This window comes from Myxocyprinus asiaticus, chromosome 35 (assembly GCF_019703515.2).
Source record: "Myxocyprinus asiaticus isolate MX2 ecotype Aquarium Trade chromosome 35, UBuf_Myxa_2, whole genome shotgun sequence".
Taxonomy (NCBI): domain Eukaryota; kingdom Metazoa; phylum Chordata; class Actinopteri; order Cypriniformes; family Catostomidae; genus Myxocyprinus; species Myxocyprinus asiaticus.
The window spans coordinates 23,912,039-24,056,217 of record NC_059378.1 but is presented as its reverse complement, the minus strand read 5'-3'; the positions used below and the strand labels follow the sequence as shown (position 1 = coordinate 24,056,217).

Here is a 144,179-nt window from a genome sequence, read left to right as displayed (position 1 = left end):
TGCAGTTGAGAGAGTCTCAGAGAGAGAGAGTTACAACGAAGCTGTGTGTGATTACGTGGAGCTGAAAAGCACCTCGTTAATGTGTGTTCGTGCTGCTGAAAAGCAGTGGTGTTAAATGTCTTTGTTTCACTGAAAAGTGCTGACAATAAAGTGTCTCATGTTGGACGTTTGACCAGCTCCCACCTCCTTCAGGGAGTCCACTTCCTTGCAAGATATAATACTATTTTGTCACGGTGGAGTTTTAGCTATTCAGGGCAAGACAGACATACTTTGAGTTGGGGGACAAAGCAGGGAAGCTTTTGGCTAGATATAGAAAGCAGAGAGAGTCTTTTTCTACCATGCCTTCAGTGAAATCTGCTGGTGGTGAAATATTTACCTCAGCCATTGATATTAATAATGCTTTTAAAGAATTCTATCTTTATATTTATAGTTCCACATCTTCGTCTACCGATGAAGATATTAGAAACTTTGTGGAACCATTAGAACTCCCTAAACTGATGACTGAGCAAAAAAAAATTCTCTTGATTCTGAGATAACCTTGGAGGAGCTCAGTGAGGTAATTAAGGCCTTTCCTACAGGCAAGGCTCCAGGGCCAGATGGTTTTGCTGCTGAATTTTTTAGATCTTATGCTACAGAACTGGCTCCACTTTTGTTCGAAGTTTATACGGAATCATTAAAGAATGGAAAGCTTCCGCCAACCATGACACAAGCCCGGATCAGTCTGGTTCTTAAAAAGGACAAAGATCCAAGTGAGTGTAAGAGTTACCGTCCAATTTCCCTGATCCAGGGACATAAAAATATTGTCAAAAATTCTGGCTAACCGATTAAGTAAAGTTATGACATCTCTTATACATACAGATCAGGTGGGGTTTATTCGGGGCCACAGCTCTTCGGATAACATTAGGCATTTCATCAATATCATGTGGGCAGTGGCGAATGATCAGACGGTCATCTCACTTGACACCAAAAAGACGTTTGTTATGGTAAAATGGGATTATTTTTTTAAGATTATGGAAATATACGGATTCGGGAATACTTTTATTGGATGGTTTAAGTTACTTTATAGAGTGGCGGTACAAACATATGGATTAATTTCAGATTATTTTACTCTGGATAGGGGCACCCGGCATGGTTGCCCTCTTTCCCCATTATTGTTCTGTCTTGCCCTGGTACCATTAGCAGCCGCAATAAGAAAGGAGGATGATTTTCCAGGGGTGATGGCAGGAGGTGTGGCGCATAAGCTTCTGCTTTACACAGATGATATATCATTATTCGTCTCTGACCCTTCTAGATCTATGCCTTGCCTCCACAGAATTATTCATTCCTTTTCCAAGTTCTTGGGATACAGAGTTAATTTGTCTAAATCCGAAGCTTTGGCTCTGACAGCGTACTGCCCGATAACAGCTTTTCAGCGGGTGCTTTCCAGTGGCCCAAACAGGGCATTAAGTATTTGGGTATTTTATTCCCAGCAAATTTGTGTGATTTAGTTAGAGTTCATTCTGACCCTTTAATAAAACGTTTTTCGAGTGATGTGGGCAAGTGGGCTTCATTACATTTATCGATGATTGGGAAGGTTAATGTTATTAAAATGAATTGTATTCCAAAATTCAACTACCTGCTACAGTCACTCCCTATTCTTCCTCTCCCTCTCTTATTTCAAGAAATTTGATAGCATAACAAAGAACTTCATTTGGAATGGGAAACGTCCCAGATTACATTTCAGTAAACTGCATAGGCCGATTGATAAAGGTGGGCTAGGCCTATCCAAGATTTTGTTTTATTATTATGCGTTCGGTCTCAGACATTTGGCTCATTGGTCGATTCCACCTGAGAGAGCTCCTCCCTGGTTTTGTATTGAACAGGAAGTTCTTGCCCCTATTTCGCCATTGCAAAGCCTTTCTATCAAACTAAAGGAGAAGTTAAATTACACCCCGTTATCTTGCATTTACACTCGGTATGGACAAAAGTGTCCAGAGTGTTTAATTCGGACATTTATTTAAATGTTACCTCGAGTTTATGGCTTAACCCCAAATTATGTATTAATAAGTCCCCTTTCTGCTGGCCAGAGTGGATTGTGAGGGAGGTTAATACATATGAGACCTATATGAGAGTGGAGTTTTGAGATCCTTTGAAAATATGGTTCAACATTTTGGGGATTCCCAGATCTCAGTTCTTTAGATATTTACAGCTGCACCACCTGCTCTGTACTATTTTTGGGAGTAGCATACACTTCCCTAAAGTGGCAGATACACTGGGAGTGGTGATTACTGCTTTTGGAAAAGGTCATGAGGCATCAATGTATTACTCCCTGCTAATTCAGAGTCTGGGGGATGGAGCTTCAACTTCTCTCAAGAGATTATGGGAGAAAGATTTAAATTTGGTATTGGAGGAGGGAGAGTGGGCTAGGATTCTAAAAAACACCAAGTCTGCATCTAGAGATGCAAGGGTGCACCTTATGCAATTAAAGATTTTACTCGATTTTATTGGACCCCTCTAGATTGTATAGGTTTGGTCTTAAAGACACACCCACCTGCTGGCGATGCCAATCAGAGGATGGAGACATAACCCATGTCTTTTGGGGGTGTGTTAAGATCCAGGAGTTTTGGTTGAAGTTTCAGAGTCTTGTGTGTGATGTATTGGGCACTCGGCTTTCATTTTACCCCAGACTCTGTATTTTGGGCGATGGGGCTGTCATCGACATTGAGAATAGACAAATAAAGAGTTGTGTCCTTACTAGAGTCATGATTTTCAGACAGATTCTTTTAAGTGTTTGGAAGTCGGCTGGAGCGCCCTCATTTCAGGAGTGTTGCTCGGAGATGGGGAGGGTGGTGGCCTTTGAAGAAGGGTCATTAAGAAGACTAGGAAAACTGAATTTGTTTATGGAAAAATGGGGTGGATACCTGACGTTGCTGGACATGTAATTATTATTATTATTTTTAATTTTTATCTTTTTATTTTTGTGTGTGTCTATAATCATGTGTATATACTCATATGTGACCACAGGGATGTTTGTTGGGGTTCAGGGCGGGGTTGGGAATTGGGAGGGGTGGTTGTGGGGTTTAAATGTTGATTCCAATAATCAATATTACCTCACCGAGCTCCTCCAAGATTATCTCAGAATCAAAAGAATTTTTTTGCTCAGTCGTCAGTTTATGGAGTTCTAATGGTTCCACAAAGTTTCTAATATCTTCATTGGTAGACGAAGATGTGGAACTATAAAGATAAAGATAGAGTTCTTTAAAAGCATTATTAATATCAATGGCTGAGGTAAATATTTCACCACCAGCAGATTTCACTGAAGGAATGGTAGGAATCAATGTAAAAATTTTAATTAAAAAAAAAATTATAATAATTTTGCAATTGCCATGACCTTGTCTGGAAGCGGTTTTCTGCCATCGCAACCGACACACTGTCCTAAAAACGTCACCTCAGTGAGAAAGAGTTACGCTTTCTTGTTATTCAGGAGAAATCCTGCCTCAAGCAACTTTAACAATTACGTCAAAGTAGCGAGAAAAATGTCATTCCAGTATTGGATAATTACAGACGGCAAGCAAGAATTTACAATTGCCTTAATAACATGTGCAACAACATCATAAAACAGAGATGGGCTATCATGATACCCTTGTGGCAATCTCATCCAGGTGTATTGTTGTCCGTTGCAGGTGAACGCAAATCGATATCAATCTGATTGAACATGACCAAAACCATTAGTGATGTCAGTCGTACTGAATTAGCAGTGATTTGGAGAAAAGTTGTCGGATTTGCAACGATAAGAATTTAGTGCGGTATAATCGAATGTCATCGATAACTACCATCAGGTTTTTGAATTGGCCACTGTGATGAGAAGGAGGGCTGGGCCGGGCCGTGAGGACACACCCCTGGCCCTGAATCGGGTTAATCAGCCAGGAGGGGGATAAAGACGAGCCGGAGGTGCCAGTTCGAAAGAGAGAAAGAGAGCCACATGTGGTGTGTGTTTGTGTGTGTCTATGTGTTTGTGTTTAGGTTGATTTGAATTCATTTATGTTATTAAAACTTACGTTGACTGTTCAGCCAGTTCCCACCTCCTCCTTGCCCACCTTACCCCATTACAGCCACATAGGCGAATTGGTCTGCGAAGAGCACTTGACAACAATGCCATTAGCGTTTAATTGGTTAACAATTTCCTGTGCGGCTTTCTCAGCATCACGTCTGAGAGGAAATTGAACAATTTGGGTCTGAAACATTTAACAGTTCAATTTTGCATAGGCCTACATCAAGCTTTGATTTTGACCACAATTTGGGGAAAAGTTTGTTCTGTTTCTTTTGATGAAACCGCAGTGATGGTCAGATTTGAAATGCCATATTTGTTGCTATTTGTCTAGTAATTTTACCTTGTGTCAGTAAAATGTCAGCTTCAATGTAATTCAAAATGTCCATGCCCAATAAAGTACCAACCTGGTTCTCTCCAATCCAAATTTGGAACAAAAAATTTGATTGTGAGGGTAAATTTGTAAAAAAAAAACAAAAAAAACAAAACAAAACAAAAAAAAATATTGGTTGAGAAAATCTGAAAGAACAAGAGCAAGATTACCCTTGAAGAGTTGTTTTTCTTAATGCTGAAGTTTATGGAAGATAAACCACAATTCGCACATACACAACCCTGACTCATACAATTCCTCAGTAAAAGGGTGCAGAAGATTCATTCTTGACCTAAAACTTAAACACACTAAAACTCTTACTTTGATCAAAGATCAATTAATTAATTTCAACTCACATGTATATCTGTTCTCTGGGAGCCGGGCTAAATGAGTAAGCACTGTTTCCTGCATACCTGATATAAATCAGACCCTCAGTCACACCTCAGAGGTCAAATACACAAATTACCTGTAACATTTACCCTTATAATATATCCTGATTAAATGCATATGGTTAAAAAGACGATGATTTGCTGAACGTTGGTACGCAGATTATTAAATTGCAACGTAAATCCACACACTTCAAATTCGGATACAATTTCATATATCCACTGCCCTCATCACTTTCCCTTTCAATCTCAGGAATTTTGCTTAATTTTTTGCCTGAAATGGCAGCAATTTACATACCTCCACTAGTGAAGATTACGGTTAATTTGTCAGCCAGATTTTGTAACAGCAATTTTTTTATTTGGATGCATATCTTTACCATTGTAAAATATCTTCAACCGTTGAAGTTTTACTCTGATGTCATTGCATGTTTCTGTAAGATAACTTAATGGAATCACATTACATTAAGTTGTGCACCAGTGTTAATAAAGAAAATCCAAACAATATATAGGCCCTCGAAATATAAGCATCGGACCATAACAACTCTCTCCCTCTCAGGGCTTGAGAGATTTCCTTGTGTTTAGTTGATCTTTATTTTTACTGCTTTTATGTTTCAAGCAGAAACTGAGCAAACTAAGAGTGAGAGAAGAAGGATGATTTTCAATTCTGTCCACTCTGATTCTTTTCCCCCAATTTACAGTTCAATGACATGTTTAAAACACATTTTTGTTGTTCTTTTTTACATTGACAAAGCCATTTTCAGTGTTATGACAACTCCAACTAAATAATTTAAACTAACACAAACTAAATCTCGAATAAACGTCAATTTTTTATTTCAATATACACTAATATATTGTTTATTTGTAACTTTTATCATGGGCAGTGTTAGGTGTAATGTGTTACAAAGTACTGTAATTTGATTACATTTTGCGGTAACACAGTAATGTAATATGTTACTTAGCAAAATTAAGTAATCTGATTACAGTTACAGACATTAAAAAAATTAAGTTACTCGGATTACACATTTATTGCTAAAACAATAATATGAATTAAGTAGAATGCATTTTAAAATGTATTACGTTCCTATGTTGGTACTTTTATGTGTCTTGCTGTGTCAGCTAATGAGCATGTACTCAAATAAAACACCATGGCATAGAGGACATGTATCGAGGCAATGGCAGATGACTTCATGCATGTGCCTTCTGCAGTGAAAGCCATTCACACATCAGCCCATAGTAAGTTATGCCCCTCTTATCATCATTTTTTTGTCTGTATTCTTCCCATCAACACTGTTTTATAAATCAATCCTTGCAGTTGTATCAGTGTCATCATAAATTACAATAACAGAGTGTAATAGGCACATATTATGGTCACGTATAGCCTGTAAGCGTATTAGCACCATGAATTCAGAATGTAAACAAGACAAACTGTGCATTTTCTACTGCATATGTTACTATAAATCATCATCGAGAGGTTAAAAAAAGCATCTTTTACTGATGCAGTGTGAATTCTACTCATAGAATGAGGCATAAAGTCATTGATAACACATTTTAATGTCACATTAGTTAAGGTTTTACAGAACATCCTCATATAATAAACTTTAACAGTGGTCTGGCGTGTGTCTGAATGTTAACAAACAGTTTACCGTTGCTTAACTGTTTCAAATTTCTTTTTAACCTTGAACGAAGAACGAAGAAGAACTTCTCCAGAAATATATCAGGACCTAAAGAACATTAGTGTTAAGACCTCTCTGAAAGGCCCCAGATTCAAAGGTTTCAATGGTTCTCCTTTGATCAGTTTGTTGTCCTGAGTTTATGGGTCCGTTTCACAGCTTTACATACAGAGATGCAACTTTTACAAATGTTCTCCTTTGATCAATTGTTGGCTGTTCTGAGTTTATAGCCCCTTTGTTTCACAAAGATGCAACTGTTAAAATGTAGACATTTTAAATAATTTAAATACACATAATTCTACAAACCAGTGCTGAAGCCTTTAAATAAATTAATGAAGATGTATTTTTTATAATTGGTCAGGATTAAATAACATTTTGTAGATGAAATGAATGTGGTTTGCTGCAATGGAATAAAACAAAACAAAATCTTTTTGGGGAACAGTAAGAGTTTTTAATACTGGGTGAAATAACAAAGAATCTGCATGGATATAGTAATCAAACTTATCCTAATTATGAAACTTAAACACACTATCGTATCATTTTAGGGCACTACATAGTTTTAATTTGTGTCATTTCATAGTTTTAATGACTTAAATGTGGAAAATAGATGGGCTAGTGATGTGACGCTCAATTTTAAATATATTTATTAAAAAATACATTACAAATGCAATTCACGCAAAACAGTTAGCAATTGAATACTCCAATTCCATGATGAACACGTTATCAATTACTAAGTTCAAAGTCATTTTGATATTTTTTCTGAGGCTTAAAGTAAAAGAAAATTTGTGTAACTGTCCGGAGACAGTAAAAGTCTCATTAAAAGCTGAATTCTAAATAAAAATTAAATTGGTATGAGTATTGCAGAATTATCTTATTATTACATCTTTTTTTTTCTTTCTTTCTTTTTTTTTTAAAGCAGTGAAACAATTCGATTTTAAAATATGATTCATATTTGAAACACTTTTGTTCACCAAATCAAAGTGATGTGGCGTAACTAACATGTACATGTAACTAACAAACAGAGAGGACCCCTTTAGGCCCTCAAGACTGTTTGTGATTTAAAAATAAAATAAAAAAGAAATCATTGTTTTGTCATTAATATTAGAATTTTTTTATATAAAGGTACATTTTATTTAGGTCATAAAGTGTAACCCTAAGAAAAAAATCTTGATATTAACACAAAACTTCATGATATTTGTAAAAAAAAAAAATGTTACAATGAACTTTTTTTGAAATTAATGATTAAGTTGTACACTATGTTTTCAAGGTGCAAAGAAAGTATTTTAATACTTTGTAGAGAGAGTCAAATCCAAGAATTTTACACAGGAACCTTGGAATGCGTGATCTGTGAGCAGCCAGACTGCACATGATGTCAGAGACGCTGTATAAAAGCAGAGGAGACTGGAGGCACGCAGAGCCCTTTTCCCCTCACTGTGGACACAGACACTGAACATGCTGTGCACACTCTTGTTCAGTTGCAGCTTATATCTGCACAGCACTCTGGTTTCTTCTCAAGGAATATCCAGAGGTGAGTCAAATTATTCATATTTCGGTGAAGAGTTATAGAAAGATTAAAAATAAATATATACAGGGTTCCAGTGTCTTTTGACCAATGAACTTCTTTGATTTTTCCAGTCATTTATGATTTAAAATCATTTTAAAGAATTTACAAGGACTTGAAAGGAGCAATCTCAAGCCGATTTAATATTTTAGAGCTAAGCATAACTAGAAAATGTAAATTTACTATAGGAATTTTCATGACTTTTTTAATGACATTTGTAAGATTTAATACATTCAGCAGCACTCAAAGTAAGCAATAATTATAAGATCAGACAAAGGTAAAAAGCAGTTTGTTTGATAAATGTTCTAGCAGCATGTGTTTCCAGCAGGAGATATAGATGAATGGTCTGGTGATATACTGCAACACAGATCTAACTATGGACTGTCAGATGCTGAAAATCCTCCAGTGTCCAGAGTACCTGCAGGAAAAGTCATTATATTTTGAGCTGAGCTTTATACACATTAATCATGAAACTCTCCTGTTGGTTTTACTTACGTAGTTTACTACTGTTGACATTCTTAAAGGGATAGTTCACCTCTTGTGGAACACAAGAGGAGAAAATATTCAGTAGGGTGTGGCCAAAATGTCACATGTTAACCTGTTAATAGAATATTAATAGAACACATTAATATAATACCTGTTTGTTAAAGTTGTGTGTTCCCAACTTCCCCACCCTGATGAAGGCTTATTTAGCATCAGTTTTTGTTTTTAATTTTAGACCTATTTTAATAAAGGCTTTTTATTAATATACCCACATGAGTGCCTTGGAATTTTTTCTACATTTAAAGGAATAAAAACTCTCATCATTTACTCCAAGATATGTATGACTTTCTTTCTTCATCAGAACACAAATGAACATTTTTTGAAAAATATCCTGTAGGTCCATACAAAGCATGTGAATGGTGACCAAAACTTTGAAGCTCCAAAAAGCACATGAAGCCAGCATAAAAGTAATCCATAAGACTTCGGTGGTGTAATCCATGTTTTGTGAAGCTATCCAATTGGTTTGGGGTGAGAACAGACTAAAATCAAACAAATTTTCACTGTATATCTTGCTATTGCAGTCTCTACTTAAGATCATGATTTCAAGCTCGATTACACTTCCTAGTGCTTGATGCATGTGCAGAGTTCTACTGTAGATGGCGCTAGGAAGTGTAATCTAAAAATATGACGCACAAGTCAAATGGACTACTTTTATGGTGCTTTTTTGCTATTTTGGGAGTTAGACAGTATATGTCCCCATTCATTCATTCACTCACTAAATTATGACAGAAATTTAATTTTGGGTTGAACATTTCTTTAAATAAAACCATATGCTGCAAAATCATCCTGATTTCACATCCTTTACTACAGATGGAGAGATTATCAAACAAATTAAAGGCACAAACATGGAGCTCGCGGAGATCAAGGAACTACTGAAACAACAGGTAAAATAGTTGACATTTTCAATTCAAACAACCTCTCCTCACTTCTCTTTATAAATTGTGTAATTTCTGCACCACTGACATCACCACACGAAATTACAAAAAGAAGGATTGCTTTCAAACAGCTTTTCCGAAACTCCACCATCTTCCACTGGTTGAATTTTAACATTGAAAATAATACTTACAAAGTAAATCAGCTTTAAATCACATACTTGTGCTGGCATTTACAAAAAGCCACATTCATAATGACATACAGTATATGAACTCCTCTTTGTTTTATAGATACAGGAATTTGTTTTCCTGAAGAATACAGTTATGGAGTGTGAAGCCTGTGGTGAGGAATTCTAAGCTTATCACTGTATCAGATTCATGAACCAAAGAGATCTTTTTAAAATTCTTTCTCTTGCGGTGTCCCTCTGCAGGCATGAGACCAGCAGATCCACAGCCCTCATGTGTGCCCAACCCCTGCCACACTGGTGTTGAATGCACTATGACACCTGGTGGCATCAAGTTGTAATTGCTTGTTTTGATTACTGGGGGTGGGGGGGACCCTTGATTGTAAATGACCATGTAATAGACCTTGTTTGAAGAATACTTCATTTCCCAGAATGCTTTAATTTACCACAAAGTTTTGGCTGTGTTTAGAAGGTAATCCTCCAACAGCCAGAGTCTCGCAAGAGTCTCATTCACTGTTACTAAGGTTAGATTTAGTGGTAGGGTTAAGGTTAGGTTTAGAGGTAGGTGTTGGGTTTCTGTGGGACTTGAAATAAACACATTAAACACTGTGTGTGAACATCGCATGCGACTCTCATGAGACTTTGGGCAACTGGGGTGTTACTTTTTAGACACGACCCAAAGTCTTCTAACTGGAGCTAGACAACACGTAGGATGACAAGATACACATACCGTATAAAGATGATACATTTATTTCTTTTTTACCACAAAACTTGTGTTACTAGTTATATACCTCTGTTGGTTGACATTTCTTTTAGTTTCTTAGAATTGCTGTTCAGTAATCTCCTCCTCCTGTCATACCAATTCAACATGATTTGGGTTGTGGCCAATTCAGTTCAAATTCTATCTCATGAAATGAAATGGAGCCAAATTTTTAATTATGAATATTGTCCAACCCTGTAAAGAATAGACATTTTAATTCTACACTATAGGAACCTACAGTTTTTTGTTTTCTACTGTTGCATATAGTGTGCTGTAATGCCATGTCACATGGGGGTGAGATGCATTAACACATCACCTGGTTTCCGCTGTGGCCCCTGTCCTGCTGGGTACACAGGCCCCCAGGTGCAGGGGGTCGGACTTGCCTATGCATCTGCAACAAACAGGTATTTTTTCAGCATATGAGAATATTTCAGTTATTCAAATGCAGACATATAATGGATAAACTATTTGATATGGAAAGGAAACTCTTATATGCAGGTCTGTACAGACATCAATGAGTGTGAGAACTCAAACGGTGGCTGCATAGAGAACTCCAACTGCATCAACACGCCGGTGAGTGATGCATTATGGTCTGTCAGTCACAGTACCACAGTACCACAGCCCAATCTAATGCAAATAAATGGTCTAAACCAGTGTTCTGTCTGTTTTAAATTCAAATAAAACCATATAACCGAGCATAGAAAGGGTAAGTTTTAAAAGGGAGGAGAAAATTCTTCCCAAATCATTGTTGTCTACGTCCAAGTACTGTATGTGTGTCGAATTTAACTCTACAACATTTTGGTGTAAATTTATGTCACTTGGTAGAAACTAGCCAAACTAGGCAGATGTCAACAAGGGCATGTTGTGTGACATGCCCTACACAACTATACGGTACAAGGAAATAATATAAAACCCAGACTACATTAAATATGGGTTACAGGTTTCATATCACAACTTGATGTCCAAAGTAAAATCTGGGTGCTGAAGCAAACCAGTTGAGAACCACTTGTCAAAAATGTTTGGGAAATGGTTACATCTGTTATTGCGAATCAGTGCTTGTTTATGACAGGGCTCTTTTCGATGTGGCCGTTGTAAGCCTGGTTTTGTAGTGGATCAAGTGAAAGGCTGTAAACCTGAGCGGTCGTGTGGCAATGGGCAGCCCAATCCATGCCAAGCCAGTGCAGAATGCATCATTCACCGCGATGGACAAATAGAATGTGCGGTAAGTCAATGGGAACATCTTCATAACACCTTTCTGCAAACCGCTATAAGGGCATGACCAGTCCCACTGATCTGATCTGTTTTAGTGTGGAGTTGGCTGGGCTGGGAATGGATACTTATGTGGACCAGACACAGATATTGATGGCTTCCCTGATGAAAAACTGGAATGCGTAGAGGGAAACTGCGCAAAGGTAAAACAAAACAAAACAAAACAAAACAAAACAAAACAAAAAAATATTTCAAACAGTGGTGAGATCTCAATAACAATGGTTTTATTAGGACAATTGCCTCACTGTTCCAAACTCCGGCCAAGAGGATGCAGATAAAGATAGCATCGGTGATGCATGTGATGATGATGCAGATGGAGATGGGATCCTAAACACAGTGGTTAGAAGTCACTGCACCACATGCTGTGTAATATCACCAGACACCTTATTATCACCATCTACTGCTTCACATGACTTTTATAATGCTCTCTGCTCTAATAGGACAACTGTGTGCTCGTCCCTAATTTAAATCAGAAGAATATTGACCAAGATGATTATGGAGACGCTTGTGATAACTGCCGTCTGGTCAAAAGTAATGACCAGAAAGACACGGATGGTGACGGTCAGGGTGACGAATGTGATGACGATGTTGATGGGGATGGTAAGACTTGAGATGAACATAAGCTCAGCTGGTAGAGCATGATGCTAGCAATGCCTAGTTCATAAGTTTGAATCTTGGGGAACACACAAACTGAGAAAATGTATACCTTGAATGCACTGTAAGTGGCTTTGGATAAATATGCAAATGTGAATTGTATTTTGCTTCACAGGAATCAAAAATGGTTGAGATGGTGATAATGTTGGTGATGCTTGTGACAGCTGTCCCTACATTCGTAACCCTGATCAGGTTTGATTCTACATTCTCTGAGTCTGAAAGAAGGCTGAGCGGGGGGGCAGGTTTCCCAGTTTCCTACCAGTTTAGATACCACAACAAAATACTAACTAATTTGAGCAAACATTGTTTCAAGTTATAAAGTAATTATTCAAGACAAGTAAACAGTCAGTAATAAAGTAAGAACAAAGAACCACCATAATTTTCCTTCTTTCTGTCACAGCTGGATGTGGACAATGACTTGATTGGCGATCCTTGTGACACCAACAAAGACAGGTATTGCAAACCTTCCATTGTTGATTCATTTGGTCACATCCCTCATCAGCATGTCCAATCACGTTTTCTCTCCTTAGTGATGGAGATGGACATCAGGATTCTCGAGACAACTGTCCTGCAGTTATTAACAGCTCCCAGCTGGACACAGACAAGAATGGCATTGGAGATGAATGTGATGATGATGATGACAATGATGGCATTCCAGATCTCCTTCCACCTGGACCAGATAACTGTCGTCTGATCCCAAACCCACTCCAGGAGGACTTTGATGGTCAAGCTTTAAGGCTTGGAGGCCTAACTTTACATCAAACTGTTAATACGCCATTGCTTTGAGTTAAAGAGTAAATAATTATTTCCTTGTTGAAAAGACCGCCATTGCTGGTCACCAGCATAATTTTGGATGCTGGTCGCTGTGCCCACAAAGCTTCTTCACTAGCTTAATCAACAAGAATTAACTAGAAAGCCTGACCAACACTAACCTGCATAGAAAGCATAGAAATTCATGCTGGTCTAGGCTGGTCTTTTCAGCAGGGTTACCAACCACCATGGATCTTCAGCCATTTTATTAATCTTGACTATTTATTTGCAGGTGATGGCATTGGCAACGTTTGCGAGAATGACTTTGACAATGACACAGTTAGCGACATCATTGATGTTTGCCCTGAGAATGCTGAGGTTCCTCTCACTGACTTCAGAACCTACCAGACTGTGGTTCTGGATCCAGAGGGCGATGCACAGATCGATCCGAACTGGGTGGTGCTCAATCAGGTCTGTGTGCTTTTTTCTGCATTGAGATGGTGTGTTTGGTTCACTCTATTTTCTTGCTGTGTAAACTGTACATTCTTTTGAACATGGGAGAGAGATTGTTCAAACCATAAACAGTGACCCTGGACTGGCTGTAGGTAAGGTGACTATGACAAAGATAATCAACCGTATTGGAGGTGCTGTCCAACATCTGATCTCATTCCCTTCTGGTAACTCTCACAGGCTACACAGCATTCAATGGCGTGGACTTTGAAGGGACATTTCATGTGAATACTGAGACGGATGACTACGCAGTCTTCATTTTTGGCTATCAGGACAGCTCCAGCTTCTATGTGGTAATGTGGAAGCAGGTCGAGCAGATCTACTGGCAAGCCAATCCTTTCAGAGCCATAGCTGAGCCTGGTATCCAGCTTAAGGTATGATCTGGCTTCTATGATTTCCGAGTGACAGCTTCTGTTATTGTTCAGATTAAATATGGTATCGGTGTCTTTATTTGGATGGTAGGCAGTGAAATCAGACACAGGTCCTGGAGAGAACCTGCGCAACTCACTCTGGCACACAGGTGACTCAACCAACCAGGTGAAACTCTTGTGGAAAGATGCCAGAAATGTAGGCTGGAAAGACAAGACCTCCTACCGTTGGTTCCTACAGCACAGACCCCAAGAAGGCTATATCAGGTAAAATCAGAGATGGGCCATTCAACTACTTGAATACACTTGCTAGCGTTGCATATTAAGTAAGTATTTCTATAAAACAGTTTACCTTTTTTTTTCAGAAATATGTTCTGGTCAAGCTCAGACACTAAAAGGAATAGTTCACCCAAAAATGAAAATTCTCTCATCATTTACTCACCCTCGTCCCTTCCCAGATGTGTGAACTTAATTTTTTCTGCAGAACACAAATGAAGATTTTTAGAAGAATATCTCAGCTCTGTAGGTCCATACAATGCAAGTGAATGGGTACCAAAATCTTGAAGCTCCAAAAAGCTCATACTGCCATCATAAAATGAATCCATATGACTGGTTGGGCATCTTTGCAAGAGGAAAGACTAACTTTTCACAGAATCCCTATCAATGATCCCGAGCGACTGAAGCTATGGCTGCTCGCTGTTCATCGGGTTATCAAAACATTCATTGAGTCGGGTGTGCAGTGAACATTTTTCCCCTGCTGATTTCAGACCAGCCGAGGGATCCGACGATATCGACATGCCAACACGCTTATACGTCACGCAAGAGGCAGCATGAACTCAACCCTCTCGTAAATGTGCATACGACAGCTGACCGGAAGCGAGGATTTATAGTTTAAAAAAGTTTTAAATATTTATCTTTTTCTTACACACATCTAGCTTTACGCTTCAGAAGTCATTCATTAATACACTGGAGTCGTATGGATTACTTTTATGATGGCTGTATGTGCTTTTTGGAGCTTCAAGATTTTGGTACTCATTCACTTGCATTGTATGGAAAAACAGAAATATTCTTCTGAAAATCTTTGTATGTGTTCTGCAGAAGAAAGAAAGTCATACACATCTGGGATGCCATGAAGGTGAATAAATGATGAGAGAATTGTAATTTGTGAGTGAAATATCCCTTTAAGGTTAATTATAACATTATTTCCTCAATTGCAAAAAAAAAAAAAAAAAAAAAGTTACCTAAAAAAATGGAAATGAGGAGGTAAAATTAGCTTACAGTACATGAGGGTGTCTTTCAACTGTTAATTTTTATATTTTTTAACTATTGTGGTAAGGAGGAGGGCGGGGCCGGGCTGTGATGACGCACGCCCGGCCCCATATCAGGCTAATCAAGCCCACTAGAGGGATAAAGGCGGCCGGAGGCAGCAGTTCGGGAGAGAGAGAGAGCTACAGGCAGCTGCCCTGTATGCGTTTGTGTTTATGTTTGTGTCTTTTTGTTTAATTAAATATTACTTTGATGCTTCGTCCAGTTCTCGCCTCCTCCTTTCCGTTTTACCCTGTTACAACTATCTTTTTATATTTTGAAATGATCATACCAGTGAAACAGGATTGAAAGGTTTTAGAGTGAGACAAACCAACTAATACCACAAAACATAAAAAAAATTAAAATAAAATAAATGCCTGAAATACTTCTTGAACATATTAATAAATCACAAGTTTTCCATTTTAGAAGGTAGTGCAAAACACCCCAGGACATGGTTAAAATGACAACATCCTAATGTGTTAACTAATATGATTTCCATCTGGAATGTGAGTTTAATATTTTATTTAATATATTAAGATATACAAGATGGGTCATGAAAATGTACTGCATGGTAGGAATAACAAAGTAAATCAACCTGTCATTCAATCAATTTTGTCCCGTGCATGTTGAGTTAGTGCTCTGTGTGTCATGCATGCAGGGTCCGGTTCTATGAAGGTCCGCAGATGGTGGCAGACACAGGAATTATCATCGACACAACCATGAGAGGAGGCAGACTGGGAGTTTTCTGCTTCTCTCAGGAGAACATCATTTGGGCCAACCTGCGCTACCGATGCGATGGTTAGTTCATTTTAGAAAAGACCATTTGAATCCATTAAACCCATTAAAACGATATATAGTGTAAGTGGATACCACATATTGTATTATTATACACTGATGAACACCATGGGAAACAGCAAGATGTTTGAAAAAGTAAATAAATAGGTGCAGTCGGATCTGAGGATACCAGATACCATTGCTGAATACCAGCTTATGTTGTGTTTTGGGTGCTGGTCCCCCAGCATGTGATGCTAGTGTGCTGGTGTCTCCACCAGGCTTTTAAACTAACTTAACCAGCTTCATCAGAAAGACAATGCTGGTCAACCAGCTTCATCAGATAGGTTTTGCTGGTGAAAAACATGGCTATGCTGGTGCACCAGCTAGACCAGCACCAAGCCAGCACTAACCAGCATAACCAGCCTAGACCAGCATGGGAATTGCATGCTTGTTAAGCTAGTCTTTTTAGCTGGGTCGAGTCACCATTTTGTGCATTAAGATGGTGTGTTTGGTTTCACTCTATGTTCTTGCTGCGTAAACTTAACCAAACACTGCTCATTGTGTCACTATTTATGTCTTTCTTCTTCTCTGCAGATACCATCCCTGAAGACTATGAGACATTTAGAACTCAGCAGATCCAACTTTTTTAAACCCAAACTCAACATTTATATGATGGCAAAACATCACCTGAGTTCTTTTATACAGAATGAATTAATGTGTGTGTGTGTGTGTGTGTGTGTGTTGGCGGGTTTGGGTGGTTTACGAGGAAATGTTTTAGGTAACAAACTGGTAATTACAAGGGTATTATGCTATAAATGTGGCTTATGAGGACATTTCTAGTGTCCCCATAATTCAAATAGCTTAAAAAAACATACTAAACTATGTTTTTTTGAAAATGTAAATATGCAGAAAGTTTTTTGTGAGGGTTAGGTTTAGGGGTAGGGTTAGGGTAGAGAATCTATAGTTTGTACAGTACAAAAATCATGTCTATGGGAGTCCTCATACAGATAGCCGCACCAACATGTGTGTGTGTGTGTGTGTGTGTGTGTGTGTTATTAGTTGTATATTTCTGACATGTGTCATTATTATTTTCTTTTCTTTTTTTTTTTTTTTACAGCAGGAAAGTCTTCATGATTTACTTTTTCACTACCCCAAATGAAAAGCAGACAAAAATGATATTGCATCAGCACTGAAGTCACAAACACCGCAGTTTAAATATATATGTATTTTAAAAACACGTACAGAAATACAGGTTACAAAATATGAATGATAAAACAAGAAGGCTCTGATATATGCATCTGAGACATCATGCACATCCATATTTAGCATATTTTCTGAGGAAGGAAAAGGACCAGCTAGACAACAGAGATGTAATCAGTTCCTTCTACAATCAGTTTCCACAAATAGGAGACACAGAAAAAGATGACCCCACTAGCACAGCGACTATAAAACTGGGCATCTGGATAGAACTAACCCAATAAAAGCTATAGATGACCACAAATTATATTTCTCAATCTATCGTTAATTCCAATAAAGAGCGAGCATCAATTCTGCTCACAAAATAAAAGATCACAAATATTTGATGTGCATTCATTATGAACACTCTCGTGAGAAGTTTATTAGTCTTTTAATACTTATTAAACCTGCCTTAAGTGAAATGATGGTTGACAAAATAAAAAATATATTAAATTTTACCAAAAGCAATCAATGTAGATGGCACTTGGTTTATGCTTTTGCTATTCTTCAAGGGGAAAGGTTCTTTTATTGGTCAGATATTTCCTATGGGTCACTAACATTATGTTTATCAAGAAATACAAACCATCTAGACAACTATGTCCTTATTAGTCTTAATGGTGATGATTCATGATAACTAACTGCTTAGCAGTTCTATTAAGGCTTAAAGGAGAGTTTACACTAAAGGGGGTTTGCTTTCACAAATAATGAGGACACAAATGAACAATTCCATCGTACACATAAGTGCTGTAAGCTAAAACCAGTCCTGTAAAATGTCCAGGGCCATAGCTAGTGTGGTGAAAGGTGGAAAAGATTCTAGGGGCCCACGACAATTTTTTTTTTTTTAATAGGAAAGAGGCCCAGAGCAATATACAGTCAGGGGGCCCAGAATAACTTGCTACGGCCCTAAAAAAGTCCCAGACAAACAGGTTGGCTGCATGCTGCATGTGTTAGCAAGATCCCAAGCATCCATAACAGATTATTTGACCAATAAACACATGCAGTCTGTCCACATCTCCAAATGTTTTACATGTTAAAGCAACAAACAGACTAAGCCCTTTTTTCAGTTTGCATTGGGAAGTCACATGTATGCTTCCAAAATAGTTTTTCCTCTGAATTATCAATGCAATACAGAGAACAGTTCACAAAGAATAATTTTACAACAAACTGGGGGAAAGTAATGCATGTACAGGGTTGAACAGTCTGCATTCTCAGAAGGTTAAAAAGTCCGTAGTTTCATGAGCAAAGCCATGAGAAGAAACAGCAAGAGGATTTTTGAAGAAATGCACATGCGTCAGTATGAAAGCTGCCATATCTTAAGAGATTTCTGACAGGATTTCATAAGGAAACCTAAAGTGCAAGGGCTGAGCAAATTGACAGGGCTAGGGAATGACCCAACTGAAGATATCAAACATGCTACATTCGTGAAAAACAGAAAAATGCTACTGTGACCAAATAAACAACAACATAACATAAAACAAAGTGCTTTGGTCCAGCAAGCAGGTAATTTGGTGTAATGCACATCATAACACGGAGCCCTATAAATACATTCTGTTTCTAAACATGATCAGAGATGCGGTTATCAGTGATAGACCAGTAAAATGACACCACTAGCATTAACTAATACATGCACTCGGGGGGGTCTACACTGTTTTATGTGCAGTGAATGTTTTTGTACTGGAATCAGCCAAGGTAATAAAGACTTCATACCAAAAAGCTAACAAAGACCTCATTCTAAAGGTATTTTCTCGCTTTGACATGCAGTCATCTTATTTCTGTGATAAGCTTTATGTACACTATTTTCAGGATAGGTGTTTAAGAAAAATGGTAATTATGTGAAAAGAAATATTCCAAATGGCATAGTTTGAAGAATAAAACCCTAAGTGAGTATTGCAGTTTATGTCTAATGAACTATATCCACGATCTGACCAATGCCTAATGTCTTAAAGTACACAAATCATTCAACCAGAAATATTCCAGATTGTTGGTTGATTGATGCTTTTAATTTGCATAGGAATCACAAATCAGTTTTGCAAGTTATATTTTGCAGAAATTCCTTTAAAGGATCTAAATTAACTTCTATGACCAAGATGCCTGAACCTAATCAAATTGACTGAAATTTGAACAGGAAACATTTCATTAAAATGCTAAAAAGTGCTAAACTTCACTTGGCTATTCCCAGTGGCATAAACTTTTAATGTAATATTTTTCAACTTACATAATGGGATCCAAGAGTCTGAGAGCCATAGTCAAAATACATCTATTTTTAAATTCTATTTTAATTCCAATTTAATTCAAACTTTTTCATTACAAATTATAATTAAAATAACAATTTTGTGTGAAAATTTTAGATACATAGTATTTCAGAATTTCTTACTATCTGGTATGTACTTGAGCTGGTATGGACTCAACAAGCATGATGTGAGAATGTTCCAAAGAGCATGACCTTTTGTCAAAGTAGCTAACCTTGTCCATGTCACAAATTTGCTTACATTTCATTAAGGACTAGAAGTAGTGCAAAATCTTAAAGAACCAATAAAATGAAATTTTGTGGCTTTTAGTCCATGTCTATTAGCTTTGAATTCATCTACAGTTGAAGTCAGAAGTTTACATACACTTAGGTTGAAGTCACTAAAACTCATTTTTTAACCACTCCACAGATTTCATATTAGCAAACTATAGTTTTGGCAAGTCTTTTAGGACGTCTACTTTGTGCATGACATGAGTAATTTTCCAACAATTGTTTACAGACAGATTGTTTCACTTTAATTGACTATATCACAATTCCAGTAGGTCAGAAGTTTAAATACACTAAGTTAACTGTGCCTTTAAGCAGCTTGGAAAATTCTAGAAAATGATGTCAAGCCTTTAGGCAATTAGCCAATTAATTTCTGCTAATTGGAGGTGTATCTGTGGATGTATTTTAAGACCTATCTTCAAACTCAGTGTCTCTTTGCTTGACATCATGGGAAAATCAAAAGAAATCAGCCATGACCTCAGAAGAAAAACTGTGGACCTCCACAAGTCTGGTTCATACTTGGGAGCAATTTACAAATGCCTGAAGGTACCACGTTCATCTGTACAAACAACAGTATGCAAGTATAAACACCATGGGACCACGCAGCCATCATACCGCTCAGGAAGGAGACGCATTCTGTCTTCTAGAGATGAACGTAGTTTGGTGCAAAAAGTGCAAATCAATCCCAGAACAACAGCAAAGGACCTTTTTAGATGCTGGAGGAAACAGGTAGACAAGTATCTATGGATGTATTTTAAGGCCTACCTTCAAACTCAGTGTCTCTTTGCTTGACATAATGGGAAAATCAAAAGAAATCAGCCAAGACCTCAGAAAAAAAACTGTGGACCTCCACAAGTCTGGTTCATACTTGGGAGCAACTTCCAAATACCTGAAGGTACCACGTTCATCTGTACAACAATAGTATGCAAGTATAAACACCATGGGACCATGCAGCCATCATACCGCTCAGGAAGGAGATGCATTCTGTCTTCTAGAGATGAACGTAGTTTGGTGCAAAAAGTGCAAATCAATCCCAGAACAACAGCAAAGGACCTTGTGAAGATGCTGGAGGAAACAGGTAGACAAGTATCTATATCCACAGTAAAATGAGTCCTATATCAAAATAACCTGAAAGGCTGCTCAGCAAGGAAGAAGCCACCGCTCCAAAACCGCCATAAAAAAGCCAGATTACAGTTTGCAAGTGCACATGGGGACAAAAAGCTTACTATTTGGAGAAATGTCCTCTGGTCTGATGAAACAAAAATTGAACTGTTTGGCCATAATGACCATCGTTATGTTTGGAGGAAAAAGGGCGAGGCTTGCAAGCCGAAGAACACCATCCCAACAGTGAAGCATGGGGGTGGCAGCATCATGTTGTTTTGCTTTGCTGCAGGAGGGACTGGTGCACTTCACAAAATAGATGGCATCACGAGGAAGGAAAATTATGTGGATATATTGAAGCAACATCTCAAGACATAAGCCAGGAAGTTAAAGGTTCATCGCAAGTGGGTCTTCTAAATGGACAATAATCCCAAACATACCTCCAAAGTTGTGGCAAAATGGCTTAAGGACAACAAAGTCAAGATATTGGAGTAGCCATCACAAAGCCCTTACCTCAATATGATATAAAATTTGTGGGCAGAACTGAAAAAGCGTGTGTGAGCAAGGAGGCCTACAAACCTGACTCAGTTACACCAGTTCTGTCTGGAGGAATGGACTAAAATTCCAGCAACTTATTGTAAGAAGCTTGTGGAAGGCTACCCAAAATGTTTGACCTAAGTTAAACAATTAATTGGTAGCAATGCTACCTCTGACGAGCAGGGCAGGCCGAGCGGCATATGGGCAGAGCGAGGCCAGTGAATGAGTAAGTGGTGAATGAGTTCCACCTGTGTGCCACACCGGTCTCACGTTCCAGTGAGGGGCGGCGGGAGTATTTAAGGAGAGGAGACAGCGGCAGACGAGAGAGAGAGATGCAGGAAGCCGTCAGTGTGTGTGTTTTTATGTTCATACATAGCTGGCTGATAGGCAGTGCGTGTTTTTGCTTTGTTATCCACTGAAAAGTGTTTATTAAATGTCTACGTTTGTCAAGCCGGTCCCAGCTTCCTCTTTTCCCATCCTTGAATTGTTACACTGTTGCCGAAACCCGGCATTGGAGGAAGACGCACCGTCAGAAAAGCCCTCACCGCTGGGGGAGGGTCACGACACCGAGGAGGAATGATATGGTGGTACTGGAGCGGTTCACCCGAAGGTGGAGGAGGCCGCTGCTGTCCGCCAGGAGATGAAGGGGCCGCTGCTGTCCGCGATGTGGCGGGGGAGCTTGCTGCCGTCTGTCGGGTCGTGGAGGAGCTGCTGCCGTCTGCCAGGGGGCGGAGCGGCTGAGGACCAGTGGATGGCGTGTTCGAGGCCGTTGAGCCAGCTTTTCTCTCTCTCTCTCCCCCTCGCTCTTTCCCTCTCATCTCTCCCAGGGTCCAAGGAGGCGGGGAAGACCTGCCGGTAGAAGGACGGCTGGAAGGGCAACACTCCCTTCCTGGAGGGGAGTACGTCAAGCCGGAGGTTTCCCCAGCCTGAATCAGGCGGTGGAGGAGTGTGAGGAGCAGGAGGAGGGTGTGGCCGGGCCAAAAGTGATCACTGCTGGTGCAGAGTCACCTAATCAGTGGTAGAGAGAGATAAAGGGGAGCCTAAGATGCTAGCGAGAGAGAGACACACAGAGTTATGTTTGTATGTGTCTTTTATATTATGTTGGAGTTCATATGTTGACTGCTAAAAAAAAAAAAAAAAAAAAAAAAAATAACATGCACTGGTTTTCAGCCAGCTACGTAAGAACATAAAAACACACACAGACAGGCTTTGTGCATCTCTCTCTCTCATCTGCCACTGTCTCCTCTCCTTAAATACTTCCACCACCCCTCACTGGAACGCGAGACCAGTGTGGCACACAGGTGGAACTCATTCACCACTTATCTTCCTGGCATCGCTCTGCCTAGACGCCGCCTATACTAACACTACCAAATACTAACAAAGTGTATGTAAACTTCTGACCCACCGGGAATGTGATGAAAGAAATAAAAGCTGAAATAAATCATTCTCTCTACTATTATTCTGACATTTCACATTCATAAATAAAATAGTGATCCTAACTGACCTAAGACGGAATATTTTCTACGATTAAATGTCAGGAATTGTGAAAAACTGAGTTTAAATGTATTTGGCTAAGGTGTATGTAAACATCTGACTTCAACTGTATATGCTAGTATACACCTAAAAGCTGACAAAATGAATTACACATCTACATTTACAGTCTTAACGAACCAAAAATATGAACGACTATTTTACTACATGTTTGAATCCGTTCAAAAGCTCTTTAGAATGAGAATGCAACTGATTATGAAAGTAACAAATGATTGTTCATGGCTGTGACTTAAGCCAATTGGCTATTTGAAAAAGGATTAACCATTTGATATGTCCTGCTCAAACTAACTGTTTCAATAGGAACTACGCCAACACAAGAAAGAAAACTGCTCTCATTATTACTTTATTCAAAATCCTAAAACCTGCTGTTCATTTCCGGGTTAAAAAATCCCAGATTTTCAATGTTGTCTCAGAGTTTTGGACCCCACTGTATATAGTATGTATACTATATATGTATATAGTATATAGTATATGTTGCATTCTTAAATTTTTCAAGTAAATGAGTGATTCCTTAATACCTTTCTAATCGCACACAAGGAAAAGGTGTGACAGGGTTCGCTCGAACATACACATGAGAATAACAAACACAAACTCCAGTGAACAGCACAGTGGATAAGGAGCATTACTCTCCCCAAGCCTTGAGTTAGGTTTGGTAGTACAAGTACAAACTATACAGCATTTAATACTGAACAAAATGGCATTGTTAAAACAAGAACACAGAAGCCAAACTAGAACCAGACACTGAGATGTTTAGAAAAAACACATTGTCACATTGACAGTTAAAAATAGCATTTTGTTCATATAAGGCAAAATCAGGTCTTCTCACAGTGAAGTATTCAGTAGTTTTCTGCAGCAGCTCTTGGGTCATATTTACTGACAACCTTTGGAGCATACATAACAGCAATAACAGCAATCAAATCTTCAATTAGAAACAATAACATATATAAAACATACAGGATGTCCAAGTCACCTATCCACATAAACGCTAAACTATGGGTTACATTTTGAGACTACTGTCTTTCAGCCAGTCACTGACAAATATATATATATATATATATATATTTTTTAATGATATCAAAAGACCAACTATGGCATTTTGAGATGTTTGGATGTTATGAAATGGAAGCCATTTTGTAAAAGTAACGCTCCTTAAACCCTTGATATACAATATGAGAGAGTAGTGCTCCTTAACATGAAAAATATGAATATATATAAAAAATAATAAATATTTACAGATATATAAATGAATAAATACAGAATATTAAATCAATATGTAGATTTAACATACATAATTACACAGACTGATAATTTTTCAAGGACATAATGGCATTGAGATTTAAAAATTTAGCCATTCACTCAACTTGACAAAAACAATTAAACAAACTGAAGCAAACATTAACAAACTATCACAAAAAACCCAAATGGTATAAAATTAAAGCTATGTGCCTCCAGAGACAAAAGGATAAACAACATTAAACTAGAAATAAAAATAGAATAAAAACCTGGGAAAAAAAAAAACACGTAGCAAGGCAAACAAAAATTACAAGTTGGTGACAAAGCAAGACGACATAATGCAAAACAAAACATGAATACATGAAGAAAGTGGGTGGTGGATGTTGGACAGTATTGCACATTACAAACACTCCAGTGTGGATTCGGCAATTCCACCTCCACCCCACGCAAACCTCCACCACCCCATGAATGGTTTGGCAGCATGCTGTGGGGGGGACGGGGATGGTCAGTGACCAGATGGTGAACAGAGAGGCCATGCAGCTGAACGTCTCGCTTAAAACTGCATTCACAGGTTCACAGTCGGTCCATGCGGAATGTGTCCTCAGTGGCCGGGTCAGCGAGAACCATGTCCGGGTCGTTAAGCATGTGCAGTCCATCCAGTGTCAAGGGGTCAATCTTTAACTCGTCCAATGGAAATTGAGAGTCTGCATCAAAGCTGACATCACCGACGCTTGCCAATGAGCTGGTGAGGTCCTTGGAGAGACTGGGTGGAGATTCCCCGGTCACTAATGTAAGACAAATAAAGCCATGAATGTTAACAATGCCCAAGACAACTAAAGGGGCGATTTGTAGCAATTAAGTAATTTCTTTTCAATGCAAGTTAGCGATTTCCAGTAACGTGAGCGAAGCATTGTCGATACCTTGTTGATACTGTTGATACAGTGTTCCATTGCGATGCGATTGGTTGAGAAGTGGGCCATTTCGAAAAATCTTTGGGGCATGTAGGCCAAGAATAACGTGTTATAGTAGGTCTATAATATTTGTTTACTATATAAATAAAATATCTGTTTATGAGAGAGAGTAATTAAGACTGATAATACAATTTTTATTAAACAACAACAGTAAAGTTAGTAATATATGGATAAAATTGCTCTCTCTATGCACCTTGTTTGTTGGTGAAGTTACATCAGACGTTACACAAATCTAAGTTTGTTATACAGTATGTGTAATAATTTAAACTTTTGAGTAATCAAATTGAATGTTTCATTGACCAAAATAATGAACAGAACTTTTCTGTGTCCATGGATTTAGTTCTTTAATCTTCCCATTTTGTCAAAATGATGGATAATGATCATTCGTAGCACAACCTCTGAAAAAGTCTAAAAAACACGGCGCTCTTGAACGAGACACTGTATAAAGATTGAGACGTGGCACAACATCCGTCTAGCGCAAATTTACATAGGAACACAACTGAAAAACAGCGTGAACAGACACAAAAAGCATTAAGTGTGAACAGCCCCTAAGACAACTCATGATGGCCACTGAAAATTTCAAACCGGCTGGATTTGGCCCATGGGCCGCCAGTTGAATACCCCTGCTGTAGTCGAGTTTAGGTAAGATGGAGAAGTTAAAGAATTAGTTTACCCAAAAATGGAAATTCTATCATTATTATATACACATACAATGGATGTACATAGAGACTTTAATGCAAAAGTGTAATAAAAGCAGTCCAGCTGAACAGCAAAACTGATTTCAACAATGCTAAAATCCAATATGGCGTCTACGTAGACAACATTAAACCTAAATTGATTCTTGCGCATCTCGTGACCAAACGTCATCTCGCAACCTCATTGGTTCTTACGATATGCTGCCATATTGGAATTCTACCCTGTTTATGGAATTGATTTTAAATGAGAGTGAATAATGACTTTAATTATGGTCCGTTCATCATATAAAATTATCGTATGCCTTCAAAAGACTTGCGCTGCATCCAAATATCCATACTTCCCTACTATATAATATTGCAAAAACAGTATTTCAATCGAGCAGTATGTCCGAATCCTCAGTATTAATAAAACAGTAAGGAGAAATACCCGGATGACCTACTATTTTTGGCGAGACTCTGAAGTGCGGATCGAATGGACACTTTACAATCCCATAATACCTTGGGAGCTGAGGAAATGTCACGTTCAAAATGCTGTGTTGAAAAGATTGGCGGTGAACTGTGAGTCTGATGGCTCTTTTCAACTGCTATATATACCAAGAAAGTTGTTTCTTGTGCTTAAATGGTGCTTGTTTAACAAAACCACAGTAGATTATTTTCGCAGTTGTTGTTATTATGTTATACAGTATATTCAGGTCACGGGTCAATACCCACTTCCCTGAATTATGTATGTCCAGAATATATTCATAATACACGGATGCATACCTAAAGAACATACTGTTTTACTGGACAAGAAGTGCATCCTTCATCAAATAGAGTACACAGTCTGCATCGTTCTGCGAGTACACAACCAAAATGCTAGTGTATTGATAGAAATGCCTTACTTTCTGAAATAACTATACATAAACAAAGGCAATGTAATGTTCGTGGATTCAAAGTACTTTGTGACAAGGAGGTGGTGGTGTGGCCGGGCTGAGATGATGCACGTCTGGCATTGAGTTGCCCAATCAGTGGGAGAGGGATAAAGGAGGAGCGGGTACATCAGAGAGAGAGAGAGAGAGAGAGAGAGAGAGACGCACACGGCCGCTCTGTGTTCTGTGCTCTTAAGTTTCAGTTTTATGTTGGTGTCTTGTTGATTGTTAATTCAGTTCCCTCATCCTCCTTTCCCATACCTTGTTACACTGGTGCCGAAACCCGGGAAAGGAGGAAGAGCACGCTGTCTAGGAGAAATCACTGCTGCCATCCGCCAGGGGGCGGACAAGCCCGCTGTCCTCTGCCAGGGGTCAGAGGAGCGGCTGAGGTGGGCGGCGTGCCTGCGGGAGCCAAAAAAGAGCGTTTTCTTTTCTCTCTCCCCCCCCCCCCCCCTCTCCCGCTCTCTTTCCCTCTCCCCTCTCCCTCCCCTCTCCCTCCCCTCATCCAACCCAGGTTCCCATGAGGCGGGGAAGATGGCGACGGAATGGCTGAAGGGGCAACTCCTCCCCTCCAGGAAGGGAGTGGGGAGACTTAGTCAGACCAGAGGTTTCCCCGGCCTGAATCAGATGGTGGGGGTATGTGAAGAGGAGGAGGGCACGGCCAGGCCAAGAGGGTGCATACCCAGTGCTGAGTTGCCCAATCAGCGGGAGAGGGATCAAGGAGGAACCGGGGACGCCAGAGAGAGAGAGAGAGAGAGAGAGAGAGAGAGAGAGAGAGAGAGAGACAGAGACAGAGAGAGAGAGAGAGAGAGAGAGAGACACATGTGTCCGCTCTGTGTGTGTGTCTTTATGTTTCAGTTTTATGTTGGTGTCTCATTAAAGTCTTGTTGATTGTTAATTCAGTTCCCGCATCCTCCTTTCCTGAACCTTGTTACATACTTCAATTATTGTAGCATTAAAAACTAGTTTATCATTATATGTATTATTTAGGTATATATTATTTATAATACATATTGCCGGCCATTGAGAGAGAAAAAAATGTATGTATGCTTGCTCTTGAGTTGTTAAAATAATAATAAATAAATATTTTGACATACTTTGATGCTCCGTGCTAAAAAAAAAAATCATAAAAATTAATTTAAAAAAAACTACTCGCTTGATCAACACAAAATGGGTGGCATTTTAAACTTAGAAGCTGGACTTTACAATGCATATAGACAATATAACCAACTCTTAATAGGTTCTTTTTAATTTGCTGACAAATTAAAAGTGTTCTGTTTTCATTACTTATGAATTATGATTATTGACTGTACACCATACTGTCAAACATACAGTCAAAACATCAAACAGATCGTTAAGGTCTCGAGTAGAATACAACAAATACTGTTTCACTCACGTTCCAAATATATCTAATAAAAGCCCTCAAGAAAAAAGCACAGAGTTTAGAAGTTGTAAACCGATGTGTCTTTTGTCGCATTTTCACATCATGAAACAGAAACAGAAAACAGAAAAACTCCAATGTCCAAAAATACAATGTGACATGATAACTGATCAGTGGATAGGATGCATAGATCTTAAAGAGGCCCTATTATGCTTTTTGGGATTTTACCTTTCCTTTAGTGTGTAGTATAGCTGTTTGTGCATGTAAAAGGTCTGCAAAGTTACAAAGTCCACACAAAAGGGAGTTATTCTCACCCACAGACAACACTGCTCCTGAACTACATAAAACGCCTGGTTTGTAGTCCAGTCATTTAATCCGTAAAGTATCTACTTCACTATGTAACACATTTGTATAATGCCCGCCTAGAGGCTACCTTGGCCCGCCTGCCAGGATGAGTTGGGTTAGTGTTGTCGCCATGTCGAGAAGACACTGTTTTCTTCACTGCAAAAGCAAAACCTCTTTGCTTGGACTTCCAAAGGCAGATGAATTGAAGAATCAGTGGTTAAAATTTATTTTTACCACTATTCCTCAGCAGTACAACCACAAACAATGCTGGATTTTCAAGATGGTTACACCTGAAAGATGGTGCAGTTCCCACTTTGTTGGGACAATCTGGTGCTTCAGGATCACAACCTGTAAGTATGCTTAATTATTTGTGGATTTATCTGCTACCGAGAGTTGAAATGCTGAGTTTTGTTTTGTAGCTACGGTGTACAGCCAGTGCACAGCTGTAGGCTTCTGCTAACCTGCTAGCTAATGTTATTGTGTTAAAATAGATTTGCTAATTAGCTGCGGGTCCACTTTTACCTACAACTGTGTAGAATTATGCAGATTGTTTGTCGTTCTTACTATCATAAATAGTGATCAAGTGTGGAGATGGATTTATTTTTACAAACAGTCATTTTACTTCTGCAATCCATGGTAGTGCTCGGCTAACCTGCTATGTAATGTTATTGTTTTGGTAAGGGTTTACTATTCAGCTGTGGGCTGGCTTTTACCTAAAACTGTGTAACAAAATGGTCGATCTCAAGAGTCTTATATAATTATATAAATATTACAAGCTGTAATGTTACAGCCGCTATCCACGGTAGTCCACGGCTAACTTGCTCACTAACTCTCTAATACCGCCGGTAATGTCCAACCGGGAGTAAGCCTCTGTTCTCCGTTCATAGCTCTGGTGAAAAAAGTTTGGCTACACCCATTCCAGCAAAAGATGACTAACTTAGATGCACTACGTGTCTTTTTCTTGAAGCTTTGTTAGGTTCACAATAATCAACAGTGTCCTTGTAAGAAAGCTACAAAATTAAAACTCACCACTGTAAAACATCCTGCTCAAGTCGTGCTTGTGAAGGTGGTTCGGGTTGATCAGCTTGTTCTTCCAAACGTTCATTATCGGACTTGGGCTCGAACTGGTACGGCAAAAACCGACCCACTGTTACCGTAGATACAATAGTGTTTACAGCTGCTCAGGAAGCCTGAAACTAGGTTATGGTAAGGGGTGTTACATATCCGACACACGCTCTAAGCGGTTGACCAGTCACAACAGAATGGGCCAGCTGACCAATCAGAGCAGACTGGGCTTTTCGGAAAGGGAGGCTTTAAAGAGACAGGAGCTAAATCAGAGCGTTTCAGAGAGAGGGTGAAAAGAGTTGCTGCAGCAATGTATAGTATGAGAAAAATAATGCATTTTTGGAACATTAAAGCATGTAAACCTATTCTAGTAGTCCCCCAAAATAAAATTATGAACCTGTAAATTAGCATAATATGGGCTCTTTAAAATAATCTTAAACTGCGTTCCAAACCGCACACTATTCAACGTCATTTTGTAGTGTAGTGTAGTAATGTGAGTAGTGTGTTAAAACTGAAAATGCAGCAAAAAGAAGTGTACTATGAGTATCCAGATGATTATCTTCTCCAACTGCCAAAACGGAGTATAGAATGTTGGACACTTAATGCACTCAGCGCTCAGTTTGCTGTATGAAGCGGAAGGGGCGGATGGCTGATTTGCTGCCGATCTGACAAAACAATTGTAAAGAATTGTAAAGAATGTAGCAACTAGCATAACTTTAGTGAAGACAGCACCTTACAAATGTAAGTTAAATGTTTTATCATCACCCCACACTGTGTGAATATGTACGTTGTTTGAGATACAAGTTTTGAACTGAGGTTGGCTAATGCGCTAAAGCTAGCATCAACACATGGCATGTGTTTGAAACATCATTTCTGACAGCTGTGCAACAGCAAATGCTTCCTTGTAGTAAAAAAAAAAAAAAACTTGTAGTGTTCAATTTGGGACGATACTAGATTTTGAAAAAATCCATACACTATATGGCTGAGTGCATAGTGTGTTGTGTAAGTGCATTATTTGGGACATAGCTTTAGAGAAAATGTGATGCTATCTCTGGTCTCTGGTTGCAAAGTGGACCAATCACAGCTGTTGTGGTCTACATTAAACCATGTTTGTATGCACTAAAGAAAAAGATTTATTCCGGGGTTTTTTGCAGAAAGCGCGTTCTGATTTCCTTGCACCATTTAAGGGATTAAAAAAAGCAGTTTAACACATCCAGGTTTCTCCTTGAGAATGCAGGAGTGGCCATGTAGACACATAAGCAGCATTCTAACAGGTTTTTGAGGAGTGTGCAGGTGCGTGAACAGACCAGATAACAATCGTCATAGGATAGAGCCCTACAACAAGCCAACAAATCGGAAAGAATTAAATAATTCTTGGAGTACAGTGGGAAAAGCACATACACTATAAAATATACCCATCTATATACTCCAATGTAAAATAGTGACTGTCCCCCACGTTCGCATATATGCGGCTCACTTTCTTTCACATATTGAAAGTGAAAGTGAATGTGGAGATTTATGGCAACAACAAAAAAAGGACTTAAAATGTATCTGTTTCTCACCCATACCTATTATATATATTCTGACGATATGGATTAAACCACTGAAGTCGTATGGATTACTTTTAAGTGGCCTTTATGTGATTTTTGATCTTCAAAATGTCTGGTCACCATTCACTTGCATTTTAATGACCAAAAAAGCTGAGATATTGTTCTAAAAATCTTCGTTTGTGTTTTGCAGAAGAAAGAAAGTCATACACATCTGAGATGGCATGAGGGTGAGTAAATGATGAGAATTTTCACTTTTGGGTGAACTATCCCTTTAATGCGTGTTTGTGGCCTTAAAGGAATAGTTCACCCAAAAATGAAAATTTGCTGATAATTTACTCACCCTCAGGCCATCCAAGATGTATCTGAGTTTCTTTCTTCATCAAAACAGAATTTAAGACTTTTAGGATTTCATTTCAGGCCTCCTCCTCTAAACAATGCAAGTGAATGTCCTCCATTTTTTGACGATCCAAAATGTATATTTAAGGTGCATCAAAATTATCCACATGACTCCAGTCTTCTGAACCCAAATGATTGATTATTTTTAGAAACAAAACAATACTTATATACTTTTTAACTACAAATGTTCGCTTCTGTACATCTCGTTGACCTGCGCTCATGAGAGGGATGACGTAAGCTCGTTGGTAAGGTCACGTGTCACGTGGAGGAGGAGTCAGGAAGTGCGTCATTGTTTACATTGTTTTTTTTATTATTATTTGGAAATTATTTTTTATTTTATTTTATATTGTTTTGAAATTGTTTTGGACTGTTGTGGTTTTTAAACGGCACAAGTTTTCTTGTAAACAATGACATGCTTCCTGACTCCTCCACGTGGCACGTGACCTTACCAACGAGCTCATGTCATCCCTCTCATGAGCGCACGTCACAGAGATGTACGGAAGCAAACATTTGTAGTTAAAAAGTATATAAGTATTGTTTTGTTTCTAAAAATAATCAATCGTTTGCATTCAGAAGAACTTTATTTGTCGACTGGAGTCGTGTGGATTATTTTGATGCACCCTAAATATGCATTTTGGACCATCAAAAAATGGAGGACATTCACTTGCATTGTTTAGAGGAGGAGGCCTGAAATGAAATCCTAAAAGTCTTAAATTCTGTTTTGATGAAGAAAGAAACTCAGATACATCTTGGCCTGAGGGTGAGTAAATTATCAGCAAATTTTCATTTTTGGGTGAACTATTCCTTTAATGCGTTCACCGTTTAGTGCACATTATCCCAATTAAATATTTGTCTTGGTAATCTTAAATCAAAATGGTATAATGTGCTCCACTTCTGAAACGACACTCTTTCTCAGCTGATGTCTCGAATCCCTCCTTCTTTTCAGCCCCTCCCCTCCAACCACCTGGATACATTCTGGTATGTAATGCCCACTTTTAATGATCCAATCAATGGAAATACCACAGATTATAGGAATAAAATAGGTTACAAATGGTGTTTCATGTTGACTTTAATGGCATGATATTTACACAGATGATTTTGTACCTCTGTCTATGCTGTTTCTTGAAAATGGACCTGCATAAAAAAGTTCTTATTGAAAATGCACAATACCTGTGAGAATGATGTTGGGAATGTTGCCATGGCTACTGTAGCCGAGCTGCTGTGAGTTCTGCTGGCTGCTGTGGCTTCCAGTTAAGCCCATCATGGCTGCCTGTGTGTAGTTCAGTGTTGAACAGTGACTGGAGCTGCCTGGATTCTCCATCATATTCATAGTGAACTGCTCCAACTACACCATCAACATTAGAAAGTTTTAGACGATTAATTTGAAAACTAGCAAACAGTATTGCTGCACCTGAACACTCAATGAAACATTAGTACAGTTCAGTGAGTAAAAGACTATTCAAGATTTAACGGTTTTCGTTGACACAGTATATTATATATTAATTAGTCTTTTACAGGGGTGTATGTGAAGTAACGAATTACAAATACTCATTACTGTAATAGATGACTTTTCTCAGGAATTGTACTTTAATTAGTTTTAAAAAGGCATACTTTAACTTTTAATTGATTATATAAATCATTGGTAAAGGTGCACTCAGACATTTTTCCTTCATTAAAAAAGGTTAATCCCTAAAAAAAATAAAATGTTAACTTTGAAAATATTTATAAAATCATGAGCACTCACATGAGATGAAAACTCCAGTCACATCAGTAACCTTATAAAAGATGTTTTATTCTAGATGGAGAGGGTTAGTGTTATTGGAAACTTTCACGCTTGAATTAATTAATCATGTGAATAGTGAATTTCTACAATGGTACCTGTAAAAACTATTGATTGTAAACGATGCTGCATCCACACCGCTAAGTGTCAGTGTAAATCCAAGATGACACAAACAAAAAAGTTACTGAGTGCACCTTTAAATGGTCATGAAACACTAAACTCCGCTTTCTGAGATGTTAACAGATACGTACTGTATGTGTTGCAAATGACTGAAGACAATGTTATTATCCATTACTTTAAATTTTAGGAGGAAAGTGGTTAATTTAGGGATTTTTGGGGCTATTCTCAACTTCAGGGTTTAAAATCAACATTGAGTCAAAGTCACAGGATGTTCCTTCTGTTTAGAGGTGGGCTTTAGAGATAGTGACCAATGACTCCCTACTATGGTTAAGGTTAGGGATGGGCTTTAGGGATAAGGACCAATCAGATTACGGGGAGTCAGATTTTGGCACAACACCGGTGTTCGAGACTGTATGGGTTCTCTGTGATGCTGACAGAGGGACAGTGATATGTGGTGGACTGGGGCTTGTTTGAGGCGCTGATAGCCTGATAGGCGCTGACAGTCTCAGACACAAAGGCTACTGATCCATTCATCCTTAATGTGAGTACAGGCAGACCGATATATCGGTTTTACAGATTAATTGGTGCCAATAGTTGCTTTTTTTGGAACTATCGGTTATCGGCCAAAATCTATGCCAATCGTTTTTTTTTATTCCACCATGTTCCTCTGTTTCTGACAGATAATACATTTAGAACGGCTTGTTTCTATAGTATAATAGCGGCCTCTAAAGGTGAAATAAACAATCATTGACACATCATGGGGATTTGCTCTATCTAAATCTGTCATCATTGACAATATTCATCCATCATTTTATCCGCACTTCAGTGTACATTTTGTTATTTTGATTAGATAATCAAGTGTATATAGAAACGTGCCCTGTCAGCACATACATTGTGTCTCCAACTTCATATCCTGTGAATAATAATAAAGCTTATTATGCATTAAACATTATATATATATATATATATACACCGATCAGCCACAACATTAAAACCACCTGCCTAATATTGTGTAGGCTCCCCTCTTGCCGCCAAAACAGTGCCAACCCGCATCTCAGAATAGCACTCTGAGATGATATACTTCTCACCACAATTGTACAGAGTGCTTATCTGAGTTACCATAGATTTTGTGAGTTCAAACCATTCTGGCCATTCTCTGCTGACCTCTCTCAACAACAAGGCATTTCTGTCCACAGAACTGCTGCTCACTGGATGTTTTTTTGTTTTTGGCACCATTCAGAGTAAATTCTAGAGACTGTTGTGTGTGAAAATCCCAGGAGATCAGCAGTTACAGAAATACTCAAACCAGCCCATCTGGCACCAACAATCATGCCACTGTCCAAATCACTGGGATCAAATTTTTTCCCCATTCTGATAGTTGATGTGAACATTAACTAAAGCTCCTGCCCGTATCTGCATGATTTTATGCACTGCACTGCTGCCACACAATTGGCTGATTAGATAATCGCATGGATGATTGTTGGTGCCAGATGGGCTGGTTTGAGTATTTCTGTAACTGCTGATCTCCTGGGATTTTCACACACAACAGTCTCTAGAATTTACTCCGAATGGTGCCACAAACAAAAAACAGTAGCACTTTGTGCTACAGTAGTTCTTCTGTGGGATTGGACCAGACAGGCAAGCCTTCACTCCCCACACGCATCAATGAGCCTTGGGCGCCCATGAATAAAAATTTTAATAAAGCATAATACAACTTGTTTTTTAATGAACCCTTAAAAAATAGCCCCATTTACACCTAGCACTAAAATGGGTTTCTCATGATCGAATCGCTATGAAATAGCACATTAAATACCAGGTGTAGATGCACCCAAGATGCATCGTGATCAGATCACTGAAACCACATTCGGAGGTGGTCAGGGACAGATTCTGACCACATTCAAAGGTGTAAATGCAAATATGTTTTTGTTATCTGGACACTACTACTTAAGTAATTAATTATATAATGAGGCTGCACTACTGTCATCTATTGTTATACCGCTGTATTGCGGGTTCTTGCCTTTTTCTGTTTATTCTGCCATTGCAATGCGAATAACTGTAACGTAGTCGAAGAGACGATGATGTGTGATGAACCCAAGTGCAGTTTTATTTACAAACGTGATATCCAAAAAAAACATAACTCCAAACGTGAACAAAACAAAAACATGAACTTGACTAAACTTGACTTTAACAAAACATAAACATGAACTTGACTTGTCTTGACTATGAACTTGGCATAAATAATAACACGACATTACACAAACAATACCTGACTATGGACAATGGCAAACATGAGGCTTAAATACATGTACAAGGGAGAAACATGGCAATGATAAGCAATGACAAGACAGAACTGATAACAAGGTAACTAGACAATAAACCAATGAAAACAAGACACATGAACATGGAGGGAAACATGAAATCACATGCCCAGGGGACCACATGACAAGGAAACAGGAACAAATATGGCATGGAACAAAGCACATACAACCCTGACAATAACACAACAGAGCTGCAATCCTGGGATCTTGTTACCCAATTTAATCAACAATATCCCATAAATTATTACATTTGAATACACTTGGAATATCATCTCTCTCCTAAAATCCCTAATTGCATCTCTTTCCTCATCATGTGGCTTGTGTGACACTAACGTGAAACAGTTAGCACAGTTTAGATGAGAAGCATATTTAGCAATTATAAAGCTCAGAACGCAAGTTGAATATCATTAAATTTGCTTCGGGGGCCCGAAATTTTGCTTTGGGGCCGCCAAAAAATGTTCAATAAAGAAAAAAACCCTATACTGTCAAAGTGATGAAAAGCATTTGAATTATCCTTTTTTTTTTGTATTCGCTAAAAGACAGAGAATTTTCAGTTTCCGCAGCCTCTGATTAATATGTAATATGTAATATTAATTTGTAAGTAGCCTTTTCCATTTTGCGAAGGTAACTGTGTAAATGTAGGGAAAGATTTACATTTACTGATAAACTGTAACTGTAATAAGTCTGAATTAAACACAGAAGCCACTGGTCTAAATCATGGACTGAATCGTGTAGTCAACTCACTCCATCACTAAATCAGCCCAGATGATTCTCTCGTTCAATGAACTGCAAGTTATTATGTATGAATCGAAATCAACTGAGAACCGTTACTGTGTTATGTTACTCTTTGAAAGGTAGGTTCAAAATGCAGTTGTAGTAGTAAGGAGAGTGAAACTTAAATCACTAATTACTTTAAGGGGGGTGTACCTGGTTGGAGAGAGCATTGGTCTGCCTGGATGGAAGCTGCTGTTCATAGAATGTGTCTCCAAATATACTGCCAACAACTGGAATGTGCTATAAAGACAGAACATCCATGAAGAGCACAATAATATTACATAAAAATATAGCTGCAAGCAGCAATTACGGGGCCAAGCACCAAAATGGCAAGCACTGCACAGCATTAACCTCAACCCAATGATCACATATGACATAAAATGCAAACACACACAACATTACACATCACCTCATGATGGATATGAACCTACAACTTTCTGTTCAGCAGGTCACTGCACAGTCCACTGCACCACAGAGCCACAACACTGGTAGTCACCAAAGGGACATACCAAGCGTACAGCCATCACAGACAATCATCGTAGTCACCATAATCAATTTTTCTTGTATTCTTGTAACTATACAACAAAACGAAAATAAAAATTTGATTGGAGAAAAGACCAGCAACCATTTAGTAAGCACAATGCAAAGATCTCCGATACAACAGAAATTTTAACTGCAATCTAGGTGGGGATTCAAACCCACGACCCTTAAAACTATAAACCAGTGCTTTAACACAATGAACCACACAGCTGACATATCAGGCTGATGGCAAAGAGACATCACAAGGTTATAGTCAGCACACAAGTGTGGATTATCTTTTGAACTATAGGTGGCGCTGTCTCAATACTGCTCAGGTATCCTCAAGACATGATTTTATGATGCATAAAAATTTTCTTTTAAATCTGACAATGCTTTTAAAAGATATAACCCATAGGTGTCGCTGTGTCCAAACTTTGTATGTACCCTCAGATCATGGTCCTGATGAAGCATACCAAGTTTTGAGATACAGCCTCACAGTTTTAAATCGACCTCATTAACATGGCAAAGTCTGTGCACTGAGAAAGACAGTAGTACTGAGAAAGAAAGTAGTAGCAAGTGAGATGGCAAAAAACACCCTAAACCACATAAAATTCCCAAATTGCAGATGAAACTGTGGAGGTATTGCACTTACTTGTGGTGAGCCTCCGGGTGAGAAGCCTTGATTGGACACTGGAGATGTCGGTGATTGATTGGCTGAAGAGCCAGTCTGATTGCGATACTGTTGGGAGAAAGAGGCCTATCAGAGTTAAGTGACAGATATAAACATGGGTCATTACCTCTGACCCATTGGCCTCCAAATGGGACATTCTCATTTCAGCATTTGGTTGATTCTCATGAAACTCGTCAAGAAAATGTCCTGGTCATATTGAAACCCAAATCAATACAAACTGCTACTACTACTACTGCTACTACTACACTACTACTACTACTGCTACTACTACTACTACTAATAATAATAAAATTAGTGCTGCAAGTCGATTAAATTTTTTTTTCATTGTTAATCACAGATTTTAAAAGTGCTGAAATTTGACTCTAAACATACAGTAGAAGTTTACATACACCTTAGACAAATACATTTAAACTCAGTTTTTCACAATACCTGACATTTTATCATAGAAAACATTCCCTGTCCTAGGTCAGTTAGGATCACTACTTTATTTTAAGAATGTGAAATATCAGAATAATAGTAGAGAGAATGATTTATTTCAGCTTTTATTTCTTTCATCACATTCCCAGTGGGTCAGAAGTTTACATGCACTTTGTTAGTATTTGGTAGCATCGCCTTTAAATTGTTTAACTTGGGTCAAACATTTTGGGAGCCTTCCACAAGCTTCTCAGAATAAGTTGGTGGAATTTTGGCCCATTTGTCCAGACAGAACTGGTGTAACTGAGTCAGGTTTATAGGCCTCCTTGCTCGCACAAGCTTTTTCAGTTCTACCCACAAATTTTCTATCAGATTGCAGTTAGGGCTTTGTGATGGCCACTCCAATACCTTGACTTTGTTGTCCTTAAGCCATTTTGCCACAACTTTGGAGGCATGCTTGGGGTAATTGTCCATTTAGGAGACCCACTTGTGACCAACCTTTAACTTCCTGGCTGATGTCTTGAGATGTTGCTTCAATATATCCACATAATTTTCCTTCCTCATGATGCCATCTGTTTTGTGAAGTGCACCAGTCCTTCCTGCAGCAAAGCACCCCCACAACATGATGCTGCTACCCTCATGCTTCACAGTTTGGATGGTGTTCATCGGCTTTCAAACCGCACCCTTTTTCCTCCAAACACAACGATGGTCATTATGGCCAAACAGTTCAATTTTTGTTTCATTAGACCAGAGGACATTTCTCCAAAAAGTAAGATCTTTGTCCCCATGTGCATTTGCAAACTGTAGTCTGGCTTTTTTAAGGTGGTTTTGGAGCAGTGGCTTCTTCCTTGCTGAGCAGCCTTTCAGGTTATGTCGATATAGGACTCGTTTTACTGTAGATATAGATACTTGTCTACCTGTTTCCTCCAGCATCTTCACAAGGTCCTTTGCTGTTGTTCTGGGATTGATTTGCAATTTTTGCACCAAACTATGTTCATCTCTAGGAGACAGAATGTGTCCCTTCCTGAGTGGTATGATGGCTGCGTGGTCCCATGGTGTTTATACTTGTGTACTATTGTTTGTACAGATGAACGTGGTACCTTCAGGCATTTGGAAATTGCTCCCAAGGATGAACCACACTTGTGGAGGTCCACAATTATTTTTCTGAGGTCTTGGCTGATTTATTTTGATTTTCCCATGATGTCAAGCAAAGAGGCACTGAATTTGAAGGTAAAAATACATCCACATGTACGCCTCCAATTCAGTACCCCTCCTATCAGAAGCTAATTGTCTAAAGTGTCTAAAGGCTTGACATTTTCTGGAATTTTCCAAGCTGCTTAAAGGCACAGTTAACTTAGTGTATGTAAACTTCTGACCTGGAATTGGATTATAGTCAATTAAAAGTGAAACAATCTGTCTGTAAACAATTGTTGGAAAAATTACTTATGTCATGCACAAAGTAGATGTCCCAAACGACTTGCCAAAACTATAGTTTGCTAATATTAAATCTGTGGAGTTGTTAATAAAATTAGTTTTAATGACTTAAACCTAAGTGTATGTAAACTTCTGACTTCAACTGTACTTCATTTCCTGTTAAAATGAATTTATTTCCTTATTAGTAAAGAAAACAAAACAATATGTAACAATATACTGCTTTATTAACATTTTACAAACAGAGCCTTCCACAGTATAAAGACAGAAATGACCTAAAATAGCACCAATTCAAGTAACATTAAACATTTCCCAAAGTCTAAGTGGGAGTTTGACTAATTGAAAGAACTAGTCCCCACATAGGTTGCATATTCATTGCAATGGGCATTAAATCTCTTAAACTCTCATCCACCACAATTTTAATCTTCTGGCAGACTGTGGCTATCCACGTTCATGATTCGCGTCAGGGCGTCAGCACTCTTAACTGCCCATTCACTCTGTTGCTTGACATTTTGCTACTTTATCCATGTCTTTCTCTGCAGCCATAAGCCATTTACACTTCTGCCTAAACTGTGAGTTGGTGTTAGTATTTAGCTCAATGTAAACAAGACAAATTACACATTATCTATTCCATATATATTACTGTAAATCATCATTGTGTGGTTCAAACAGCTAATGTTACAGATCTCATGTGTATTCTACTCATTGAATGAGGCATGTGGTAATTTATCACATTTTAAAGTCACATTGGTTAGTTTAACATGTAGCGTGTTGACAGAACAAACAGCCTGTGTATCATATTTAAAAACTCCTCTTAACGCCCATTCCGGCAGCATGGTGACCTTTCTAGCTCTGAGCGAAGAACAAAGAAGAACTTCGCTTTGAGTGTGCCTTAAAAAAAGATACTCTTGTTCAATTATTTTTTTAAATGAAAATCAGTGAAAATGAAAATCAGTACAAAGGGAGTACTACTATGATGTATAAATCATTTACAATTTAAATAATCTAGAATTTTTATCACATAATGGTAAAGCAAATTGGGGTCTAAAATGTGCATAACTGTCATTAAAAAACAAATGACACAATGTAAAAAATCTTAATGGCCCTAAAAATAGGCTTCATTTTCTTTATGCCAAATATAATTTCTTATTTGTTTCTTTTGATTTTTTAAGTAAAATAGGACTAGGACATTTTCTTGACAGGTTTTGTGAGAATCACCCATTTAAAAAATGCAATTAAAGACATCAAAGGCAGCAACATGACATTACTGGACAATGGGGTTCTGTAAGAACATATATGTAATTATACAGGTAGATGGTTAGATTGAGCAGCAACACATTTTGAGAGTAGCATTGTAAATCCAGGAATCAGGGCACATTGAGACTCATCATCAGACAGATCATTAATGAAGCAGAGAGGTTATAGGTCCAATGAAATAACCTGCTTTAACAATTTGTAATCGATGAGTAATCTATAAGGAAAGCATATTAAAGAGAAAAATAAATGTTTTAGGAATATAACACCAAAATGTGAAAATTTGTGTCTTGTCATTCCAAAACATTTTGTGGGTATTTTTTTTTCCTCTAAATTTTGAAGAATGTTCACACTGCTCTTTTATATATGCAATTACAGTTTATGGTGACTACTGCTGTCAAGCTCCAAAAAGGATGAAAACCCCCCGTAAAAGTAGTCCATATGTAGTCCATGTGTACTATATCCTAAGCTAAATATTCTGAAGCCATACTGTATGATAGCTTTGTGTGAGGACCAGACCGAAATGTAGGTCATTATTATCTGATAATCTTCCCCTCTGCTTCAGTTCTTGAATATCATTCGCAATATCACGCATATTCGAACTAGCAAAATGATGTTTGACGTCAACAGCGACAAACCTGGCACGACACTTTGAGGCACCATTTTTTAATCTGAACATAATCGCAAATAAAATTTCAGAGATATCTGTGTGTGCTCCATCTTCAGAAGATTTGAAATATAGGACACAAGTCATATGGACTACTGTTTTTCCTTTTTGGAGTCTGACAGCCTATGGTCATTGTGAATTGTCATTTTTGGGTGAACTATACCAATAATGCCTTAAATGCCTTTTATGCCTTTAATGACCCATTTTGGAATGATTCTGTCATATTCTCTACACAACTGAAACTCCATGCTAAACAAATCTCCAGAGAACATGCTGTAAACTTGCATCCATAGTCACTGTTTTAATTTTGTGCAAAATTGCAATGATAAGCATATCAACTTAAAGCATGTGTACTCCAAAAGTAAAACTTACTGAGTTGGCAGTTCCACTTGTTGCCGTCTGTGATAGGCTTTTGAGAGAGGCCTGGGTGGTGCTGGGGGTGGAGCTTACTGTGAGAGGCGGGAGGGGTATGAGCCGAATGTTTTGAGGAAGGGTGTGAGGCTGTTTTTGCAGGTCATTCAGTAAACTCAGCAGAGAGTACTGCGATAACTGCTGCTCCAGCAAAAGACTGTCCAACGAGATCGGCTGTGACAACAGGACACGTCAATAAATCAGAAGTTAATGTTATGAATGACAAAATTCCAATTAAAGCAGGGTCATAAAAAAACAAACAAAAACAACAACAAAAAACACATGGGCCTCTGGAATCAGAGATTGGTAATTTGTGCCCCTAAATAAAGAAATAAGTTACTCAAGTCTGTGAGGTACAGTGATTTTACCACAGTTAAGGTGTGTTCTTTACCACATACTCAGTGTAAAATCATAGTATTGCACAGACTCGAGTGGCTTATTGCTTTTTTATAAAAACCAGCAACAGTTACATTTATTATTAATAAGGCAGAGGCTATTTGCACCAAGTATAAATAGCAAACAAAAGCATCTTCTTTGCACTAAGTTCAAATAGTGTTAGATACTATTTACATCCCTAATTAAAGACACCACGTCAGCATGTTTATTGTGTTTATTAAGTCCCACAGGCACCCTACCCACAGTCCTACCCCTAACCCTAAACTTCCCTTACAAAAATTAAACAGTAAAAAAGTATCACCATGGTATTTTGTGGTAAAATCAGTCACCACAAAATGTAACATGGTTACTATATTTAAACAATATTACTGTAGTAACACCATGGATAATTGCATTAAAACTATGGCTTCCACAAAAAAAAAAAAAAAAAAAAAAAACTTGGTTTCTACAATATTACTATAGTAAAACCATGGTTAATTTTACCTGGATCAAACCTTTCTCTCAACTCCCTAATCTTTATCGTGACCAAATTACTGCGAGGAAATAAACCTTTATATTCCTTTTTATTTATTTTTATAAGTAGAATTAAAGGAAATATTAATAGTGGACACAGGAAAGGGATGGGAAAAAGTGAGAGAAAAGACAGAATTGAACCCAGGTCGTCCACACAAAAAAAGAACAGCCACACCGGCGTTACATCTCACGCCATTGAAGCGACAGTTATGGTGCAGTTTGTCTACAATTTCCGTGTTTCCACCAGACTTCTGCAAATAGTCACACTGTGTGGCAGGTGCTATTTACACCTAGTGCAAATAGGCACTCCATATCAATAATCATTGGAATAAGCAATTACAACAAGTAATATACTGTAGTTCATTAGCCTAACATTATCTTAACTGCCAAGCAACATAACAACGTAGCAACTTTAATATACCAGTCACATATGTGTGCTTAAACCGTTAATTACGAAATGCTAAACATGAGACTGAATAGATAAAAAATAACATATTGATAATCATAAAAAATAATTTAAAACATAGAATACACCCTATTTTTTTTTTTTTTTAATGAGTCGAAAACAGTAATAAACAGTAGCATTTGTTGAAATATTTTGTTATAAAAAAGAAGACCTAGCAAGCTAACTACCAATAAAATCTATCCAACACTCCATTTGTTAAATGAACAACAAAAAAAGTAAAAATTACCCACTTATATAGACATATTTTACATTGAAATATGTGCCGTGCTGTTTAGGGAGGGAGTGGGTAGCTGGCTTACCTGTGCAATGGGTATCTGAGGTAAGACCACAGGTGTGAGGGTGGTGGCAGGCTGCTGTGGGTTAATATTGGGTGAGGAGGTGGGGACAGTGTGCTGGGCGGGAGAAGAGGGAGGAATGTGACTGGCGGCACTGATGCCCAGGTGCGTCAGGTTGGTGGTCAGATTGCTGGTCAGGTTGCTGGTACTGGTGGAGCTTGATGTGGGAAAGGTAATGGGGTCATCTGGATCCAGTGGGGTGGGAAGAGGAGGAGGGAACTGGATGTTTGTCAGATCTGGTAAAGAGCCGCCTGTGCTGTGAGGCGCTGGTATCAGAGAGCTATTCATTTCTTGATCAGGAGATGGAAATATGCTGGAAAAATTAAACAGAACACACATTGACAAATGCTACAAAAATGCTAAGATATGTTAAAACTCTGCTAGGGGAGACATCTAAACAGGTCAAGATCACATTTCACCCCAAAACCAAAGGGAAAACAAATATTTAGCATTAAAGGTGCTGTAAATGATTTTAGCTGTTCCACAAACTGAGCCGCTGGATTAACCATGCCCCCTTTTTCCAAAACCCGCACTCCAAAGATACCACATGAACTTTATTGAGACCGACACAAGCAGAAACGGTTGTCAAAAACAACAGCAGCAAAATTGTTATGAGCAACATGGCATAAAAGTGGCATTATGCCTCAATAATTTGCTGCCACTACAATACTATGAGAAGGCGCAAAATGATTGACAGGCAGAAAGCGTCATTGTCCGTGGACACATTTATGTTTGCAACTTACAGAGTCTAGAGCTATTATAGAGACTGGTGAGATTTCTCAGGACACTTATTTCATTAATATCTTTCAGGGAGTAGTAAAATTGTTTGCATACCGCACCTTTAAGAAATTGAGACCTAATTTAACACAAATTCTCATCACCATAATGTGTCCAAAGATTTTACTTTTAAAGTTTTTTGTAATTCCCATTGTTCACAATTTGGTTATGCTCATTAGAATAATTCAGTAATTTTGTATTGTATTACTTTAAAAAATACTATAATACAAATATTAAAGGCAGAAAACAACAAATACTACCATGATATACAAATATTTAATTTAATACAGTTGTGCTCAAAAGTTTGCATACCCTGGCAGAAATTGTGAAATTTTAGTCAATGAGTTCGTTAGCCCTCATGTAGATGCACTGAGCAGGCTAGATACTGAGCCATGGGGAGCAGAAAAGAACTGTTAAAAGACCTGTGTAACAAGGTAATGGAACTTTATAAAGATGGAAAATTATATTAAAAGATATCCAAAGCCTTGAAAATGCCAGTCAGTACTGTTCAATCACTTATTAAGAAGTGGATCTCTTGATACCAAGCCAAGGTCAGGTAGACCAAGAAAGATTTCAGCCAAAACTGCCAGATGAATTGTTCAGGATACAAAGAACAACCCACAGGTAACCTCAGGAGAAATACAGGCTGCTCTGGAAAAAGACGATGTGGTTGTTTCAAGGAGCACAATACGATGATACGATACGATGAGGGGTCAACAAGGCCTGTAGTGAAAAGAATACCATCCCCACTGTGAAGCATGGTGGTGGCTCACTGATGTTTTGGGGGTGTGTGAGCTCTAAAGGCACAGGGAATCTTGTGAAAATTGATGGCAAGATGAATGCAGCATGTTATCAGAAAATACTGGCAGACAATTTGCATTCTTCTGCACGAAAGCTGCGCATGGGACGCGCTTGGACTTTCCAGCACGACAATGACCCTAAGCACAAGGCCAAGTTGACCCTCCAGTGGTTACAGCAGAAAAAGGTGAAGGTTCTGGAGTGGCCATCACAGTCTCCTGACCTTAATATCATCGAGCCACTCTGGGGAGATCTCAAACGTGCGGTTCATGCAAGACGACCAAAGACTTTGCATGACCTGGAGGCATTTTGCCAAGACGAATGGGCAGCTATACCACCTGCAAGAATTTGGGGACTCATAGACAAATATTACAAAAGACTGCACGCTGTCATTGATGCTAAAGGGGAAAATACACAGTATTAAGAACTAAGGGTATGCAGACTTTTGAACAGGGGTCGTTTCATTTTTTTCTTTGTTGCCATGTTTTGTTTTATAATTGTACCATTCTGTTATAACCCACAGTTGAATATGAATCCCATAAGAAATGGGACTCACTCATGTTTTCTTTAAAAATGGTACATATATTACCAATTCTCCAAGGGTATGCAAACTTTTGAGCACAACTGTATAAATAATAAATCATTATTTTGTTCACATTACTGTTAAAGTAGGGTTATCACGATACCATAGTCATATCTTACGATACTATACCAGCTAAAGTATCATGATACCACACGTTAGAGTGTTAATTCTTAACACAGTTTGTCATTAGTGATGGGAAGTCCGATTCATTTCCGTGAACAGGTTCTTTTGGACAGTTCGTTTCCATGATCTGGTTCAAAAACCGATTCAGTGGTTCTTTTACGTCATCACGTAATGACTTCACTAGTACATAATTCTAACATCCCGGAGTTATGGTTTTCATGCTCAAACATTTAAATTAAGCCATATGTGAATGCATATTGCTGATTATTACATTTTATTCAATTAAGTTATAATAATAATGGCATTTATTGTCATCAGCGTTTCATTCTGTGACCCTGCATGTCGAATACAACTGACAAATATTGATTACATCTTGGATAAGTTTTCTACATTAAAGTTTTGCAACTAAAGTACTCAATACAGACACAAATGTACAAACGCAGATATGTTCTACGTATCTAAAGCATATAAAGAGAACAAACTTAATCAGCTCACCAGAAACCATAATTCAGCTTACAACAATTTAAAATATAATCTGCGTGCACAATAAACAATAGTAAAATTCATTTACATCTCTCGATTGGAAATTTTTGGCATGTTTTAAAAAAAAAATGCATTTAATATAACTATAGTCCTAAGCATATTTCCAGTATGTTTTGTTTGTCAGTAAAGCAACTTACATTTTGCCCCAGGCTCATTCAAGTCCTCGGTACATGCATGCTCATAGTATCAGCAGCTCACACACCAGACTCCTCGGTAATCCTCGGCAAACTTCGACAGTTTGTGGGATCGGGTCATTCAGTTTTTTTGAGTTGGACACGACCAAACAGCTGACTTTCGATTCTGCCTGTAGGTTTGATTCATTAATTTCGAATGGGTTCTTTGGTTCAATAACCGGTCTGGTAACTCGTAAATGCCGCCTGCCTATATGAGTCCAACTCGTTCATTTCGATCTCTATCTCAGGCTAATTCATCTGCACTTAGTTTTGTTTTAGTATGTTGTAGCTGATACATAAGTTAAGGAAATTTAGATTTCTTGAAAAAGTCCATCACGGTTTGCTACACAATTCATTAAGTCTAATTAAAAAATACAAACACAACTAGAAAACTAATATATTATTAATAATTTGTATTAGTAACATAATTGAGTAACACTGCATCCTTAAGTCTCAAGACCTCCATTTGCAAATATGTTAAATCATTCAATGAATAACACAGAAACAAACATCTCTAGGTTTATAAATGTTTTTTATGTGGCTACTGCCATTAATGATTCAAAACATAGCAAGTCCTCTGTAATCCTCTGTAAACTTCGACAGTTAGTTGGACTGACTCATTCGGTTCTTTTTGAGTCGGACAGTTCGACGTGCTGCGTAGCCAGTACAGGTGCTTCAGCTGTGCATCTTGCATCATCAACCAGGAACTAAAGTTCGATTCAGTTCGATGTTGTGAACCGGCTCGACCGGTTACTTGCTGAAAATCGGCTCAAAAGAACGATTCGTTCAAGAATCGGATATCACTATTTGTCACAGCAAGTGGTTCTTAGAAACTAGCCACTCCACTTGTTGCTCCAGAAGTGGTGAAAATAACTAATGGATGAACTGGGAGAAGGCTCAAATGGACTAACTTGTTACCTAATACATTCTTAGTTTGATGTAAAAAAAAAAAAAAAAAAGAAAACCTTCGCCGCATCAAAACAGCCAGTTCAAACGGCACGGCTTTACACTTTTATTCCATTATTTCTGTGATTATTTGAATTTTGGTAACATAAATAATAAAAATATTGTAAAATTGAAAAGAATGTTTTGAGCAGCTGTTTCATTATTACAACTGCATCATCCCCTCTCTCACTGCGGCCAAGCCAGCCTCCCCTTGGAAAAACATGGTCAAGCTTGCCCCCACGTTGTTTTGCGGTACACGTATATACTATGTATTACGGTAAGAGAGGGTAAGAAATTATTTCAAAATAAAAGTGACCTTCTGGTGAACGTCATTTCACATTCAGTCAGTCAGTCTGTCAATAATGAATGAATGAATGAATGAAAAATAAATAAATGAATAAATAAAAATACATAAATAACTACATAAAACAAAATGAATAAAAAAACTATTTTGATAAAAAAAAAAAGCCTGCAAACTGATAATAACTTAATAATAAAGAATACATTTCCAAAGACCATCTGACTTTTAAGCACCAAAATGACAGACTGTCATTGAGAAACTTCCTGTTTACACAGACCAATTTCACTTCAGAATGATAGTACACTACCTCAGAGTGTCACACATAATATCAGGGCAGACTGATGTTGAATATAAAAATTAAATCCCTCTAAAATGTCATTCACATGCTGTGTTCTGTCTACATTCAGACAGATATTTAAAGGAAACTCCTTGTTTCCAAAGAACAGTTTCACTTCAGAATGATAGTACACCACCTCAGTGTCACTCACACAATGTCAGGACTGTCTGATGTTGAATTTCAAAATTAAAGCCCTCTAAAATGTCATATACATGCTGTGTTTTCTATAAATTCAGACAGATATTAAAAGGAAACTCCCTGTTTCCAAAGAACAATTTCACTTCGGAATGATAGTACACTACCTCAGAGTGTCAATCACACAATGTCAGGACTGTCTGACGTTGAATTTCAAAATTCTTTGGTCTTTGGAAATGTATTCTTTATTATTAAGTTTGCAGGTGTTATTATTTTTTTTTATTAAAATAGTTTATTTTTGTTTAATATTTATTCATTTTATGTAGTTATTTATGTATTTTTGTTTATTTATTTTTTAATTCATTAATTATTGACGGACTGACTGACAATGTGAATAGACGTTCACCGGAAGGTCGCTTTTATTTTGAAATCAGTTCTTACACACTCTTACCGTAATGCATAGTATATACGCATACCGCAAAACAACATGGGGGCTAGCTTGACCATGTTTTTCCAAGTGGATGCTGGCCTGACCACAGTCCTCTCTCCTAGTAAACAGCAGCACGAGTGCAGATTACACATACACACAGGTTTGATCGCCTGGCTCAGGGACATGATCTAATCGAAAGTGCAGAAGTTAAATGAGTGCAATGTTCGATTTTTCAGAGAAATGGTAAATCTGTAAATGTTAAGATAAATCATTTAGTTTAAATGAAGTGGCACTAACCCGTGTGTATTCTGCAGAAGCAGTGGGATGTATCCGAATGTGTTTAATAAGGTTGCTGGTGTTTCCCCCTTTGACTTGAAATCTCTGTCGACAATCATGACAGATGGGTTTTCCCGGTCTCATCAGGCAAAACCCAAAATAATTCCAAATCTCGATACGTGAATTGTGTTTTTTAAAAAACTTCTCACTCTCTAAAGTTTTATTTAAATCCATATTATCCATTAGGAGACACTACCGCCAAATTAACACGGATTCAGACGTATGTTTGAAGCATGGGAAAACCGCACATTGAAAAATAAACAATAACATATAAAGGGCAAATTCTAAACAGCATTTTGCGCTATTAAAGGGCACTGCATGAAAGGGACGCCACTCGAAAGACTGCGTTTTTAATGTTATTGCAGACTTAGGTCTGATTTAAATGAAGGTTTTAGCTAAATTAAATTATATTTATTACCGCACATACAACATAACTTACGGTACTACCATTTAATAAATACTGTGGCACCCACTATTGCCAACTACTTTAAATGGAAAGTAGCTAAATCCTGCTCGAAAATTCGCTAAATATCGCTAGATGACGTCATGCGCTAATTACCATATTCATGGCGTCATTGCAGCATATTTACATTCTGCCTTGTGTCAACAGGTGTCAGCCCTTCACATCTGTTTGCTTGTCTCCTACTCTCTGTGCTCTGTGCTTTCAATACAGCTGAATTCCCAGTAAAGCTGTTCTCATTTACATATTTTTCTGTTTCTGTTGTCAGACAACAGAACGAGTATGAAATAGTGACTGAAACACGGCCCATTAAGACTACATGTTAACCAGCAGTCACTTCCAAGTCATTTCCAAGCTGCTGCTCTAGACTGCTAAAATTCTGATTTTATAACCGAAACATCGTCTGACAAAATCACCATACACATAAGTTAAAGACAACGGCTGTGCTGTGATTTTGGCTATATTTACATGTAAAACGATCACTCAGAGAGAAAGTTAGAAGCGACAGAATGTCTTTTTTATTTTTTCTCACACAGCCTCCTGTTAGCTATTTATATTTGGTATTATGTGTAAATAAAGTTTAAAGTTTATTATTATGTGTTTGAATAAAGTACAATGTACAGACTTGTCTAAATAAATGATCTGAATTCAGAGAGTTCAGACACGGGAATGAACTAAACCCCTGAGAAGAATAAAAATCTAATTAAATGATCAAATTAAATTGTTTAAATTAAAACAAAGGAGGAGCAAACAATACAGATTAGTGATTGGTCCCTGGCAACACTGTTTGCACATGCGCAGCTCATTCACATCTATGTCAGCTGCTGACGGTCAACTGAATGTGCTGCTCCTCTCTGCCACTCACTGAACAGAGCAGATGCAGAGAGAGGTGTGCCTGTGGTGGGAAAGCAAGACCTCGCACTCACGGGGCAGTACTGGCGACTCTCTTCTACGGAAAGTAGCTAATTTGTCCAAAAAGTCACTAGATTTGTCGCTAGGTGCTTTTTGGAAAAAAAGTTGCTAAAGAGGTCTGAAAAGTCGCTAAATCTAGCGACAAAGTCGCTAAATTGGCAACACTGGGGCACCGCCAGTATTTTGAAGCTTTAGTATCGCAATACTACCGTAGCGCCAGTCTACCATACAACCATACTGGTAAGTAACATTTATTTACTCACTGAAGCCAGTTTTTATATTTGATGCTTGACGAGGGCTCTAAAGATGCTGCCAAAACTCTATTTCTGTACCATTATTTTCTATTTCTATTTCTGTACATCTGTCTTTTCAATACAATGGCAGATGTTAGCAACTCACTTTAAAGCTTTAAAAAGTCTTATGAAGGCATACGATCTAAACAACACAAAATTCAAGTCATTTTACAGTAAAAAAAACTTAATGTGCATTGCACATTCATGAGCGACATGACAGGTGCTCATTCACAGTGGCTCGTTTGTTCACGCAAGAACTTGCATTGTTAATTAAACTTATCTGTGGTATTCCTTAAAATATCTCCTTTTGTGTTCCGACTAAGAAAGAAAGTCATATGGGTTTGGAATGACATGAGAGTAACTAAATAAATTTTTTGGATGAACTATCCCTTTAAACTCACTTAATCCCAGGAATGTCTTGTGAATCTGTGTGAAGAGATGCTTTAGGCTCATCTTGCTCCATCTCTGTTTCAGTGTCCTCTGTATCAGGAGGGGTGAGCAAGAGCACTGGAGGGAGAGAGACAGATATAGTAAGATGAAGACTGTTCTGAATCAGGTGATTTTAAAGAAGAACAAACACCTTGTCATACAACATCTATCAAATAGATGTATACATTTTCTGAAGAAAATGTAAGTGGTGCTTGCCTTAACCTCATCAACTCTGCGGACCCACCGGCATGTGAAAAAGGGGGCGCTTTGCCGCAAAAAAAAGTTTACGCTTGAAATGTTCAAGTCTCAGAATGCATAAGTCAGGCATATGGGGCATTGTTTTAAAGCTTAGAATCTGACATTTTCATAGATAACCATAACTTCTGAATTTATGTTATATAAAATAACAAAATATGGCCTGAAAACATTCGCATGGCAAATCAGCCCCACCAGGTCATTTGGTAGAAATATTAGTCTTTCAAACAGCACTTAAATAGACGAATCATATAACAAATGAGAGCTTTCGTTTTCAGGAATGTGACTGTACAGTTTATTTTGTTCCAAATACCACAAAGTGAAATATGATATATGTAAGACATCAGATACAAAAGTCTCATTTATGGGATGATTACTGCTGCTGTAAGCCTCAAATAGCTTTATATATGCTTTTACCTTAGGCAATTTAAAAAAAAAAATGGCTATTTTTTTACTTGTCTTTGAGCTTGCTTGTTTGAATAATCCAATGTTATATCTTAGATGTCCAGAACAAAATATGCAGCCCAGCAGGAAAATCATGCTAGACAAATCATCGGAAATAAAATGTTATAAATCATAGTAGAGGGGAGGATCTCAGCTTTCTAATGACACCTAGATTGAGCTTCTAGTCCACTCAGAGGCCGAGATATTAGATGAAACAATAGGGGTGGTGCATAAACTGAAAATTAGACTGAATGTCTGTGGACAAGCACATCTGTGAGGGCTAAAATGCGTTAGAGCTCAACCTACATTTCAGATCAACATTTTGTGATGGAAGGTGATAGAGGAGAATACAAATTCTAGTACTTGCTGCCATGTAGTGGAAGAAAATACAACTTTTCAGAGTGAGCTGGGGTGAACAGAACCAGAATTACATGCTTACAAAGTTAGGGGGAAAAAAGATTAAAAAAAATACATTCTATTTATCATAAGATTAATCATAAATATATACAATATTATTTAAGAATAATTTGAGTCTTTTTTATTTGGGGGAGTTGGGTTCTAAAAAAATTTGATATTTTTTTGCCAATTAGTCCACAGGATGTGTGAAAAAAAATGAGCTTTTAAATTTGAGTGTGAAAAATTGCAGGCAGCAGCCCAAAAATGCCCCAGAGTTGAAGAGGTTAAAAAAAACTTGCTGCCACAATGCTAAGTAAGTTTTTATGTTCATATGTTTGATTGCTTAGAAAAGAAATGACACACTTCAGTACATCACACAATTTGAGCTATCATTCATTTCTGTAGCATTGTGTAGCATTGTGCAGGATGAATTACAGTATGCGTTTAAGTTTAATGCAATAGGACTATTTCAATTTTTAAGTTTCATTCAATACTTGGAAACTTAGGGTTTCCCCACGTATTGCTTTAGCAAACACCACTAACAAGGCCTGTATGGACAAGGCCCATCATTCACAAACGTCTACTCATTATGCATTCATATATTTAATAAATGTTGCTTTTAGCTACCAGCAAGTGTGTAGTACTCTCTTTTTACCATAAATCCTTTCTGTAGAATTCCTCAGATTTTCCCCAACAACCCACGCAGAAGTTTTATAAAAGTGCAGATTCCATTTAGGCCTACTAATAAAAGTGTCTTTCCAAATTGTATAAAGGAACAATAAATAAATTCCCAGAATCTTACACGTTTTAACTCCTTTTGACTGCAATTCCTGAGATCCACCAACAAAAGTGTCCTGTGGACCTGGATTCACAGCGCTCTGATGTAGAGCTGAGTCAGAGTTAGTTCTGCAGCAAACCAAAAGGGAGGCCAACATTTAAAGAAAATAATTAATGACCTTTGACATGTTTGCTTGATTAGATTATGATGATTGTTTTACCTCCTCCAGCTTGTGTCGGGGGGTGGTGACAGATATACTGAGCCATAAGGGCAGCTGTCAATGTATTTAGAGTTAAGGACATGTGTCACACATGTAGAATGAAACATAAAAGCATTAGCATTAACTTAGATCCAGCTATGAACATTAGCAGATTAAAACCTAGCTGTGTCTGGTAAAGACAGGATATCTGCCGGCCGTGCTTGTCCACAGAGAGAGGTCTGCGATGTGGAGAAGCAATACGATTCCGGTCACGATACACGCGGTCCACCAGGCCATGATGTCGAGTCGTCCGACTGGTGTCCAATACTGTCGTCTGAAAAAAGATATATTTAAGAGATCTTCTAGCTCAAAACATGGTTTACTGAGAAAAAGGCTCAAAACTATTGCTGCAGTGCTGGGCAAATAAAAACGTAATACAGCTTGGATGCAGAAGATGGGCTGGCTGTATGAAAGCTTAAAACAATGAGAACCATTCTGTACATCCTCATGCTAAATGTCTCATAGATGAAGAAGGAAAAGTCAAATGCATGTTTTTATTGGCTTTTTAATAGTTAACTGACACTCCAAAAAGGACACTGCTAAAACAACCAATAAAATATTATGTATCTTTGGTTAATACTTTGTTTTACAAAAGAAACAACTATGTAGTATATTTTGTTTAATATTGGATAAAATATTTAACTTGAAATTTTTAAAGATATAAATCATATAAGGTTTCTTTAATCAAAATACCACTATTGGTGAATAAAATGGTGATTGTTTTTCTTTTTTTTTTTTGCGGATATTGCTATTTTTTATTTATATTTTTTCCATTTTCTCTGGTGCTTTGCACTAACTTCTAGAATAAAATGCAAAAATTTTATAATCTATTAAGAAATAATTATGGTGTTTTTTATTTATTTATAGTTTTATCTTAAATATCACTTTCCATCCTGTTAGTCTTTTGTAATATCCTTTTAACATACTAAAGTTCAGTTCCTTACCAACATAATCCTCCATGGAAGTTAAATCATTTTTGGTGGGAAAACAACAGCATAAACAACATATTAGTAAATATTACTGATTTTATTTATTCTAGGATGTTCTAGGAACCCAGGGTGCCATTGTCAATATTGCATACACCATAACTGGTAGATGCGCCCCATATATATATATATATATATATATATATATATATATATATATATATATATATATATATACACAGTACTGTGCAAAAGTTTTAGGCACTTAAGAAACATTTGTCTTAAGATGGTTATTTATATCTTCAGCTTTAGTGTGTCAATAGGAAAAATACATTTTAGACTTCCAACATTAATTTTGCAAATAGAAAAGATTAGAATAGAAGAACAGGGTGCTCTGCAAGAGATGGCATTGCCCCCACAGAGCCCACCACTGAACATCGAGTCAGTCTGAGATTACATAAAGAGACAGAAGCAATTGAGACAGCCTAAACAGATAGAAGAACTGTGGTGAATTCTCCAAGAAGCTTGCAACATCCTGTCTGCCAACAACCAAGAAAAACTGTGTCCAGGTGTCCCTAGGAGAATTGGGGCTGTTTTAAAGGCAAATGTGGCCACATCAAATATTGATTAAGCTTTTTTATGTTTACTGGACATTGCATGACATTAATTGATAAATGAAAACTATTTATGGCAATATTTTTGAAAATATCCTCACTATGCAACATTTTTCACAAGCACCTAAAACTTTTGCACAGTACTGTATATAAAGTATTTAATATATATTAAAACTATATTTAATATATATAAAATACTTTACACTTTATGTAACTTTTTAGTTTAAGTGCCTGAGAGTTCAAAAGGTACTGCATAACAGTGACTACATCAGTTCAAGGGAAATTCATCCATAAAGTGACAGCAAAGAAAATGTATAAAGTGTCTAAGGTCTCACCTGAAAAGTGTGGTCAGTGTTGCTATTTCCAATCTGATTGACATTGGGCAGTGACCCTCCATAGCACTGAGCTCGATTCTGGCCTAGTTGCAAATACTGAGTCTTCTGTAACTGCAGCTGTGCAAAATAACAATGCAGAAAAGCAGCAGTGAATGACGTAATGAACGCATGAATGAAACGTATATCAGATACCGTGGAGTTAAAACACTTTATCAGGTGAGGAATGAGAATAGCAGACCAGTATGAGGTAATAAAAAGTAGCAGAACATGGGTATCAACTTACAGTATCTAATATCAAAAACCTCTCATGTCTAGGCCTAATACTTTAAGGGATAGTTTACCCAAAAATAAAGATTCTATCATTTACTCATTTAGTCTTATGGATTACTTTTATGTGGCCTTTATGTGATTTTTGGAGCTTCACAGGTCTGGTCACCATTCACTTGCTTTGTAAGAGATATTCTTTTAAAAATCTTTGTTCATGTTCTGCAGAAGAAAGAAAGTCATACATATCTGGGACGGCATGAGGGTGAGTAAATGATGAGAGAATTTTCATTTTTGTGTGAACTATCCCTTTAAGTCATATACAAAGGGAATATTGAACAATTTGAATGTGAATATTTCTCAGAATAGGTTTATTTTTGAAACTCATACTCAGTATATGCATTTACTTTAAACTTCTGACTACAAAAAACTTTTGAACATTTCCGCTATTCTTGTCCAGGAAAAAGATCAGTTCATTTAACAAGCACTGACTCCTATAATGGGGTACGATGTCACACTATATAGGGGTAAATTGTAAATAATCTAAGACAAATACCTTTATTTATATATCTAAGATAAAAAATATGACAATATTTAAATTACGCAAAAATAATTCACAAAAATATCATAAGACTTTAATGTAAGGTATCTGAAACCACCATACAAAACAATTGCTAGAGAAAATAAGCATTTGTGTAACTGGACCTTTGACTCAGTACTGAGATGTGACAAGTTCCCCCACGTGACTAGCTCCTAAATTTCATAATGTCTGCGCTCTGGCCTGATACACACACAAAGAAATAAATAACTGAAAAGCAATCACAGCCTATGATCAGTAAAGGCCAGAACATGCGCGGAGTCCCGGTGCAGATGTGCATGACATCTGTCCGGCCACTGGCTGAGCATGTTTGTAGCCCCGCATCCTCAGCATCCCTACACTCACGCATCTGATCATTCAACTACCGGGACATTATTACCGACAACACGGGTCTCGGACAACAAAGGTGCTCTTAAATCATATTTCAAGCTGTATCCTGCATGGCATCTGTGTTATTGTCCCTCAGCGCTCGGCCGCGATTAACGTACCCGTATCTGACACACGTACCCGTGCAGCTCGCGTGATGCTAAGGTCTTTCATGACCTCCTCAAACGCCGCGGTCTCCTCCGCCTGCTTCTGGTTGTGCAAGGCGATTTTCTCGCTGAATTTTCGCGGATTGTTTGAGGTCGCCATCTTCCGTTCTTCTCCAAAACACAGAGCGTTGCGTGAGACGCGTTGTGCGCTGCTGCGGCGGCGTAATCACGGGCAGAGTTGTGGGCATTGGAGTCCATTGATAGTTCACTAGTGAGGTATCCCATTGATAAAACACACCCACCGTGATCTGCCGTGACGGAGTCCGTGCAGCAGGACCGATGTGAGTTACAAAATAAAAACTTAATGCAAATATACAACTATAAATTTAGATTAGCTTTAGCCTATATGGATTCACCTATGGCTGTAATGGATCCTGGTCTCAAGCCTGGACAAGACTGCTATTTGTCAATGCTATTTAGCCTATGCTTTAATAATAATAATAAAAAAAACTGGTTGTAATAAATAGATGAGGCGCGCCAGATATTGTTAAGCTATTTTGGGGACGCAGAACATAAATGTTACAAGAACAGCCCTAGATGCCTAAAAATGCCTATTTTTCAGATTTAGCAAAAAACAGTCACATGTCACTGATCTGCATGTTCTCTGAATGTTTAAGATTTAGAATTAACATTTAAGATTTAAGATTGAGATTAAACATGAAATAAAAACATTATTTTGTATTAGTACTTCATTGATTATGAATTAATAGTCAATACACATTTAGGTTTGTACTTAGACCACATTGTAATAAAACTATAATGTTCCCTGAATAATAAGCTCAAGACTGAGATTTAATGTTTTTATGTTTGTAAAACAATAAATGCATTTACACTGAAAACCCTAATAAGTTGACTTTACTCAACTGATTGAGTAAACTCATTCCCTCTATTGAACTGAGTAATGGTGTCTCCAAAACTAATTTAGTGTTCATATAGAATTAACATAACTATTTAAGTTAACTAGATGCAAGTTAACCAAACTCAGATTTGCTATTTATATATTGTGATTTCTCCTTAAGAATTTGAATTGACTCAAATTTAGATCATGCAATAACACAGCTCAAATAAATAGGATTATAACTGATTCTAGATGAATCATAAAATAAACTTAATTCTCCTCAGAAATGCATATATGCATGTACTTCAGTTGCACATGCACAAGGAGAACTGAGATAGTGTTAACAGGGTCCAACTTGACCAAAGGGAACACAGATCCCCTTTGGTGACATCACACAAAACAACTATTTGTAACAATACTACAACAGACCTAAAACATCTATGAACTCTTAATAACAACTATTTAAGTGCCTCCATAAGTCCCCCTTGACTAAGGAAACATAATTAAATAATTCAAGCACAAGGAATTATGGGTCTTCCATAGCCTCAATTTTGTACTCAAGATTTTAAGTGTTAATAATTTAAATAATTAAGTCTATAGATTTTTAAGATAAATAAGTTCAAGGAGCATAAATATCTGCATTATGAGCCTAAAACTTGTAACTTTCCAGTAATGACAACATTAGGGTTTACAGATTTCAATTTCACTATTTCAAAATGATATAACTCTTTTAAAATACTGCTCAATTATTCCTGATTCTACACACTGCAATGACAACCCACAACAGAATTACTAACATATTACACGTTTAATGTAAAGAAACATAATTTTGTAATGATACTTTTTTTGATTACCTATATAAATTGTCACAGCTGACAATACACATCTACTGCATTTTTATTTAGACCAAACTGTAACAGCATATGGATAAATAAGAACACAAAACACATAAGTAATTTCACAAATGGAAGACAAAATGTGTACAAAGGTAATAGCAAAAACGTGCTACAAAGAGAAATACATTCAGTGATCTTTCAAAATGTGTAATACCAAACATTTCAAAATGTAATACATAATTTCAAACATCAAATTAAAAACTGCATTTATTTTACGTCCACAAAATTATTTAACTTTTTTTTTTTAATGTAACTACATGCTATAAAAGAGCTATTCATAAAACTAATATGAGTTTTCTTGTTTATTAAAATTTAAACTAATGATGTGATTTGGAAAAGAAAAGCTGACTGGGCAACAGCACTTTAAGTGCTTTAAATAGGTTAATTAAGGCTGATCTGTGAAATTAGTCCCATAGGAAAAGATTAAAGGCCATTTGTTAAATGCGTTAGGACCCAGCTGACTAACTCGGCAGTCTCAACTTAAAGGAATAGTTCACACAAAAATGAAAATTATCTCATCATTTACTCACCCTCATTCCATCCCAGATGTTTATCACTTTCTTTCTTCTGCAGAACACAAATTAAGATTTTTATAAGAATATCTCCGCTCTGTAGGTCCATACAATGCAAGTGAACGGGTGCCAAAATTTTGACGCTCCAAAAAGCACAGAAAGGCAGCATAAAAGTAATCCATATGATTCCAGTGGATAAATCCATATATTTAAAGGTTATATAAGTGTGGGTGAGAAAAAGATCCATATTTTAGTACATTTTTGCTAGAAATTCTTCTCCCTGCCCAGTAGGGGTGCATGAAGAATATGAATCACCGAAAACACAAGAAGAATATGAAAGTGAAAGTTAAAGTGGTGATTGACTGAGCAGGCAGGAGACTTTATAGTAAAAACGGACTTAAATGTTGATCTGTTTCTCACCCTCACCTTTCATATAGCTTATGAAGACATTGATTAAACCACTGGTGTCATATAGATTATTTTTATGCTGATTTATGTACTTTTTGGAGCTAAAACATTTTGGCACCCATTCACTTGCATTTTGAGGACCTACAGAGCTGAGATATTTTTTCTAAAAATCATTGTTTGTGTTCAGCAGAAGAAAGTCATACATATTTGGGATGGCATAAGGGTGAGTAAATGATGAGAGAATTTTCATTATTGGGTGAACTATTCCTTTAACCTTTTAAGGTTTCCAACAATACATTAGTACAACATAAATTTTAATTTTAATGTAAATTTTAATTTGATACATTAGATCAAAGATTTTCTTTCAGATCAGCCACAAAAAGTTTTTATGAATGGTATGTTCTCTAATGAACTGGTCTTAAATACAGGGGCTCCTCAAGGTTGTGTATTGTCACCTATTTTGTTTTCCAATGAGTTACAGACTCAGAATCAAACAGCTAGATTAATCAAGTATGCTGATGATATGATATTGTTGGAAGCCTGTATGAAGGAAGAATGTTAAGACTCTTATGGAATGGTGTCAATCAAGTGCATTGCATATAAATGTAAAGAAAACTAAGGAACTGATTTTAAATGTTAAATTGGATGAACAGCAATTGATGAGAAGAACAGTACTTAGTGGACAGGTCGTAGAGATGCTGAGAGTTTTAAAAAAAAATGGTACATACATTGACAAATCATTGGATTATTGTGTGAATACAAACTATATTTTTAAGCAAGCAAGCCAAAGATTGTACCTCATGCAAAAATTAAAGAGATTTAATGTTGACCAATCAATCTTGGAAATGGTATATAAAAGTCAAGTGAAGAGTGTTTTAATGTTTTATATTACGACCTGGTATGGGAACACAGGTCTAAGGAGCAAGAATAAGTTAACTAGAATTATTTGAATAGCATGTAAAATAACCGAGAAGCAACAGCTCCAGTTGAACAGCCTGTATCAGGATGCAGTGCTCAGAAGGGCAAGGATAATTACATCCGATTCTACACATCCACTGCATGCTGAATTTGTAATGCTTCCACCAGGAAGGCAGTACAGGGCTCCAAATAAAAAAAAAATACAATAAAAAAAAAAAAAAAGGTTTATAAGAATTATTTTGTACCTATGGCCATTAGACTGCTCAATTGAGGAGTGTAATGATTGTTTGTTCCATTTTGATTTGGTTATGCAATTGTGATCATTAATGAATGAGATTTTGCGTATTACTATGTATTATTTTTAATTTGGTCTCATGGAAATCTTGTGTGTGATTGTGTGTTTTTGTATTGTGGTGAGAAGCCAAAGGAAAATTTCCACATCAGTGGACAATAAAGTATCAAGTAAAGTAAATGATTCCTGAGCTAAGGGTGACAGTTGTTTATGGCATTATTCATGGTAAGTTAACTAAATATACAGAATGAACAATATTTATGTTGTTAGAAAGCACAAAAAACACATTTAAACACCTTAAAGAAAGTTAACACAAATGTGATCAACAACAACCAAGTCATCATATTCTAAATGTACACACAAAGAATTTAAGAATGTAGCATTTTATACACATATTCTCTAAGGGAAACATGTCAGCATAATATAATGAAAAGAGTCCAGGAATGTCTGTTATTTATGTAGGACCAACATCTTCGGCCTTTGTTCAACATATATGACCCAGTCCCTTAACATTCTGTACAAATGATACATTCAGAGAAAACAATGCTAGAACAACCTTCCTAATATTTCAGTCATTAAATTCATGAATATTAAAGTGCACAATGAAGTGCGCTTGCTTAGTTTGTGAAATAAAACAAATTGTAGGTAGACAAAGGTTATAAACATTTTTATCCAGTGGAAAAAAAAAAAAAAAATACAAATAAAAAAATACAAATAAAATAAAATGCATAGACTTTTCAGTTCCAAGCATTGTTTGAATATAAAATGGCTATAACAATGACACTGTTGGTTGTAAAGTTGTTTAGTTTTTTCTCTATTGCCTGTTTTATATACAGTAATAGCTGTCCAGAGTTCTGATTACTGTTTACAATTTCTAATTTCTATTCCGAAAACAGATCAAAACAATCAACCAGCCAAACATTTTAGAATCTTGATTCATATGTGGAGAGACTGAACTTACTAAAGAGAACTAATATCACACTCTCGCATTTAGAAGAACTTTGAGAAGTTTGTAGAAAGATGCCTCACTTCTAATTCTTAATTTCATCAGGAAAGCAAGTTGTCAGTATGTCAGAACTAGACAGTCTGGAAGCAGTGGCTGAGAGGACAATGCTGTTCAAATTTTAGCTACAGTAGCTAGCTATCTGAACTTCACACTATTTCTGAAATACCTTACTGTGATTTTTTTTTGTTTTTTTAACTGAGAGGCTAGGTAAATTTTTCGTATTTGCATTGCAAACAAATCATTGTTTCTTTTTTTTTTTTTTTTTTTTAAAGACTGGTGAAAATTCTGTGAACTTTTATGCCTCTTATTAAAAAATAAAATAAAATGGATATTTAGGGAGATAGAGGCCTGATGGCATTGCCTCTTTTCATAATAATGACAGTTATGAACAAGTAACAATAAGATTCACATAGACTTTACTGCTTGAAAAGTGTAGTAAGATGCTTTGTGTTCTGAACAAGCTCATCAGATAAGTTTATGCTTTTGTCATTAAGTCGCAGTTGTGTGAATTGTCCTTAAAGTGCTCTATCAGCATTTACTCACCATCATGTCATTCCAAACTCATATGACTTTCTTCTCTGCAACACCAAAATGAGATGTTTAGCAGCATGTTTACTTTACTCTGCTTTCTTCCATACAATGAAAGTGGATGATGACCAAGGACGGTTAACCTCCGAAAAAGCCCCATAAAAGCATCATAAAAGTAGTCCTTACGACTTGTGCACAATATTCCAAATCTTCTGAAGCCATATGGTAGCATTGTTTGAGGAACAGACTGAAAAATTAAGTCTGATTCACTTAAAATCTTGCCTTGAAGCTCTGCTTGTCAGCCATGCTCACCCTTTGCCTTTCATTGTATGAATAAGAGCAGCTCGGACATTCTACTATAAATAACTGCTTTTGTGTTCTACAGAAGACAGGTCAGTCAAGCCATACGTGTTTTGAAATACATGAGGGTGAGTAAATGATGACAGAATTTACGTTTTTGGGTTAAATATCCCTTTGAATCATTTATGCTCTTTAAAAAGCATATGGGATATTCAGAAATATCTTTTCATAAGGGAAAATCTTCCCTTCATAAACTTCAAATCAATTTTGTAATTACTTCTGTTGCTTTTGGGGTCGACACTTAACCATAAAGTCTAAAAAAAAAAAAAAAAAAAAAAAAAAAAGCAAATGTTATAGAATGTGTTTTGTGTTGACCCAACTCTCAGCGTAGGGTGGTGGTTTGGGGAAGTATGATAGGTGTACAAGCAATTCCGGCAAAAGATTCTGGAAAATGAAGATCTCTTTCCCACTCATCCGTTTCTGTGTTATAAACCTGCACAATACTGGTAACATTATTGAGGTGCCAGTTGTATCCTCCAACTACATAGATCTTTTTATCCAGTAAGCAGCAGCCAGCTTCAGACTGACCAGCACGCATTGAACTGACTGTTGTCCATTGATCAGTCTCTGGAATGTAATACTCTACAGCCAGAACATCGAAGCAGCGGTCGACATGGTCCATTCTGCCACCAAGGGCATAAATACGGTTATTCACGCTGACCATTGCATGCAGGACTCGCGGTTCATTCATGGGGCACTTAAAGTCCCACTGATCGGAGGCTGGATCATAGCAATGCAGAGTCTTCTTATCCTCTACGGACACTCCATAACCACCAGAGACGTAGAGTTTCTTCCCACATGTTGCTCCGGCATGACCCCAGATTCTCCTCTTCAGAGAATCCACATAGGCCCACTCATTTTTTTTGGGGCAGTAGCATTCTACAGAAGACAAGCTGCCAGATCTGTTGCGCCCCCCTGTAGCATAAAGTTGTCCATGGAGAACGTTGAGTTGAAACTGAATGCGACTCTCCTGCATGGGTTGGATTCGAAGCCACAGGTTGAGATGAGGGTCATAGCGGAAGCAGACATCAACTGCGCCCTCTCCACTGCGGTACTGCAGATGCTGCCCACCGACTACGTACACAAAATTGTCGAAAACTGACACGCATGCATGGCTGCATCCCACCTCCATCTCTGTCAGCTCTTTAAATTGTCGTGCTGTGATGTCAGGCAGATAGCAAACTTTACTGCTAACGGTGCGATCGTTATCAGTGTAGGGTGTTCCACCAAAAGTGATCAACGATGTGACATCTGAACGAATGGCAGTTCTTGGTGACTGCATTTCATGCTGTCGGAAAGGAAGGATCTGATAATTGAAGGCCTCTAGGAGGAACTGTCGACACTGCACATCCTCCACCATGATATTGACAGTCTGGACGCTGTCCACCAGCTCAGATGACCGCATTAGTGGGAAGCGCACATGGCGGAGCACTTCGCTGGCGACAGCTCGTCTGGATTCATCGTGCTGCAGCCAGCGGATCGCCGCATGGAACAAGTCGATCTCACTGCAGTTTTTCAACTTGTTGCTCTGTAGGAAGAAAACCAGTCGTTCCATTGGAATGTGAAGGAAGTCATCTTCCTGAGCGATTTGCAGGAAATGACGGAAAGTGAATGCATCGACCGACTGTTTAAGGGAGGAGAGGCTGAAAGTGGTAGCCATCTGGCCAATGTTCAGACAGGTCTCTACACTCATGGCTGATTTGAGGAACTCCTCGCAAAGCTCCACCACAGGCACCATCTGCAGGAACACAGCTGCTCCGAGAACATCCTGAATACAGTCCAGGTCCAGAGTGACCTCAGAACTGTAGGCAAAATCAATAATGTGCTTCAGTCCTCTGGCTGAAAGACCTTGTAGCTCTATGGTGTTCTGGTTTGACTCCTTCATTCCTCCAGTGAACATGGCTCTGTGTGGATCAGGAAGATTACAGAAGCATTACAGAAAGGATTTTTCTGTCATTATTTACTCAACCTCATGCCGATTTGTTTTTTTTTTTGTTTTTTTTTTGTAGAACAATAGAAAAAGAATTTCTTCAAGAATCTTCAAGCAGCTCATTTCTATACAAGGGAAGTTCTTTATTAAGCTATTCAAAGGACAAAAAACAAACACCATAAAAGCACCATTTTAGGTCATGCCATTTGAACGCTTCTAAAGTCATAAGATAGCTTTGCATTAGGAAAATTGACATCATGATTCACTGATTAAAATTATTCCTTCAGAAAATTATTCCTTCCTTTTATGGTGCTTTTTTTTTTAAATCCCTTTTAAGAGCTTGACAGCTACAATGGTCACTAGGGATGTGACGGTTTTTGGGAACAAATTTAACCATACGGTTCGCCACCCATGGTTCAGTTTTCTTCAGTTTGGTGAAGAAAACACAGTGTCAAATAGACAGACACATTTACAACCTCTGCTAATGCACCTGTATTGCACTGTAGATGGATACGCTCCACCTGTGTCTCACATGGGTCTAGTATGTTAAATCAGTTAATGACATCAGTTACACACGTGTTGGTATGTAGTTGAAAATGGCAAGTGAAGAAGATAACCCGCTGAGAGAGTAGCCCCCTGTGTCACTCAGGACTCCTGTCTGGAAATATTTTTAGATTTGCAGTCATTTACACAAGCGATGGTCACAAAACAGTCACTGTTTGCAGATATTGCTTAACGCAAGTGCCGTAAACTCATGGTAATACAGTGAATATGATTTAGGACGACATCACTCGGGTATAAATAGCGAAATCCATCTATAGTGATGTACAGCTTCCAAATGTTGAATATACAGTATGTTGAGGTAAGTTTGAAATGCACTATGTTGATGCATGTAGCATAATAATACAGGTATAACATTAAAATGTTGATTTAGTTATTATTTAGTTTTTTTTTTTTTTAAAGTTAAGGACCCTAATGAAAATTAATCATGGTTTCATCATAGTAATATTTTAGTAAACATGACTAAGTAACATGACTACTGTAACAATGGTTCATTTTGTGGTTACTATGGTTTTACAAAAAATTCCATGTTGAAAATATGGTTACTGTAGTAAAACCATTGTGATTTTTCGTAAGGTCCTAACATGTTGAAGTGTTTGTTACCAAAGTAAGTATTCTTATTTTGGTTTTGGCAATAGTATTTTTTCCTGAACATAGCAAGAAATGAACTGTACCGAAACTGTGACCCTTAAACCATGACACAAACTGAACTGTGAAAAATGTTAACCGTTACACCCCTAGTGGTCACTAAGGCTGTAAAATTAAAATTCGATTTGACTATTCGTCGAATTTAAGATAAAAATGCACATCTGAATGCTTAAAAGTGCATTTGAATTTTAGATGTGTGCCAAGCACTGATGACTTTCAGACTGACTGCATTCTTGGGCTAAAACAGACAAAGAATAAAACAGAATGCGGGTGTCTCGAGACGATTTTAAAAGGCTGAATTTCCTTTTAAATTGACACAGCGTCTAATAAAACACATGAAATGCTGACAAAACAGTGAAACGCAGTGCAGAGGTCAGCATCTTGCTGTATAAGCAAGCATTAGGTATGCACACACAACTGTATTTAATAACAAACAATGTGGTACCTCTAGTTTTATAAAGCTTGAGTCCGTATTACATTGATATACGCTACTGTGCAACACTAAGTTTACATAGAACCATCTATTGAACCATTTCTTCAATAACATGTTCTTTGCAATAAACAACTGCTATAACACAGTGCAGTTTGGTTTATATTGATTCATTGCACTCTCTTGTGGAAGGAGACAACGTTGATTTAAAAATTTGATATCTTGCAGCTACTTTTTCTCCTACCTGAAATAATTTCTTTAAAATTCTAATTTAATGTAAATTTTGTTAATTGTTAAGTAAAAAATGTAAATTTAGTTTTTCAGCCGTTGACAGCCCTAGTGGTCACTAGGGGTGTAAATTGGATGTTTCATTACGATACGATCTTATATCGATTCTCTTGGGCTGCGATCGGATATTTGCCGATACTTCAAAGTCTACCATGATACAATTTTGATTTGATTAGATTCAGGGGCCTGCGATCGATACTACGATATTATGTGCCTATTTTACACAATCAATAAAAAAATGTTTGCCCTCAAATGCAACCAAAATATAATTTGAATATTTTATTGTGCTCTCTGAAAAGTGCAAATTTAGTATCCACATTGGGACATCCACAACAAAATAAGGTACTTCACATGTTGAAAAAAATTATACAGATAATAATATAAAAATAACGCCACACACAAGTGATCACCAACCATTTGATTACAGCTTATTTCTCAGTTTAGTCCCTTCAAAATACTTACATAGCCATGACTTGTTTCCAACTATCCATGCTATCCATGGTTTTCTTGGCTACAACTTCCACAGTTGTAATTAAAAATTCTGATACAGTTAACTGGGATAAATGTTAGTAAGGGTGTTGATGTATAGATGTGTAAAGTATTATAACTGATGCTAGTGCTGGGCAGCTGGTGATTTCTCTTTCCCCTCATCAATGCTGTTCAGAATGTTGGCGTTGTCAAGGTGTTTCACATGGCTGAACTGCTCCATGGTAATTTAAAATAGCAAATTCCCATGTAAAATTAAAATGGGGTCGCATGCGCAACGATATCGATTGAAGCCCGAATTAATCGCGTATGTGAGCCGCTCTGCGTTTTTCCTGCGCCCGGTTGATGCCCTCACACGGATCCTGTCAATGGAGCTCGGGTTTCGCGGGAAGCCCGGTTGATGCACGCGCAGGGATAGCAGAGTACAATTTGGCTTCAAAGACCCCGCGCACATCCATGTCTCACATGAAAAGCGTATTTAGTGCTCAAAGTGAAATTAATGTAATGTAATAAGGTTAAAAGGTTAAAATTATGGACGTGGCTGACATGAAAGTATTAAAGTAAAGGTACGTCTTAAAAAAAATTCTATATCAGTATTTACGCATTGTATCAATAACACTGGATCGTTGGTTATTGGATCGATGCATCGATCCAGATCGATGAATCGTTACACCCCTAGTGGTCACTATGAACTATTGTTCTATGGAAAAGAGCACAGTTAAAATCGCAAGAAAATTGCTATATGAGCATGTGCAATTTTTAAAACCCAGCAAGCTGCAATGTTAATTTTAGTTTTTTTTACTCAAAATTCTATGATGTTTAATTCTCTATCCTGATTGGTGCACATCTTTTGCACACTGACAGGATCTCACTTATCAGAATGCAGTGTGCAAAGAAGGTACCAGTGACAGAACAGAAATCCCTATGGAATGAATTATGTGACACTGGGATTTGAACTTGAATTTTAGGACTTGAATTTGAACATGTTTATTTGAACTTGAAATGTGCAGTTTTTAAAGAGCCCATATTATGCTAATTTACAGGTTCCTGATTTTATTTTGGGGGTCTACTAGTATAGGTTTACATGCTTTAATGTTCAAAAAAAATTATCATACTGTACATTTCTGCTAAACCTATTTTCATCCTCTGGCTCAAATGCTCTGGCTCAAATGCTCTGATTTAACTCCTGTCTCTTTAAAGCCCCCCTTTCCAAAAAGCTCAGTCTACTCTGATTGGTCAGCTGGCCCAGTCTGTTGTGATCGCTCAACCGCGAAGAGCGTGTGTCGGAAAAGTAACAGCCCTTACCATAACCTAGTTTCAGGCTTCCTTAACAGCTGTAAACACTATTGTAACTATGGTAACAGTGGCGTCAGTTTTTGCCCTACCAGATTGAGTCCGATAATGAAAGTTTGGAAGAACAAACTGATCGAACCTGAACCACTTTCGTAAGCACAACTTGAACAGGACGTTTCACAGTGGTAAGTTTTAATTTAGTAGCTTTCTTACAAGTACACAATTGATTATTGTGAACCTAACAAAGCTTCAAGTAGAAGACACATAGCGCATCTAAGTTAGTCATCTTTTGCTAGAATGGGTGTAGCCAAACTTTTTTCGCCCGAGATATGAAGAGAACAGAGGCTTACTCCTGGTTAGTGAGCAAGTTAGCAGTGGACTACCGTGGATAGCGGCCATAACATTACAGCTTGTAATTATATGATTATATAAGACTCTTGAGATCAACCATTTTGTTACACAATTTTAGGTAAAAGCCGGCCCACAGCTGAATAGTAAACCCTTACCAAAACAATAACATTACATAGCAGGTTAGCCGAGCACTACCGTGGATTGCAGATGTAAAATGACCGTTCGTAAAAATAAATCCGTCTCCACACTTGATCATTACTCATGATAGTAAGAATGACAAACAATCTGCATAATTCTACACAATTGTAGGTAAAAGTGGGCCTGCAGCTGATTAACAAAACTATTTCAACACAATAACATTAGCTAGCAGGTTAGCAGAGGCCTACAGCTGTGCACTGGGTGTACACTGTAGCTACAACACAAAACTCTGCATCTGAACTCTCGGTAGCAGATAAATCCACAAATAATTAATCATACTTACAGGTTGTGATCCTGAAGCACCAGATTGTCCCAACAAAGTGGGAACTACACCATCTTTCAGGAGTAACCATCTTAAAAATCCAGCATCAGTTGTGGTTGTATTGCTAAATAATTAAAATAAATCGTAACCACTGATTCTTCAATTAATCTGCCTTTGGAAGTTCAAACAAAGAGGTTTTGCTTTCGCAGTGAAGAAAACAGCGTCTTCTCAACATGGCGACAACACTAACCCAACTCATCCTGGCCTCTGCTATAACTACATTTGTTTGAGGGTGGGCCAAAGTAGCCCGTAGGCGGGCATTATGCAAATGTGTTACATAGTGATATAGATACATTACGGAAGACGTTACTGGACTACAAATCAGCTGTTTCGTGTAGTTCTTGAGCAGTGTTGTCTGTGGGAGAGAATAACTCCCTTTTGGGTGGACTTTGTGCTTTGTAACTTTGCAGACCTTTTACATGCACAAACAGCTATGTTACACACAGAAGGAAAGGTAAAATCCCCAAAAGCATAATAGGGCCTCTTTAAATTCTGCCATTGGGACTTGAATTTTAGGACTTGAATTTGAATATGTTTACTTGAACTTGAATTACATCAAACCTGAAATTCAAATGTATATGGCACGAAATCAGATCGTTAAATTAAGAATATATTTTTTAAAACACTGATTCAGATTTTATATTCAGATTCGGGTAAATTTGAAGAAGCCATCCGGGATACTCAGAAAGAGCAATGGAGCCTGTATGTAATCAAACTCCTTCTTGACCAATCACAACGTTGCTCACAGTTCACAGTTAGAAATGGTAGGTTCCGCTGTGAAATAGTGCCAACGTGGGATCGTGGCTGAACGAGAGTCACCACCACTCTCTAGCATAAGTTACTTGTTCTGCCCTGATGCAAACTCCAGAAGTAATTAGTGTGATTGTCAAACAGGCTGTTTGATGCATAAAACAAATGTTTATCAGATAAATGTTTGCCACAGGTTCCAAAAGGCAGTTAGCTAATGTTTGCTGTGTTTTGCGAGCTAACAACCTTCTGTGTAATGTCATGTTTGCTAGACAGTCTTTTATTTCATTTTTCGAGTTCAGATGGTAAGTTGGAAGTGCCTCGAGTGTAGGTTTCCAAATCTTAGCAACTGCGTAGCTAACGTTAACTTGACATTAGTCAGGTCTGGATTAGTAGGTCGGTGGTCCGTGTACCTTCGGATAATTTGTTTTTTCGTTTTTGTCTTAAAAACAGTTCATTTATCACATTCCTGTTATCTCTCTTTATCACATCACTACAATTTACGTTGTATCTACTTGTTTTTCAATTTAAAAAGAAATAGCCAAAAACAAGAAAACAAGTTTTTAATTCATGCATATAAACAGAGTTTATAACTTGAATATTTTTTTGCACATGTGGGCGGGCCTGACGCTCCTATTTCCACTGGTTGGTCAACGCGTACCATCATCTGTTCTTCCTTAACCCCTTCCATAGAATAAGACTTCACCAGAGATAAAGTTTGCAGGTTGTTTTTGCAGTGAAGAACATTATTTTTTTTCATAGAAAAACTTCTGACTGTTGGATGTTTATTGCAATCTCATCAAGCAATGGACATCTGGATACAACAACCACTGAACGCACCAAATTGATTTTGTCACTGCGGGAGGGGCTGGCAGTGCTTTTTTATTTTCAAAAAGAAAATTAGCACGATTATGAATTGGGATGCTGTGCACAGACCTAAATGTAACTATAGACTTTAATCTGGTCATTATTGTTGTTATTATTATTAATGATAATTAAATCAAGCCAATAATTGGAGGGGAAACATAAGGGGGAGCATACACCGATCAGCCACAACATTAAAACCACCTGCCTAATATTGCATAGGTCCCCCTTGTGCTGCCAAAACAGCTCTGACCCATCGAGGCATGGACTCCACAAGACCTCTGAAGGTGTCCTGTGGTATTTTGCAACAAGACGTTAGCAGCAGATCCTTCAAGTCCTGTAAGATGCAAGGTGGGGCCTCCATGGATCAGACTTGTTGGTCCAACAAATCCCACAGATGCTCAATCTGATTGAGATCTGGGGAAATTGGAGGCCAAGTCAACACCTTGAACTCTTTGTCATGTTCCACCATTCCTAAACAATTTTTGCAGTGTGGCAGGGTGCATTATCCTGCTGAAAGAAGCCACTGCCATCAGGGAATACCATTGCCATGAAGGGGTGTACATGGTCTGCAACAATCTTTAGGTAGGTGGTACATGTCAAAGTAACATCCACATGAATGCCAGGACCAAGGATTCCCAGCATAACATTGCCCAGAGCATCACACTGGCTCCGCCAGCCTTCCTTTCTCCCAGAGTGCATTCTGCTTCCATCTCTTCCCCAGGTAAACGACACACACACACACACCCGGCCGTCCACATGATCTAAAAGAAAAGGTGATTCATCAGACCAGGCCACCTTTTTCCTTTGCTCTATGGTCCAGTTCTGACGCTCACGTGCCCATTGTAGGTACTCTCGGTGGTGGACAGGGGTCAGCATGGGCACTCTGACCGGTCTGCGGCTACGCAGCCCAATACGCAGCAAGCTGTGATGCACTGTGTGTTCTGACACCTTTCTATCTTGGCCAGCAATTTGTGCTACATTAGTTCTTCTGTGGGATCGGACCAGACAGGCAAGCCTTTGCTCCCCACGTTCATCAATGAGCCTTGGGCGCCCAAGACCCCATCGCCGGTTCACCGGTCGTCCTTCCTTGGACCACTTTTGGTAGGTACTAACCTCTGCATACCGGGAACACCCCACGTTTTGAAGATGGTCTGGACCAGTCATCTAGCCATCACAATTCGGCACTTGTCAAAGTCGCTCAGATTCTTATGCCTGCCCATTTTTCTTGCTTTCAACACATGAAATTGACTTCACTGTTCACTTGCTGCCTAATATATCCCACCCCTTGACAGGTGCCATTGTAACGAGATAATCAATGTTATTCACTTCACCTGTCAGTAATTTAATGTTGTGGCTGATCAGTGTAAAGGCTCACTGGATGTGAATAAGCCTCGCAGGACATTGTCATGGTTTTGAGGATACAAAAGCTTAGAACCATGGGAATTTTTTAGGGTAGGGACTCAGCCCATAAAAGTTATTTGATTTGAGCCCTCATCGTGTATTATTATTTATTTTATTCTTTTTTTTTCTTTTTTCATACATTCGTATAGTCACACCTTTTGCTTTAGTCTATTCGGCAAGTGTCAAGTTCATCATCGGGGCGTCGAGCCATACGCAGTTCTTCACTTATTACCTATCCGAGACCCACTCGCCATTCCATTGAAATCATGAAATAAAATGCAGCCAAACACGCCCTGTTCCTGATTTACTTTCGGTGACATGCAGTTGCATTTTGCTTGGTTTACTTAAAACAAAACAAAAATATATAATAATATAGACCTACCTGGATTTGAACATGAAAATGGCCCATCGCACTAAAAGCATGAATCCCTAGTGTAATTACTTTATTGATCATCTGAGTAATTGATCAACTATTTCATTAAACTTGTTTTGTATCAAAAAGGTAAATGTAGTACAGCAAAAGTGTATCTTAGTTCATCCAAACTGAATCACGTTGCTGGCACATAAAGCCAAAAATCCAAGGCACTCCTGGGTATAGGTCTAATATTAATAAGGCTGACTATTATAATGGGGCAATAATATTAAAAACCATAATTAAATTGTGGCTAGATAAGCCTTAATCATGTAGCCTACAACAATTATTTTACTTCATTTCCATTACGTTTTAAACACATTCGCTTTCCATAAAATATCATATTTTATTGTATAATGATTGAAAGCGTTCAGCGGAACACAGAGTAATCTCAACTCGTCCAGTGAGATGGAGATTGTATGGCCACAGTTTCAAGTCTGACCTTACTTCCTTGTGCAACGAGGCTGCACCTGAGAGCAGCGATGAGCTGTGTCTACACACAGCGAGCAAAGTTGCTGGAAGCAAATCCCGGAAGCATTTCAGAGGTACTTCTACTCCTGATGATGTCATGGTTGAAGTGCGTTCTGTCGTGTGCCTCATCCAATAGGAGTTGAGAGTTCAATCCTTTAGTGAGCAAGGCTTCATGGGATTTGTAGTCTGTTTTGGACTCCCTTTGTTCGATTTTGGCGCGGTTTTTATCAGTAAGATTTATGACTTATGTGGGGGCCTGAGTTATGTTTTATGACTGTGTTAGGCCTGCCTTTGTCTTCTATCTGAATACATGAGGCCCAACATTCCCCCTTTTGGTCTGAAGAGGTGGTTGTTGTCCAGCATCTTTAGAGCAACTGAAGGGCCGAACAGTTCTTGTCAGTTCACAGTAACCTGTGGGTTACGCCATCCATGTATTCCTGATAGGAAAGAAAACGGTTGCACAGTCCATACAGTTCATTAGAGTTCACAGAGGCTTTATCGTCTGGACAGAGATTGAGGCACATCTGGGCATAGAACTTCTAGCTAAATCTAAAACTACATTCATCACACATAAACATTTCAAGTTATTGGAAGGCACAGCATTAACTGTAACACAATCCTTTGTTGTTCTTTGGTCATAACACAAAATCAAAGTAGAACCTGACATTGGTTACTAGGAACAAAATGTTAAAGGAGGGTTAAAAGGTTAAAAGGCTTATCCTTGGAAATGACTGGGGTTAACCTGTGGGATGGGCTCAGACTGGTGTGTAAAACATGGCTGTGTGAGGAGGGAGTCCAGTCTGGCCTGTAGGTGTTAAATGTACCTGTACATGGCGTGTGCAATAATTTCGATGATCCAACCACTGAGGAGGAGCCAGAGGGCAACCAAACTGATAGGGTGTTCTTGGTAAGATGACAATCTGCTTACGTGACTAGGAAATATAGTGGTCAAGCCAGTCGGTCTGAGACTGAACTTCACTAATTTCATCCCTTCAGCCTGAAGCTGCTGTCGAAGGGTGTAATCAACGGTGAGGCTGTGACCTCTAAATGCGTCCATGATCTCAATTTCTGCATCATGTTTGTTGACGTTGAGATAGAGGACAATATTTTCAATGTGCACGATGGCTCCTTGGGGAACCATTAAGAACACCGTTTGGTTTGGTAGTGTTAGTTTAATGGCTGTATCATGGCGGTTGTATGACATTTGGACTTCGGTGGCTGGTGTGTTAACGAGCCAGCGATTGCCTGCTCGCTCTACCCTTGTCTCTGTTCCTTCATCTTTGATGGACATGCTACCTTGATACTTGTTCAGGGAATTCGCCTCGCAGAGGTAGTTAGTCACCTCTCTAACAAAGGGTTGCGTTTGGACAAACACAATGAATGTCCTTTGTCTTGGTACACATGTTAAGGTTAGGGATAAGGTAGAGCAAGGGTTCCTCATCATGGTAGGCGAGTGTTGGTGGTGTTTTGAGGTGAATGTGTGCATTACCGCTCTGAAAAACAACATTAAATACAGACTTTAGTCTATATATATTCTGCCTATGATGGTAGATTGAGGATAAATCCTATTTTGAGGTTCTGAGGATTTACATGGATTGAATTTCAATGCCAAAACTATATGCCAGGTGTATCTGTGAAGGTTGCACAATGGAGATAGTAGCAGATCTAAGGATGTGTTCGACAAGGTCTAGGGAGACCAGGTAAGCTGGTATCCTTCCACCACTCAGACTGTTGACTGAGGAGCTAATTTCCCTGAGGAGGTCCTGCATTAGATCTCTAACGATACACACACATAAGTTGTTTTCTCTGACAAAGTCCCTAAAGCGTGCAAAGTGTTATTGATAAGAAGAGTGCAAATTTACAGTGACTAATACCCTGAAGGGTTTTACCCAGGCCCTGTAATTGTTCTTGTTGGAGACGTTGTCTCTGCTGGATTTTTGGATGATGGCGACTTGTCCATCTGAAGCTGGCAAACTGTTTTCTGGACCAAGTGGTCTCGGAATGTCAACCTGAGCCCACGTGTCCACGACGGCAGTCAATGAGCGGAGCCAGTCGGTTCAGTAAGTCCTGGCCAATTAACAGTGGTTCCGTATTAAATGGGACATTTGTAAACAGGGTCTATTAGCATCATCCCTTGAAAGGTAATGTCGATCCACACCCGTTTTGTGATAGACGACTTATCTTGCGTGTAGCTTGTGATGCTTACGCTGCAGTTCTGTCTGTAACAGTTTGCCAAGAGAGAGCTTTGCTCTAGCCACCTTTGCGAAGGTGTTGGAACCTATTAGACTTATTTCGGAACTAGTGTCGAGTAGTACGTGGGTGCTGAATGACCCATGTGTCAGGCGTTGCCCTTACGGTTCAGATAGCCCAAGAAGGTCAGGAAAGGAGGGTCTGGCGTGTTAGGAGTGACTGTTTTGGTTAGCAACTTGGACCCTGTTCCCCTTTTCCCGACCTACAAAGTAAATTTTGGCATTAACGTGAGAGGGTACATCGTCTAGTCATACTGACGAGGCTTCAGCGCCATACTCCTTTGAGGAGTTCGGCGGACCTGGTGAACAAAGGAGCACGTCAAGCTTCGTTACCGTCTCAGTCAAGTGTCTCCTTATATCCTCCATTTCCTCTCTCAAATCTTGTTCTCTGAGGGGGTTAGAAACCTTTTCTATCCACCCACCTTCTTGTTTGGGTTTTCGTTCGAACCGCGCCTTTCCTTTCGGCCGGCGAACGTTTTGTCGTTTAGGCCTGCCATGACCCTGGGGGCGTGTCTGGTCACCACCCCCCTGGTTCTGTTGCCTATCCTGCTGGTGGGGTGATCGGCGCCTCTGGGGTCCTGTTCTAGCATTCACCTTAATGCGAGGCATTTCGTTGCCTTCAAGCGCTAGGTCTGCATATTCTGAGGCTTGGATCCCAAGGTCTCTGGCATCGCCTTCGTGCCCTCGGGCAGAGCGCACGCGTCTCCCATGCCAGTTGCGCGTACCTTCTGATTTCCTGCATGGTGGTGTTGCCCGTTATGCAGTGCATCGTGACGTCATATCGCACGCACTTGTGGAGGTTGTGAAGGAAGAGAGACTTGAAAGCTTGTTCCTCCTCTAGACCTGGTTCGTTACTTCCTTGGAAGTACGCGATTCTCAGGCGTCTGTAATACTCACGCGGAGGCTCGTGCCTCTTCTGGGTGATGGCGAAAGCAGCTATGGTAGCGGAGGCTTCGTCAATATACAGCGAATACTCCTCGCGTAGGGCTTTACACAGAGCTGAGTAGCGGTTTCGAGTACCAGTCAGTAGCGTTTCCATGAACGCATGGACACTCCTTACCGTGGTTTTCCATATGAGCTTGAGTTTTTCATGCGACGAAGCGTAAGGCAAGTCAGTCAGACAGTGCTCAATTTTCCTAAGATAATTGTTGATGTTTGAATCTTGATTATTTGGGTCAAAGCGTTCTATATCCCCTGCGAGGGACTCGAGTTGTCGGATGCACAAGCCTTGGTGTCGGAATGACCACGGGTCGTCCGAAACACCATAGTCACTCAGATCGCTATAGCGATGAGGATGACTTCCTCCCCTTCATGGTGGGGAAGGAGTCCAGTCGACACGTGGGGGTGGACCCCGGGTTGCGTACAGCTCCCTGGCTAATGGGATCTTCGAGCCGCTTACACCACTCTGGGCTTGAAAACAATTGTCCCCCTTCCGTGGTGTGGAATCAGTTGGTTTGAAATGCACGGTGGCGTGACTGAAAACTGACTGAGGAGGGCAACTGTAAGGAGGGGCACCTGCATCCAACCAGCGGGCCGCTGGACGAGCTTGAAAGGTGTCTTGGAGGATGAAGTCAGAGACTGTACCACTAGGAGCAGCTCGGCTCCTAGCGTGTGTCCCTGGGTTTCCCAGGGGCATATTTCTACACGCAGCGCTAAAGAGGGGGCCCTCTTCTATGTCAGATGTTGTGCTGTGCGTTTCAGCTGCACTTACCTGATCTGACTCTACTTTTAGCTGGGCATCTAGTTTTCCTCCTACATCCGGGCATTATCTTCCTGTGCCTGGACTTTCTCAACTTGGGTGCACCTAACGTCTTGGTGCAGGCTGAGATCTTCCCTGTGCACCGCTTGGTAGCTGCTCTGCAGCTGGGCGAGCTGGGCCTGGTGCTCTGTGGTTTGCAGTTGGGTTTTGCGGTGATGAAGGAACATTTGGCCCACTAGGTCCGGGATTGTGCTCTTTGGCTTCCCAACCGTGTTGTTGACTTAATCAACTAGTTCCTGCAATGCTTCATCACAACGACTAATATTGTAGCCGTTAAGGTTATCTCTGTCCTCTACGGAGAGATGGAGGACAGCAGCGACCACATCTTGCAGTGCTGGGTCGACTAACCTCCGTGGAGCTTCAACTCCAGTCACTCGGGGCGATTGGTGACTCATTTTACTGGGGCAGTAAAAATTCTTGCGACACAGTGGCTCTGATAGCTTGTTGTTTTACAGTTTCTATAATGCTGACACGAACGCACAGGTGAGAGGCTTCAACCTGTGGCTTACGGTCTACTGTTATGTAATGTGCAAATTTCACTGCGTTCTCTCTTTTGTGGACATCAATGAAGTGACTTGGCACCTCTCTGTAACATCTAGATAAAAGCGTTAAATAGCAACAACAGCAGATTTTAAGCAGACTATAGTAAATTTACCAACCCCTAATTCACTCTTAAGAGCACTTTCACACCACACTGGCTTATGTTTGGCAAGTTGTGAGAAGTTAATTGTCAAACGGAACCAAACTTTGAAGTAATGATTCAAGTTATTACTTTGGATTCCTATGCATACACACTGTGACAGAACTGGCACATAGGATGCCTCACACGGGGCACCAATTATTATGTAGGGCTTTACTGGTTGTTTAGATCAGTGTTACTATCAGAAATAATTGATAATTTCTTTAGTTATTAATTGATATTTAAATTAATTAATTGAATTTTAACTCATTAAAACCTCATATGGGGCTCCAGTAAATGTAGTGTGCTACATTTAGGAGTGGGTTTGGTTATTAGCAATAATTAATAATTATCAAAGATAATTATTAATTATTAAAATCAATAGAACATTGATGAGAATCTATGTTAGCTTTTTCTAATCCTTTAAATCAATAATTATCAAAGATAATCGTTAATTGTTAACATCGATGAAACATTAATTAAAATTAACACTAGCTTATTGATCATTCAAATTCAACAATCCTCAAAAATAATTATCAATTATCAAAAATCAATAGAATATTAATAAGGATTAATATTGATGGGGCACCATCCTGGAATCAGGGACTAATAACCAGATAGTATAACAGTCTCAATATTAGATTGTTTACTTAGGAAAATCGACATCCGAAGAATATCCGAAGACACAGTTGTATGCAAAACAAACCAAAACACTTCTCTTTGTAATATAACAAAGTTTATTTATGCAGTAATATCAATTAATAATTAATACAATGCAGTCAATAAACTTCCGACTTACAACTACAAACTAAATAGTGATATGATTAGATATGGAAATAAAAATAATTTTTTAACAAGGGTTTGTGTGTGTGTGTGTGTGTAAGGAAGGACGCGCACAAAATGGCAGACGTGACTCTCGTGGAGAGTACGTCACGCGAGACTTCCGGCCAGAGAATATGGCTTCGAATGTGGGAGGAGAGAAACCAGTCAATGGTAGCTTAGGGATAAAGCTGAGCTTTATCACAAAGCTATCTACTAGCCAAAAATGTGTGCGAGAATGTTTGTGAGGTTTACGGCTCGTAAACCGTCCCACGGTCTTTGATTCTTTAATGGATAAACTCAGTGTGCCGGTCTCACCCGCGATGGCAGAAATGCACAACAGTCCAATGTGGTTGGACTACAATACAACAAATCTCATTCATGATAATTAATACCGAGTGTTAACCGCAATGAGCGGACTCGGCGGTCCGTAAACTGTACAAGCAATAATCTTGATACACAAGAATAACACACTATAATATTCTATCTCTGCCCAGACGTAAACCTCTTACTTGAATCGCATGAGGACACAGGTAGAATGTGTGTTCATCCGTCCTTTAACTCCGACTCGGTTCCTCGAGGCTTGGGTGATGACGGGAGGCTGTTTCCTCGCTCTGTCGACGGGCGGTACGGCTGCTGATTCTCGGCTGGCTGGCGGAGAAATCAGCAACGTCGACTTGATTGAAGATGGAAGAGAAATTTTTTCTCTCTTCACTTCTGCAGGCAAACGGATGAAGATGCGGACTGCTCGGTGGTCTCCTTCAGATACGTTAGAGTGTTCGGTGGAACACAGAGTAATCTCAACTCGTCCAGCGAGATGGAGATTGTATGGCCACAGTTTCAAGTTGGACGTTACTTCCGTGTGCCACGAGGCTGCACCTGAGAGTAGCGATGAGCTGTGTCTACACACGGCGAGCAAAGTTGCTGGAAGCAAATCCCGGAAGCATTTCAGAGGTATTTCTACTCCTGATGATGTCATGGTTGAGGTGCATTCTGTCATGTGCCTTATCCAATAGGAGTTGAGAGTTCAATCCTTTAATGAGCAAGGCTTCATGGGATTTATAGTCTGTTTTGGACTCCCTTTGTTTGATTTTGGCGCGGTTTTTATCAGTACAATTTATGACTTGTTATGTGGGGGCCCGAGTTAGGTTTTACGACTGTGTTAGGCCTGCCTTTGTCTTCTATCTGAATACATGAGGCCCAACATGTATTTGGATTATCTCTTGTATTTGGATTTTGCCTGTATTCAAGATTTACCCGTTTGGATTGACCTTTTGTGTTTTGCACCTGGATTACATGTGAGTTTTTCACCGTTTACGTTTGTTCACACCCGTATGCACTTCAATAAACTTCAGCTTGCACTTGGATCCATCCCTCCTGTGATTACTCTTGGCAATCGTTACACATGGTTAGTTGCTATATAACAATAAATAAAAACTATTAGCCATTAAAAATGTAAGGTTAATTCTGTTATGTTCAACATGAGGACACACATTTACTCCCCAATATTTCACTTTAAAAAAGGTATAAAGATAGACCTGTCAGGCAAAATCAAGTCCTTTCGGACTGGAGCCATGGCAACATGTGCACCTGAAATCGTGACGCGAGCACTGCATAGACATTTTATTTATTTTTTTTATAAACACTGTCCTCAATGTACGCTAAATCAATGTACTTTCTGTGATTTAGCGCTTACCACATCCCTTACGAAAAGGCTTTTAGTCTGAAGAAAAGGAGGAAGAGCAGATGACATTGCTGGTTGACCAATCAGTTGAAATGGGCATGTCACGTTCACACATCCGTACAAATCAAATAATAAAGTTGTACACAAATTTTATGTGCTTGAATGACCCCAATTCTTGTTTTTCTGTTTCTTATATGAAATGAAAACTGAAAAATAAAGTGTTCTCAATTATGCTCCTTTCAAGATAAAAAAAATAAAAAGTTTGTAAACGGTCAGTTTATTGATTATTCCATTTTGAAGACAAAAACTAATTATCCAAAAGTGCAAGGACCGACAGTCAGCATAAACAGACTACGTGTTTCTCACTAACCATTTGGTGCACGATTTTGATGACACCCATAACTCTTGTGGCATAATGTATACTAAATCTGTGCATTATTCTAGTAAACGTGAGTTAGGTAGCTAGAATTTTCTTTTGGCATATATCTACTATTTCCACATATCTAGACCTTACATATTACTACTTACCTGGCAATCTAATGTTATTTAAATAGTAGCAGGTTGGCTTGTGAAACAGCAGCAGAGATTAATGTATCCCCTGGGTGTTATGTAGAACATTAATACATTATATAAAAACAGATGAACAGCAAAGATTAGCTTACTGCCTTGTAGTTACAACACGGGTGGTAAATGTTGATCTGATAAAGTAAAACACTTCAGAAATCAGATGACTGAAACATTTATTTCATGCATCAAACAGCATGTTTACCAATCACATTAATTACTTCTGGAGGTTGTATCAAGGCAGAACAAGTAACTTACACTGTAGAGAGGTGGTGGCTCTCGTTCAGCCATGATCCCACGTTGGCACTATTTCCAAGTAGGTATAGCTGCAGGCTGGAGACCTCCAAATGGGGGCAGAATCTCCCAAAAAGGGTGGGGTTACTCCAAAAGGGGCAGGGTTACTCCAAATGGGGAGTTAACGTTATGGAAAGGTTTCGGGGCTCCCTATATCTTTAATGGCGATTTGGAGCTCACGCCCCTTTTTGAAGCTATGCCTGCAGCTATACTATTTCACAGAGGACCTATTCTTTTCTAACTGTGAGCTACGTTGTGATTGGTCAAAAGGAGTTTGATTACATATAGGCTCGATTACTCTTCCTGAGTACCCAAGATGTCTTGTCAAATTCACCCAAATCTGAATATAAAACCTGAATCAGTGTATTAAATGTATTCTGATTTTAACAATCTGAATTCGTGCCACATTTGAATTTTAACGTTTGAATGTAATTCAAGTTCAAGTAAACATGTTCATATTGAAGTCTAAAAATTCAAATTCAAATCCCAGTGGCACATATTTCATTCAATATAAATCGGGAATAATAAAGAAAAACAAAAAGGCATAAAGAAAATGTATTATCTATTATTAATAAACTCAGCAAAAAAACAAAAAAAAAAGAAACGTCCCTTTTTCAGGACACTGCATTTTAAAGAATTTCATAAAAATCCAAATAACTTTACAGATCTTTAATGTAAAGGGTTTAAACAATGTTTTCCATGCTTGTTCAATGAACCATAAACAATTAATGAACATGCACCTGTGGAACGGTCGTTAAGACACTAACAGCTTACAGACGGTAGGCAATTAAGGTTACAGTTATAAAAACGTAGGACACTTAAGAGACCTTTCTACTGACTCTGAAAAACACCAAAAGAAAGATGCCCAGGGACCCTGCTCATCTGCGTGAACATGCCTTAGGCATGCTACATGAGGACTGCAGATGTGGTCAGGGCAAAAATTTACAATAATTGTCCCTCCTCGGGACAGACGCACTGGCACACAGCTGGCCCCGGGGGCTGCGCAAATATGCGTTCCCCCCAGTGAGCCTACTTGCACAGACCCTGTGCAAGGTCAGGGAGGACGAGGAACGAGTCACCCTCGTGGCCCCATATTGGCCCACCCAGACTTGGTTCTCGGACCTCACGCTCCTCGCGACAGCACCTCCTTGACAGATTTCCCTGAGGAAGGACCTTCTTTCTCAGGGACGGGGTACAATCTGGCACCCGCACACAGACCTCTGTAACCTCCACGTCTGGCCCTTGGACGGGACACGGAAGACCTAAGTGGCCTACCACCAGCAGTGGTAGACACGATCACTCAGGCCAGAGCTCCCTCTACGAGGCAGCTTTATGCCCTGAAGTGGCGCTTGTTCGCGAATTGGTGTTCTTCCCGAGCTGAAGACCCTTAGATGCTCTGAACAGCTCTTTGTCTGCTTCGGCGGACAGCAGAAAGGGAACGATGTCTCCAAACAGAGGCTTGCCAACTGGATCGTGGACTCCATCGCTCTGGCATACCAGGCACAGGCTGTGCCCGCCCCTTTGGGAATACGAGCACACTCTACTAGGAGTGTGGCATCCTCGTGGGCACTGGCAGAGCAGCGGGCTGGGCTACACCCAATACATTTGCAAGATTTTACAATCTCCGGGTTGAGCCGGTTTCGTCCCGTGTTTTGTCAGGTATGAACAAGTAGAGTTTGGTAATACGGAACAACTGGCCGGGTGTATCACTTGCGTGTAGCACCTTTCCCCTTCCCTGAGGTGAAAGTGTGCACTTCTACACTCAGTCGAGTTCACGAAGTCGTGGACCATGGATGTCCTTCCTCCCTAGCCTAGAATTTGGCGGAGGAGTTCGCAGCCAGTCCCACTATGGGTACTAATATGCCCTGTACTGGGATAAGTGCTCCACAGGTGCCGATTACTCAGGTAACCCCCTGTGATGTATTTTCCGTGGTACAGTCTCCCTGTTGGCAGACCAACATCTCCCTTGGGCAGGGCCCTCTCTGCTCCTGGCTGCCGTGTTTGTAGAGCTCCTCCCCTTCGAGGCAAGACTTACCACCGCGCCCCTTCCATGTGCGGCTGGTGAGCCCACGTGTCGTATTGCCACATGTTGACCTCCCCTTTGGGCAGGATGTGGTCTCCGCGGGGTCTTTTCCCCCTGAAAGAATAGGAATGGAAAAGAACACCTTCCCCGATGCGTATAATAGCGTTAGATGGCCCCAGCTGGATCTAAAACTCTGTGGAGAGAAAACACAGAGAGAAAAGGCCGCGGCCTGCTCCCACGCTAGTTACGTCGCTTCCCCCCCCTCAGGGATGTGGGGAACTACATGATGTCTTTTTGGGGCGTTGGGGGAGGTTACGTGCAGACTGATGCACCTGCTATTACGCACGCAGCAGCTTGCTTGCACCTTGGCACAGCGACTAAACATTCTGTATCGCTAGATAATGAGGTTTTACGCTAAGCAGTTCTCTGATAAAGTAATAACTGTCTTTAGAAATAACATGAAACGTCGACAGTCTCCAAAGATTATTGATACGAGGGACCATAATAATCTGTCCTTAACAGTAGAAGCATGTTCACTTGATTTCTGATGTTTGTTTTTAGGTAAAGCAATTATATTACAGTAGTAATAAATCACTTTAGAAATTACCTCAAATTCCATCATTTTCCAGATGCAAATGATATTCCATAGCTGGTGGGGCAGCAGAGACGATCATGCTTTTCCATATCGATAGATGGCAGTACAGCGTCTAACACCACTGTCACTTCGGTACTTAAAGTACACGTAGAAGAGCAATGCTAACGCTAGCTAGATAACTACTGAATACTCCTTTAAGCAGATGAAAGCATTAAAATTTTACAGTCTTTCTGTTCCAGAAAAACAACCCATGACATTATCTTTCTCTCACAGGCATACTCTAAAATGAGAATTTCCTCCCTCTAATACCACCAGCCTCCAACTAGCATGTAGCAAATCACAGTTCATGGCTGTGACGTAAACGACAGCCTTTTGACTATATAAAAAAAAATAAAAAAAGGGACACGCCCTGCCCCAACTTCCTGTTTGAATAGGAAATGTCAACACAGGACAGAAAATTGAGCTTGTCAAGGGGTCTTCAAGCGAGCACAATAATTAAGAATCTCAGAATTTATTTTAATAACTTGATTAATCTCACCATTCATAGCTAAGGTTGCTGGTGCAAGCAAATGGTATGTCTCTCACCTGAAGTAGTCACTGCAGGAGGCCAAAACCGCTTTGTGCACCTCGAAGCGTTCGTTGTCAATGGCCAAAACCACATCCAGCAACTGACCTTGTGCACGCAAGGCAGACAACCCCCTCAGGACAGTGTTACTGTGGCTGGGGGCCGAAAAAGTACAACGGAGCGTGCTGTTCTTGTTGTTAGCCATGCTGAAAAGAGAGAGAATCAGTTTGCGATGAATTGTATCTCTAACCACTCCCTGCTCACTGTGTCTCACAACACAGTCGATAGAATTACTGTAGTAGTTTGAGGAGTCTGCTGTACACTGACACTCTATCAACTGGTCTCAGTTTCTAAGCTGGTGCATCAACATGATCACTGAAATGGCACTTTTAAATTATTCATCAAATTGGATAAAGAACCTATTTGGATATGGAACACATTAGCCTCCCAAAAACCAAACACAAACCAACAGTTGTTGTGACCCAAACCACAATCAAATAAACTGGTTCTTGTGGTGATAATGCATATAAACAAGTTAAACAAAAGAAAACACTTGCTAGAGCATCCTTTTCCCTTAACGCCACTGTTCCTTAATCCTCATGTTGTTGAGATTGACTGTGTTCTTTATATTTGGGGTGCCAAAGACTCTGAAGCTCTGTGTGTAAAGATAATAAAGGGATTAACCTTTATTTTTCCTTTTAATGTGTACCTCTGAAATGTGAAGTGTAAATTCTGTGCCACTAGCGTCACCAAAGAGAAGTATGGCAAGCCAATTTTGCTTTTAATGCATCCAGCATCAATTAGAGAGCTCTACAATATATTTCCTACTAGTAAGAATTCCAATTACAAAGCTCTATAATGGATTTTTTACTAGCAAGAATTCCAATTACAGAGCTCTCTATTTGCATTTCTACTAGTAAGAATGCAATTGCAGAGCTCTACAATTGAATTGCAGAGCTTTGCAAACGTATTTTACTAGTAAAACCTCCAATTAAAGAGATCAATATTAAATTTTTTACAAGTAATCATTATAATTGCAGAGCTCTGTAATGCCTTTTTTTTTACTAGTAACAATTCCAATTAAAAAGCTCTGCAATTTGATTCTTACTAGTAAAAAGCTGATTACAGAGCTCTCTCATTCAATTTTCACTAGTAACAATTACAGAGCTGATTACAGAGCTCTACAATTGCATTCTTACTAGTAAAAACTTGTATTGATTTAGATGCAAAACAGAAGCGATTACACTCATTTCCCTTTCCAAATCCCACCAGAGCTAGGCTACATTTCAAAATAAAGGCCACGTAGGACATGGTAAGATATTAGCATTAAATATTTTTACAAGCTTATTATCAAACATATTAATTGCATTCACATGGTGTCAGAATTATCGAGAAAATAGAGATGAAACACACAAATATGCTTTATTGAAGGATAATATTTAATCACTATATTAATTTACCTGCGATACTCAAAAAAAAATTTCAAAGATGTTTGTCAAATGTCAGAAACTCACACGTATGGTTCATAGTAGAGCTTGGATGGACAAAAAAAAGCTGGGTTTATGGGACTGAAAACGATTGATATCAGCCCTACAGTGGCAGTCCTAACCACACCAACATAGTTATTTATAATGTCAAAGTTGCTCTCCAGTTGTTAGACAAGGTTTTTTTTTCTCCCCTTTTCTCCCCAATTTGGAATGCCCAATTCCAATTCCTAAGTCCTCGTGGTGGTGTAGTGACTCGCATCAATCCGGGTGGTGGAGGATGAATCTCAGTTGCCTCTGCGTCCGAGACCGTCAATCCGCACATCTTATCATGTGGCTTGTTGAGCGCATTACCGTGGAGACATAACGCCTGTGAAGGCTTCACGCTATTCTCCACGGCATCCACGCACAACTCACCATGCACCCCACCGAGAGTGAGAACCACATTATAGCGACCACGAGGAGGTTACCCCATGTGACTCTACCCTCCCTAGCAACCGGGTCAATTTGGTTGCTTAGGAGACCTGGCTGGAGTTACCTGTTGTTAGACAAGATTAATAAAAAGAGAAATATGTTACTAAGCATGTTGGGGTGCAACAGTATGTGAATAGGTATTCTGTTTTGGTTTGATTTTCTAAAAACCGATTGGAATCACAGCTGATCGGAACGGATCAGCACTCTCTCGCTCAGTACACACTAGGGGTTGAACGACCTCACATTTTTTGAAGTCGACAGTTATGTGATTAAATTCGAGTCGACGTTGACTAATCACTGATGACGTCATTAATAAAAACACAAGAGATGGGAATGCTTGCAACATGCCACAATTTGCTGTTTATTTGCAAAAAATTATACAGATGCTGACAGACAGCTCATAACATGTTGCAACTAGGGGTGTGACGATAAAATTAGCTCACGAGACGAGATGATACATGATACTGGGTTCACAAGAATGAGACAAGATGATATTTTAACACTATATACACTACCGGTCAAAAGTTTTGAAACTCATTCTTTATAATTTTTTTCTTCACATTTTAGAATAATAGTATAGTCATCAAAACTATGGAATAACAAAAATGGAACTATGGGAATTATGTTGTGACTAAACAAAATCCAAAATAAATCAAAACTATGTTTTTCAAAGTAGTCACCCTTTGCCTAGAATTTGCAGACATGTACTCTTGACATTTTCTCAACTTCTTGAGGTATCACCCTGGGATGCTTTTTAAACAGTATTGAAGGAGTTCCCATCAATGATGGGCACTTATTAGCTGCCTTTCTTTATTATTTGGTCCAAGTCATCAATTTCATTTTTTTTTATAATGAAATAAATTAAAATGGTGGCACAATTATATTTTTGTCTACAAAACTAATTTCAAACATTTAAGCATACACCTCAAAACATTTCAGGCAAGTGTTTCAAAACCTTTGACCGGTAGTGTATATGACTGGAAAAATAGTCTTTTATTTGACTGAAAGTCACAAAATGCAAAATAATGCAGGTGCATTTTGAAATGTTTTAACTAATCATCTTGTAATGAATGTCACTTCAGTTCTACTTTCTGAGTATGAATTATCATATGCAGTAAAAGACAGAACAATATGCAAGCACTGTAAAAGGTTTTGCCACAAACTCAACTGACTCAACTCCTGTATGATTTCACATGAGTCTCTTCAGACCTGGTCGATTTTAGTTGAGAGCAGCGGTGGTTCTCTAGGTGTCTTTGCATAGTGCTTGTGTTAGCCGCGGTGTACGGCACTATTTTCTTACAGTGCTTACATATTGGCTGTGTCTCGTTTGGAAGGCTGCATCCTCCGGAGGTCGCATTTGTTAGCCGCATACGTCATCGAGGCTGTCTCGTTTCATTTTTATTTGTATTTATTTTTTATTGGGAATGCAAAAAAGGTTAACAATTGTATAAATGCATATACATAAGGCACTGACAATAGATAAAAAATAAGAAAGACAACATGTATGTGGCTGATAAATGCGACCTCCAGAGGATGCAGCCTTCCAAACGAGACACAGTCTTTGTTCGTGTCTTGTCTGTCACTCTGTCGCAGTTTATTGTTTCCACAGGGTACCTAAAATGCTGCCACACAAATGATTTAAAAGTGGCAGGGGCATCTTCTATGCTGATTTCACCCTCACACTCCATCATGCTGATATCGTGAGACAGCTTTTCACCTCAACGAGAAATATCGTCACATTTTAATATTGTGAGATCTCGTGGCACGAGCATAACATAATAATGACACTCACGCAAGATCTAGGCTGTAAGCCTACTCATTGTCACAGTCCTACTCAGTCACAGTTTATGCTTTTCGATCCTGGTTTGCATGTAAGAAGATGAGGGCATCGACGTGGGCTGGATGGAGGCTTGCCCGCTGTCGGGTGATGGTATTCCCAACCTGTTAAAAAATTCTTGCTTGGGGTGCTGGTAGCTGGGACAGCCAAGTAGCTTTTGCAAAGCTTGGCCAAACGGGGAAATCTGTTCTGGTTGCGGGCCCACCACTGCAGGGGGTTCTCCATGGTGGTAATATGTGGTGTTGTTAATAAATATTCACGGACTTCTTCGGCTGCTGTGGAGTGGTGTCCCATTTTCCTCCCACTGTGATTAGTGTGGCCCAAAAAGCTGCTCAAAATATTGCTCAAGTCGGGCCTTTTTCCCAGTAACTAGCTCACCTTCTTTATCAACTGTGTCCTCGCTGTGTACATCCTCACCTATGATGAAAATTATTTTGGCTATAAATTCACCACATCTGCGCATAACAACAACAACAGATCAGCATTTTAAATAAATTATGCTAGTGCAGTTTCATTCAGCAGACCCACCTTTTGCTGCAAGCGGCTCTCCCTCATCCTAGAGCAGGCTGTTCAGGTGGCTGTGGGTGGCCTCTTTTACTCTCTGGGATGAAATGATGATGTTTGAACCAGGGATCGAGCATACAGGCCACAGTGGGGATGGATTCGGTCAGATCGTCGGACTCCAGTTTGAACCGTGTTTCCAACTGCCATCAAACCGTGTTCTTAAAGGCACGAACAGCTGTCAGGTCAGATGCTTTGACACGCAGAGTGGTGCTGATCATGTTGAAAATTACTGGAAAGATGAAAGACAGCCCCACATGCAACTCACCACACATTATTGCAGTGGCCTTGGCCAAAGGTTGCAGCACTGGAATCAGCTGTTCCAGGAGCTCTCACTGTGATGCTCTCATGGCGAGTGACTTTTGGATGGCTGGTTTGGTGACTGTTTCATCTGAGAGTACAGATTGCACCACGATCCTTTACTCGAACAGCCGCTGGAGCATTACGAATGTGGAATTCCATTGGACCGTACAGTCAGTCTGAGTTTGTTGGCTCTTATGCCAAGCTGTTCCTGCCATTTCTTCAGGGCACAAGTGGCCAACGCTGAGTGGCAAAAGTGGCTGACAACTCTCCTTGCTGCATCAATAGCCTTCGCAACATAAGGTAAGATTAAGCCAGTCTTTATTGCTAGCTGTAGTGAGTGCCCGGTGCACCCCAAATCTTTGGGAAACATTTCACATAGCTCCATGGCTAAGTTTGTGTTACTGACATTATCGTGGACTGTGCAAAACACCAGTATGCCCCATTCCTTGATTATCTCAGACAGATGGTCAGCAATGTTGACTGCAGTATGTCTCTCTGGCATCATAGATATACACAGCACTCGGGCCTTCAGCTTCCATGTGTTGGTGATGTAGTGAGCTATTACCGTAATGTACAGCTCCATGGTGGAGGATGTCCACAAGTCAGTTGTTAGCAACACACTCTGACCTCACATCTTCTTCACAACATTTTCACACAGGCTGTCGTACTGGTGTTTGATAGCGTTCCAGTGTATTGTAAGATGGGACATCGTAGCCAAGTTCAAAACAGTGCAGTGTTTCTCTAAAACCTTCTATGTGCACTGCAGCTAAAGGTCAAATGTCTTTGACAATGAAATTCACCAGCAAATTGGTGAATTGGTGACAGCAGGACGTTTGGTGAAGTCGCTAATTGACTGCTGTCGAGATGATTTGCATCGTTCCTCACCTAGCGTTAGCGGATGCATTTTCAGATGAGTGTGCATTGCACTTGTACTTTTGTTGTACTTCAGGACGGACTTGCATATTTTGCAAGTGACAGTTGTACAGGCTTCATCTTTAGTGAAGTATTTCCACACACTTGATGTACCACTGCTACTTTGCTGCAATGACCCACCAGGCTCCTCACCATGTTGTTAGTGTCAAAATCACATGATCAGCGACTAGTCAATATCAAACTTAAAGCATCATGGCAGAGCATTAAAGTCGACAAGTCAACTAGTCTGTGCAACCCCTAGTATGCACGTGCATGCACAGGATGAGATGTTTAACATAGTCAATTTACACTCTTTGTATGGTGGAATTTATTAATCATCGAAGCTCAGCAAGTGAAATACAACCCACAAGTGGAACAATGGCATGAAACGCAAACACCAGCGGAGTGGTCAGCCCATTGCGGTCTGCAGCATCTCCAGTATAGTTTTTAGAAACCTGTCATTTACTTGTGGAAGCGCAAGACAAACATGTGTCCCGAAAATTATTTACAATTTTTTTTTTATCAAAATGTTTGAATGTAAATGTGTAGATTGTGTAAAAGTCTGCAAAGAGTAGAGGTGTACGTGCAAAACAGTAGAAAGACAAGTAGTTTTAATGTTTTTGTTTTTTTTGTTTTTATATATATATCATAACAGAGGATAGCACTTTTTTCTTTTTTTTAACAAAAGGGAATAATGTTTTTTTCATTTCCCCTGGCATTGTTTTTCCTTCATTCACAAGTTGTGCCTAATGAGAAATACCTGACAGAAATATTTTTATAACAGATTCCCAATGATTTTAATAAATGTATGATAATATATAATCATATACTGTATATTCCTAATACTTTTTTGAATTCTTACTAGTAACAATTTGATTAGAGAGCTCTGTAATTAAAAATGAATGGGAGTCAATGGAAACATATGACAAGTAAATATTCAATCAGAGAACTCTCTAGCTGGAATTTTAACTAGTAACAATTCAAATGTAGAGCTCTCTAACTGGAATTCTTACTAGTAAAAATGCAAATAGAGAACTCTGTAATTGGAATTCTTACTAGTAAAAATGCAATTATGATGAGTAACTGGGAACATTAAAAGATAATTTGGCCTTCCATAGCGAAAAGCAAACATGAGGACTATTTTCAGGCTTTCCCATCTGAAAAACTACAATTTAGATTCCATGGGGTCTTTGAACGTTTTTTAGATGTTAAAATGGCCTTGGGGTCTCTCAGACCCAAACCAGCATAAGGGTTAGAACCTTCCTCCTAGAAAACTTTCTAAGAATAGTATAGATCTTGTGTTGAAACACAAATGACCACATTTCTATGTCTTAAGGCAACAGAATGCAATTTCTTTTCTGATTTTAGTATTTAACCCTAATGCATTTAGGGAGAACCTCTCAATGCATGCATCAAACGCATCGCATGTTACATCTGATTCTGCATGCATACATGCCTACCTGCTTTGAGCTCGATACGCAGAGAACGCCACACCATCCGACTCCGCCATACTGAGCGAGGATAAGGATGAGGAAGGTCATCGTGTTAAGAAGCCCAAATGACCGCTAGTCATCCTCAATCTTACTAAAACATCAAATATAACAGATTAAATTAGTGGGTCACAAACAAAACATTATAAACATACAGTTTCAAGCAATATGCATAGGTTGCTATAGGTCAAGAAGTATAAGAGATTATGTCTAACCCCATTAATATTGCACGGCACGCATTTGAACACACAGTCCAGGTGCAGACAGAGTTCAGCTCACACTCCGACATGCGCAGCCCCGCGACTGCTGCTGCGCGCTTACGAACACGCCACTCCCGTGCAGCTCTGTATTATATAAAAGTCCATTTGCCCAATAACGACACAGTTTCTCAGAATAAAGCACATGCCATTTAGTTAAACATATGTTCCTGGGCACAAGCAGTCCATAGCGAGTATGGCATGACAAGTCAGATGTAACGGTTGTTATCGTAAACAATTTCTCTTGGTGATTTCGCTCAGAAATAGTGCTGTAGTCCGTTAAGGGCGTGGTCTTTCCAACCTCAACACGTCATCATCACATGACGTATAATTCACGCGTCAGTTAGAGAGTGAGGAAGTTGTCATCGGATTTGTAAGGGAATAAACAGCGCGCAAGACAATATTAATAGAAATCAGATTTAAATTTTGGAGATTTATTTTTAAATAACTTGGAAAATTACCACGTTCGTGTCTCTCCGGCTGTGTGAGTGGTTGATCCAGCAGTGTAAACAGATGAGTCGACCGACCCCAGTACAGGAGAAATGCATCCCTGCCATACTGGATGGTAAATATCTGCGTCTGCCTGCCATAACAGCATTAACAAGTTGCAAGATCATGGGCATAAATTGGCTATAAATGGGATGTGTTGTGGTGGTTACCCTTTTTCATTCCATTTCCCCACAGCAATGTAAACACGTATTTTAATTTATGGATAGCACAATAAAACAAACTGCATGCCTTTAAAAAGTTTGTGAAAGTATGTGCTTTATTATTGGTCACAATTCTAACTGGTCAGCGTAACTTTTGCTCAGTTGTGTGTGTGTGTGTGTGTGTGTGTGTGTGTGTGTGTGTGTGTGTGTGTGTGTGTGTGTGCGCATATATATGTGTATATACATACATACATACATACACACACACACACACACACACACATATATATACACACACACAGTTGTGCTCAAAAGTTTGCATACCCTGGCAGAAATTGTGACATTTTGGAATTGATTTAGAAAATATAACTGATCATGCAAAAAAAAATAAAAAAAGTATTTTATTTAATGATAGTGATCATATGAAGCCATTTATCATCACATAGTTGTTTGGCTCCTTTTTAAATCATAATGATAACAGAAATCACCCAAATGGCCCTGATCAAAAGTTTACATACCCTTGAATGTTTGGCCTTGTTACAGACACACAAGGTGACACACACAGGTTTAAATGGCAATTAAAGGTTAATTTCCCACACCTGTGGCTTTTTAAATTGCAATTAGTGTCTGTGTATAAATAGTCAATGAGTTTATTAACTCTCACTTGGATGCACTGGGCAGGCTAGATACTGAGCCATGGGGAGCAGAAAAGAACTGTCAAAAAAACCTGCGTAACAAGGTAGTGGAACTTTATAAAGATGGAAAAGAATATAAAAAGATATCCAAAGCCTTGAAAATGCCAGTCAGTACTGTTCAATCACTTATCAAGAAGTGGAAATTTCGGGGATCTCTTGATACCAAGCCAAGGTCAGGTAGACCAAGAAAGATTTTAGCCACAACTGCCAGAAGAGTTGTTCGGGATACAAAGAAAAACTCGCAGGTAACCTCAGGAGAAATACAGGCTGCTCTGGAAAAAGACGGTGTGGTTGTTTCAAGGAGCACAATACGTCGATACTTGAACAAAAATTAGCTGCATGGTCGAGTTGCCAGAAAGAAGCCAATGCCACAAAAAAGCCTAGTTACAATATGCCCGACAACACCTTGACATGCCTCACAGCTTCTGGCACACTGTAATTTGGAGTGACGAGATCAAAATAGAGCTTTATGGTCACAACCATTAGCGCTATGTTTGGAGAGGGGTCAACAAGGCCTATAGTGAAAAGAATACCATCCCCACTGTGAAGCATGGTGGTGGCTCACTGATGTTTTGGGGGTGTGTGAGCTCTAAAGGCACAGGGAATCTTGTGAAAATTGATGGCAAGATGAATGCAGCATGTTATCAGAAAATACTGGCAGACAATTTGCATTCTTCTGCACGAAAGCTGCGCATGGGATGCTCTTGGACTTTCCAGCACGACAATGACCCTAAGCACAAGGCCAAGTTGTCCCTCCAGTGGTTACAGCAGAAAAAGGTGAAGGTTCTGGAGTGGCCATCACAGTCTCCTGACCTTAATATCATTGAGCCACTCTGGGGAGATCTCAAACATGCGGTTCATGCAAGACGACCAAAGACTTTGCATGACCTGGAAGCATTTTTTCCAAGACGAATGGGCCGCTATACCACCTGCAAGAATTTGGGGCCTCATAGACCACTATTAAAAAAGAATGCACGCTGTCATTGATGCTAAAGGGGGCAATACACAGTATTAAGAACTAAGGGTATGCAAACTTTTGAACAGGGGTCATTTCATTTTTTTCTATGTTGCCATGTTTTGTTTTATGATTGTGTCATTCTATTATAACCTACAGTTGAATATGTATCCCATAAGAAATAAAAGTATATTGTATACATAATATATACATATATTACCAGTTCTCCAAGGGTATGCAAACTTTTGAGCACAACTGTCTGTGTGTGTGTGTGTGTGTGTGTGTGTGTGTGTGTGTGTGTGTGTGTGATATATATATATATATATATATATATATATATATATATATATATATTATACATACATACACACATACACACACACACACACACACACACGTGTGTGTGTGTACACATACATGTGTATATGTACACTATATTGCCAAAAGTATTCGCTCACCCATCCAAATAATTGAATTCAGGTGTTCCAATCACTTCCATGGCCACAGGTGTATAAAATGAAGCACCTAGGCATGCAGACTGCTTCTACAAACATTTGTGAAAGAATGGGCCGCTCTCAGGAGCTCAGTGAATTCCAGCGTGGTACTGTGATAGGATGCCACCTGTGCAATAAGTCCAGTCGTGAAATTTCCTCGCTACTAAATATTCCACAGTCAACTGTCAGTGGTATTATAACAAAGTGGAAGCGATTGGGAATGACAGCAACTCAGCCACAAAGTGGTAGGCCACGTAAAATGACAGAGCGGGGTCAGCGGATACTGAGGCGCATAGTGCGCAGAGGTCGCCAACTTTCTGCAGAGTCAATCACTACAGACCTCCAAAGTTCATGTGGCCTTCAGATTAGCTCAAGAACAGTGCATAGAGAGCTTCATGGAATGGGTTTCCATGGCCGAGCAGCTGCATCCAAGCCATACATCACCAAGTGCAATGCAAAGCGTCGGATGCAGTGGTGTAAAGCACGCCGCCACTGGACTCTAGAGCAGTGGAGACGCGTTCTCTGGAGTGACGAATCACGCTTCTCCATCTGGCAATCTGATGGACGAGTCTGGGTTTGGCGGTTGCCAGGAGAACGGTACTTATCTGACTGCATTGTGCCAACTGTGAAGTTTGGTGGAGGGGGGATTATGGTGTGGGGTTGTTTTTCAGGAGCTGGGCTTGGCCCCTTAGTTCCAGTGAAAGGAACTCTGAATGCTTCAGCATACCAAGAGATTTTGGACAATTCCATGCTCCCAACTTTGTGGGAACAGTTTGGGGATGGCCCCTTCCTGTTCCAACATGACTGCGCACCAGTGCACAAAGCAAGGTCCATAAAGACATGGATGAGCGAGTTTGGTGTGGAAGAACTTGACTGGCCTGCACAAAGTCCTGACTTCAACCCGATAGAGCACCTTTGGGATGAATTAGAGCAAAGACTGCGAGCCAGGCCTTCTCGTCCAACATCAGTGTCTGACCTCACAAATGCGCTTCTGGAAGAATGGTCAAAAATCCCCATAAACACACTCCTAAACCTTGTGGAAAGCCTTCCCAGAAGAGTTGAAGCTGTTATAGCTGCAAAGGGTGGGCCGACGTCATATTAAACCCTATGGATTAAGAATGGGATGTCACTTAAATTCATATGCATCTAAAGGCAGATGAGCGAATACTTTTGGCAATATAGTGTATGTAGTGCTGCACAATTAATTGAAAAAAATATGTAGATTACAATTACAGCTGCTGCAATTAACTAGTCGTAAAAAGTGTCAATTACATAATTCAAATTAGATCTATACCTGTAGTGTCAAAATTGTGTTTTTACAAAATGTTTTGCCCTGTTGTTTGCATGAATGCAATAGACAATCAGAAAATCCATTTAATTGGTCTGTTAGAATATATGAAATGACAACCTAGTATTCTAGTATTGTTGTGTTGTACACTTTGTGTATAATTTATTCAAAATGTAAAAAAAAATTGAAAACACTTATTTTTCATGCAATAATTCATGCTATCCAGGAAAAATTCTCAGCTTGTTTTGGATGTGTAGCCTACATAAAGATGGCATGCAGTTGTCCCACAAAAAGTATTTTAATTGAAATGAATAATCTATCAAATGAATTAGTTGTCAATTATGATTTTTGTCAAAATCGTGCAGCCCTAATATATTATAATTTTGAATATTATTATTAATAGGCTTTTGTGGGGGAAAATGTTATTATAAACCAATCAACAATACATGCATATTTACTTTGAAAGCTTAAATTTTAAAATGTGAATCAGTCAGTTATTTCTTCTAAATTAAGCTCTGTGTAGACGTTTATGTCTCCTATGAATATGATTTATATGAGCCACAGCAATCTTGATACTAAATTAACATGACACCTTATAATAGATAAATAATAGACTTATATGTACCAAATATGGCAGTTGTATCTGTATTATGACAGGTATTACTTGCTTCCTTTTATGGTGCTTTGACACACAGACATCATTTTTCAGAAAGGACAAATGTGAAAAATGTTTACATGAAATCAAGAAAGTCTGCATTTTCATTTTTAGTTGATAACTTTATGTAAAATACATCAACAACTCTTTAGAGCCTTGAAACTCAACTTAATTTGGTTCACAAATGGGATAGGGATGAAATGTGTTCATGAATCATGGTGATAATAAAGTGCTGATTGTGCTTTCACATATCATACTAAACATAAAGGAGTGCTTCTTGGCTTCATGGAGTTCTGTGTTTCACACAGGTCGGGACTGCATGGGATGTGCCAAAACTGGAAGTGGAAAAACGTTCTCCCAGTGCTGCAGAAATTGGCAGAGGACCCTTATGGTGTTTTCTGCTTGGTTTTAACCCCCACCAGGTTTGCTCTATTCTCTTGCTGACAGTTGTTTACCCAACAATTTTCATTTGCCTTATTAATTTTTTACAGATGTGAAATTTCAGTCTTCATTTACAGATATCTTTATGTATTCTGTCTTTTTCTGTTTGTCCAGAGAGCTCACTTACCAGATAGCTGAGCCGTTCAGAGCTTTAGAGAAACCACTAGGCTTGATGGATTGTATCATTGTGGGAGGAATGGGTAAGAATTAGTATTCCTAGCCTACTCATCATGTAGCAGTGGTGGAAAAGTGCTCAAGTTCCATACTTCAGAAGAAGTACATACTGTATACCACACCAATATATTACAATATATTGGAATATATTTAAAAGTACTTAAAGGAATATTCTGGGTTCAGTACATGTTAAGCTCAATCGACAACATTTGTGGCATAATGTTGATTACCACAAAAATACATTTAGACTTTAATTAATCCCTCCTTTTCATTAAAAACAAAACAAAATCAAGGTTACAGTGAGGCACTTACAATTGAAGTCAATGGGGCCAAATTGTGGAGGATTTAAAGTCAGAAATGTGAAGCTTATAATTTTATTAAAGCTCTTAAATTGATTATTCTGTTAAAATGTGTTTATTATTTGAGCTGTGAAATTGTTTATATTGTCATTTTTACAATCGTTTTAGGATTTGTTGACATTACATTGTCATTGCAATGAAGTTGTAAAATTGAATATAACTTTACACAGAAAAGGTTAGTAAGCAATTTTATCACACTAAAATCACATTAAAAAGCATATGGTTTATTTCTTGTGGCTATAGTTTTGAAAAATAGAGATTGTATTGTTTACGGATAGCCCCCATTCACTTCCATTGTAAGTGCCTAACTGGAACTCTGATTTTTGCCTCTTTTTTTTTTTTTCTTCTTTTTTTTTTTTACAGAAAAGGAGGGACGAGTCAAACTTAATTTTTGTGGTAATCAATATTATGCCACAAATGCTTTGATTGAGCTTAACTTGTATTGAACCCGGAACATTCCTTTAAGCATCAAAATTAAATTAAGTAATTAATATTATAAAAAGCAACCTATCCATATTGTCACTTTTAAAACCACATAATTAAGTCTCAGGCAGGTAATATTGGATATAATAAGTGACAGTGCAGTAAAATAATAATGGCACTTTTCCACTGCATGTTACGGTTCGACTCGACTCGACTCTGCTCGCTTTACTTTTCTGAGCTTGCTTTTCCACTGCAGTTTAGTGCCGCCTCAACGTGGGTGGGATTATAGGCTGATCGTCACAGTTGCGCCGCCTCTACTGCTGTGACATCATCTTAAACGTGACACAAACATTACTGACCATAAACAATAACACGACCGCTAGCTGTTAGCTACTAGCTCATTGTGCTGCATAAAGCAGTTGTTGCATGGTGATTTTACACAAGTGTAACAGTTACATTGGCCTGGTTGATTTAGAAGCAAGCTTTCCAGTAGCTGGTCAACTAAATAAAGTGAAGCTTTCCAGCAGAATATAGAGTTAACGTAACAAAACCTACCATCCTCCATCATGGACTCCAACAACGCCGAGTCCAGGGCACTCTCCCTCCCATTGCTCGCCGGTCTATTGCCATAGATAGCGTCCATTTGGTCAAACCACTTCCACTTTCTTCTGTTTGAACCACTCCGGCTGTTGTGGTCCTTGATGGTTCTGTAGTCACTTTTACATTTTTTTAACTTTTCCCTACACTGTTGGTAGGTCCGGTGGTAGCCGTGTGCGGCCAACAGCTGAGACACTTCCTGAAAGACTTTTTCGTTTCACGTCTTTTCGTTCATCGCTAACGAGAGGAACGTCTGCACCTCATTTATTGACCACTGCGTGGTTTTGCGCACAGCCATTCCTTTTTACAATTCGAAGATCACGTGAACAAATTATATTGCTGTCACTGTTGCTAACTTTAAAATTAGCGGGTTGATGTCCCGTGTCGCAAATCCAGTGATGCTGGTAGTGACGATTCTCTCTGACCAATCAGTGATCTGCAGGGTTTGACTTCACATTTAGTATTGGCTCGGCTCGCTTGGACCCTTGACCGAGGTGGTACTAAAAAAATTATCAGGTACCAGGTACTATCCACAGTGGAAAATCCCCAAAAAGCAAGCAGAGTCCAGTCAAGTCAAGCTGTACCGTGCAGTGGAAATACCCCATAAGTAAAGCTGAATCGCACATGGATAAGGACAGGGCATTTTATTCAGAAAAGAAGCTAAAGTTGACCTGAACATTATCATGGTACAGTAGATAGCTTCGGTTCACTTCAGTTCCATTTGTAAGACATGAACATTTCGAAAAAATTAAAACAAAAATATAAAAAACTACCTTCTGTATCTTCAAGCAAAGGTTAAAAAGCATATAACATAAACCACAAATCTCATTTTTTAAAACCATATCATTAGTACAAGCACATTCAATTGAGTGCAAATACTTATACCCCCTCACATTAAGTCTTATTAATATTTAAAGAGCAAAAAGCCCTATAAAAACACACACACTTACAAAACGCTGAATACAACATATTGGAGCAATTCTCTATGGTTTTTGTGGCTTATATACAGTGATGAATACATTTAAACTGTCAGGTTTGTACAGACACACCTGTGGTAAATTGCACCTTATCTGTGCTTTGGGAAGTGCATTAAGGTTTAAGTTCAGACCTCGTTCACTGTAGCCCTTAAAGGTTTGTTCACCCAAAAATTAAAATTCTCTCATCATTTACTCACCCTCATGCCATCCCAGGTGTGTATGATTTTCATCAAATCATCATTTACTCACCCTCATGCCATCCCAGGTGTGTATGATTTTCTTTCTTCAGCAGAACACAAGAAAAACAGTATAAAAATAGGGTGAGTAATGATGATTTGGGTGAACTATCCCTTTAATAAAAATGTGGTGTGTCTGTCGTGCGCAGACACAACGAGCAAACAATGAGTTGTCTGTGCGCACAAAGTATAAATGAAAAAATAAGGATAAGTTGTCACTTCTATGCTACAGGGTTCCCAGGTGCATAGAAAGCCTAGAAATTCCAGGAAATTTCCTTTTTACAGCACTGGAAAAGGCATGGAAGTTAATACAGACTTAAAAATTAATAAACATTTTTCTAGTTATGCTCCGCACTTAAATATTTAATCTGCTAGAAACTCTTTGTGAGTGCAGTCTCTATTGACCCTCCATCTTTTTTTTTTTTTTTCAATTTGGAATGCCCAATTTCCAATGCGCTTTAAGTCCTCATGGTGGCGTAGTGACTCGCCCCAGTCCGGGTGGCGGAGGACGAATCTCAGTTGCCTCCGCGTCTGGTGAGACCGTCAATCCGCGCATCTTATCACGTGGCTTGTTGAGCACTTTACTGCGGAGACATAGCGCATGTGGAGGCTTCACGCTATTCGATCAGTTTCTGATTATATTGACACAGGGGTGTGAAATGCTTCGCGAAGCATCAGTCAACAGACGCAGAGCACGCGAGATTGAGTGAGAAGGGTCTGTCTGCTTCCTGCAAAACTAATACAAGGCATGCCCCCTTCAAAACAGTTGGATGCCACATTGATACACTGTGTTTGTTGTGTTTATTTGGGGTCCAGCAGAAACCCTATGCCTACCCCTACATTATAAAAATTAAGAGGTGTAGAAGCTGAAACACTGTGTAACTAGCAGGCAAATTGGCTAGTGGTATGCTAAGCTAATAGGCTAACCGATTAGCTTGTGAGCTAACTGTGAACAATAAATGGTGAAATTTAAAATTTCTCTGTTCTATGTCTTTGGTTTAATAATATGTGACATAATTGAAAAGTTATTCTTTTTCTTATTTACATAGTTGAGACAACATGAATCAAACAGCGATTGCAAAGGATTTAAAGTTTTTTCAGCCAAAGGGGTTTTACTTGTAGTGGTTGTTCCTTGTCATTATGCGAGATGCAGAAGGATACACTTGGATTAAGGGGTAAAAGTGCATTTTAAACTAAAAGTTCATGTTGTAGAGTTCGGCTTTCTGTGTCATTATTCACAACTCTGTGCATCCATTTCAGCAAAGTAAGTTAAAGCTAAAGTATGTAATTTCTGGGACACTAGCACCACCGAACGGAATTGCAAAAATAAACATTGCTTTCTGATTACAACCCTCACCTGCAGTTGTTCAGAGAGTCCCGCCCCAACTCCCGTCACTGGGTGAGTAACATTGTTGGGGTGGGTTTAAGTGAGTCGCTCAAAACAAACACAAGAATTTTTATAGCGCCACAGAGACACAGTGTTTACAGTTTTTGAGATTAAGCAGTTGTTACTTTCTTGCCCAACTACATAATCAGAGCAAATATTTACACCCTCATAGTTGTATACGGTGGCGCCTGCAACTGTATGGCATAACTGTGTGTACCATTAGTGCTCCTAATGACCTGAGAAGCATTTTCCCTGAGAATATTTTAGCAATCATGACGTGCGTCCCATTTTTTTTTGGGTCCCAGTTTAAAATTAGAGATATTGATGCCTGATTCGTGATTTAATCATTCCTTTGAGTCAGTTCTTTTCAGAGAATTAGCAAAACGGGTTTGCAAAATAGTCTGAATTGATTTGCGATGTAGACCGTTTCATTCGGAAGCATTCCGATGGACCTGGATGGATTTACCTATAATCAACTGAAACAAAAATCTACTTTTTGGAGAGGTAACTTTGAGAATTTTCAGTTAGTGCTGTGTCATTTGTGTCCACCCGCATTGTTTTTCAAATGTTTTCCTTAATAAATAAAACAACACCAAAAGCCATTAATATTTTATTTAAACCATAGAAAAAGTATTCCGAAAGCTGTTTTGAAAACATTGTTTATTTGTGCAGTTTCATTCGGTGGCACTAGTGTCGCAGGAATTACATACTTCAGCATTTATGTCTAAAAGCTCAGTAGCTCATATTAAAAAGCAGATTTCATACAGAAGTGTCATAAATTGCACATCTTTTAAAGACTTCTGGAGAGACGAATGTATTACTTTAGGGCTTGATCCCTGTCTTTTATTCCCACTGTTATTGGAAAAAGTGTGAACCCTGAAAGTTTGGAAAATGGTAATAATTAAAAATGAGGTGCATCTAAATGTTTGAGTGGTAATTTAAGCATGTTAAAACCGTTTTAAGCAGTTTTCATAGAACTGTCACTTCTTTCTTGGCAGATCATGGATGAAGCTAACCTTCTTTTAGAGCAGCTGCACAGATTTCATAAATGACCTAGAGGTCATTCTCAGTGTTGTGCCTGCAAAACGTCAGACGCTGCTGTTCAGCGCAACTCTCACAGACACTGCAGCATCTACAGAGCATCGCCATGAACAGACCCTTCTTCTGGGAGCACAAATCAGAGGGGGTCACTGCTCAAGTTTCAGAAGGGTATGTAGAGATGCAAACGACAGAGTTATAGTGCTTTGAAACTGAGCTGTTTAGACATTGGGCAGATAGCAGTTATTATGAGAACTGTAATGAATTTAGCAGTTCTGGTTTAGATTACAAATACACTTAATGATTCTGGTTCCTTATCGATTGTTATTCTGAGAAAAAATTAATGGTTGAAATGTTTGGGAAAAAATTCTTATTGAATTGGGTGTGAAGATTTCCGGAATTTAGTGTGAAATAAAAGCTTGCGCTCTCTGTCAGGGTGCAGACCGTAGAAGAGCTGGATCAAAGATTCATCCTTACTCCTGAGAAAGCCATGGATGCTTACCTGGTCCATCTCATCCAAAAGTTCCAGGATGAACATGATGATTGGTCTATCATAATATTCACCAACACATGCAAGTTGTCAGATTCAAAGAAATTAAAACATTTCAACTAGGCATGTGATGGGATCAAATTTTCACATCATGATAATTGCTGAAGCTTTTATCACGGTATGCAGTATTATCAGGGTATTGAATTACATTACAGAAATGGGTTGAAAGATAAACAAATTTTGTTGTTCTCGTTATAACAAGTTTAATGACTTTTTTCAAATACCGAACTGGCCTTTTAAATTAACAGATAACAAAGAACTTTGAAAAGAACCCTGGACACTAAAAAACGAATTGAACCGCTAATTGGCAACAACAATAGTATGCATGTTTTTTCTGGATAGCAAGCCAGTTGCTAAAATATAGCTAGATGCTAGCTACAAATTTAACAACCGCAAGTTCACCCTGTATGGCAACGTACATTTGCGTTGTGTTCCATTATTGTGCCACATTGCCATTTTTAATTAAAGGACTTAGTATTAGCTGATTACAACTGTATTTTAGTTGTTACTACAAGACACAAACTTTACTGTGTAGCTAGCGGAGTTTTAGCTAACTACTCCTCGGCCACTTGAAAGCAAGCTACACATTATCGGCAAATGGCAACAACTGTTCAGTTTCTTTGTTGTCTTAGTTGTCACTTAGCTAGTTGTCTCTTAGAATGTTGTCTCTCAGCTTTCAAAAACAGTTTGGAAAAACGAGCAGAACTGTCACAACTTACCTGTCCCAAAGATGAGCGAACATGTTGGAGGTGTTCCCGTGTTTCACTGCCACTTTTCTGCCACGTTTTATACAAAGGAAAATTGTCTTCGACCAACAATCCCTCTGCATTTTATGGAACCAGAAATACTTCCACACTTCTGACTTTAACCATTTTAGAAGGTGGATAAAGGATCGGCTGTGTTCCTCCTTCAGCCATGCTTCACGTCCATGTTAGTTTTGATTACTTCAGAGTATGTGTCATTTATGCCACATACACATAGTGTTGTGAATCTTGATTCATTGATGGAAAAAAACTAAATCTAAACAATTTGGCCAAAAGGTTATCTAGATTTATTTAAGGTATTTTGAAGGTCCCATGATAACAATAACATGCATGTTAATTACCGTGATATATATCATATGAACTAATACCGTCACATGCCTAAGTTCAACATGGAATATATTTAACATGATGTCATATTATGTGATATTACAGGAACTGTCAGACTCACAATGATGCTGTTTGAATCCAATTTTCCAACCATCTCTCTGCACTCAATGATGAAGCAAGTAAGTGCCATGTTATATAGTTAAAATTGATTCTCACTGAGTGCCTAATGTTTGTGCTAACGTTTTTTTCTCAGAGACAGCATTTTGCCAACCTTGCAAAGTTCAAGTCCAACGTCTTCAAAATTTTCATAGCCACAGATGTTGCAGACAGAGACAGATGATGGCCTATAATCTCTTTATCATTTCATAATTTGTTCCCCTGTAATGTAGTTTTTGTCTGGTTGTTTTGTGCTTATTTAAAGGGGTTTGGATATTCCCACAGTATAAGTTGTTATCAATCACAACACGCCAGGCTTACCAAAAATCTACATTCACAGAGTGGGACAAACTGTTCAAGCAGGTGAGTTCAGTGCTTGATTATTAGTACTCTGTTAACGTAATTGATGATCAGCTCATATTGTCCTTTTTTGTGTTGTCCAGGCCACAATGGTGTGTCCATCACACTAGTCACACATTATGACATCCACCTCATCAGTGCCATTGAGGAACACATACGTAAGTCAACAACTGAAATAGCTCTGAGTAATTTAAGAATTTTACTTACATTGAAATAAAAATACTATACTTTTGATGTTATGTCTTGCTGTGGGAATAACTTATTTTGTGTGTTTAGAGGTGAAACGGAAGGAGTTTCCTGCTGAAGAAAAAGAGGTGTTGAATATCCTCACCCAAGTCAACGACACAAGACGACAATCATTTCATATCATTTTATATAGAACATATTTTTTTTATGAAAATTGTGTAATCTTTTATTCTGTTGTAGAAACTGTAGTCAACAGACTTTGATGAGAAAAAGAAGATAAGCAAAAGGAAACAGATGACTCTGGAGGGCAAAGTGAGTCTCTTTTTGAATGCTTTAAACCAGGGATTGTCAACCTTTTTCTCTCAGAAAAGCTCAGGGACCCCCAAAATAATAAATGTTTTTCTTTGTACCACTGTATTTTTTTTATTTTTTTTATATTCCATTTAGAGCATTATGACATTATGCTAATGTAAACTTTGTTTATCAGTTTAATAGCCTACCTTGATATCATTTACAATGTTCTGGATTAATTTCACCACTTTATTCTTTGACAGAGAGATTTACTTTCATTTTTACACTGTAGCCAAATCAAAAAAAGATGACCTAAGAAGAAATGAAGCAATGGACTCTTTAAAGTTGTTTATTTATATATATATATATATATATATATATATATATATATATATATATATATATATATATATATATATATATTAGTACATTGTTTTTTGTGTATATAGTGTAAAATAGCCATAACTCAATGTATGAATGAACACTTATGATTAATATTTCAAAATAAACTACATTTTATGGTGGTTGCTGAGTCTGTTTCTAAGTGAATATGTCACAGTATAAATAGCCGTCAACATCACGACACATATACGGCAGGAGGAATTTATGCGAGGGCTTTTATTTTGACAAGTTCCGGTGTCACCTGGAAGTAAAGCAGTGAACGTAGTCTTTTCGACCGTCTTGTGTTCTAACGAGTTTTCACAAAACACCTTGGTGATTTAAAAACTCGACAGATTAAATTAACAGTCTAGAAATTTGAAAAGAAAAGTTTGATCAATTCAGCTGACATGGTAAGCAGATGTCAATCATCATACTGTATAGTTAAATAATCAACGAAGCTTTTTGTGGCGCGCTTGTAGACGGAGCGTGTTTAAATTACGTTTATTTAAAAATAAAAATCCCCTGAAAACGGACACACACCTCTAAAACACGCAAAATATGATTGTTTCACTGCATATGCTCCATTCACAACACAACTGTTTTTCTGTAGAAAATAGCGTCTGCTCGTAAGTCCTCTGTTGTCCGTTAACACCGGCTTATTTGATTTCTCCTCTTCCAGCTCCCTTTATCTTTACTGAAGACAGCGCAGAACCACCCGATGGTAAGTATGAAGCAGTTTTAAACCGAACTGCTGAATAGTCACGAACTCTTCTCCAAGAGGAAAGCACCCTGATGGAACTACTGGTGTTTTAGACATCTTACCATTGCAATACTTATACGCGGTGTGACAAAGGAATTTTATAAAGTGCGTTTGTTTTATGTAGTCTCTCAACTATACAACGTATATGCGTAATAATTATAGAAGTGGGAGCAAAATGGTTTTATATGGAGTATACCCTCCCTTTACCACAGTACCAGAACAGTACTAATTTGTTAGGGATATGTAAACTGGTTTTGACATTACTGATTTGTTTAGCATTTTCAACTTAAGACTCTCATAAGCCATTGCAATTTTGACAAATCCTCAAATCCATTGTCATCCAGCTAGAAAACGTAACCACGGCAACATATCAGTTCAATTCAGCAACAACGTTGAATACATCACAAATCCAATTGTTTTAAGTTTCACAAAGGTACTTGATCAACAAACTTAAGATGTAGTGACAACACGTCAACTGACTCGAAACAGTCATACTGTCCCTAGGCTTTTGCATTGTTGAGCCCTGCACCATACATAAAATTTAAATGGCAATTTCACGGGTTTTAATTCTGGCTGTGTTTGTTTTCAGCTGGTGGAGTTGAAAAATGGCGAGACATACAATGGCCATCTGGTCAGCTGTGATAACTGGATGAACATCAACTTGAGAGAAGTTATTTGCACCTCACGGGTAAAAAAAAAAAAAAAAATGCATCACACACCTTTAAAGGATTCTTTGGAATGTTTTAAACATCATTAACTATGTTTCCATCCAAGGGTTTTTTTTTGTGACAAAAAGTGTAGCGCATCAAAAAGTTTACCGATATAGCTGATGGAAATGCAAATTATCGCTAAAATTTCACAAGTGTCGACATAAAATTTTTACATTTAACTCTAGCGCATAAACTCAATGTTGTTACTTCAAATGTCACGAAAAACTGGTTTGGAAACACTTTTTGTCAAGAAAATTGATATTAACTCAAAAATATAGTGTCACGTGACACTATATCGTTAGCCTGTGTTAATCATGACGACAAGGTATACATCATTGAAAACCAATTTATTGCATGTGAAGCATTACTCGCACTGTTATGGATTGGTCTTAACAGCATACCTGCACAGATCCGATGCTGCAAATACATCTGCATCATGACACTTCGAGGAGTGCCAACACAAATATCTCGTATCATGCACCTGTCATCGACAAGTGCACAGAGAACAAATGAATGGCCACTCTTTGCGATTAATTTAATCGTGGTAGACATCTGTTTATTTATTAAAGTTGCTTTTATTTAAAAAAAAAAAAAATACACAATACTAGGAGAAAAGCTTCAGTGTGCTTTTCTGGAACACTAGCATATAGCCCAAGTCTATAAGATTATTGCTTAGCTTACTTTTGGAAAAAAATGCCGGCAAAATTTCCTTGTATTAAATAAATTGCCAAACGAATAAAGCATTAAATAAAAATAAATTACCAAACAAAAAAATAAATACAGTGTTAGGCCTATATAATTGCCTTTTCTTTACACAAACCTAAATTAGCCTTACCCTGTTCTGTAGATGAAAAAAGTCAGCTGAATGACATTCTCGGAATGTTCTACACTTTTTTCAAGACTATAAACTATCAGAACTATTTGTCCAATGCTGAGTTCACTTTCAGAAAATGAGCTTTTGAACATTTTAAACCTTTTAAATATCTTAAATCTAACGGATCGCATTTGCTGAGCTTCTTCAAAAAATGTAAATTGCAATATGACACTAAATTAATTTTAGATGACAATCAAGTTCAGTTGGTCATTAAAAGTTGCTGGACAAATATGCAGGACATAATGCAGTTGTGATGGCGATGCTTTAGATGGTTGTTCAAAATAGCCTATTGAATATCAGGAATGTATCATATGTAAACCCTGATATTACACCGCATCATTTTTTCTTTAATAGCTGTGCACACAGCATATACACATCAATGAATGGTTCTTATACTACGACTGATAGTTTCCCCCACTACTTGGTGCAGGTTGCCAGCTTGAACAGGGCCATGGAGATTCACTTTCAGGTCAGAACCGGTGGCAACCTGCGATAGGCGCAACATCAAGACCAATAATTACAGTCCTATCAGAAGGGCAACTGCTCCCTTTTGATTGCAAATCCTCGTCTTGTGATTGCATTTATTTGTGAAATTAAAATGACAGTAAGCTGTCTAATTTCAATGAATCAGCCAGCTTACCAAATTAGGGACATCTTGGAGGCGAAAGTGCACAATTAGCGATATGCACACATTTCTGTATGGAAACGGCTTAAGGGCAGATTTATTTTGGCGATGAACCAAAACTTATGCGACAGTGTTTTTTTTTTTAGGCATGACGTCATCAAGCACACCATTTTTATCAATTAAAGGCCATTTGAATGCAAACTTTTTTTTTTTTTAACGTATTTTCACTTTGTCAATAACAAAACAGCGCGAAAAGTGGATGGAAACTAGGTTATTGATATTGGAGAAACAAAAACATGATGAAGAGATATCAAGATCTGTGGCTGATATGTTAAAGATGTTGTCTGCCTGTTCTGATTTGCAGGATGGAGATAAGTTTTGGAGGATGCCGGAATGCTACATCAGAGGAAGCACCATTAAATACTTGCGAATCCCTGATGAGATCATAGATATGGTGAAAGAGGAAGTCCTGTCTAAGGGGCGTGGCCGAGGTGGCATGCAGCAGAACAAGCCACAGGGAAAGGGCAGAGGAGGCGGAGGACCTGGAAGAGGAGGTGGAGCCGGAAGAGGTAAGATGCAATTTAAACCCTCAATTCTGCGTACCTGTTTTACTTGTCACTTTTTGTTAAGAAAAGCCTCATCTTGTTAAAGGAAAAGTTTGCACCAAAAATAAATAAAATCTTCTATTACTTACTCATTATTGTTTTGTTTTCTATGCTGTAATTTTATCTGTGAAACACGAAATAATTTTAAAGAACATTTACGGAGCTATTTTCCATAATCCGCAAATTCTGCTTCAACCAAGAATACCACTATTGTCTGGGAATATTGCTACAGTACATAAAACTATAATGAATGAAAAACACTGTGTTACTGCCGTTTTTTTTAAGCTTGAGTACTGCGGTAGTACTGTGTCACCAATATACTGAATTGTCTATTGAAGCACATTTCTTTTCTCGTTTTACTTTTTTAAGCTTTGACATGACAATATGAACTGGCTAAATCTTTTGATTTTATAATTGTATTCACTTTAGCTTAAAATGGAATGCAATTTTGTTAACAACCGACAATGTTGTTTTTCAATAAACAATATAAGATGCATTTAAGGGATAATGTTGATTTTAAAATCTGGTGCCCATTTATTATGATGTTCATAGAAGGATCTTAAATGTTCCTACAAACAAGTTATAAAAGTCCCAATGCATGAACATTTTTTCCTAAATGCATCCCACTTTATAAATCGCAATTCATCTCAAAATCATGTGTATGAGTGCATGGACTCTGCCTAGAGAACGCCTACAGATATCCTAATGTGGCAAGACGGTATACAATTAAAGTGCACATGGATGCACTTATATGAAATGTTTTGGCCTATACCAATTTTAACAACAAAAAAAAAAAATATAGGCCGATACCAATATTTTGCCACTTATTAGGCATGTCATAAAATATTGATATATCGATTATTGATCAGCATGTTATTTTATTGATGTATTTTTGAGGCATTAATGTATTAAAATTAGCAAACTTTTAAATTCGAAGCTTAATTTGCGTGCTTTACATTTCACTGCCAGTTGGAGTATTAGTGTTGGGAGACCACAGGAGGGTGATATAACATTTACTGAAGCAGGTCACAAGGCACCGGTATCACAACAAAGGACGGGTATTTTAGAGCTCCTTGTACAGGATGCATACACACAAGTTACAGAGGTTTTTCTACTTTTCAAGAATGAAAGTGACCGGGTTTGCAGGTTAGTGTATTAAACTGATTTAACTGTGCAAACTGAACAATTAGAAATTATTAGACAATTTCTCTGTATATATCTTTGAAGAGGTTTCATTCAAGCTGTCAAACCACAAAAAGACATACTTGTAACTGAAAATACATTGTGTAGGCTATATGAAAGATACATGTTAACAATATATCATCCAGTGATGACGAGTAAGTAATCTTTGTCCTTTTGATAATGATCTATGTCGATTTATTGAAAAACGATGCATGTTGCACTCCGTTGCACTGCAAATTTTTAAGCGGCCTCTGGAGACTGTGAGCTGTGTATATACCTTCATAGAACTTTTTTTATTTTATTTTAGAATGATCCATGTCATCCGCCAGACACGTCCGGTGTGCAACCCCCAATATATATACCCTACCGCCAACCCTTCTACATATTTTGGCTATTATTATTATTTCTGGATTGTGCATTGAATTCACAGAGGTTTCTGCGAAGTGTGTTACTAATTAATTATAAATAAACCATCATTTTTTTTCTTCATATCAGCGTTTTAATACTTATAATCGATATGCCAGTGTTTTTTTTTTTTAATTTTTTTATTATAATTATTTGGTCAATTATTAGCTAATACAAATTAGCAGCGATACATCAGTGCTTCTGTAGGTTCTGCCCATATAATGTAGCCTATTCAACAACTCATCATCAGTTAATCATTTTCATTATCAATAATAACTCCATTCATTGACCGTGTTTAGTGTAAATACACACCATTCTTCAACCAATGTCCATATTCTTGCTAAACCTTAAATCCAAAAAGAGATTTACAAGCATAATGAAATGGGCATAGTCTATATAGAAATAGTGTTCTGTGTAGACTACATGTGCATTCTTTTCCCGATATTCTCTTCTGCTCGCTCTTACCTTTTGATTACAGTGCCTTTTAGTCAAATCATTTGTTTTTATTTATGTCCTAAACAAAAGCAGACAAGAGGCTGAAGGATGAATTGATAGAAAAATGTAAACTATTTTTAAAAATGAAACCGTTGCAGTGCTTTCAACCATCTGTATTTTGATTTAACTATGTTTTCTACTACAATCTCTCCTGCTCCTCACTCCAAAAATGTGCTTGATATACTACATACCATATATTACACCAGCCTGTTATCTTTTATGTCTCAAAATTAATTTATTATAGAAACGTGCAGATAGGGCTACAATCCCTGGCAAAAATGTTGGAATCGCCACACTTAGAGGATGTTCACCCAGATTTTTTACTTCGTAGCAAATAAACAAATCACAGATTTTTGTTTAATAGCTGAACATTTTGGCTTTGTGAAACATCCCACAAACAAATAAAATTACATTATTATTTTTCCAGATCAAGTAGAGGAAAACATTTTGGAATCACTGAATGTTGAGGAAAAAAAATATGGAATCACCTTTTAATTTGCATTTCTAAAAAAAATACCGGCACAAGTCTAAATGCAAATTAGTCTGCAGTTAAAATAGAGCGCTTACAGACCTTAACGAGCTGTTGGACTTGACTAATTAAAAGGAAACATGGCCCCAACAAGAAGGTTGTCAATTGAAACAATGGAAAGGAATATAAAACTCCAAGAAGGAAATCCAACACTGAGTGTGGCAAAATAAGTTGGTTGTTCCCAGTCAGCTGTTTCTAAAATTTGGTGCAAGTATAAACAAAATGGGAAGGTTATAAAAGGAAAACATATGGGTAGACCAAGGAAGACGTCAAAGTGTCAGGATAGAAAACTCAAAACAATATGCCTTGAAAATAGAAAATGCATAACAAAACAAATGAAAAACAAATGGGTGGAAACAGGAGACAATGTTTGTGACAGAACTGTAAGAAATCGGCTAAATGAAATGGGATTTACATATAGAAAAGCCAAAACGGAAACCAGAACTAACACCTAAACAGAAGAAAACAAAGCTACAGTGGGCTAAAGAGAAGCAATCATGGAGTGTGGATAATTGGTTGAAAGTGATATTCAGTGACGAGTCACGAATCTGCATTGGCCAAGGCAATGATGCTGGAACTTTTGTCTGGTGCCATTGTAATGAAACATATTAAGATGACTGCTTGAAGAAAACAATCAAATTTCCCCTGTCATTTATGATGTGGAGTTGCATGTCAGGTAAAGGACCGGGGAGATGGCAATCATTACCTCAGCAGTCAATGCACAGGTGTACATTGAAATTTTGGACACTTTTCTCATTCCATCAATAGAAAATAGGTTTGGTGATGAAGTCATTTTTCAGGATGATAATGCATATTGCCACAGAGCAAAGAGTGTTAAAGCTTTTCTTCAGGAAAGGTATATCAACTCAATGACATGGCCAGAAAATAGTCCGGATCTCAATCCGATTGAAAATTTATGGTGGAAATTGAAAAAATTGGTCCATGACAAGGCTCCATCCTGCAAAGCTGATCTGTCAACCACTATTCGAGAAAGTTGGAATCAGCTTGATGGAGAATATTGTTTTTCATTAGTGAAGTCCATGCCTCGAAGAATTCAGGCTATCATAAAAGCCAGAGCAGGAGCAACAAAGTACGAATTGTGATTCCATACTTTTTTCCTCAACATTGAGTGATTCTATAATGTTTTCCTCTACTTGATCTGGAAAAAAATATGCCATTAATTAAAATAATGTAATTTAATTTGTTTGAGGGATGTTTCACAAAGCCAGAATGTTCAGCTATTAAACAAAACTTGTTTTGTGTCATATCTGTGATTTTGTTTTATTTGCTATGAAGTAAAAAAGCTGGGTTAACATCCTCCAAGTGTGGTGATTCCATAATTTTTGCCAGGGGTGTATAAATATTTTTTTCACAGCAGATATCCAAAGTAAAGCATTGACATTATGCATACATAATCTAAATATTACCAAATTCAGACTAATATCTGAATATTCTTATTTATGTAAACATGCTCACTCATTTATTTATAAATTCAGTCAGTCACTGACTTGTATTTGCATCACAAAAATATGTCAAAAATGAAGTCAGCGTGCACTGGCATACCGGAGCATGAGCACAAAAAGAAAAACTTTTGTACGCATGCTTAAGTTGATGTACGCATAAGAATATTTTCACGTCAGTTTCTGCCATTTATAAATACCAATTTGTTCTTCACCTTTGACCTAGGATAAAATCCATGAAATTTAGGATCAAAACTGATCGTGGTGATCACTGATTTTTTTTTGTAGCTTTTCCCCTAACTGAAATGTCTTTAAAAAATTCCAATTTAAATTAACATTTTGGTAGTATTTAAGTAAAATTCTAATTTAGATTGTCATCCCTGTCGATAGTCCTTAATCACAGTTTGTTTTGTTATCATTTGTTTATCACAAGTTGTATGGACTACTGTAAGGGTGCAGAAATGATGACAAAATTTTAATTTTTGTGAGAACTATTCCATTGCAAGTTGAGGTCACAATTTTTGAAGCGCACGCAGAAAATTGACTAGTTTCTTTTGGTCCTTTTAGGTGTTTTTGGAGGTCGTGGAAGAGGTATGTCAGGAACTGGCCGTGGACCGCAACAAGACAAAAAACCTGGAAAACAACAAGGTGTCAAAAACTAACACTACATATAGTACAGACCCCCCCCCCCCCACACACAGCACCTCTACAGGTCTCTTGATGTGCACACATTAACATATTAAATTCCGTCTTTCTCTTTTAGAGACTCATTTAAAGGTGCACTTAGTCATTTTTTTTTTGTCATCTTGGACTTACACTGACACCTAGTGGTGTGGATGCAGCATCATTCAAACACAATAGTTTTCAGTTACAGATCCCATTGTATACATTTACAATTCACAGTCAGCTATGATTAATCCATGAGTGAAAGTGTCCAGTAACAGGGCGGTTACTGAGATTAAGCGAGTAGTATTCGGCTGGTCATGTGATTCTAACATGACAGCCCCCATGAGGGGACCCTCACCATGTAGAATAAAACAGCTTTTATAAGTTTACTGATATGACTGGATTCCTCATCTCATGTGATTGGTCATGATTTTATAAATTATTACATTTAGTTTCAAAATTATTAATTTATTTTGGAGTAAAACTTTTTTAATCAGGAAAAAATGATTGAGTGCACCTTTCAAAGTTTTAGTCCATGCTTCAAATTGTGTTTAACAACATTTTAATTTAAGGTCTTGGGTAGAAAAACAGAAGGAAGCATTGTCATGTGAATTTTTCCACAAAATATGTGATGATTAAATTGATGTTTTGTATCATTTACTTTCTCAGCTTGATGATCAACCAAAAGAGTGAGTTTAATTTAAAATGGACGTCCTGGATCTCTGTGAAGATTTTAATTTCTACGTGCTGTAAAGACGCTCTTCCATTTTTCTCCAGACTGTTTTTATTTTCTGTTAACTCTCATTTTTGTGTTTTCACATTTTATTTTTTGTTCTGTGCTTTAAAATACAATTATGTTGTAACTTGACTTTTGTAAAATGCACTTGTGAATAAACAATTTGTTAAATATTGCAATTGCTGTTAATGTGTGAGGACTCTATAATGTCTGAAGAAATATCAACTAAAATCATCTAGAACTGTCAAAATGAACATGTTATTAACGCCTGCGATTTTAAAAAAAAGTTTAACGTGTTAATTTTCTTAAGCGCGATTAAAGCATTTACTGTTAATACAGAATAAACCAGCATAAACATTGGTTCGAAGGGCGAAACCTTTGTAATGTGTCCGCCAGGACTCATTATACTAAAGCACACGCCACAAACACACAGCAGTGATTCAGTGTCAGTGATAAAGTGAGGGGTAAAGGAGCTTTTAACACTATTTGATGTACAAAACAAGCCTAGATGGAGCTTGTGACAAAAATCAAGTGTTTTTCAGCCTAAGTAAGGCGCATTTTAATTACCACAGATTTACGGCAAGTATTAACTATCTCCAAAACAAAGAATGAGATGTTTTTGTCTGCAGGCGCTTTTCATGTGGAGTTCAAACTGGCGCTTGACACCCTGACGCTAATCGTGAACGCAGCTTCACGATTGCTATAGGAAAGTGGATAGCCAAAGTCTACGGGCAGGTTAATATTGTGGGGATGAGAGTTTAAGAGACGCATTCTGTCTCCTAGAGATGAACGTAGTTTGTGAAAAGTGCAAATCAATCCCAGAACAACAGCAAAAGACCTTGTGAATGAGTCCTATATCGACATAATCTGAAAGGCTGCTCAGCAAGGAAGAAGCCACTGCTCCAAAACCACCTTAAAAAAAGCCAGACTACAGTTTGCAAGTGCACATGGGGACAAAGATCTTACTTTTTGGAGAAATGTCCTCTGGTCTGATGAAACAAATATTGAACTGTTTGGCCATAATGACCATCATTATGTTTGGAGGAAAAAGGGTGAGGCTTGCAAGCCGAAGAACGCCATCCCAACCGTGAAGCATGGGGGTGGCAGCATCATGTTGTGGGGGTGCTTTGCTGCATGAGGGACTGGTGCACTTCACAAAATAGATGGCATCATGAGGAAGGAAAATTATGTGGCTGTATTGAAGCAACATCTCAAGACATCAGCCAGGAAGTTAAAGCTCCTTTACAAATGGGTCTTCCAAATGACCCCAAGCATACATACAAAGTTGTGGCAAAATGGCATAACAAAGTCAAGGTATTGGAGTGGCCATCACAAAGCCCTGAATTCAGTCTGATAGAAAATTTGTGGGCAGATCTGAATAAGCATGTGCGAGCAAGGAAGCCTACAAACCTGACTCAGTTACACCAGTTCTGTCTGGAGGAATGGGCCAAAATTCCAGCAACTTATTGTGAGAAGCTTGTGGAAGGCTACCCAAAACGTTTGACTCAAGTTAAACAATTTAAAAGCAATGCTACCAAATACTAACAAAGTGTATATAAACTTCTGACCCACTGGGAATGTGATGAAAGAAATAAAAGCTGAAATAAATCATTCTCTCTACTATTATTTCTGACATTTCACATTCTTAAAATAGTGATCCTAACTGACCTAAGACAGGGAATGTTTTCTATGATTAAATGTCAGGAATTTTTAGATGTAGATGTTTAAATGTAGGAGTTTAAATGTATTTGGCTAAGGTTTATGTAAACTTCTGATTGCAACTGTAACTACGAAGAATTATGTGATTAATCGTGATTAAAAAATGTAATCGACTGACAGCACTAGAAAGTACATAAAAAAACCAAAAAAACAATGCACATTTGTTAGGTATACACATTTATTGTGTTATAACTAAAAGCAGAACTCAGTTGTTTTTCTTTGTTCTGTGCACACTGAAATGCAATCCTGGCAACATTGCATTGTTTCCGTAATGGTAATGCGTTGTTCGTGGCATTTTGGAAGGTCAATTTAACCCTCTGAAATTTCATAAGACATTTCACTCCTATTGTTCATTAAAGATTATATGATGAAATGCAAAGCATAACATTGTACTTCTCTCTGTCTGTAGAGGCAACAACACTTTTCGTAAAAAAATTAAATGAGCGTATCAGTCATGTTTTTGAAAGAGGATCTGTTGACCTAAAAGGGGCTGGATAAATTATGAATAAAAGTGACTGGTTTCATAATTCAATGACTCACTCAAAAAAGACTCCTTTGTCGCCACCTACTGGCGTAAATATATTATTTACAGAATTGGTCACTGAAAGAATCAGTGAACAAATCTGATCAAATCTTTTTTGTAAATGGATTCAAAAGACTCAAGTCTCGAGATGAATCAAAATCTCCACCACTATACTTTACTACACTTCTCGATTCATGCGTATCCAGTTTTCTTACCAACCTCTAGGCACCGCCATGATGATTCTAATTCCCGCTGGACTGTTTTCTGGTACCAGACTCCGTAAGGAGCAATATAAAAACTACCAAGACGAGTGTTACAGATGGGAACAACAATTTTAAGTGTGTGTTAGAGCAAATGTAAGTTCAGGCTCAAATTGTGCAGTTGTTGACTGTCATAACTCCAAGTAGTGATATCAGTGTAACTCCATAAACTTTGACTGGTGAGGCACTGTCAAAAGACGTTCGTTGCAAGAATCGGCACTTTGGAATTTTGTTGTTGTTGTTGTTGTTGTTGTTTGGCAAGTTTTACAAATTCAGTACGCTAAACATCACATTATCTGCGAAGAACATGCACAGATGCAAGTGAAAACATTGGAGACCGGAAAGCAAAAACAGGCTTCTGTTATTAATCGTGGAACTCTTTCTAATTCAGGAAAAAGTTGGATAAGATTACATTGATTTGGATATCCAATTGGTTTGTTCATCTAATTGTAAATGTGTAAGCCCCACCCATTGCAACACATGATTGGATGGTTGATTACGTTTCAATTTGGCACTGGAAACTCAGCAACGAGAAGAAAATACATTCCTCTGCAGACAGAAAGAAGGATGTTTTGCACTGTATTTCGTTGTCACTTTTAGGGAACCACTGGGAGAGAAATGCAATAGATCTTTCAAAAGGTTATACTGACAAACAAATGTGTTTCAGTAAAGATAAAAGTAATGTTGCCACAACTGCATTTTGTGTTTTGCTTTTCAACATATTTGCTTTACCCCTTATACTGGGCTATATGATACATCATGTATCTTATTCCTCCTCGTTTTTTTTTTCCCTTCTTCTTCCTCCTCGCTGGCTGCATCCACATGATTTCCCAGAGGGAGTGCTGCTACTTTTAGGTCAACAGCTTTAGAAAAAAAAAAGGTTTAACCTTTTGTACCCTCTAGTGATTGATCTTTTAAGAAAACGCCATTGTAATTCATTAAACAGTGGCAAGAAAAAGTATGTAAATCCTTTGGAATTCGCAAGTTTTCTGCATTAATTGGTCATCAAATATCTCATCTTCATCAAAGTCACAAGTATAGACAAACACAATGTGCTTAAACTAACAATACACAACAATTGTAATCTTTCATGTCTATTTTGACATGAAAGATTTTTTGAACACATCCCATTAAACAATCACAGTGCTGTGGGAAAAAGTAAGTGAACCCTTGGATTTAATAACTGGTCGATCCTTCTTTGGCAGCAATAACATCAACCAGGCGTTTCCGGTATCTGTGGATTAGACCTGCGCAATGTTCAGAAGGAATTTTGTACAAATCTTCCTTACAGAACTGCTTCAGCTCAGCCATATTCTTAGGATGTCTGGTGTTAACGGTTCTCTTGAGGTCATTCCACAGCATCTCTATTGGGTTAAGGCCTGGGATCTGACTGGGCCACTCCAAAAGGTGGATTTTCTTTTTTTGAAGCCGTTCTGTAGTGGATTTACTTCGAGTGTTTAGGGTCATTTTCCCACTGCATCACCCAACTTCTACTGAGCTTCAGATGGCGCACAGCCACTCTGACATTATCCTGTAGGATATCTTGATAAACCTGGAAATTTTCCCTCCATGATGGCAAGCGGTCCAGGTCCCAAAGCGGCAAAGCAGCCCCAAATCATGAGGCTCCCTCCACCGTACTTCACCATTGGGATGATGTTTTCATGCTGGTATCCAGTGCCCTTTTAATGCCATACATAGTGCTGCGTATTCTTCCCAAACAACTCAATCTTAGTTTCATCAGTCCAGAAAACAATATTCCCAGCAGCACTGTGGAATGTCAAGGTGGTCTTTGGCAAACTTAAGGCACACGGCAATGTTTTTGTTGGAAAGCAGCAACTTTCTTCGTGGTGTCCTGCCATGGACACCATGCCTGTTTAGTGTTTTTCATACAGCAGACTCATTAACAGAGATGTTAACCAGTTCCAATGATTCCTTTAAGTATTTAGCTGTCACTTTAGGGTTCTTTTTTACCTCACTGAGCATTCTGCGGTGGGTCCTTGAGTCATCTTGGCTGGATGGCCACTTATAGTGAGAGAAGCCACAATACTAAATAGTTTCCATTTACAGACAATTTATCTAACTGTGGATAGATGAATATCTATACTCGAGATAACTTTGTAACCCTTTCCAGCTTTATGCAAAGGAACAATTCTTGATTGTAGGTTTTTTGTGAGGCATGGTCCATGTCAGCAGATGCCTCTTGTGAATAGCAAACTGAAAATGTTTAAGTGCTTTTTATAAGTCAGAGTAGCTCTAACCCACACCACCAATCTTGTTTCATTAATTGGATGCCAGTGTTTGCCAACTCCTGACTCTAATTAGCTTTTGTTGACGTTATTAGCCTAGGGGTTCACATACATTTTCCAACCTACACTGTGAATGTTTGAATGTCTTCAATGTGTACAAGAACAATTAAAATAAAATTGTGTTATTAGTTAAAACAGATTGAGTTTGATCATTATTGTAACTTATACATAAATGCAGTTAATTCCAAAGGGTTCACAAATGTTTTTTTGCCACTGTATGTTGATAGACGATGCTGACCAAACAATATAAGGACATGTTGGAGTAAAACACGACCACAGTCTCAAGTAAACAGCACAAACCTTTATTTTCTTTTTATAAGTTCAGTCATTTTCACAACATAGACAGTTGATTTGGTAAATTTCACCACTGGACACTGACACCAAACCCCTTATTGTAAATACAGTACATTTACTACTGCATATTAGTGTTTTTTCCTTGTACATTACACTCCAATATCAGAAAAAGTAAAAAAAAAAAAAAAGAAAGAAAAAATCACAATGGAAAGCATGAAAAAAAAACATAAAAATGTAGTATTTAAAAATAAAAATAAATTACATAATCTTAGTCATGATAAACTGATCTGATGGTGGAGAGGCTACCTTACAGGATGACCTGCGATGATAAAGATTCAAATGCATATTTTCTCACTCTTGATATCCAGAGCCATTGTCAGTAGGGGACAACAGTATGCTCCACAGTATATGTAAAAGTCTGTCTACCTCCTTTAGCTTACCATTGAACTTCCTAACCAGGATTTAAACCGCTTACTATCACATTTCTATTACATCCTACATCAAATGCTTTATTCATCACTCTGTTAATGTAATCTATAACACATGAAATGGTAGTTTCTTCTGTATTGCTTTGTAATAAAGTGACACATTCATTCACAAGCAGGCATACACAACAGCAGGTAAAGAACAAACTTTATATCCTTTTTATATATATATATCTCGTAATATATTTTTAAGCCCAGAATTGATACAACACAGTCCACACATAAAACCAAAGACCCAACTGTATTTACAGTATATTTTCACTAAAGGAAGACAGAATACCAAATGAAAGATGCAGGAATAATTTGAGAGGGTCTTACACATGTAAACATTAATACTCATCATGGGCTTTTTTAGCACTTATGCTGATTTTTGCATTATAGTTGCAGGCCTGGTATTAATTCCAGACAAAATTTTTCACAGGACACACCAATCTAGAAAATCTTAATGGGAAATGCTAGGCAAAGTCTTAGTAAAGAGCATATAATAAGAGTATTGTTGGTATCAACTATAGTTCAAATGTATGGTTCTGCTGCTACAGTGACCGAAGCAACAGTATGGGCACAAATTAAACTGTGATCTTGACTAGAAATACAATTGACTAGACCTAACCAAGCAGTTAGAAAGGAATCTTACCACTATGTGCCTAAATGGCTTAATTTCCTTACATGCAGATTTACATTAAGGAATGTTTGTGTATGATATATGGGTTTCAGTCCCTGGACTGAAATTCTATGAGGCAAGGCAGTGAACAAGATACAAAATGTCACAGATACAAGTAAGCCAGAATGGGTTTGTGACAAGCACAGCTAAGAATAAGCATGAAAACAGCATTAATTGACTTCTCTAACTTTATATTTTTTGAATTTGTCATTTTCAAAATAAAATAAAAAATAACATTTTAGATATGTATCTCTAACTGTATAATTTAAATACTGCACTGTATTTATTATGTACACATTTGGAATATCTATACAGAAATATTTTTCCGTCCCTTTTATATATAATGAAGGCATTGAAAACTGAAAAATGCTAAAACACAAAAAAATGTGCTGACGTTTACTTAGGCCTGGCCTAAATGAAACGAAACTTGGTCCTAATCATACACTGCTAAAATTTAAATTTAGGCCTAACCATAAAGTTTCTAAAAGTTAACATGGGCTTAATCATAATTTCAGGCCTAATCAAAAACCCTTGAAGGGTGCTATGGCTTCCTTTTAAAATTCAATGGATTGAAATAACTTTTTTCCAATGTACAAAGCATGGGATGTCGAAAATGAGAAATTATTAAGAGTTCAGAGAGGGGGAGGGGCTAAGGGGGAGCAGAGGAGGGGCTAGAGGGTGTGGCCAGTTGAGGCAGTAAGGGAAATTGAGAGTTTTATGTTTCTTGTTCTTTTTTTAAATACCTAAATTCATTTTTTTGTGTTAATGCAAGGCAGTACTGATAGAGCTGAGGGGGTTTCAGCAAGCGCAGTCCTGGTGCGGAGCGGCAGGCTGCTCTGTGAGTTGTGGCCCCTGTTTGGCTCCTGTCACCGCAGGATCAGCGGCATCCAGGCTCTCCGACATCTTCTCACAGATTATGTCAACCAGCCTCTCAAAGGTTTGTTTAACATTTATGTTGTCCTTGGCACTGGCCTCATAAAACTCAAAACCTGAGGATAAAAAAAAAAGTCAAGACCAAGGCTCTGTTCCAAAACCTTGTGAGCTACCTACACATACAGAATTTCAAGGTTGTTCCAAAAGCGAAATCACAAGATACCATCTTTTGGCCCAATTCAAAGGCAGCATTCTGAAAGTGAAAGTGGAGATTTATAGTAAAAAAGGATTGAAATATTAATCTGTTTCTCATCCAAAGTGATTGCATGCTTCAGAAGACATATTTAAACCACTAGAGTTGTATGGATTACTTTTATGCTGCCTTTATGTGCTTTCTGGAGCTTGAAAGGCCTGGTCACCATTCACTTGCATTGTATGGACCTATATGGCTGAGATATTCTTCTAAAAATCTCTGTACTCTTGCAGAAGAAAGAAAGTCATACACATCTGGGATGGCATGAGAGTGAGTAAATGAGAGAAATTACATTTTTGGTTGAACTATCCCTTTAAAAATGGCCATTTAAACCAATATTTGTTTGTGCAATGTTTTTATGCTTATTAGCAACATGTGCCATTTCATTTAAGGTGCTTCACCAGGCAGCTGCCTATTTAGGTAAAAAAGAGAAAAGCTGTTCACTAGGTTGAAGATGGAGCCCAATTTAGCGAATACATGTTTGCCAAAATCATTACAATTATCTAACCATAGAAAATAGGGATAAATCAAGTAAACAAATTACCAAGATGCTCGGAGAGCTGCCGGCCCCTTTCAGAGGCCACGACCCTCTCATCCTCCATGTCACACTTGTTTCCCACTAGAAGCACCTGGGCATTATCCCATGAGTATGTCTTAATCTGTGTGGACCTGTAGGATAAATGATTAAATGTTTCTCTACTTTTGTTCTTTTCTAATAAACTTTGAGGAGCTCTTTTTAGGAGCATGTTTAGTTGACTCACCAGTCCTGCACCGCAGCGAAAGACTCTTCATTGGTGATGTCGTACATGAGGATAAAGCCCATGGCTCCGCGGTAGTAGGCAGTGGTGATGGTTCTGTAGCGCTCCTGTCCTGCTGTGTCCTGTGGAACAACAGCAAGTAAGGCATGGGATGAACTGAACTAAAAGCATCTGAAAAAAATGCAAAACCTTTTAAATATACTTCTTAAGTCAGAAGTTTAAAGGATTTTCACCCAAAAATAAAAAACATTCTCTCATCATTTACTCACACTTATGCCATCCCAGATGTGTGTGACTTTCATTCTTCTACAGAGCACAAACAAAGATTTTTAGAAGAATATTTCAGCTATGTCCATACACTGTAAGTGAATGATGACAAGAACTTTGAAGTTCCAAAAAACACATAAAGGCAGCATAAAAGTAATCCATACAACTTTTAAATCTATGTCTTCTGAAGTGATATCAATCAGATCAATGTTTAAGTCATTTTTCATTGTACATCTTGCCACTGCAGTCTTTAAGCACAATCAAGATTTCAAGTTCGATTACATTTCCTAGTCCTTGACACATGCGAAGAGGGCTCGATGGTGCTAGGAAATGTAATAGAGCTTGAAATCATGATCGCCAAGGAGGTGGTTTATGGCAAGATTTATTGTGAAAAAGGAGTTATATTTTGTCCTGTTCTCACCCAAAACTGATTGTATTGCTTCAGAAGACATTTGGTTTAATCAATGGAGTCTTATGGATTAATTTATTGCTGCCTTTATGTGCTTTTTGTAGCTTCAAATTTGTGGTCACCATTCACTTAGACCTACAGAGCTGAGATATTCTTCTAAAAATCTATGTTTGTGTTCAGCAGAAGAAAGAATGAGCATTTGGGATGGCATGAGGGCGAGTAAATGATGAGAGAATTTTCATTTTTTTGGTGAACTAACCCTTTATGTATTAAGAATTTTAAGTTTAATATATAAAATTAAGGATGTCAAAAGTACCAGAACTTCGGTACTAGGTCAGTACTGAAATAAAAAAAAAAAAATACTTGAATGTGTGTATTCAAACCACAGTTAGGTTTCCTGCTAGGCTTCCATTGAAGTTCATGTTTTCCAGTCTTTTTTACAAACTGAGGCACAATAAAAAAAAATTCCTGTTGTAACTGACAGCATGCCACAGATGCCATCAATTGTCCTTAGCCCTACATTTTCTTTTAATGATACCCTGCACTTTCTTTTTGTACATAATCTGGAAAAAAAACCCCTGCACTCTGACCCCATCTTAGCTGGGATATGTGAAAAAAAGAATTTCACTCTATATGTGCAAATGTATAATGTGTGATAAATCAATAAAATTAATTAATAAAAATAAATTAAAAAATTAATTTAATTAAAATTAAAAAAGTATTTAACTGTGGTTTTGACGTTTTGCTCCTCCTATTGAATAGTACAGTAAGAGAGCGAGTATAACAATACGCATTCAGAATGTTACTGGTTTCGTGCATTCCTGCACCAGAGGAATGATCCTGTAAATTATGAACACTCTCAGTTCAACCAAAAAGAGACCTGTCTCTAATGCAGCAAGCTGAACAAGACCTTGTTAAAAGACAAGCTTCTCATAGGAGGTGGAAACAAAATACAATAATTTTAATATAATTTGAACAGTTTTGTTTTGGAAAAACCCATGAAATGTAAAAACTAAGTAATGCAGAATAAAATAATAGTATACCATAGAAACACTGGTCATTGCTATGCGTTAGCTAAATTGTTCTGAGTGAATGTTAGCAAGTAACTATGCAGTAGCTAGAGTGGTCTGTGTGGTTAAAGGCTAAAGCAGCATTTTCTACAGTATTCATAACTACATATTTTACAAAACAATAAGATTTTTTGTAACTTTTTATTACATTATTATTGTGAATGTGTATCTTTAACAACACATTGTCATAAACATTGAGTCAGTAAGTGAGTCAGCTGTAAATTCAGTAACTGCTCTGACAGATTCAGCGACTAATGTGTTACACTGAAACAAAACAATTACTTGTGAGTCTTTGACTAATTAATTAAAAGAACTTTAGCAAGCATTATTAATAATATTCTGGCCTCCTTTTAAACCACATAGTTACTTTGGCATTGACAGATAATCAGCCATAAACAATCTTTTTATCAATCACTCATGAAACCTTCAAACCTGTCCTCTTGATTTTTTGTGAGTAATTCCAGCTGATTCAACCACAGAGGACTTTCTGAGAGAAACATTTGGATGATAGGACTATGAGTCTATCTTTAGAGGATTTATTTACATTGTGTATTGCTGCTAGTGATATCAGCCTAGCTTGACAAATCAATAAACTAAATCATCACTGACACTCAATGTTACCCCTCATTCCAATAGAGACTTTATAAGGTTATAATTCCTTCCTACCACTGCATCTTCAGAGCAGCAATGACAGACCTATTAATATTCCGAAAGACCTGTATTGAACAATGGGAGTCTATTTTTGCCTCTTGTCTCTGATACCACAATAGTATCAGTATCTTTGGAGCAATATGCTGCAGTCCAGGGAAGTGCTTCAGTTCTTTATAACACTGTCTCTGAACCATTTTTATTGATTGCAGTACAGAGTAGGGCAGTAGACAATATATATATATACACAGTATATATAAACATACATTTGAAGTCAGAAGTTTACATACACTTAGGCTGAAGTCATTAAACCTCATTTTTTAACCACTCCACAGATTTCATATGAGCAAACTATAGTTTTGGCATGTCGTTTAGGACATCAACTTTGTGCATGACACAAGTAATTTTTCCAACAATTGTTTACAGACAGATTGTTTCACTTTTAATTGATGATAATCACAATTCCAGTGGGTCAGAAGTTTACATACACCAAGTTAACTGTGTCTTTAAGCAGCTTGGAAAATTCCAGAAAATGATGTCAAGCCTTTAGGCAATTAGCTTCTGATAGGCTAACTGGGTCAACTGGAGGTGTACCTGTGGATGTATTTTAAGGCCTACCTCCAAACTTTGCTTGACATCATGGGAAAATCAAAAGAAATCAGCCAAGACTCCACAAGTCTGGTTCATCCATGGGAGCAATTTCATCTGTACAAACAATAGTTTGCAAGTATAAACACCATGGGACCCAGCAGCCATCATACCGTTCAGGAAGGAGACGCATTCTGCATCATCTAGAGATGAACGTAGTTTGGTGTGAAAAGTGCAAATCAATCCCAGAACAACAGCGAAGGACCTTGTGAAGATGCTGGAGGAAACAGGTAGACAAGTATCTATATCCACAGTCAAATTAGTCCTATATTAGAATAACCTGAAAGGCTGCTCAGCAAAGAAGAAGCCACTGCTCCAAAACCACCACAAAAAAGCCAGACTACAGTTTGCAAGTGCACATGGGGACAAAGATCTTTTGGAGAAATGTCCTATGGACCGATGAAACAAAAATTTTACTGTTTGGCCATAATGACCATCGTTATGTTTGGAGGAAAAAGGGTGAGGCTTGCAAGCCGAAGAACACCATCCCAACCGTGAAGCATGGGGGATGGCAGCATCATGTTGTGGGGGTGCTTTGCTACAGGAGGGACTGGTGCACTTCACAAAATAGATGGCATCATGAGGAAGGAAAATTATGTGGATATATTGAAGCAACATCTCAAGACATCAGCCAGGAAGATGAAGCTCGGTCACAAATGGGTCTTCCAAGTGACCCCAAGCATACTGCCAAAGCTGTGGCAAAATGGCTTAAGGACAACAAAGTCAAGATATTGGAGTGGCCATCACAAAGCTCTGACCTCAATCCAATAGAAAATTTGTGGGCAGAACTGAAAAAACGTGCGAGCAAGGAGGCCTACAAACCTGACTCGGTTACAACAGTTCTGTCTGGAGGAATGGGCCAAAATTCCAGCAACTTATTTTGAGAAGCTTGTGGAAGGCTACCCAAAATGTTTGACCCAAGTTAAACAATTTAAAGGCAATGCTACCAAATACTACCAAAGTGTATGTAAACTTCTGACCCACTGGCAATGTGATGAAAGAAATAAAAGCTGAAATAAATAATTCTCTCTACTATTATTCTGACATTTCACATTCTTAAAATAAAGTACTGATCCTAACTGACAGGGAATGTTTTCTATGATAAAATGTCAGGAATTGTGAAAAACTGAGTTTAAATGTATTTGGCTAAGTATGTAAACTTCTGACTTCAACTGTGTATATAATACTCCATGTATGTATATATATATATATATATATATATATATATATATTTATCTCGATAGTTTTCAGCCTTTTGACAATATTTTATATGTAGCTAAAAGCGATAGTTCACCCATAAATGAAAATTCCATCATAATTTAGTCACTTTTGTGCCATCCCAAATGTGTATGACTTTCTTTCTTCTGCTGAACACAAACAAAGATTTTTAGAAGAATATCTCAGCTCTGTAGGTCCATACAATGCAAGTGTAAAAAAATCACATAATGGCAGCATAAAAATAATCCATATGACTCCAGTGGTTTAATATATGTATTCTATATGTGACGTTTGTAGCTTGAAAGGTCTGGTCACCATTCACTTGCATTGTATGGACCTACAGATCTGAAATATTCTTCTAAAAATCTTTCTTTGTGTTCAGCAGAAGAAAGGTGAGTATATGATGAGAACATTTTCATTTTTGTGTGAACTATCCCTTTAATATTTATGTTTTTGCACTGAAATGATTAGATATTTTTCCTATTTCAATCAGAGGAACCATCATTTCAACCAAATAGCCATTATTGCCAAGTCATTAAAAAAAAAAAAGTAGTAAAATACAGTAAAAAACAAGTTAAAAATAGTCAGTACATTCTTTCCAGGCTGTTTTTTTAATTAATGAACAAAAGAAAGAATGATATTCACTCATCTACATGTATATGCAAAAATATAACAAAACATTGTAGGCCTAATAAACAGCTTCATTTACCAACATATTTTAACTAAAACATTTTAATATATTTAAAATGCCATACAGAGGCCTCCATGAACATTATTCAAAGTCTCTTGTAGCCACACAAAAGTTTTGTGAATAACAAAGGCTGAATTTAATAAGTAAATATACAGTCTGCATGTGCTTCAGTGAATGAGCGTGCACACACACACACACACACACACACACACACAGAGCATGCGTGCTGCTCGTGATGTGCATGTGCTGCTGTTTTCAATGATGTGGCTCGCAATGGACCCTTTTTACATATCCGGGTTTGGAATGTGGAAGTAAATGATAGCAGGGCTAACTTGTATAGTGGTGAATGACCACAGCAAATATCATTTTTGCTTACCCCCTACCCGTTTGTTCCAGCAGCAAAAGATAATCCACTATTATGCTTTTACAGATTTCCAAAAAAAGGAAAAATATAGAATGGTGGATAATGGAAATCAAAAGAGAGAATGAGGCCAAATTTTCTGTCACTCCCTCAGCAGCTGTGGTAACAAGTTGTTTTTTTATTTATTTATTTTTTTACTTATTCCAGGGTAATATGATACAAAGTATAACATTAAAAGCTAAATTTTACATTTTGCATTCATATATAACTATATTATATTAATGATATTAATATATAAAAATAATATATAAAAAATTACAATAATGTTTGAATTGACTAAGTAATGTGAAATCTTATCACAACTAAAGTGAACACCACTAAAGAATCCATTCCACATTCCAGGTCCACACACACAATGTCAAAAATGTGCCATTGAACTCGCTTCATGCTCACTGAAGATTTTTACTGGAATTACTGTTAATTTCGCTGCTGCATTATCCAGTAGAGTAGTTAATATAAAGGTTTTCTTAATAGGCTTAACATTATGTAATTCTTTTCAGTCTACTCTATTTTATAACTAAAAGTGTTGTAATAGAAAACATGTCTTTTGGTGCATCCCTAATAATAACATTTAGAATTTATTTATTCAAAGTCTAATTTAAAATAATCGTTTTTGGCCCAGTGGTCCCATAATTTTCAGACAAGAATTTTCATTTCGGTGCATCACTAATCTATATGGTAAATTCAGAAAGAGCTTTTCTCTAGTGTGTGGATATGGTTGGGTCTGTGCTGCTGCTCTGTGGGGTGGGGGAGGGTTGTCTTCAACCAGAGTGAAATTTGAGCTATTGGGGGAGGGGTCCTGGTACATCATGAGCAATTCTGATTGGTTAGGCCAACTCATCTGGCGCATCAACAAACCTACCCCACGATACCGGCTGCTGACCATCTTTCTTATTGCATACCACAACAAATCTTCATTAAAGCACAACAGTTTCACTGACTGCATTGGTTGATCTAAATTAATTAGGCCTATGTTATATCTCATCATCAAGGATTTGTTTTTACGTTTTATTAATTTCATTTCTGAAATGTAACACTCTACTTGGTACTTGTTTTTTGGTCTTCGGTCAGAGTACATTTTTATATATCAAGAATGCTGCAAAAAAAAAAAAGAAATAAAAAGGGACCTACCTGATAGCACATGAACATGTGTGTATTTACATCTAGTTGACGTATTTTTTTACGTTGTTTGTACATCTGCAATACGTCTATTCACCTTATGCGTCAGAGAAACTAGTGCACAGCCATCTTGAAAATCTTTGATCTTCCAGTCTAGCGTATTTTATATAGATTTCTATGGTGTTGATGTCTAAGTGTAATTAGCTAGCAAAGTAGATTTACAGGTTATAGAGTTATCATGAGTATTTTAAAGTATTCAGGGGATGTCATAGCAACGGAAAGCAGGGCGGGGAGAATTTAAAACAAGAGTATTTCATTCACAAATACACAAGATCCTACCTTCACGCTGTGGACGAAATGATATGCCTTTGTGCTCATGAAACTCCAAGAGACAATACAAAGTCATTAAAAATATATCTATATGACACCTGTGGCCATCTTCTCAAGTCATGCACCCATCAGGTTATAGTTCAGGTGAGCAGATTTTGTGTGTGTTAATCCGGGACAGGGTGATACTATATTTTTTTTTATACACACACATACACATACTGTATATATAAAAGAGTATGTTTTATTTTATATTGTATTTACAACTAATCACATTTAAGCCTCTTAAAAATGTGTTTTAAAAAGTACAAATAATTTCCTTTAAATGTCATGAACTAGCATGTAAAATAATACAAGCTGTCCTGTTTGAAATTTCATGTCAACACATTTTAACACAAATTATAAATTGAAACTTAAATTAAGCAGAATTACACGTATAACAATTAAACACTTGTATCATGAAAAGTGCAGTGTGTCATAGCTGTCTGAATGTGATCTGCCAGGTCCAATTTACCTCCGTGGGTGTCGGAAAAACAACATTTACAGTGACGGAAAAAATACCTCATGAGCAAGGGGTGCTGTTGTAGTCACGCCATCAACTCTTGGGGAAAAATACTTTCTGTGCTCCCAAACATAATCCATTTTGATCTACTCAGTACACTCTAATAAAAACAGGAAGTTAGATGAAAAAATTTGAAAGAGCAGAGTGTGGAAAAGGGGCGGGGCTGAATAAGGTGAATAAGACGTATCTTTATAAGTACGTATCGGATGTCAATAAGACATTCAGCAGATGTCTGTAAGATGTTAATGATTTAGAATGTTTGTAAATCTGATCTTTTTAAGAAGTTAAGCAGATGTTAATTAGATTGTGATGCTTTCAAGATGAAAAGATCTAAAACAGACATCTCTGAGAAGTATGTGTGCTATCTGGGCTTATTGTCACACAGGTCCTTGAGTAGCACGTGTCAAATAACCCAGTGTTTATCAGCCGGTGGATTGCAGATTGTAAAAAAACAATGCTAAAATGCAAATAATAAAATGCAGCTAACCATATAACTGTGTATAGGATAGCTAAATAATTAGGCTTATCAACTTTGAACTTTTTAAACGGGCAAGAAAATGCTTCCCATGTCTTTAGCAATTTACATCAAATGCTGTATTTGGTATATTGGCACAAATTCACATAAGGTTGAATGTCATGCCCTTATCGTCAATATGAATCAGACAACATTAAATACAGGATTGCTTGCAAAGAAAGATCAACATGGTTGAGCCTACCACAATTTTGTGTTTTGTTCTGTAATTATTGGCTGCCACGTTCATTAAACAACCAAAATTCAAGGGACATTTAGAAACCAATAATCAGTGCTGGATGTAATCGGATTACAAAGTTATTAGTTACTGCAATCTAATGACTTTATATTAGTATAAATATATTTATACTATATTAGTATAATATATTATATTAATTTAAATTCTTGTAATCAGATTACAGTTACTGACTTTCTATTAATTTAATTACTTTTAAGTACATTACTTGCTGTCAGAATTAACGCGTTAATGCGTGCAATTAAATAAAAGTTTAACACGTTAATTTTTCTTAATCGCTATTAACACATTTACCTTTTATACAGCATAAACACTTGTCGGAAGGACAGAACCTTTGAAATGTGTCTGCCTGGAGTCATTACACTGACACACAACAGCGCTTCCATGTCAGTGATAATATGATGGAGAAAGGACCTCTTAACGCTATTTGATGTACAAAAAAAGCCCAGATGGGACTTGTGATCGAAATCAAGTATCTTTTAGCCTATGTAAGGAGCATTTTAATTACCACAGAAGCACGTCAAGTCTTAACTACCACCAAAATGCAGAATGAGACGTTTTTGTCTGCAAGCACTTTATATGTGGAGTTCAAAGCGACGCTTGATGCTAACGATGACACAATTCATGAATGCGACTTCACAAATCATGATGTAGGAAAGTGGATAGCCACTGTCTACCGGCAGATTAATATTGTGGAGGATGAGTGTTATAGAGATATAATGCCTATTGCAATGAATATTTTACCTTTGTGGAGACTAGTTCTTTCAATTAGTCAAACTCCCACTTAAGACTTTGGGAAATGTTTAATGTTTCTTGAATTGGTGATATTTTAGTGCATTTCTATCTTTATACTGTGTAAGGCTTTGTTTAGAATTTTTTAATAAAGCATTATACTGTTGCATATTCTTTTGTTTTCTTTCCTAAGATGGAAAAAATTCATTTTTACAGGAAAAGTGTAAATAGTATCAAATTTCAGCACTTTCACAATCTGTGACAAACTAAAAAAAAAAAAAAAATATGTGATTAATCGTGATTAAAATTATCAACTTACAGCACTAATATTTATAAAATAATATTTTGAATAGATTTAAAACTTGAATAATTTTCATATGTACGTTTCTGTGACAGCTGAAGGGACAACAAATATGAACAAGGAGAAAACTTAGAAATTATTTTGAATTCACTGAGTGTAAAAACTAAAACCTTTCAGTGAAGTGTTTTAAGTTAACTGTGTTTTAGAAAGTAACTTAAGTAAAGGAATTAATATTGTAATTAATTTTTCAATTAAGTAATCAGTAAAGTAATCTGATTACAATTTTAGAGAGTAATTTGTAATGGATTAATATTTATGTGTAACTTATCCAACACTGCCAACAATAAACCAGTTGATAAAATAATGTTTGACTCAAAAAAACATTTGGTTTACTTTTATACAATAAACAATTTTGGAACGGTATTGAGGCACAATTTGATGTCCAATGTAAAATCTGGGTCCTGATGCAAAACCAGCTGATAACCACTGTATTAACTCACAGCTCTGTTCCTGAGATTTGAATGAGATTTATGGGTCTGGAATGAGACAATCAATATCAATAAAGGGAGAGTTTAGAAACCAGTATAATCTCAATTGATTGTCCACTACAGAGCTAAAACGAAGGGTACTCAGCTTTCTAAACTGGAAACAGCTAGTATCCAAGAAACCCTCATGATTTTCTGCTCGAGTTGTTAATTCATAAACAAATCCAAACATTCTATACATTTAGCCTCATTCTATATCTTTCTTCATTAAATTGGCCACAACATATTGCTAAAATGTCACAGATACTGTATGTGACAAGTAAACATTTCATTAATACTGTAGGGCAGCCACAGCCCATGCATTTTAAATCTTGGCCTTCAGTGTGATTCATGCCATTAAGAAAACACAGTTTCACAATGAATAAGACTCTGTATGCCTATCATACATTACATGGCAGACAACTAATAATACCAATTTACATTTTAAATTTTGCTTGCAATAAATTTTGTTTCGTCAGGGTACACGGTTACTTTTCAAAACTTCATCCGACACTGAATGCTCAAGCAGCCTAATTTACACTTACAAAACTCCTGATGCTGCTATAACAATGCAGAAAGCACTTACCCATTTACTTGAAGTAAAAATCAGTCATCCTTTCATGTTTAATTAATCAATCACATGATCATGCAGAACATCTCAGGTTTTTAAATCCAAGAAAGGATCTCTTTCTCAATGGTGATATGGCAGTGACAGCCGACTTGTCAGCAAGATCTCATGCTCTTCGCTTTCTAATTATGTTCATCACTTAAAGCGTGATTGCATCACTCAAGGCCAGCTAGAAGGCCTGGACTGGGACATATCCTAAAGACCACACCCACCAAGAACATCTGATTGGCTGATGAATCTGACAATCTGACTTTAGTTGCCCATTAATTTGCAATGTTGAGGGATTCTGTGGAAATTCTGAAGGCCTGACGGGGTGGAGCTCAGGCTCGTGTGCTGCTTCGGCTAAGGAGCATGGCTTCGGGCATGTGATTTGTGAAACAGTTGTCACACTTCGCTTGTAAGCATCAAGGAATAAATTCTGATTGGATAAACTTTTGTTTTTTGCTATTCGTTTGTAGATGAATTAGGAGTGGAAAGTGACTGAAAATACATAGGCAAAAAGGTTAATGAGAATGAAAGGATGAACAAAAATATTTATTTATTATGCATGTTACACCTGCAGACAAGGCTTTGCTGGCCCTGAGAAATCACTACTGCTGTAGGGCAGAACCTAATCAAAAGCTCTCAATATAGATGGAAAATAGTTTCTCACCCAGATCTGCAGCTTTATCCTCTTGTCATTCCTGTAGATGGTTTTCACCTTGAAGTCGATACCCACTGTGCTTACAAACGCTGGCGTGAAGGAGTCGTCTGCATAACGAAACAAAAAGCTGGTCTTCCCAACGCTGCTGTTCCCGATGATCAGGATTTTGAACATGTAATCAAAGTTCTGGTCAGAGGACTCCTTTTGTCCATAACGGTTATCTGTAGCTGAAGCCATCTAAAAGGGTTTAGAGAGAAAGGATAATTTTAGATGCTTGACAATCATTTTCCTGGATAGTGATAGGTAAATATTTGGCATTTTAACATTATTGCCATCTGATGATAACTTTGTTTGCTTAGCTAAATTATTGGCTGCTACCATAGAAACCATCGAAATAGAGCTGTTCAGCCATGACGTTAATTTGTGGACAAACCCAGAAGGCTAATTCACCATGGGTTCCCTCAGAAATTTCTAATGGGTTTTAATAATGGCAGTTTTGGATTTATGAGTAAAATAAATTCTGTGGTAAACGTTGGGGGGGGGGGGGTAGGGTTGCAGCATGAAGCATTTACATGTTTCCACTGATCATGGTATAAATAATAGTGGGGTTATACTTGCTTGTTTTTATTATTGCGTAAATCTACGCCCGTTCATACCTCAAATGTGAATTTTGATGTATGTTGCTTCATGTGGCTTCAAAATTCATGTTTGTGCTCAAATTCAAGTATGATATTGCTTTTATATAACAGTTCTGTGAGTTAACATTGAGTAACTGATATTTCAGACACTGTATTGCTAGGTATAATGTTAAATTAGTCTCCACAAAGGAAAAAGTTTAAAATAAAAAACTAAAGCAGGATCAATGTAAAGAACACAGACAAGTAAAGTGATACAAACAATGAAACATTCCAGTGCTGTTATAATAGCATATTCATGTCTCCTAAGGAGGAAATGCTTGCTGTATTCATTATTTGTATGTCGCTTTGGATAAAAGCATCTGCTAATTCAATAAATGTAAATTAATAAATAAACTATTGTACATCCGTATATTTCTATTTCCTGGAATTTTTATTGTACATTCTATATCTTACCCAAGAATTTCACACACCATTGCACTTGTGTATATGGCTGTGTGACAATAAAAGTGATTTTGATTTTTTAATATTATAATTTAATGAAACAATCTCATTGAGTCCAAAAAAATTATCTTGTACATGAACATAAAAATGAAGAGCTTAACTCGACTACACTGTTAACGCTTACTGTACTTTATAGGGTAAATAACTGTAAAATGACCAGTAAATTACTTTAATATAATCAAACATTATAATTTAAATGTAATGTACATTGCATCATGGAAAATTTCTGTGATGTCACACATTACAGTAAATATTTTTAATTAGTATTTTCTAATGATTACAGTAATACACTGTACATTAATATAGCAAATTACTGAATGCATATCTGCACGGAACCCACAACACTGAGGAGTGCATGTCTTTCGGCATTCATACTGTTTTTTTTTTTTTTTATTCATAAATCCCGGTAATTATTTGCATTAACATGCACATATGCAGACGCATCCATCTCTATGCGTCACTACCTCACCATCAGCGTTTGGTGTTGCGCTCAGTTCATAATGGAGTAGAAAAATGCAAATAAGTTAAACCATTAAACTTGACTATAATCTTCGATAATATTCTAAATTCAAGTTTGGTATTGGTAGTTAGATAAGCAGTATACGGTATGTATATGTGGTTTGATCATCTAAGTTACAATAATGAACAAACACAATATGTTTTAACTAATAACACAAATTACTGTTTTGTTCTTGTACATATTGAATACATCATTCAAACATTCACAGTGTAGGCTGGAAAAAGTATGTGAACCCCTAGGCTAATGACATCAACAAAAGCTAATTAGAGTCACGAGTTGGCAAACCTGGCATCCAGTTAATGAAATGAGATTGGAAGTGTGGGTTAGAGCTATTTTGACTTATAAAAAGCACTCAAACATTTTGAATTTGCCATTCACAAAAAGCCTCTGCTGATGTGGACCATGCCTCGCAAAAAAAAAAAAAAAAAAGAGATCTCAGAAGACCAACAATCAAGAATTGTTGCTTTGCATAAAGCTGGTAAGGATTACAACATTTTCTTGAAGAGCTAAGATATTCATCTGTCCACAGTTAGAAAAATCTTTTATAAATGGAGACGATTTAGTAATGTGACTACTCTCCCTAGAAGTGGATGTCCAGCCAAGATGCTTAAAGGGCACACCACAGAATGCTCAGTGAGGTAAAAAAGAACCCTAGAGTGACAACTAAGGACTTGAAGGAATCATTGGAACTGGTTAACATCTCTGTTCATGAGTCTTCTATATGGAAAACATTAAACAGGCATGGTGTCCATGACAGGACACCACGAAGGAAGCCGCTGCTTTCCAACAAAAACATTGCTGCATGCCTGAAGTTTGCCAAAGACTACCTTGACACTCCACAACGCTACTGGGAAATTGTTTTGTGGACTGATGAAACCAAGGTTGAATCGTTTGGGAAGAACACGCAGCACTACGTATGGCGTAAAAAGGACATTGCATACAAACATGAAAACATCATCCCAATGGTGAAGTACGATGGAGGGAGGATCAAGATATAGGGTTTCTTTGGGGCCTGGACCGCTTGCCATCAGAGGGAAAATGAATTCCCAAGTTTATCAAGATATCCTACAGGATAATGTCAGGGTGGCTGTGTGACAGCTGAAGCACAGTAGAGGTTGGGTGATACAGCAGGACAATGACCCTAAACATCGAAGTAAATCCACTACAGAATGGCTTAAAAAACAAAAACAAAGAATATCCACCTTTTGGAGTGGCCTAGACAGATCCCAGACCTTAACCCAATAGAGATGCTGTGGAATGACCACAAGAGTGCTGTTCACACCAGACACACTAAGAATATGGCTGAGCTGAAGCAGTTCTTTAAGGAAGATTTGTACAAAATTCCTTCTGAACCTTGTGCAGGTCTAATCTGCAGCTACCGAAAATGCTTCGTTGAGGTTATTGCTGCCAAAGGAGAATTAACCAGTTATTCCACAGCACTGTGATTGTTTAATGGGATGTGTTCAATAAAGACATGAAATATTATAATTTGTTTGTGTTATTGGCTTAAGCACATTGAATTTGTCTATACTTGTGACTTTGATGAAGATTAGATTTTATGACCAATTAATGCAGAAACCAACTAATTCCAAAGGGTTTACATAATTTTTCTTGCCACTGTATGTTGGAAAGTATTGGGTGTGATGACTTCAGGACTTTAATATTAACATTGATCAAATATTATTTTCTTTCAGTATTCACTTAATCCTGGTGGTCCTGCACTGACTGACAACGACTACTTCAATCTGTCACAAATTGTTATCCTTGTTATTACCATTCCTTTTAAATTGCTCTACATGTTGTGTAGTCTTTTACTTAATGTTTTAATATAAGAATTACTATATGTCATGATCCAGTTCCCCTATTCTTGTCATGCACAAAAAAAGATAAATAAATAAAATAATGTGTTTTCTTTAGTATTAATAATGAACTTTATGTCATAATAATTATAATAATAATAAAATCTAAAAAAATAATGTATGGAATAATTACAGTTAGTTACTGTACAATTTATATTTTTATAGTAATCAGTAAATTACTATACACAACAACTTCAGTAGCTTACTGTCATCAGGTTTTTACAGTAACTAGCTGGCAACAATGTTACTATAAAAAGAAAAAAAGGTCTAACAGTGCAGTAAACTGATTTCACAAATGATTTACATGAGGCCCAGTGAGTCTTTGTCCAATCCATCACATTCGACAGGGGACCCATAATTCTCTCTGTTAGTCACTCTGAAAATCAGTCAGGAAAAAAAAAAAAAGAATTCCTCCCAAGGACTGGACTAAAAGAAATGTTTCATCGGCTGCCAGGTCTCTGCATTAATCTGACATTTTCTTTTGGTGTCAGATCAATATTTGCCACAGACCCTTGGAATATTAAACACTGTTCTTTTCACTTCCTTTGGACTGTGCCAAATACTTACTCGTTCTACTGTCCGTGTGAAGCTCACATGAGCTGCTACTGACATCACTGAAATGATTAGCAAGATCAATAATTGTATATTTTCCCTTTTCTGGAAGGTAAGTATAGGCAGGATATAAAGGCGAGTAGGGCAGGAAGTTAAAGACGTTTAGAGGACAAATGTAACATCAGCTTACATGCTACACATATCATGATGAGTCAAAGGATGTCTGACAGACGCATTTAGCTTTAAAATAAAGATGCTAAAGAGCTGAAATGCTTTGTGTTTCACATTGAAAAGAGCAGTTTGATTCTTATCAGGCTGTTTTGAGGCACTTTGAGGGACGGTTTGCTTAATAGGATCCCTAACTTGCCCAGAGACAATATAAGGGAAGGAGATGGACCACATATATATTATATACAGTGCATCTGGAAATTATTCACAGTGCTTCACTTTTTCCACATTTTATTATGTTACAGCCTTATTCCAAAATGGATTAAATTCATTATTTTCCTCAAAATTCTACAAACAATACCCCATAATGACAACGTGAAAGAAGTTTTTGAAATCTTTGCAAATTTATAAAAAATAAAAAATAAAAAACAAATCACACGTACATAAGTATTCACAGCCTTTGCCATGACACTCAAAATTGAGCTCAGGTGCATCCTGTTTCCACTGATCATCCTTGAGATGTTTCTACAACTTGATTGGAGTCCACCTGTGATAAATTCAGTTGATTGGACATGATTTGGAAAGGCACACACAGGTCCCACAGTTAACAGTGCATGTCAGAGCACAAACCAAGCCATGAAGTCCAAGGAATTGTCTGTAGACCTCCGAGACAGGATTGTATCGAGGCACAGATCTGGGGAAGGGTACAGAAAAATTTCTGCAGCATTGAAGGCCCTATGAGCACAGTGGCCTCCATCATCTGTAAATGGAAGAAGTTTGGAACCACCAGGACTCTTCCAAACTGAGCAATCGGGGGAGAAGGGCCTTAGTCAGGGAGGTGACCAAGAACCCGATGGTCACTCTGACAGAGCTCCAGCGTTTCTCTGTGGAGAGAGGAGAACCTTCCAGAAGAACAACCATCTCTGCAGCACTCCACCAATCAGGCCTGTATGGCCGAGTGGCCAGACGGAAGCCACTCCTCAGAAAAATGGCACATGACAGCCCGGCTGGAGTTTTCCAAAAGGCACATGAAAGACTCTCAGACCATGAGAAACAAAATTCTCTGGTCTGATGAAACAAAGATTGAACTCTTTGGCCTGAATGGCAAGCATCATGTCTGGAGGAAACCAGGCAACGCTCATCACCCGGCCAATACCATCCCTACAGTGAAGCATGGTGGTGGCAGCATCATGCTGTGGGGTTGTTTTTCAGCGACAGGAACTGGGAGACTAGTCAGGATCGAGGGAAAGATGAATGCAGCAGAATGCATACAGAGACAATCCTTGATGAAAACCTGCTCCAGAGCACTCTGGACCTCAGACTGGGGTGAAGGTTCATCTTCCAACAGGACAATGACCCTAAGCACACAGCCAAGATAACAAAGGAGTGGCTACGGGACAACTCGGTGAATGTCCTTGAGTGGCCCAGCCAGAGCACAGACTTGAACCCAATTGAACATCTCTGGAGAGATCTGAAAATGGCTCTGCACCGACGCTCCATCCAACCTGATGGAGCTTGAGAGGTCCTGCAAAGAAGAATGGGAGGAACTGCCCAAACATAGGTGTACCAAGCTTGTAGCACCATACTCAAAAAGACTTGAAGCTGTAATTGGTGCCAAAGGTGCTTCAACAAAGTATTGAGCAAAGGCTGTGAATACATATGATGTACATATGATTTTTTTCGTTTTTTATTTTTTAATAAATTTGCAAAGATTTCAAACAAACCTCTTTCACGTTGTCATTATGGGGTATTGTTTGTAGAATTTTGAGGAAAATAATGAATAATCCATTTTGGAATAAGGCTGTAACATAACAAAATGTGGAAAAAGTGAAGCGCTGTGAATACTTTCCGGATGCACTGTATATAGATACTACAGTAAACACTCACTGAGCACTTTAGGAACACTATTGTCCTAATAAATTGCCCGACCTGGTCTACTGCTGTTGTAGCCCATCTGCCGTAATATTCGACTTGTTCATTCTGAGATGCTATTCTGCTCACTACAATTGTACAGAGTGGTTATCAGAGTTACCGTAGCCTTTCTGACAGCTCAAACCAGTCTGGCCATTCTCCATTGACCTCTCTCATAAACAAGGCATTTCCATCCGCAGAACTGCTGCTCACTGGACGTTTTTTGTTTTTGACACCATTCTGAGTAATCTCTAGAGACTGTTGTGTGTGAAAATCCCAGGAGATCAGCAGTTACAGAAATACTCAAACCAGCCTGTCTGGCACCAACAATCATGCCACAGTCAAAGTCACTGAAATCATATTTTTCCCCCATTTTGATGGTTGATGTGAACATTAACTGAAGCTCCTGCCCCGTATCTGCATGATTTTCTGCATTACACTGCTGCCACACAATTGGCAGATTAGATAATCGCATGAATAAGTAGGTGTACAGGTGTTCCTAATAAAGTGCTCAGTGAGTGTATATACAGTATACCAAGAACATTGTTCCTTATGATTAAAATGGTGCTTGTTTAACAAAACCAAAATAGATTATTTTTACGGTTGTTATTATTAAATCATGTATTTGGGACATGGATCAATACCAACGTACCTGGATGATGTATTTACAGAATCTATTCATACTACTCGTATACATACCTTAAGTATTTACTGTTTTACTGGTCGAGAAGTGCGTCCTTCAACAAACACAGTACATACTCTGACAACACGCGATTTCGGACTACGTTTTTTTTTTTCAGTGACTTTCTGGCATCAGCTGCCAGTATTTTACTGTAAATTTATCAATTTATTTTTACAGTATTTCATTCCAAACAGAGCCTCTCTCACATACAAACAGATATTACATTTTCTCCTTAAAATATTTCAATATTATTCTTAAAGGAATATTCCAGTTTCAATAAAAGTTAAGCTCAATTGACCGCATTTGTGGCAAAATGTTGATTAACACACACACACAAAATCATTTCGACCTGTCCATCCTTTTCTTTAAAAAAATAATAATTAAACATCAAGGTTACAGTGAGGCACTTACAATGGAAGTGAATGGGGCCAATGTTTGGAGGGTTTAAAGGCAGAAATGCGAAGCTTATGATTTTACAAAAACACTTCCATTAATTCTTCTGTTAAAAATGTATGCATTATTTGAGCTTTAAAGTTGTTTAAATTGTCATTTTAGGGTTTGTTGACATTACATCTTCAAGGCAATGAAGTTGTAAAATTGGCTATAACTCTACACAGAAAAGGTATGCAAGCGATTTTATCCCACTAAAATCATGTTAACACATTATTTACGTCTTGTGGTTATACTTTTGAAAAAGTTAGTATTTTAACATTTAAGGATTGGCCTCATTGACTTCCATTGTAAGTGCCTCACTGTAACCCTGATTATTGCTGTTGCTTTTTTTTTTTTTTTTAAGAAAATGAGGGGCAAGTCAAAATGAACGTTTGTGGTATTATGTCACAAATGCTGTCGATTGAGCTTAACTTGTACTGAACCCGGAATATTCCTTTAATCTGTCAAATGGGTACACCAAAAATCTCTAATATACGTTTCAATTGCTTTAAGAGTCCACGTGTATTCATCACAGTCATAACAACTTCCACCAGACACAGCACAAACAGAAAGAAACGCTTCTCCTCAAGAGATCCTGGAAACTGATCTGTGATTCAGCATCACGTTTAGATAGTATGTCGGAAAGATTCGCAGAGCACCAAAGGCATCCTACAGTCAGCACCTCTGCTGATAACAGGTGCTTGAGCAGACTGAAAATAGAGGCAAAGTTTTAGGGCCACCAAGGCCAGCTGCTCTCTCGTACTAACAAAAGCCGAGCTGTCGGACCGCCTTAGGAGGAGGACAAAGCGCATCTTTACGATCATAATGTTAAAGAAAATGTACGCAGCAATAAGACTAAAAATAAGACTCCGCTCTCGAGAGCGCTTTTCACTTCCGTTTGATTCAATTGGTCCGGATAATCAAGACTGGCAGTACTGGGCACTGTGTGGTCAGAGCTGTCAAACTGGTTAGTTTCAAAATCACTGTTTTGAATCCAATTTAAAATACACATCGTTTTCACGCAGAAATAAGATTATAAACGAAGCAACCCAAAATGCACGGCCATCGCATTAATGTGGTTGTTCAAAACGGTTAAAAAAACGAACATAAAAGACTCAATAACAGCAGTTTTGCTGAATTTTTACGAAACGGACTGGATACAAATCTCCCATAGAGCCAATACACGGCACCATGATTGGATGACATTTGAGATGATCTCAGATCATGATCTAAGATGTGCAATCATGATACAATAAATGCTTCTATGACATTCAATGTCTACATTTATTCAGTACACCAATGATAGCTAAAATTAAACTTATAAAACAAGCATCCGAACATCCTTACATAATATGAAACAGCACATGTACACGCAACACGGCTGCGGATGATATTTTCACTTGATACAACATCTTCTGGTACGATGTTAAAGAATACAGCATTATTCTCATTTAGCTATAAAACAAAAAGGCAAATCATCGTTTGAATCCGTGCCATGCAACGCTAATGATTTATGTGCATTTCGTATGGAGTATAAATATTAACATATGATGCGCGAATGTCCATGACAAATGAAGGTTAGGCTATTGTTTTTGCAATCAGCTCATTTTCTCAGCTTCCCCTGTATTAAAACGCGTACATAACGCACGGAATCCGATGTGTTTATCGCAGAAACATTAAAAAAAAAGACTGCTGTTGTCTTACCGTAGAAACCGTTTTAAGCGTCACTAACGCCAACACTGCGCCTCTTCCAACACCTGCAGACACTTTGACGTCACAACACTTATGACGCACAGAGGGGTGGGGTCAGACCCACAGTACGCTTTGATTGACGCCTCGGAGAGCTAATCCTCACAATGCAATCCCACCCACAGGATGTAAAATATTCAAGATGCTTTAAACCCAGCGTCATTTATTATTAAGGACGCTGGCGTAGGTCTCTCCATAATAAATTAATTAAAATGGTCTTCCAAAATGACCAGCTGACACAAATGGATTGGCTTACATGAACAGTGGAGGTCAGTGTCCTTTTCGCCTCACTGATATGTAACCAATGTTTGAGTCTATTTTGAACCTTTTAAGAATTCACACGTCAATAGTGTTTTCCACCAAAATATTCTGGGCTACATTTATTGTTATTACGGTAAAATTATTAATATTAATGACGATAATAATAATAATAATACCCATCATCATCATCATCATCATCATCATCATTTTAATAATCAATCAACAACAATAATTTACTGACAAAAAAAGTTCTTATTATTGAATAATAATTGAACCACCCTATCAATGACCGAAAAAACACTTCTGGCTTTCATACAAGCAATAAAACATATACACTGGCGGCCAAAGGTTTGGAATAATGTACAGATTTGGCTGTTTCGGAAAGAAATTGGTATTTTAATTCACCAAAGTGGCATTCAGCTGATCACAAAGTATAGTCAGGACATTACTGATGTAAAAAAACAGCATCATCACTATTTGAAAAAAAGTCATTTTTGATCAAATCTAGACAGGCCCCATTTCCAGCAGCCATCACTCCAACACCTTATCCTTGAGTAATCATGCTAAATTGCTAATTTGGTACTAGAAAATCACTTGCCATTATATCAAATACAGTAGAAAGATATTTGGTTCGTTAAATGAAGCTTAACATTGTATTTGTGTTTGCTTTTGAGTTGCCACAGTATGCAATAGACTGGCATGTCTTAAGGTCAATATTAGGTCAAAAATGGCAACAAAAAAAGAAACGAATGAAGGCTATACTATGCTTGAAATTGCCAAAAAACTGAAGATTTCATACAAAGGTGTACACTACAGTCATCAAAGACAAAGGACAATTGGCTTTAACACAGACAGAAAGAGATGTGGAAGGCCAGATGTACAACTAAACAAGAGGATCAGTACATCAGAGTCTCTAGTTTGAGAAATAGATGCCTCACATGTCCTCAGCTGACAGCTTCATTGAATTCTACCCGCTCAGCACCAGTTTCATGTTCAACAGTAAAGAGAAGACTCAGGGGTGCAGGCCTTATGGGAAGAATTGCAAAGAAAAAGCCACTTTTGAAACAGAAAAACAAAAAGAAAAGGTTAGAGTGGGCAAAGAAACACAGACATTAGACAACAGATAATTGGAAAAAAGTGTTATGGATCTTAACTCCATTGAGCTTTTGTGGGAGCAGCTAGACTGTAAGGTGCGTGTGAAGTGCCCGACAAGACAGTCACATCTATGGCAAGTGCTACAGGAAGTGTGGGGTGAAATGTCACCTGAGTTTCTGGACAAACTGACAGGAATGCCAATGATCTGCAAAGCTGTCATTGCTGCACGTGGAGGATTTTTTGATGAGAACTTTTTGAAGTAGTTTAAGAAGTTCTGAATTTTTCTTTCAAACTGTAATAGTAGTTTTTCACATTATTAATGTCCTGAATGTACATTGTGATCAGCTGAATGGCAATTATATGATTAAAAGTACCAATTTCTTTCCATAAGAGCAAAATCTGTACATTATTCCAAACTTTTGGCCGCCAATACATTTGAACAGCGGTGAAACACTTTTTTATGATGTGTTACATTCATACGAGCAGACAGAGAAGTAAGTTTGAAGTAAGTTTGGAGCAGAAGAAATAGAAATAAACCTTGTGTAAATTGTCAGCTTTACGCTAAGCTAAAATGCTATTTCTAGCCATTTTACATGCACATGTTACCAGACACGATCATATTTTTTTATCAAGAAAATTCATGTTAGATCATAATTTCTTTTTTTCTAGGGCAAAAATCATATTCTTGATAATAATTTTTTTATTGTTTTCCTGTAAAAATATCTAAAAACCCTTAAAACAAGATCAATTTGATTTATCTCATTTTAGAAACAACACTGCATAAGATATTTAGGTTTTTCAGAGAATGTATTTTTAACATGTGTATTTTGTCTTACTGTACTGGCAGAGTTTTTATAGTCAAAACAAGTGAAAAAAATCTACCAGTGCTGAAGAAGTAATCCAAAGTATTTAGAATACGTTACTGACCTTGAGTAATCAAACGGAATATGTTACAAATTACATTTTACAGCATGTATTCTGTAATCTGTAGTGGAATACATTTCAAA

General features: G+C 37.9%; 4 protein-coding genes and 2 pseudogenes across 8 annotated transcripts; 3 read left to right on the top strand and 3 right to left on the bottom strand.

Annotated features, from left to right (window-relative positions):
* The first annotated feature begins 7,715 nt into the window (after positions 1–7,715).
* Positions 7,716–22,513, top strand: LOC127425884 (thrombospondin-4-like; annotated as a pseudogene).
* A 758-nt stretch (positions 22,514–23,271) lies between these two features.
* LOC127425889 (CREB-regulated transcription coactivator 1-like) lies at positions 23,272–56,674 on the bottom strand. Of its 3 annotated transcripts, XM_051672174.1 has the most exons (12): positions 56,529–56,668; positions 55,160–55,276; positions 53,433–53,558; positions 53,246–53,307; positions 53,050–53,153; positions 51,125–51,230; positions 43,542–43,890; positions 41,829–42,041; positions 37,652–37,738; positions 36,634–36,720; positions 32,659–32,833; positions 23,272–24,962 (listed from the first exon to the last, which is right to left on the bottom strand). In XM_051672174.1, the coding sequence occupies exons 1-12, from the start codon at positions 56,652–56,654 to the stop codon at positions 24,751–24,753; spliced, it is 1,764 nt and encodes a 587-aa protein (XP_051528134.1). In that variant the 5' UTR covers positions 56,655–56,668; the 3' UTR covers positions 23,272–24,750. The 3 variants fall into 3 exon arrangements, with proteins under 3 accessions (XP_051528134.1, XP_051528135.1, XP_051528136.1); XM_051672175.1 differs by lacking the exon at positions 53,050–53,153 and having other exon boundaries at positions 56,529–56,674; XM_051672176.1 differs by lacking the exon at positions 53,050–53,153 and having other exon boundaries at positions 56,510–56,649.
* A 1,507-nt stretch (positions 56,675–58,181) lies between these two features.
* LOC127425888 (kelch-like protein 26) lies at positions 58,182–91,740 on the bottom strand. 2 transcript variants are annotated; one of them, XM_051672172.1, is made up of 4 exons: positions 91,225–91,740; positions 90,980–91,103; positions 83,969–84,154; positions 58,182–64,216 (listed from the first exon to the last, which is right to left on the bottom strand). In XM_051672172.1, exons 2-4 carry the CDS (start codon positions 91,027–91,029, stop codon positions 62,635–62,637), a joined length of 1,818 nt encoding a protein of 605 aa, XP_051528132.1. In that variant the 5' UTR covers positions 91,030–91,103; positions 91,225–91,740; the 3' UTR covers positions 58,182–62,634. The 2 variants fall into 2 exon arrangements, with proteins under 2 accessions (XP_051528132.1, XP_051528133.1); XM_051672173.1 differs by having other exon boundaries at positions 90,980–91,099.
* LOC127425882 (probable ATP-dependent RNA helicase DDX49) lies at positions 91,723–104,600 on the top strand (annotated as a pseudogene).
* Positions 104,601–104,892: 292 nt separating this feature from the next.
* On the top strand, positions 104,893–113,876 carry LOC127425890 (U6 snRNA-associated Sm-like protein LSm4). 2 transcript variants are annotated; one of them, XM_051672178.1, is made up of 6 exons: positions 104,893–105,060; positions 105,330–105,371; positions 106,000–106,098; positions 107,984–108,188; positions 112,863–112,943; positions 113,631–113,876. In XM_051672178.1, the coding sequence occupies exons 1-6, from the start codon at positions 105,058–105,060 to the stop codon at positions 113,633–113,635; spliced, it is 435 nt and encodes a 144-aa protein (XP_051528138.1). In that variant the 5' UTR covers positions 104,893–105,057; the 3' UTR covers positions 113,636–113,876. The 2 variants fall into 2 exon arrangements, with proteins under 2 accessions (XP_051528138.1, XP_051528137.1); XM_051672177.1 differs by lacking the exon at positions 113,631–113,876 and having other exon boundaries at positions 112,863–112,957.
* Positions 113,877–118,786: 4,910 nt separating this feature from the next.
* LOC127425784 (ras-related protein Rab-3A) lies at positions 118,787–141,835 on the bottom strand. Its single transcript, XM_051672034.1, has 5 exons — positions 141,772–141,835; positions 132,814–133,041; positions 121,833–121,951; positions 121,616–121,740; positions 118,787–120,934 (listed from the first exon to the last, which is right to left on the bottom strand). The coding sequence occupies exons 2-5, from the start codon at positions 133,039–133,041 to the stop codon at positions 120,744–120,746; spliced, it is 663 nt and encodes a 220-aa protein (XP_051527994.1). The 5' UTR covers positions 141,772–141,835; the 3' UTR covers positions 118,787–120,743.
* Between the last annotated feature and the right edge of the window lie 2,344 nt (positions 141,836–144,179).

Excerpts from the sequence above, each read along its gene's own strand:
- LOC127425889 (XM_051672174.1), bottom strand. The coding sequence starts at position 56,654 with ATGGCGACCTCAAACAATCCGCGAAAATTCAGCGAGAAAATCGCCTTG. Across the intron at positions 43,891-51,124 it reads CAAGACATTCCTGGGATTAA|CATATTTCCATCTCCTGATC; the intron begins GTGAGTTTAAAG and ends TAATTTTTCCAG. Across the intron at positions 37,739-41,828 it reads CAAGTGGAACTGCCAACTCA|TATCGCAATCAGACTGGCTC; the intron begins GTAAGTTTTACT and ends TTCTCCCAACAG.
- LOC127425888 (XM_051672172.1), bottom strand. The coding sequence starts at position 91,029 with ATGGCGGAGTCGGATGGTGTGGCGTTCTCTGCGTATCGAGCTCAAAGC. Across the intron at positions 84,155-90,979 it reads GCGTATCGAGCTCAAAGCAG|CATGGCTAACAACAAGAACA; the intron begins GTAGGCATGTAT and ends CTCTCTTTTCAG. Across the intron at positions 64,217-83,968 it reads TCCTGCAGTGACTACTTCAG|AGCCATGTTCACTGGAGGAA; the intron begins GTGAGAGACATA and ends TGATCCACACAG.
- LOC127425890 (XM_051672177.1), top strand. Across the intron at positions 106,099-107,983 it reads AAGTTATTTGCACCTCACGG|GATGGAGATAAGTTTTGGAG; the intron begins GTAAAAAAAAAA and ends TCTGATTTGCAG. Across the intron at positions 108,189-112,862 it reads AGGAGGTGGAGCCGGAAGAG|GTGTTTTTGGAGGTCGTGGA; the intron begins GTAAGATGCAAT and ends TGGTCCTTTTAG.
- LOC127425784 (XM_051672034.1), bottom strand. The coding sequence starts at position 133,041 with ATGGCTTCAGCTACAGATAACCGTTATGGACAAAAGGAGTCCTCTGAC. Across the intron at positions 121,952-132,813 it reads GGATAAAGCTGCAGATCTGG|GACACAGCAGGACAGGAGCG; the intron begins GTGAGAAACTAT and ends GTTGTTCCACAG. Across the intron at positions 120,935-121,615 it reads GCAGCTCTCCGAGCATCTTG|GTTTTGAGTTTTATGAGGCC; the intron begins GTAATTTGTTTA and ends TTTTATCCTCAG.